The 144,179-nt window shown below is 40.9% G+C and overlaps 3 protein-coding genes across 3 annotated transcripts; 2 read left to right on the forward strand and 1 right to left on the reverse strand.

The window, feature by feature from the left end:
- The first annotated feature begins 1,319 nt into the window (after positions 1–1,319).
- On the forward strand, positions 1,320–64,056 carry LOC134372728 (UDP-N-acetylglucosamine transferase subunit ALG13 homolog). The gene is made up of 4 exons (XM_063090115.1): positions 1,320–1,551; positions 3,295–3,481; positions 63,344–63,582; positions 63,656–64,056. Exons 1-4 carry the CDS (start codon positions 1,320–1,322, stop codon positions 63,907–63,909), a joined length of 912 nt encoding a protein of 303 aa, XP_062946185.1. The 3' UTR covers positions 63,910–64,056.
- A 10,346-nt stretch (positions 64,057–74,402) lies between these two features.
- On the forward strand, positions 74,403–74,681 carry LOC134373735 (putative ribosomal protein eS26-like). Its single transcript, XM_063091750.1, has one exon. It carries the CDS (start codon positions 74,403–74,405, stop codon positions 74,679–74,681), a length of 279 nt encoding a protein of 92 aa, XP_062947820.1.
- Positions 74,682–88,858: 14,177 nt separating this feature from the next.
- Positions 88,859–111,085, reverse strand: SPTSSA (serine palmitoyltransferase small subunit A). Its single transcript, XM_063091482.1, has 2 exons — positions 110,923–111,085; positions 88,859–90,485 (listed from the first exon to the last, which is right to left on the reverse strand). Exons 1-2 carry the CDS (start codon positions 111,032–111,034, stop codon positions 90,382–90,384), a joined length of 216 nt encoding a protein of 71 aa, XP_062947552.1. The 5' UTR covers positions 111,035–111,085; the 3' UTR covers positions 88,859–90,381.
- Positions 111,086–144,179: the final 33,094 nt, after the last annotated feature.

A 144,179-nucleotide genomic window follows, 5' to 3' on the forward strand; every position in this document is an offset into this window, starting at 1 on the left:
ACAGACATAGCTGGTGTTAGTACAGGGATATGAAGAAGTCCACAAAGCCAGCCTGATCTGGATTTGAATTCCTTTCTTCACTTATTGTGTGAATTTGGCAAATTATTTAAACTTCCTTAGCTTCAATTTCTTTATATGTAAAATGATGCAAATAAACACTACCTGAGAGTAGTGTCTTAAGTATAATAAAATAACATGTATGAGGGACATAGAATATACTCTTGCACAAAGTAAGTGACTGATCAATGGTAGTTATTACCATTTTTACAACAATAATAATAATAAACAAGCAAAATTCAATATTCTTGCATATTCGAAAAAGACCAACCTGGGTTTGATTTCCAGCTCTACCTCCAAGACAGGACTTTTGCTATGTGATTTAACTTGAAAAATAGGTTGAGGGTTTTCGTTTGTTTGTTTTTTAATTATACATACATGTGGGGTACAACGTTGATTTTCAATAATTGTGTACAACATGTGGTATACGTTGAAGTTTAAATGAGATATATCGATTCATTCATTCAGTAAACAATTATTGGGCTCCTACCGTGTGCCAGGCTTTACTCTAGACACTAAGGATATAGCAGTGGACAACACAAAGTTTCGGTCCTAACAGAGAGTATATTACAGTGAAGGAAGCAGATAAGAAACAGAATATGATAAACTCTCAGAAATAAGTGAAGAGAAAAAAATCAAGAAAAAAAGAAGGTGTGTTATTTCAATATGGTGACATTTAAGCAGAGTCCTAAAGGAAATGAGGAAGGAAGCCATGCACATACCTGGGAAGAGCGTTCTGGACAGAGAAAGGGCAAAGGCCATAACAGCATAATGAGCCTGTTATGTCAGAGGAGGAGGGGCTGAAGTAAGTAATGAGAAGGGAAGTGAAAGGAGGTGAAAGATCAGACAAACACCTGGGGCCAAATTATTTAGGCCTGGGTAGGAACCTTGGATTCTCAGAGTGATGAGAAGCCATTGGAGGATTTTGAGCAGGAGCGTGTTGTGATCAATTTGCATTATATCAGGATTGCTCTGGTAGCTGTTTAGTAAACAGTCTATGGGAAGGCCATTGTAGGCAACCTCTAAAATAGTTCTCAAGAATTCCTGCCTCCGCATGTCCATGCCTTGTATAATCCCCACCCTTGAGCATAAGCTGGACTTACTGACTTGCTTCTGACAAATAGAATACTAGAAAAGTAATGGTATGTCACTTCCAAGATTAGGTTACAAAAGACTGTGACTCTCTTCCTGTTCACCCTCTCTCACTCACTCTCTCTCTGATCACCCTTACTCTGGGGGAAACCACCTGCCATACTGTGAGCATGGAGAGGCCCACAAGACAAGGACTGACATCTCTAGCAAAAGCCAGTGAGGACCTGAGGCCTTCTAACAGCCGTATGAGCAAAGCTGGAAGCAGAGCCTCCCCATGTGGGTTTCGAGATGACTGCGACCTGGCCAACACCTTGACTGTAGCCTTCCGAGAGACCCTGAGTCAGAGGACCCTGCTAAGCTATGCGCAGATTCCTGACCCACAGAAACTGGGAGATAATAAACGTTTGTGGTTGAAAGCCTTTAAGTCTGGGGCTAATTTGTCATGTAGCAATAGATAACCATACAGAGGGCAAGTTTGAAAGCATGAAGACCAGCTTTTGTGGAACACTGAAATGGGCAGTTTGGGCTACAGCATAGCAGTGGCAGTGGTGAGAAGTGGTTGAATCAAAGATAACTTTTGCAAAGTGCCTGGCACTTAGTAGACACTGAGCAAATGTTTACGCCATCCCTGTTCCTTGGTTAGAATTAGTCTAAGTAAGAACTAGAGTTTTTAGAGGAGACTGAACTGATTGACCCTGTTTGGGAGATATTGTGATACAGTAACAGGTCATATGGCAGAATCCACATGATCTATGTCCTGTTATGAATTAAATTGTGTCCCCCGAGAAAAATACATATTGAAAGCCTGAACCCCAGTATCCCCCAATGTGACCTTGTTTGGAAATAGGGTCCTCGCAAATGTAATCAGTTAAGATGAAGTCATGCTAGAATCGAGTGAGTTCCTAATCAAATAAGCTGGTGTCCTTACAAGAGGACACCATGTGAAGACAGAGACACAGTGAGAACATCATGTGAAGATGGAGCAAGTGATCAGAGCTATGCTGCCACAAGCCAAGGAACACCAAGGATCTATGGCCACCGTCAGAAGCTAAGAGGAGGCAAGGAATTATTCTCGCCTACAGGCTTTAGAGGGATTGTGTCTCTGCCAACACCTTGATTTTGGACTTCTAGCCTCCCCAACTGAGAGAAGAAATTTCTGTCTTTAAAGCCACAAAGTCTGTGGTACTTTGTTACAACAGCCCTAATACAATACCTATAAATGGTTTTCACACCCACTGCCTCGCAAGGTTGGAAGATACTGGAGTCAACCTTCAAATACTGTCCTCTAGCACCAACACAGCCTCATGTTCATAAAGAGAGTTAGGGAATACTTGGTGGTAATGATAGTGGTCATTTACTTTCTTTTCTTGTTTCTGATACACAAAAGGCAAGTCTGTGCTGAATACACCAGAAATCTTTCCAATTAATGGGTGACCAGCCTGTGCTTTACTCTATGGGAGATGAAGAAAGTTATCAGTAAGGGATTTATGTTTCAGTAGCATGCTTAATTACGATACAACCACGACTGTCTCTTGCACAGGAACTTAGCATGCAAGATTTACAGCTCTTAGCTCAATTTTTGCCTTTGTTTCCTTGTTTCTGATGTTTTGTTGGACTATCAACCTCTGTTCCATTGTGTCAGACTGCCCCCTACTGCTTTGGTCCCATAATCTCATCTGGCTGCTACTATTTTGAGTTGGTCTTTGGAATATGTACGTTTTTTGCCAGGGTCTGTAAACTATCTACTCTCACACCCCAAAGAACACAGAACACTGGGACAGAGTGGGGAGGGGATCTTATTTTTTCTTTTAATAAAACCACTGAACAACCACAAAATATAAATATATATATATGTTTGTTTAAAAACACACCATCTAAAAAAAAAAAACCACCATCTAACTGGCTTAATCCTGCCAGAGAAATTAAGTTTCCAGAATAAGAGTGGATCCCATTCTCTTCTTTCTTATTTCTTGAGGGCGGCAAATATCTTCAAGAGACATCCTCTCTTTTCACGACATGACAACAGGGACAATTTTTTTTTCAAGAGAAGCTGATGATATTTTAACTAATCCGACCAGCCAAAGGAAAGCAATATTACAAAAGGGGGCCTCAAAGGAAGGGTGATATTTCTTTTCTGCTTCAAAGGCACTGACACGCAGCGCTGTGAAAAGGCCACCTGCAGGAGGGGTCAGAGCGCCCTGAAAGTCCCCGCGGCCGCCCCCCAACAAGCGGGTGTGCTGGCCACACCAAGCCCAGGCCCTCTTTGCTGTCCCTCCTTTGCCTGTGCACCGCTCTGGATGAAGACGGTGCCAGCCCTCAGCCAGGAGGAAAAGTGACAGAGGATCAGAAGAGGGCATAGGGGTGTATTAGTAAGGAAAACAGAGGGAACCTGGAAATTAGCCATTTGGGCTTTTATAACACAAACCAATTCTCAAGAGAGTCTGGGGGCCCTGTCAAGCAGAAAATAAGAACTCAGAACAAATTCCCCCAATCTGTAACGGTGGTTTTTTTAAAAAATTTTAAACAAGACAAAACGAAACACCACCAGGCCTCACTGCAGGGTGGCTTCCCTAATTGCTGATCTTCTCTTTCTGTCCCCCAAGCTGCGGCACTACAGTTGTGCCCAGCCTGGGTCACTCCCCTCCAGGCCTTCCCGTGGAGGATACCTAATCTGATCATCTAACCGTGCTCCTGTGCCACCACACACAGCCTCCTTCCACAGATTTGCTGCATTTTGACATACACATTCGGCCTGTAACTAGCTCTCAGGAGAGTCTGGTTTCCTATGACCATTGTCATGACTGAACCTTTGTTCAGATCCCTGAACCACATGTGCACACCTTTATTCTCTCTGCAACCGCCTCGTGTCCTGCCCTGTCTGGGCTGGCCGCCTCAGGAGGGGCACAGGGAGCATTCTTTTTCTCCACCTGCACTGTTTACTCCTTGGCCTGTGCTTGGGGCTGTGCTCTCTCCCAGGGCTTACAAAGGAGAGCAGGGATGGGGGTGGTGCGGAGAATGTCACTGGAGAACATTTACCCTTATCGCATTGTGCCAAACAAACGCAAAACCTATTCCATAAAAGATTTTTTATGTTGCATGGTCCCAGAGAATAGCCCAGCTGCTCTCTTTGGCTCCCCTCCATTTCTCACTCCCATTCATAAAATCTTTTGAGAAGGCCATGTGCTGCTTTCTCACACAGCAGATCAAGTTCTGCGCCAATCCAGAATGAAGTTGGATTTAGATGCAGGTGGCTGGGGGGCCCTGACCAGTCTGTCTCTCTAACTACTCTTCTGTCTACTCTAACACTCCCTACCTAACCATCCCCCACCAGGAATCAAAAAATCATATGCTGAGCCTCTCTAAAGATCCAGAACCATCCAGAAGCTGAGCAATCACAAAAGCTTACTAAACCTCTGGTATTCGTGGATTTAGCATTCACAGCAGTCCCCAAGACCCATGACCTATAGCAATTTGTCTTTTGCTGAGGCCCAAATCTGAATGTTAAACACCATGACACCAGTGTTTGGGAGACAGTCACTTAGTAAGGGAGCCCAGTTGGCCTAGTTAGCTATTCTAAAATCACAACGTTATTATTGTTTCCTTAATTTGCCATATGCCGGGTACCATACTAATTACTTCCTCTAATATTATAACAACTTCATCCCCATTATATAGATGAGAAAACTGAGATTCAGAGGTTGAGATATTTGCTCAAGATCATATAACCAGTCAGTACGATTGAGCAAGACCACACAGCTAATTAGTGTAATTTGAGGAAGATCACAGAGCTAGTTAGCATGATTAAGCAATCACAGAGCTAGTATGATTGGGCTAGCTGAGCAGGGACTTGACCCAAGGTCTCTCTTATTCTGAAACTCAAGCAATTAACAACCTCAGTTCTGCTTCCTGTGTCATTCTCTCCTCACTTCAGGAACACAGCAATAACCATAAGGCTGTCAGAATTGTGTTAACATGTAGAAAATGGACCAAATTCTAGAGATACCTTCAGTGAATATTGAAAAGGCAGTGGTGTGAGAATATGCAAAGACTACACTTGACTCTGAACAGAAACTAAGTCTGAGAAAGGCCAGAAGCCTGAACAAAAACAACTCTTAGGAATTTGAGGATCTTGAAAGATCTGGTGTATCAAGGGTTTCATGAACACAGAGTAACAGAGGACTATATATTTGTATACTAACATTAACATAGAAATAGATAAGGCATATTTCCTCCTCTCAAGAGTCTCACACCATTAGCTCAACAAGAAAAATAACAATTAGAAGAGAAAGTACACAGTGGTGACTGCACTGAAGGTGTTCATGCACAGAAGTGCCTGGAAGCAGTTGGAGAATATGCCTGAAGGAGATATGAAGCTTGAGTTCAGCCTTAGATAATGAACACAGTTTAAATGGGTGGAAGGAAGAAAGGAGAGCTTTCAGGAAGAGGAAACAGACTAGGACAAGACTCAGAGGCATAAATGAGCATAACAGACACAGGGAATTTTAACCTAGATCATAAGCTCCATGGGAGCAGGATCTGTGTCTAATCTTGTTCACAGACACATCCCTAGCATGGTCTCCAGGGCACATGGTAGGCACTCAAACCATTTGTTGGTGAAATAAAGAAATGAAAAAAGAAGAGAGAGAGAGTGGTAGAAGGCAGCAAGAGAGAGAATTCAAATGAAGAAAGACTAAACCGGAGTCAAAATGTTTGCACAGAAGAAGGTGTATGTTATGAGTGGAGGGGAGTAAGGTTGGTAAGATCAGGTGAAGCAAAGGTAGGAAGGGCCTTGACCAAAGTCAGAGCAAGGAGTCTTATTAGAGCAGGAGGCAAGACGGAGACAGACGGGGCACCCATGGGATCCTGAGCATAGGAGAAGCGTGCTCAAAGCCGTGGAATATGAATCGGCGTGGCAGCAGTGTGAAGGCCAGCCAGGACAGGACACAGGCTGGAGGCTGGGAGAGTCCTTAAGAAGCCACCGTGGCAGTCTAGACACAAGAAGAAGATGAGAGTTTGACCTATGGGGACAGCAGAAGGAACAGGAGAAGAGATGAAAAATCGAAGAAACTGTTGAGGAGGAAAAATCTGTACAATGTTGGTAACAGTTGGGGTATGAAGAAAATAGGAAGAAATAGGTCAAACTTTCTGGTGGGGCACCTGAAAGAGTGGTGGTAGGTCACTTAGAAGTAGGGAGGTGCATGTTGTTTAAGATGAGGTGAAGGAGATGCTAAGCTCAGTGTGTGATATATAACTTTAGAAAGCTCAAGTATAGATCTAAATCTAGAGATAACATTCTACATGGTAGAAAGCCCAAGAGTTTGTGCATGGTTTCATACTTGTGTATGTTTGTGGGATGAACATATGTGCTATAGCCACCAGGCAATTTTAATTGAACTATAGAATTTCAGAATTGGAAGAAACATGACTATCCAACACTTGTACAATACACAGTATACATGTGCAGAACACTTATGCAGTACACGGCAGTGTTTGTCAACCCGTGCCTGTTGGAATGACCTGTAGTGAAAAGAGCTCACTCCTCTTTCTGTGGTTACACAGCTCTGTTTATTAGAAAGTTTTCCCGGGGCTGGCTCCATAGCACACTCGGGAGAGTGCAGCGGCACTCCCGCTGCGGGTTTGGATCCTATATAGGAATGGCCGGTGCGCTGAGAGCGGTGCAGGCGACACCAAGCCAACGGTTGCGATCCCCTTACCAGTCAAAAAAGACAAAAAAAAAAAGAAAGGTAGGTTTCCCTAATATGCTATATTTTGACAAAATAAAGCTTACTCATACTCTAATGATTAAAAGCCTAAATTTGGCAATCTTACAAAATAGATGAAGAAGATATTACTACCTTTCAATATCCATTATTCCTTTCTTCCCTAGGAAAAAAAAAATTTTTTTAGTAGAACACATGACTACCCAGAATAATGACTACCTTCTCAACATTCCCCACCAGCTAGTTGGTTTTGTGACCTAGTTCTGGCTGACAGGATGGGAGCAGAAACGGTGTGGAGAATGGCAGGGTCCGTGCCCTTAAAGGGAAGCAGCCTGCCTTATACTTACCCCTTTTCCTCCTTTCTGCTGACTGGACTGTGGGCGGGACGCTGGGAGCTGGAATGGCCATCTTGATTAAGATGGAAGCCACAAGGGCCAGCCTGTGGTTCACTTGGGAGAGTGTGGTGCTGATAACATCAAGGCCATGGGTTCGGATCCCTATATAGGGATGGCTGGTTAGCTCACCTGGGAGAGTGTGGTGCTGACAACACCAAGTCAAGGGTTAAGATCCCCTTACCAGTCATCTTCTTAAAAAAAAAAAAAAAAAAATGGAAGCCACATGTTGAGGATGTCAGTGCAACTAGATAGGAAGAGTCTGAGACTCTAGCAACTGTGCAAATACACGTATACACCTTCTTAGCCTCAGACCCTCGTGAGAGAGGAATAAACTTGTAGTCGTTTAAGCTGTTTTATTTGGGTTTCCACTATAGCAGCCAAATTACCTACTACTTAATATTGTGGGTTCTAATCTCTGGCTCTGTCATTTACTAGCAAGTTGCTCAACTTCCCGCAGATTGTTTCTTCATCTGGAAAATTTAGCCTACTCCATCGGGTTGCAGAAGAAATTAAATGAGATAGTGTACTTAAATGCACTTAGCACAGTGAGTACTCAACAAATTGCAGCTATTATTGTTACTACTGTTTACTGATACAAAAATTAGCTATCTCAAAAATAAGTTCAACCAATTAGAATTCCTTAAAAGTAGTAAATAAAAAACTTTTTACTGCACTTTAATGTAGTAGTTGAGGAGTACTGTACTAATTTGAACAACTCTGACATAGCATAAATACCTTCATTTCATAATCAAGAGGCCCAGAAAGGTATAGAAACTAGCTCAGAGCAATACAACAAGTGGCAAAACTTGAATTAATTTTATAACCTTCACCCCTTGAGGGTCAATCATTTGAGGAGCAAGCAATAGGACAGAAGAGTGTGTGTGTGTGTGTGTGTGTGTGTGTGTGTGTGTGTGTGTGTGCGCGCGCGCATGCGCGCTCGTGTGCATGTGTGTGAAATACTGTCCAGGAATCTCCCCGTGTCTTTTCAATTCCAAACTTCCTATGGTCCTAAAGTACCAAAAGGTCACCACCATGGGAAAGAGCTGGCCCCTTTATGAATATGCTGCTCCATCACTACTCCTCAAGGTGTCTTTCTAGTACTTTGCAAGTCATTCATTAATTGAAAAGATACTAATATTTTCCTTCTATGTAAGATGATATTTAGGCACACAGTGCTAAGACCCCCTAAATCATTGTTCTAACATCCTCCCCAAATTCCTTTATCTCAAAGTTTCATCTTTTTCCTTTCCTTCACACAGCTAAAGTCTTATCAGAGAGAAAGCTACCTTGAGAATGCTGTTAAGGTCTGTTTTTTCAAAAAGTTATTTAGGCTATAAAAAGCATTGAGACATGAACCACTAAATATTTGAGAATCGGTGAATGGCTGGAGGGACAGAAAGAAGGAAAGGAACTTACTTGATCCAATAATAAAAGCTTCTTAAAATTAACCATATCATCTGGCAGAATCAAGAAAATGTTCTGTTATGGGGACAGAGGCAGGAAAAAGAACAGCTAAGTTGTTAAAAGATAAAATCTGGGTTTCAAAGGGCAATTTTTTATAAAACTAAGGCATTCTCATTGCAAAACATATTCACATTTCACAAAAAGAATAAAGTGAGAAATAAAACCTCCCTCCCTTTTGACTCTGTGGAAGTAAGCACGCCTCATATTTTCTTACCTATCCTTCTACACATTGTCCTGCGTATATAAGAACATATTGCATATATTTATACATATATCTACACATATGCCTATAAAATTATATTTTTTCATTGACATTATTGCTAAAAATGTCAATGAAATAATTATTTTTAAAATCTTGATTCTTAAAGCAAAACTCCCTACTAACAAGAAGTAAAAGCCTCACACACAACAATCTCAGGTCTTCAGGAGAGTCAGCAAGAGTCCAGATACTTTGTGAAACAGAAATAATCAAATGCCTCAAAATATTTAATTTCCTATGCCAGGAATGTGAAACAGGTGTAATTAAAATAACACTTTTTTAATTAAGTGACCTCTCTTGACCAACCATCTGTGAATAATTCAGATTTCCCCCTTATTATTACTGTAAAATTAAAACGAGGTCATATAAACAGGAAGATCCTCTTTAACTATCTTTAAGCACCAGCAATATATATTTTCCACCAGTTAAAATCCTTAATGATACAAAAACTCTGTCAAGCATAACTCTACCAATTCATTTGCCTGAAACCATCAATATTTTATCACGCACTTGCAGTTGGCTTTAATTTAACAGTCCAGGTTACTAATCAAACAAAACACCCAAGTCATTAAAAGTTAGCGTGCCATTTAGAAAGTGCATTTCACGTTTATTAAAATATCTTTCATGCAGCCATTAGAAACCTAAAGTTTTAATTACAATCAGATATTTAGTTCTACTCTGGTTATGCATTTGGCTCTCTCTTGCAACTGCCCTGATTAATCTTCCAGACCAAGTTCATCCATTACCTCCTGAAATTATTTTCCTCTCAACTTATTCAGAATTCATCTTACTATCCCACCCACCACAAATAGGTAAAATGCATTTTAAAGGTATGCAAAATACCCAAAAGATAACTCATTTAAAAGATTTCATTTCAAATGTAATTTACCCTTCATAAAATACCAAAGAGGCATCATTCCAGAAGACAAATTGAAATTGAAAATTAGCTCTTTGTGTCTTTGTTGTCAATTTTCATTATTTATTTTTCTTTCTAATGATGGGAGAAGTTCAATGAGCATTTTCTTATAATTTTCTAACTAGGTGATTCAACTAAGTGTTCTTTTTCTTTAGCTTTCCAATCTTGCCTACTTCTGTCCCTGCCCTGGCTTCCCCAAAATTTCCATGAAGGGGATTACTAATATTTAAAACATCAGATTTCATGTTAAATCTAGCTCCTCTGAATTACAAGCATTTAGCCCCTCCATCAGTCCTATTTACTGTGCACTAAAATGTGTTTTAGGTGGGGTTTGAAGCTGACAGTGGGTATGGGATCACTTTTATTTTCAAACCCATTAAGTCCTTGCTCATCTATATTTACTTTAAAAATGTTTGAACACCAAAAATTTTCTCTTTTTTTTTTAAAACTTATATCTCTCTATCCATAGCTTATCATAAGTGGCTTAAAGAAATCAATTGGCACTTTTAACATTCTGCCAGGAAATCTCTCTAACCAAATCCACAAGTTTGTTAGGTTTATTTTCTATTTTCCACATTATTGTAGATAATAGTGCTGTCAAATTTTCCTCCATTACATAACAAGGATCACATTTTTCCAGTCTCCAAATCTAGTTTTCTCCCTGTCCTTGCCGGCTTCACCAATAATCTTTTCAATGGCCTTCCAGCCTTTACTAACAGGCGTTTCAAGGCCTTCCAGCTTCTGCTGACTGCCCAGTCCTAAATCCAGTGCCTCGTGTATTGGGGTTTTACCAGAGCTGCATCCCACTTCCATATACCAACTTCTATTCAAGTTACCTATTGTGGCTTACTGAACAAATTAAAACAGCAATCATAACACCTCATGAGTTTGTGGGTCAGGAATGTCATCAAAACTCAGTTCCTTTGCTCCACATGGCATCAATACAGTCAGTGAGATCACTTGCTGGTGTTCAACTGGTAGAAGGGCCGGTTGAAGAGTCCAAGATACCTTCAGTCCTATGTCCATCACCTTGAGGGGATGGCTGGACAGCAGGGCTCAGCTGGGACTGTCTCATTCTGAGACTCCAGCATGGTGGCCTTAGAGCATTTGGACTTCTTATGTGGTAGCTCAAGACCCCTAGAGAAAGCTTTCTATGAAAGGAGAAGTAGGAGCAACCAGTCTTTTATGGCCTGGGCTCAGAAAATGGCATCATTTTCTAGAGAAACAAAGTATGTGCGTATGTGGCCCTGTTTTCTGTCAGCTCAGGATACAAGCGTCCTCTTTTCCTTTCATGCCTGCTCTCAGGTGCATTTCTGCAAGTTGTATTTCATGATGTTTATAAAAAAACAAATGATCACCTGCTACAAAGGTTTTATAAAGTCATTTTCCTATCCCACTTATGAAAGTGCATCTGACAAATTCTACCTGACAGTATGATCTCTCAGAGGTGGAGGAAATAATGAGGGAAACTGCTCTTCTGGACCAACATGGAAGAGTTGTCTGGTGAAGAGAAAGTGACAGGAACCTTGGGGAACAAAGGGAGTTTGTCATCCCAGAGTGATGACCATCAGGGAAGGGAGAGCTGGCACAGTCGGAGGCAGGAAGAAAACACAACTATAGAGACTCGGTCTGGAGTCCTACAAGGGAAGATTAGGCAGGAAGAGTTGTGCTTTCATTGGTAAAATCCTGAACTAACGCCTCGAAATTATTCCTGGGAGGAAAAAAAGAGAACAAGGACTAAAGTGGCCACACCGAAAGTATCTTAGCAAGCTCAGGGTTAGAAAGGACACACATACCACAGGTGGTGTCAAGAAACCCATAACCAAGATTAAATGCAAAAGTTGGCACAAACCGATGGGAACTGTGTCAGGAAGGCTGATGCCAGAATGCACAAGTGCTGCTAGGGACAGTGAGGAAAAACAAGCAGGCTTTAGTGATTCAGTTTGGAGCAAGAACTAGGAAGATGTATGTCTGTTGGATAAAGATTATGGTGCAATGTTAACAGATCATAGAGGAAGCAGAACTGCTTAACTTCTACTTTGCTTCTTTCTTTAAAGAGAATTGGCATTTGACTGGAAAGGATGGCATGAATATTGCAGAAGCTGATGCTGAGGTGGGGAAGACGACAGTGAGGAAAGGCCCCTTGTCATCACACATGGGTCATCGCTTCCTGAGAATCCACAACAATTTAATAGGAGATATTGGAACTCTAGAAACAGAAGATTCTCCCCTGAGTAGTTTAGAATTAAAAAAAAAAAAAAAGTGCCAATCAGCTCCCAGAGTGGAAGGCTTCAGTGTCCATACATAGGTAACAGCAGGAAGTCAGAAGTCTAAATGGAGCTGGGGGAGGGGAAATCGGGAGTAATTGTTACCTGGTGTGGGATCTCACTGGGGGGAATGGAAATGTTCTGGAATTAGATAGTGGTGATGATTTCACAACTTTGTGAATATACTAAAAATAACTGAACTGAACACTTTTCCTATGGTATGTGAATTACATCTCAATTTTTTAAAAACAATGCATTATCACATTTTATCTATATCCTAGGTATCAATTTTCTTTTCCTCGTTCACTCATCTAAAAATCCAGTGACCAAGACATATATCTACTAGTTAAAGGACAAAACTCAATTCAATTTTGAAAGTTCTTATTCTTTGTGACTAATGACAAAACATACAAACCAAAAAAGGGTTTTGTTTTTTAGTTTTATGGAAACAATGAAGGAATATAACAAACCTAGCACATTAAAATAAATAAATAAAAGCAGGACTGGCCAGTTAGCTCACTTGGGAGAGTGTGGTGCTGATAACACCAAGGTCAAGGGTTCAGATCCCCTTACCAGCCAGCTGCAAAAAAAAAAAAAAGCAAATACTGGTTTACGTCATTTAAAAAAAGAGAAAAATGGATGGAATCACAACTGTGCCAATATACTGTTACCCATCACAAGAAAACTGGATGAATAAATTGAGTAAAGTACTGAGTCTAGTTGCTCTATAACTCTTTAGGAACCAACTGCACATGCAATTGATGAAAGAGGTGTAACAAAGAGCAAGAATGAGAAAAGCTTAGATTTTAGTGGCCACAAGCTTTATAAGCAGCAGCAGACTGAAGGGGCTGTTGGCTATGAATGAATTTGAGCTGTGAGATCTAGTGTCCAGTAGGGGAGGCGGGAATGGTCCCACTCTAGTTTATGTGGATCAGAATGATATCTAGGACACTGTATGCCACTCTGGGTACTACTCTAAGAAGGTCACAGGTACACTGGAAAATGACAGAACATTGACGATCTGACACTGTGATACAATGGGAACCATTAAAAGGGCAGATACTATTTATCTTGGAAAAGTAAAGCAAAGTGAATTATAAAAATTGTCTTTTAAAAAAATATCAGGCCGGCCCGTGGCTCACTTGGGAGAGTGTGGTGCTGCCAAAACCAAGTCAAGGGTTAAGGTCCCCTTACCAGTCATCTTTTTTAAAAAATATCAGAAAGATTCAATTTATTTTTGGACTCCAAAGAGAAGAGCGTATTCTTCATGAGTCTTATTAGCAAGACATCCAACAGGAAAAACTTAAGGTTGCTGAATAGTTAAGGAATGAATTGAGAAACCTCAGACAAAATAGGTACCTGAGTCAGAAGTCACAATTTACTGATATCACGAATAAATGTGAGAGAGCAAGAAAAAGGCATTCATTTTAAAGTGAAAAGGAACCTGGCAGTCAAGGACAAGGGAAAAAGGGAAAAGACAATCAATAGAGATGTACATCTGGTGAATTCCCAAAGCATGTCCCAGGAATCTATGTTATTAAAGTGTCCCCAAGCGATTCTTAGGCAGCCAGCCTGGCACCTGCTTACACCACCCAGGATATGAAGGCCACTCTTCTACAGAGGTCCTTTGATCGTGCCACATCTGTCCTTTAAAACCCTCAATCATTCCTCATGATGGCCAAAAATTTGAAGTTTTTAACTGGGCTTCAGAATCCTACCTAGTATAGCCCAGTTCTACTTTTTAAAATTTATCTCCCAGTCCTTCCCATCACAGTCCTGCTCTCTGGCCAAATTCATTTACCTATCACTCACCAAGCATACATCTCTATTTGATCCCTGTGTACATCTGTGTATCGTATTCCTCCACTTGTAACATCTCTCTTCTTTGCATCCACCAAATCTGCTGTTTGGCCTTTCCACTCTGAAGCAAAAGATCAAAAGCCATTTCAAAAGTTACCCCATCACCCACATCCTCCTCTGAATTCTTGATCACTTAGTTACTTCACCTTAGGTCTCAGTTTCTTCATCTGTAAAACTATCATAATAATACTACTAACATTATAGGGTTTTGTGAGAATTGAATATACAAATGTGAAGTACTTAAAACAGGACCAAGAATATATGAGCTCTATAAATTATGATTATTCTTATTATTAGTTCAACCTTGTTAACATGATCCTCTTTATAAGAGGAAGTCAGCAGGACAAGCCATAGTTCCCACTGCTATATTTGGTCCCTAAGCAGTAGCTCACACCACCCATTCTAGATTCTTTACCCTCTGGCTAGCACGACTTCTAGTCTAGACAGCTTGCCTGGTGAGTGACCTGGACCTTCATCCCCGAGGGGTCTGAGCTCCTGGCTACTATGCCCCTGGCAGGCTGCAGCAGCTATGATTCCTTTTTCACATGACAGCACCAAGGTCTTTCCATCCTAGAGAGCAGCAACCCCACCTCCTCATGACGATCAGGGTCAATCACCCCTACCAGTATACTCCTTTCTTAGCCTATTAATCTAATGCATGAGAAGCATAAAAGGACAAGGTATAAACATACTTTTAGGTTTAGTAGGACTCTGAGAATCCTGATGTATCCCCCTCTGGGAACTGGAACCTCTAGAATCCCAGAGCCTGAAATTATGGGACAAAAAGCACTAATTTCCCAAGCAGGTCACTGGGATTGATGGTGAGCAGTGCTGTTCCTTCCTCCACCTCTTGGACCCAGACTCATGCTCTGCACAAAACCACGTGATGTCCACTGATTGGCAAGAAGCACTACACCTTGAAGGGCAGTGTTCCAACCTTGCAGATCATCCTCTTCAAAGTGACACTTTAGCCACACCTTCCAGAAGCTATTCTAAGGCTTTTCAACCAATCAGCATACCATGCAATATACGGTAAGATCAGTTACTCCATGTTCATATGCCCATTGTCATACCTTTTTAACCTAAAGTGGGTACCTGTTGGTCGGGTAACATTTGGATCCCATATTGGTATATCAGATATTCTTGAGCCCTCAAATAGTGGTATATCAGACACTCTGTGAGACCTTGGTACTGGCTGAGGAACTGAAGGCAGAAAAACCAAATTCATACATTGTGATTCACCCCAGTTAAGAAAAATTTTTGCCCTTTCCAGGACAGAAGGATCTGATATAACCAATCAAGTATCTGCTTGGTTTCTTCAAGACATTTAATACATTGAAGGCTCAGACTCAATCTCTGCTGCTGGAAGATCAATTATTCAGCAGTGGCAGTAGCTAGACAAGCCTTGAGGAAGGACCCAACACATGTAAAATCTCTATCTCTGCTACCATGGCTACTCCATTTATAGGCCCATCGTGCAAACACTAGGTGACCAAGGACAAAGGCTAGCTGACATCTACTAGATGAGGCCTCCTGACCAGCTGACCAGTTGTCACTTTTGCAGTGTATGCTCTCTAGTGGGCTTTAATGTGCAATAAGGATGCTCCCACTCACATAAGTGAATCCACGTGCCTCCTCTCCAGACCAGGGGAAGATTTTGGTGAGTGCACATGGTCAGCCATTCTTACATGAAAAGAAAAAATATCCAAGGTAAAGATATGCCTGGATTCCTAAACTGTGTAGAATGGTTTGGCTAACACTCAAGAGACCTGTGAAAGTGAGGGTGTACCATTGGCCCTTCCAGGTAAAAGCAAACTGCTTCTGATGGTCAGTACAAATTGGTATGGAGAGAAAAGCATTAGCTAGATCTACCAAGTGCTGCATACCAAGTGCCAAGGGGCTATGTTGATTTGCTCAAGTAAAGATGCTATATCTGAGACAGAAGCTGCAGTCAGAGTCACCCCCTGCTTAAGATTCCAATATTCTTAGTCATTCTCCATCTATCCAAACCCCATACAGGCAAAACTGGTGAGTTAAATGGGAATGTGATAGGTATTACCAACCCTACATCTTTCAAGTCTTTGATGGAGACAATATCTATCATTCACCCATAGATGTAGTGTTGCTTCTGGTTTACTACCTTGGTAGGGATGGGAAATTCCTTCTTACTGCTTAGCACTGCCTGTCTTATGGCCCTTATCCCAGGGTCATAGATTCAGTGTGAGGATTCTGACAGTTAACAAGTATGTACATTCCAATATTGTATTCAGGAACTTGGAAAATATAAACAGGAAGGGTCCATATGGATCATAGTGAGTTGGAACTGATTTAAGTTCCCATTTATTACCTGACCCCCATAAGCCCCACTTTGACTGCTGGGCCACAATAACATTTTGCTTCCCCAGGAATTAGTATCAGTTCAGAGCCAGTGTCTAGTAATACCTGAAAGGTCTATGTATTGCCTTTTCCTCAGTGCACAGTCACTCTAGTAAATAGCTGTGGCTCCCATTGAGGAATGCTTGGGCGAAAATTTATAGTATACACTGTGGCAACACTGCAAGGTCCTTCCCAAAAGGATTCAGCTGCCCTTTAAGCAAGGGCCCTTGAGTGTTTGAACTGGCTTAGGTCTGGAAAATGGGTGAATGTCCATTACCTTCCATTGTGGCAACTTAAATCAAGTTGTTGGCTATCATGTCCAAACTGGGGAACTGCTGACCCTGCTGAGGAAGAAAGGAGCTGATCTGTGGATCTGGCTAGTACAAACTGGCATGTTAGCCTGGGAATGGATCTTGAGAATGATGAACTGGGAGTGCAGACTATAGAGTTAGATAGGGAGAGAGTTTATTAATATGAATATACTCTCCTGTGATTCAGGATGTGATGTTCTGGCAGGGTCTTCTGGAGAGAGTCTCAATATGCTGCTGGATGGCTCCTGGAACAATGGAAAAAATGATGGCCCACGTTAAAGGAGGTGGAAAGGCCAGAACTGCATTGGCAGCAGTGTCAGGCGAGGGATCAAAAGTCTCAGAGAACGAGCTTATGTGCCAGTTATCAACTTACTCTCTCACAGCTCCAAATCCACTGGGGGAGGAAAAATGGTCCCACTCTAGTTTATGTGCATCAGAATGATACCTAGAGCACTGTATGCCATTCTGGTGATAATATTTGACCCAAATTATTAATCGAATGGCCAGCAAGGGAAATGAGGGCAGATCACAAGGACTGTATGTATTGTCTTGTAAAGCATCTGCTTCATTTACTGCCTCTGCACAGCCTTCAGAGAAGGGGTAGGTGCTACTGTCCTCTAGCAAGAGGCAATGGTCCATTCTGCAGGCCCGGAGGGTTCAGGGGAATCTGGGGATTCAGTATACCCTAGTGCACCCAAGTGTCCCCATCTCAAATCTCGGGGTTTACACCTTCCCTATAGGTCCTTGACTTGAGCATATGAAAAGCTGCGAATTTAGTTTCCTCTGAAGTCCTGCTACTCTTACACCCAGGTTCTGAACCTTATCTAAGTATGGTCTGTCTTCTGGCTGCTGCATTGGAGGCTACAGACTTTCACACCGTGCTTCATTTTGGTAATGAGCATATCATTTTCTCTCTTCAGTGCATCAATAAGCACCCAAATAACCAACTAATTCCACTATACTTTTACTTACTATTTCCCTCTAATCTCCCAAATACTAGAGATGGTGCATGAACCAGAATATCCCCTTCCACCATCTCCCCATCCCGATTCATCATAGATGAAAGTCTTAGTATTTGCCAGACTACGATACACCTGAACACTCCACTTATTACAGTGATGGTCCTTGTTGCCACTTGGCTGGTGAGTTATCCAAGTTTATCATCCCATCCTTAGAGTCTGCTGCCTGGCACAGAAAGACAAATACTGCATGATCTCACCTATACGTGGAGCATGTCAGAGCAGGGTCTATAGTCTCACCTGAACCCGAGAAGGATCTGCTTCCACACTCACCCAGAAGTTGTTGGTAGTGTTAGGTCCTTACAGGTTGTTGGACTGAGTGCCTCAGCTCCTTGTTGACTGTTGGCCAGAGGCTGCCCTCAGTTGCTTGCCATATGGGCCTCTGCAAAAAGGCAGCTCACCTCAACAAAGCGTGCAAGCTGTAAAAGCAATAGAGAGTCCGCTGGCAAGACAGAGTCAGTTTTTTGTAACCTAATTGTGGGAGCAACATCCCCTTACCTTTGCCATATTCTATTGGTTCAAAGCAAGTCATTCTGTCTGCACTCAAGGATAGTGGACCACACAAGGTAATCAGGATACCAGGAGGGGGGATCACTGGGAGCCATGTCAGACAGAAGCTGTCTCCCACAAGCTCAATCTCAGACCAAGTCCCCTGGAGGGGAGGACAGCGTCAGCAGGATCCTGCAGGGGAACTCTGGAGAGTTAAGTTAGGCCTCAAAGCTGTTTCAGCCCAGGACAAGGGAGCTAGGGTTTTATACTCCCATACTCACCAGTCACTGGTTAAGGGACACCCCAGTGGGGCACAAATTTTCAGGCACTTCAACCTCTTCTTACAGGCATGTAAAGTGGGATCCACTAGGCTGAGGGCAGTTTTCCAAAAACAAAGTTATAGCTACTGGCTGTTGAAAGTGAAAGTACATTGAATTTAGTTGATGGGGACCCAAGGGGCTCTGGGCAGAGCAGCAGCACTGCACTTTACAGTGAGTAACAGAATGAGAAGGGCACTTTCCGTAGGATTGTCAACAGCAAAAAATTATTAAGCACCTATTATTTTGTGTGGCTATTCTAGTCAGAGTTCTTTGATTTCAAGTAATGAGAACTCACTTATTTGGGCTATTGAAAGGCTGCTGAGAAATGGCTCACAGGTCTTATGACAGGCACTGTGACTCGAGAGGCCTAACCCTGGGATCTGGGAACAGAAGAGGCACAGGAAACCCAGGAATCTACTCTCACTGTCTCAGTCATTCTCTGGGGTCAAAAGTCTTTCATTTCTTTTTCTTTCTGAATCCCTGCTTCACTTTTCTCTCTGAGAAGAGAGATTTTCTGTACCCACTGATGCACATGCATGTGGCTTATTCCTGCTCTTGAATTCATCTTTACGCCCCCCAATGATCTTTCACATCAGCTCTCCACAAATAGTTGGCTCCAATTCTCCAAATTCCCATAGCTATAGAGGGAAACATTTCACAATATTAACTGTAGTTACCTACAAATGGTAGAATTGTGAATAGCTTTGTTTTCTTTCTTTCTTTTTTTTTTTTTTTTTTTACGCTGTTCTGTGTTCTTTTCCAAATTTTCTGCAATGAGCATACATTGCATTTACAATCAGCAAAGAAAAAAAAAAATAGCTGGACTGGATTTTCACCACCTCATCCCAATCCTCCAGCACCAACACCTCCTTTCTTTATTTCTTCACCCGAATCCTAACACCTCCTTTCTTTATTTCTTCACCCGAATCCTTCCTGACAGATGATCTTTGAAAAGATATAGCTTTGTTAGCATAATGCAGCTAAGTTAAGCAATGAGGGGCAGTCATTATGAGCAATGGAAAGTTTTACTGACTTATACATTATTTGCATTGAGAAATCTGAAGAACCTGAAAAGTCATACAAGTATGCCATTTCTCCAGGATAAATCTGGGACCCTGCGGGGAAGGCTGGTGGTTCTGTGGGGCAAGAGTGGAAGAAAAGAGATCGATCCAATATGGACTCATTAAACGGACTTTCTTTCTGGGAAGAAACTAAAGTTTGGCGCCCTCCTGTGGACTTGGTATATAATCACACATGTGCAATGGTGTAACTGGTCAGCCTCGTCATACTCATCTACCTGATATTACAGGTATAAACAAGGAATAGCAAACAAACAAAACAAAATCACAGTCTGAGGGATCATATGATAAGTAACAAAAGAGAAGTTCAAAAAAATAAGTGTCTAGGAAGATATTCTGATTCTTTCTTTGCCTGTGATCGTTTTCCTCCCTCTAGCCCCAGCCCTTCCGTTTTTTTGAAACCAAAGAATAAAACGCTAGTGACTCCAGTAGATCTCTAATATTATGAAAAAAAAAATAATAATGGGACACTTTTAAAAACACTGCTAAACCTATTAAGTCATATCCAGTCCTGACCTGTACCATTCTTTAAATACCAAGTAACCCACATTTTTTTATTTGGCCTTTCCACATATACTTCATTTTCCAATTTCAGTCAAATTTGTGGCTTCCCTTTGAATCTACTCCAAGTTTTTCTTGTTCTCCTAAACCCTGGAATTAAATCAAATATGTGAATTTCAAGGTGATTTATTAAGCATCACACTCTCCCTGTTATAAATGAAACACAAAAAAAAAAATGTAAAGAGATTTTTTGAATGTGCTAGAATATATGGCTACACTGATGCATGTGATAGAACCTGTCTCTTTTTTTAGTGCAGGACAGAAGTTGCCATTTGTGAAAGTCTTTGATACTTAGTAGAATGGCGCCATCTAGTGCCTCAGACTAGTAACAACATCTGCAAGAGAAAAGTAGGGAGAAAACTGTAAATCAATTACAGGGCAAAATGACAACTCCAGAAACTAGCAAGGCCAAGGCAATTTAATAACAAAAGGTCGATTTACTCTGGGGACCATAACTCTTAGTCTACAGACTGGGCCATCAGAGCAACTTAACAGATAATGTAGCCTTTTTCCAGACAGAAACTGGCACTGTCCTGAAAGTGCTAGGTGCCACTGGAGGTCTGGGAGGATGAGCAGAGGAGCAAGTCAAGTACCTACTTCATGCCAGGCACTGCTCTAGGCATTTTGCATGCAGTTTTTCATTTAATCATCACATCCACCATATGAAGCAGGTATTATCCCCACTTTACAGAGGAGAAACTGAGGTCCTGAGAGACTAAAATCTCACTCTTAGGTTACACAGTACAGACAGGCCTGACTCTAAAACCCACATTCTTTCCCTTGCACTACCCCCAGAGAGGATGCATAGGGAAACTTCTCAACCTCCCTTTTTTTCAATCTGTCGCTCTTCACAGGGAAGACCAGAGAGACACTCCTAACACAACAGCACAGGGACTTCCCACCACTACCAGTGTTTGTCCTGTGAAGTACAACTCTGCAGAAAGGCACCAAAAGGGAAATTCAGAAGTCCTAGAACACAAAGGGACTGGATATGGATGCAGCAAAAGAATTTCCTGCAGCTCAGTCTGAACACTGTTTTTTGTCTTGCCATTATTTTTGTCTGCCTTTAAATCAGAATCTCCTAGGCTATCCTCTTGATATGTCACAATAGTGCTAAATAACTACTGACTAATTGACTGAATTAAAAGTACAGTGAAAGTTCCTTATCCACACCTCCCTCTCTTTTGCCATAACAAAGCTCCTGGCATTGACAGACAAATCCAAAAAAAGACGTCTGCATTCCCCGGAAAGGGGAGAACTCAAGTTAAAGAACAAGAAAAAGCTGCTGGGCATTAAGTCCCTTTCAGACACAGGCTGACTACTGTCACTTGGCAAATGGAGTCACGCCCCAGCTTACCTAACCAGCATATGTCTTAAGAAAGACATGCAAAAGAGAGAAGAGGTAAAAAGTACTGCATGCCTTTCATTCCTTTGCATTCCTGCCCACAACTGGACGTCCAGTGAGGTGGTGACGAACCTGCTTCGACAATGTGAACAAAGGCAACACTCCAGGACCTCACCATTTGAAATGGGGTCTGTGACCCAGTAGAAGCAGCATCACCTGGGAGTTTGTGGAAATGCAGATCTCAGGCCCCATCCTAGATCTACGGAAGCCAATCTAGTTAAATAAGATCTCCAGGCGATTCATATTTACATTAAAATTTGAGAAGCACTGATCTAGAAGGTAGAACAAGCTCAGAAGAAGGAACGTGGGTCTCTGAATGACCGTTCTCCACTGGACCGCCACCAGCTCAGACTTTGATAAGACAGAGATGTAGACCTTCTATATTTGTTTAAGCCACCTTTATTTTTACCTGTTTGATCCAATATACTAACTATACTAACATGTGCAAACATAAAACGTGGTATAAGTCCCCATCCTCATGGCTTTTTTCAATAGAGCGTATTTGTGTTTACCTTTGCTTATGCTCGGTATTACCACCACCACTAAATCACATGTGCTATAGTGGTTTTACTGAGTAGTTAAACTGAGTATGTGCTGGTCCACAGCCATAAAATTAAAACAAATTTATAAATGAAATAAAAACAAAACTATAAAACCAATAAAAATCCAAATGAACAATAGTTTTAATATAATTAGATAGATGAGGTTTTTCTGCTAGAACAAAATCATTATTACATGACCATGGAACTGATGCTTCCACCCAAATGCTTTTGTTTGGCAAGTTTATACTACCACGTGTTTTGTGATGGCTCAGTTTTCTTACCACTTGCCTCTATTTGAAGTACGGTCAAGTCTTCATTAGCACCAAATGCCATGACATCATTTGGTTCACTCGGCCTAAATGCATCACTTATATACTAAGTTACCTCTGTTCCTTTCTCATTCACCCAGGACAATCCAAGAAGCACTACCTAACACCAGCAATTCTATAAATACAACTGACAAAACTATTTATAACATAAGATGGTTACCCAGAAACCTAGAAAAATAAAACTTACACTCACACAAAAAAAGTACACAAATGTTCATAGCAGTTTTATTTGTAATAGCCAAAAATTGGAAACAAACAAAACAGGAGAATGGAGAAATAAACTGCAGTACATCATACAATGGAGTGCAACTCAGCAACAGAAAGAAATATACTGATATATACAACTCAAGTGCATTATGCTAAGCGAAAAAAAGCCAATCTCAAAAGTACACATACTGTATGACTTCATTCCTTTAACATTCTTGAGATGACAAAATTATAGTGGTGAAGAACAGATTGGTAATTGTCAGGGGTTAGGTTAGGTAGAGGGTGTGACTACAAAGTGGTTAATATCACAGATTTTCTTTGGATGATGGAATAGTTTGTATCCTTGATGTGGTAGTGTTTACACAAATCTACCAATGTGATAAAATTTCACAGAACTATACACCCAAAAAAAAAAATCAGGGCATGTAAAAATGGTGAAATCTGAATAAAGTCTGTAGTGTATTTAATACCAATGTCAATTCATTGATTTGATAATGTACTAGTGTTATGTAAGATGTTATCATTAGGGGGAGCTGAACAAAGGATATATGAGAACTTGCTATACTATTTTCATCACTTCTTGTGAATCTAAAAGTATTTCAAAATTAATTTTTAAAAATCTTTACCTAATAACAAAGAGGACCAGACAGAACACCTGTTGAGATTTTATACTTAAGCATGAGCCAGTCATGACAGATGTCAGAGGAATACTCAAAGAAAGAAGCATTTAGAAAAGGATAGATAAGTTTACCTTCAAAGAAAACAAGGGAAGGACTACTGGCTAAATAAAAACACATAACAGGGACTTAAAGGAAAAATACACAATATTACCAAGGTTACAAAGTTTGCATTAGTCTGTTCCTGGTGAGAAAGCAGCAACTTACTCATATGACTGTTACAGTCACAAAGCTCCTGCCATAGCTCCAGACATCAACATAGTAAAATTCAAGGATAAAATTGCTTTTGGAGGGAGCCCAAGTTTATAGGAAATATTTATGTTTTATTATTTAGGGTGCCAGACCAGTCAGTACCAGACCCTGATACTTGTGATTTATCTCAGGGTGCAAAGATTTTTGCTTATGCTTTTGATTTTTACTGTGGAAGGTAAAGTGTTTGGACATATTGGAAGCAGAGCAGGTTTTGCTTTTATGCAAGACACCAGAGATCTACCAGAAGTACTTTCACTTTAATCCCTGCCATGATGGGGTCTGAGACTGCTCTTTCCCCACCACCATGACCCCACTGGATCAAGGCTGTGTCTGCTGTTTCGCATAGAATGTCACCACTTGAGAAATCATGAAGAATGCAGTCAGCGGAACTATAGGGCTTGGTGACCATTCCAGGAAAGAGTCTAAAACAAACTATTTAATGAATGAATTGAGAGAATTTAGAAAGTAACAAAACAGCTAATATTCACTGGGTTATGTGCTAGCACTGTACCAAGCACCTAACATGTACCATTTCATTTCCTCCTTACAACATAAGGTAAGCATTATCCTCATTCTCAGTGGTGGGGCTGAGACTCGAAGCCCGGCAGTCCTGACTGCTGAGTCCACATTCTTAACCAGTACACTATGTCCCCTTTTAGAAAAGGAACCATAAGGATTCATTAAGATCAAGCCATGCCTAATTTTATTACCTCTTTAAATGAAACTTCTAAAGTAACAGGTCTGAGAAATGGGATGAGCTGATTTCAGCGAGGAATTGACAAGATTATTATCAAGAAGGAGAATGCCTAGTTTGAGATGAGATCTTGGAGGCAGGCCACAAGAAAGAGGAACAATCACATGTGCAGATGCTATGGTGAGAATTAAAGCTTCAGATTGTTGACCTAAAAGAAACGGAGGCCAAATATGTAAAACATAGGATTTATTGAGCAATATGACAATTTTACCTGGGGAGATGCATAGTTCAGGTCGCCCTGAGAAATGCACTCCAAAGAGAGCCAGCAGAGCTTAGCATTTTATAATTACAAGAAGGAGAAAGGATCAAAGGAGAGGGAGAGAAGAACAGCCCCACCTAATTACTTCATCGGGTTTTCTATTAGTTGGTTGTACATGAGGTACAGACTTGGGATTGTTACTAAGTTATATCCCACATGCAGGGACCTAGGGTTAGGGTTACAAGAAGCACGCTAGGTTATTTTACGGCTTTCTGGTGCCATTATGTATGCTTCTAAGTAAAAATGGTCTTATAACAACATTTTCCAGGACAGGTAGACATGACTACTCACTTATCCCAGATCTCCCAAGGCACTGTAATTTAGCTGACCTGGTCAGAGCAGATTCTTCGGTTATCAAGATAAAGAGGCTGGAGTGAATGGATTTTTCCATAGAGTTTCTATGTGTCTTGTTTGTTTTTCTCCAAATGTGAATTTAACCTTCACACCCAGTCCCAAGTTTGTTACATCAGGAACTAATCCTGTCCTCTTACACTTGGCCTGGAGCCTCAGTGTGAGAACATTCCCCCAGGGGGCAGCAGAGAGCAGCATGACACTCCACAATTAGGAGTCTAGTGGGATCCTATCAGATCTGTCTTCAAGGGCACCCAGACTGGGCCCAAAATCTCAGTGTGCAAACACAGGGCTTCAGAAACTGCCCGTTCTTAGCCTCACCTGCCTCAGTTAGCACCACAGCTACAAATCACACTGCCTGGGGAAATGGCAGGAGGGAGGGAAGGCAGGGATAAGAAATTTCATGTGTACAGATGGGAAGGCGTTGGACCCTCACATGCTTTAATGCTACTTGCTTTTCAGGTCCTGAAAAACTGCCCCTTTGCAGCGTTGCTTCATGTCCATGACCAAAAGGATATTAAATGTATATTCACACAGAAAAATGTATTACAAGAGTGCTAAATTAAATAAGCAGGAGGTCACTGGCCTGAGGCTGTCTCCTAGTTTAAGTTCCTAGGTAATCAACTGCAACCTAATTTAGCATGTGAACAAACTGAAAACCTAATTTAGGGGTATAACAATCATCCAGGCTTCAGCCAATCACAGGCTGCCAACAGGATCAGACAGCATCCAAATAAGGCAATTGCTGAGCTGTAACCAATCAAGCTATTTCTGTACTTTACTTCTGTTTTCTGCCTGTAAACACTCATGTCCCATTTTGTGGAGAGGAGCAAGCTAAACCTTTTCTCGTTCTGAGTCTGCCCGATTCATTAATCATTCTTTGCTCAAATATACTCTGCTTGACTTCAATTGTCTAAAGTTTTTCTTTTAACAAGAGGTTTGCTAAAAAGGGAAAAGGGCTCTTCTTGTCTCTGACATGAACACGCAGAGAGGAGCAAGGAGCTTGTGGCCTGAAGGTAAGGTTTCCTTTCTGTCCTCCCAAACTTTTGCTTTCTGGACCACTGGGGGAGTTGTTACAAGAACAGATTTATGGGCCCTACCTACACTCCAAAGCAGCATACTTCAAGAATCCTGAGTAGAGACTCATTAACTGTTGACACCTGAGTAGTGAGTGGAGAATGAGCTGAAGAGATCCAAGCTGGTTTCCCGCTAATGGTTACACTGGTGGACAATACAAGGCCCAGAATGAGAGCCCTGACCAACTCAGGACCCAGTTTTGAATACAATCAATGATCCCACTTTTACAAGGAAACTTCCTATGAATAGGGAATAAGGTGTTCCTTCAAACTCTACCATAGGGGAGAGGTGCCCTGGAAGATGGTGGAATAGATGGTCCCCAGTGTGACCCTCTCCCACAAATCAACCAATTTAGAACTATTAAAAAGCAATGACAGCCAAGCTGGGGCCACTAGAGCTCAGGGGAAGAGGAGGAGAGACCTACGGAGTTCATGAAGGTGGGAGAAGCCATGATGAGAGAAAGAAGGGACCATTCCTACCATTTTGAGCCCCGGCTGCTTCAAGGCTGGAGCTGCTGAGCGCATGAAGTGGGAGCTGGCAGGGGCCACAGCTGTGCCCTTTGTGTGGAGTTGCTTAGAGGTGGCAGGGGAGAGGAGGGCCTCAGTGACCCTCAGGCCAGCAGGACCACTGGCAGGGTTCCTGTGGACCCACACAGGAGAGAGGAGCCACGACAACAGAGGGGCAGCCACTCAGAGGCCAATGAGTCATCGCAAGGGACCTGCACACAGCCCATCCCATGGGAAGTGTTTGGAGTGTGGGAGGTGGGGGAGATGAGCCACCATGGGAACATCAGGGCACAGTATGGACAGCTGATCTGCCCCCCCCTGATTGGCATGGGGCCACTTAGTGGAGACTGGTCAGGAATGCAGATCTGCAGGGGGTGCAGTTTTCTGGGAAGTCTCAGGCCCAGATCAGAGTTTCCACAAAACACAGGTGTACTTGACCTCACAAGACCCAGGAGAACATACAAGGTCAACCATTAAAGCCTGAGCTGCACAAAAAGCCTCCCCAGGGAATCAGCAGCAAAGCAGCAATTTAGCTCAACCACAGAGCTCAAGTGCTGGTCCCTACAGGAAGTTCCCCCATTTCAGAAGTAAGCAAAGGACAAAACGTTAGTTCCAGTGCAGAGTTTAAGTGTTGGGAACAGTGAATAATCCAACACAGATCTGAAAGAAAAAACAAAGTACTCATGACCAGAGACAAAGTTTGATATTAACTAGTAAAGGGCTCACATCACCAAAGAACACCTATAAAACCTAGAAGGACCAGAAGCCTCCTGGGCTCCCAAGCTGGGGAGTGGGAAGGGCCAGGGGCCCAAGCCATACCCCGCAACATCTGCAACCAGCCCAGTGATGACCACCAAGCCACCGCAGGAAGTGCTCCAGGCTCCCAAGCCAGGGCAGTGGGGGGCCAAGGGCCTCAGCCATGCCCCCACAACACCTGCGACCAGCCCAGTGATGACCACCGAACCACCACTGGAAACCCCCTGGTCTCCTGAGCCAGGGTGGTCAGGGGCCAAGGGCTTCAGCCACACCCCCCTGACATCTACATCCAGCCTAGCAATGACTGAGCCATTGCTGGAGGCCATCTGGTCTCCCCTGCAGGAATGAGGGGGGTGCCACAGGCTTCAACCACAACCCCCCTTCGTCCTTCTCCCCCCCAGTTCCTTCCACTTTCCCCTCTCCCAACAACATCTTAGGAGGTTAAAAAAAAAAATAGAATTAATAAATAAACTTTAAAAAAAAGAAACTCTACCATAGATGTCCAGACTTCAGTCTCCTGAGACCACAAACAGATACCTTGAAACAGATACCTGGGAAACCTTACCTGTCCTGGGGTTTGAAACTGTCTGGGGATTACCCTGCAGATAACCTAGCTAACTGCAGTTTCCCTCTCTTTTGTAAATAAACATCACACAAAATTTGTGTGGGACCTTTGGGGCATGACTCCAGAGGCCCTCCAGTATAGGCCTAACCAGCAGTCCTCCCTGTGAACAAATACTAACCACCCTCTCACATTCCTTCCCCCCACAAAAAAGAAAAGAAAAAAATTCTATTATTCCAGCCCAAAACAGTCCCCTTCAATTAAAAGGCAGTCCTCTGGGGAAAGGTGATGGCCCCATACCTAAAACTAATGCCTCTGGCAACTCAAAGGCTCTGGAAACTAAAATTAACCTCCCAAGAGCAATTAACCCAGTTTAGGAGATCCATGGGAATTGGGCTGTTTTTAATTGATCTGAGGTATTGACCTAAAAGAAACTGAGGCCATACATACAAAACATAGGATTTATTGAAACAATATGTAAGTGGGGAAAACATAGTAACCAGGGAAACGCATAGGTCAAGTCGCATTCCAAAGAGGTTGCACTCCTGAGAAATGCACTCCAAAGAGGGCCAGCAGAGTTGAGCATTCTATAATCAAAAGAAGGGGAAAGAAACAAAGGAGAGAAGGAACCGCTCCTCTCTAATCACATCATCAGTTTTTCTATTGGTTGTACATGATTTACAGATTTGGGATTGTTACCTGGTTGTATCCTATGCAGGAAACTAGGGTTATGAGAAGCATTTTAGTTTATTTTATGATGTTCTGGTGCCATCAGGTCTGCTTCTCAGTACAGCATAAGGTCTTATGGTAACATGTTCCAAAACATGGGACATGACAACTGACTTATCCCAGATCTCCCAAAGCACTATAATTTAGCTGATCAAAACAGATTTTTCAGCTATCAGATGTAATTCAGTCCCTTTACAGAAAAAAAACTTCATGAACAAAATTCATAATCAACATTCCCAGTTTTCTGATATTAATCAAGACTCTCAGCTGTAAAAAAAAAACGATATTCTATCATTTGCAGCAACATGGATGGAACTGGAAACCATCATGTTAAGTGAAGTAAGTCAGGCACAGAAAGACAAATACCACATGATCTCGCTCATATGTGGAATCTAAAATTTTTTTTTAAATTTTAAGTGGTTTTCACAGAAGTAGAGAATAGAATACGGTTACCAGAGGCTGGGAGGGGAGGGGGTAGGGGGAGGAGAGGTGGTGGACTAACGGGTGTAAAACTATGCTCTCTACCCTAAGTGAATCACTGTGCAGTATATGCATATATTGAAACAACACAGTGTACCCCACAAAAATGTACAAGTAAATGTTAATAAATAAATATTTTACTATCTAAAGAGAAAAAAATAAAGACTCTCCACCAACCCAAATCCTGCCTGGAAGGAAAATAAGTATAAAGGCCAATCTAAAAAAGCCTCTCTGCTTTAATCTTTCCATAGATTTAATTTTAGACAATTGCCCAGAATATCTTGAACCTTTCTAGTTCAATTTCTTCGAGAACACTATTAAGAAGCCCTCCCATGCCAATCTAATCAAAAGTCCAGGAGGTTTCTTCTGGCAGTTTTGTTTGGGGGGCGGAGGGGTTGTACTTTTTTTTTTTTATAGAATCAAAATTGATTATTCATATTTTGGGGATTCAACACTGAGATATGTTGATCAAGTCAATATTACTAGCATATATACTGTTACAAATCACAATTATTCTTTATGCCCCTTGTCCAATCGCTCCCCATCCCCTTCTCCCTCCCCCTCCCCCCTCTAATTAACCTAAATTTCTTCTCTCCCTCTGAAAGAATAATGGTTACTAGGTTGATTTGTTGCCTAGATGATCTGTCCAATGCTGAGAGGCGTGTTCAGGTCCCCCAATATTATCATAGAGCAGATGCTGCTTCTGTCACTCTGGAATGAGCTTTGTGGAGAGAGACATCCTCTTCTTTTCCTTGGTCTCTGCTGGTGACTCTCCTTGTATCACTGCACTCCAGTGGCTGGTGGACCATCTGCATGGTGGTTGTAGCATCTAGCCGCTTTTGTGGCAGCTGTGGTTACTGTGGTGGCTGTGGTGGGCCACCCACATGGAGGTGATATTTTTGGCATGCTCCTTGGTGCTGGTGGTGTGCCTGGTTGTGGAGAATGTCTGGTCCCCAGATCCATGTCTCAGGTCCCTGGGTGGGCCACAAGGCGCTGACATGGTGTGCCTGGTTGTTGGGCGGTCCAGTCCCTGGCTCCATACCTCAGATCCCCAGGCAGGCCCCAAAGCACTGGCATGGTGTGCCTGGTTGTTGGAAGGGGGACCGGTCCCCTTCTCTGTGCCTTGGGTCCCTAGGCAAGTGTGTGACACTGGTGTGGTGTGCCTGGCTATGGGAGGGGGTACAGTACCCTTCTCCATGCCTTGGGTTCCTGGGCAGGCTCCATGGCACTGGTATGGTATGCCTGGTTGTGGGAGGGGGGTCTGGTCCCCTTCTCTATGCCTCAGGTCCCTGGGTGGGCCCCATGGCACTGGTGGTGTGCCTGGTTGTGGGCAGGGGGTCCAGTCCCTGGATCCATGCCTTGGGTCCCCAGGCAGACCCCATGGCACTGGCATGGTGTGCCTGGTTGTGGGAGGGGGGTCAGGTCCCTGGATCCATGCCTTGGGTCCCCAGGTGGGCCATGAGGCGCTGGCACGGTGTGTCTTCTTCTGGTAGTTTTTCACAACACCCTTTCCTCTTTATGAACACCAAGGGGAAATTGTCCCAGATTGTTCCAAATCAGGTATTTGAAACATACCATAGTGCTCTGCACTCCCCAAAGTAGACAGAGCTCAAAGTTGCCCCAATCTTTAAGGTGTAAGGGCCACCCAGGCATCATATGCACAATTCATGACTCCTCCCTGCTCAAAGCTCCACAAGGAGCACGTGGGAAGTATTTGGCGGGTGGTCTCTAAATGCCTTTTGTGGCCTTAGGGCATATAAGAGCTGTTCTGGGTAGGCTTGAGACTCTTCAAAACAAACCGTTTAAAGCTTATAAAGTCTCATTACTGAGACTCTTTTCTGGTATTTTCTGGTTATGCCCATTCCTTCAGGTGGAGCCTTGGCTGTATGGTCTTCTGGTGACAGGGATGTAACAGAGACAGAGATCATCCTCAGCATCCAGGAGACTCCTTGAGGAACATTCCTTTCCCTGCCTCAAGTTAAGTAGAATAGAAAGCCCATAAATCTTTCCCAATAAGGATCTGGCCTGCTATACCTCATCTCAGCTTGGATTAATTAGGTCTGACTAATTGATGGTATTAATAAATCAGGAAGTGTAGAATCACAACACGTCTAGTCGCAAAAGGAATTGGTGCATTGGCATTTCCCTCCCATGCTTTAGAAATCCTGGAATATTGCAGAATGAGAAGGAAACGCAAGTGTCTCGACTACTAACCCAGGCTCCCACGTCACCTGTTTACTACAGATCCAGCTTTGGGGAAATCATTTCTCCAAGTCCAAGATTTTTGGCCTTTCCTTATCTTGCCTTCTGGCAGAGTAATTGTGATAAAGAAAACATGCTATATCATGTCACCATCCTCTAACAGAAGTGGAATCACTTCTAAGGTAATTTTGGCTATTTTATTCATTTATTCATTGGTTCAACAATATTTATATGCCAGGCTCTCTTCCAGCCTCTGAAAGACACCTGAGAGTGAGCAGACCCCTTCCCCCCAACTTCACATCTAGTGAAGGAATCTGGATAAATAAATGGGCAATAATTAATAGCAAGAAAACCCCATGGTGAGGGAAGCCCAGAAAGCTCATGGAACACACAGTAAGGGGCCCTTCCTCAGGCCAGTGGGTCAGGAATCCAAAGGGTAGGGGTGAAGAGAAGTCAACTGAGGAAAGAAATATTCTGAAAATGGGTAACAGCATGTGAGAGAGAAGCAGAAAAGAGGGTGTGGTTCCATGGGGACCAGATGTGGTTTCAAGGAGCTGGAACAAGCCCTGGATGAGAAGCCAGAGAAACACACAGGGATCAGATTGTGCTGTGACAAGGAGATAGGACTTAATCCTGAAGGCAACTGAGGCTATCAAAGGGCTTTAAACATGCACTCATTCATTCACTATATGGTCCTAACAGACAAAAAACAAATAATTTCAGAGTGATAAGCACCATCAAGAAAGCAAAGCAGGGCCGAACCTGTGGCTCACTCGGGAGAGTGCAGCTCTGGGAGCGCCAAGGCCGCAGGTTCGGATCCTAGATAGGGATGGCCGGTGTGCTCACTGGCTGAGCGTGGTGTGGGCGACACTCACATGGTTGTCCAAAGACACTAACACAATTCAAATTTGACTGCTGTGGAGTAAATCGACTGGAGGAAAACCAGTCGGGGGTCTGTTGCTTAATTCAGAGAGAAAAATCTAGATTGAAAAGATTATTTCCTAAAGGATCCTTTCACCAGGTATAAGCTGCATGGACAAAAGCAGGAAAAACATGATCCAGATCATTTTTTATCAAAATCTGATAATCTTAAATAGCACCATTTATGGAACGTACACTGTGAGTGAATTTCATGTGTATCTTTAACAAAGGGGCTGGTATTTTTTATTACTAAAAAATCAACTTTATCTACATTATTGAAATTGATATTTTGGACTGAGTTGAGAGCAATCCTTTATCCCATAAACTTATTTGTAAGTCTGACAAGAAGATTAGGGTTAAACAAAGGTCTTATTCTTCCTACAAGCAACCTTTTGAATATTAAAAGAATTTAAATTTCAAAACCAGAAGAATTTAAATTTCTTTTCTGAAGAATTTTCCATCTTAACTGCCTATCAAGAGATTGTAGAGACACTGAAACTGTCATTGAAACTGTCACTGCCTTTCCTACATCCAGGCAACCCCGTGTTGATGACCATACTGCCTCCTGCTTTGATGACTGCTGCCAAGAAAAAGAAAATCCTGTAAAGGTAGTGAGTGAGATCACAGTCACAAGGAAGGGACAACATTAAGCCTTCTAGCCACTTTATTGATCTCTGAGATCTGAGGGCAATTAAAATTTTTCTCTTGTTGAAAAAGGAACTCTCATACATTGTTGGTGGGACTGCAAAATGGTGCAGCCTCTATGGAGAATGGTATGGAGGTTCCTTAAACAATTGCAAATAGATCTACCATACGACCCAGCCATCCCACTGTTGGGAATATACCCAGAGGAATGGAAATCATCAAGTCGAAGGTATACCTGTTCCCCAATGTTCATCGCAGCACTCTTTACAATAGCCAAGAGTTGGAACCAGCCCAAATGCCCATCATCAGATGAGTGGATACGGAAAATGTGGTACATCTACACAATGGAATACTACTCAGCTATAAAAACGAATGAAATACTGCCATTTGCAACAACATGGATGGACCTTGAGAGAATTATATTAAGTGAAACAAGTCAGGCACAGAAAGAGAAATAACACATGTTCTCACTTATTGGAGGGAGCTAAAAATTAATATATAAATTCACACACACACATACACACACACACACAAACCGGGGGGGGGAAGAAGATATAACAACCACAATTATTTGAGGTTGATACAACAAGCAAACAGAAAGGACATTGTCGGGGGGGAGGGGGGGAGGGAGAAGGGAGGGAGGTTTTGGGGATGGGAAGCAATAATCAGCTACAATGTATATCGACAAAATAAAATTAAAAAAAAAAAAAAAAAAAAAAAATTTTTCTCTTGTTGACAGATAGGAAGACCAGAAATGGCAAACTCATTTTCATCTTTGATAGAGTTTGGATGTGTTGTCCCCTGCAAGCTCATGTGGAAATCTGATCCCTAATGTGGCAGGGTTGGGAGCTGTTTGAGTCATGGGGGCGGATCCATCATGAATGGATTAATGCTGTCCCTGGAGTGGGGGGGTAGTGAGTGAGTTCTCGCTCTAATAGTTCCTGTGAGAGCTGATTGTTTAAAAGACCCTGGCACCTCCCCAATCTCTCTCTTGCTTCCTCTCACCATGTGACCTGCTTGTATCTGCCAGCACCACTTTCTGCCATGAGTAGAAGCAGACTAAGGCCCACACCAGATGCAGCTGTCCCAGAATTGTGAGCCAAATAAACCTCTGTTCTTTATAAATTACCCAGTCTTGGGTATTCTGTTATAGCAACACAAAAATGGACTAATACAATCTTGCATACCAACTCTAATTGCTGTACGCTGGCTGCCCAAGCATCATGCTGGGAAAGGGTTAAAGGTTTGTTGAGATAGCTCAGGTGCTCTGGTAAATGACCCTGTAAGCATAGAAGGCACCTCTGGCACAGAAGCTAAGAGTGTGTCCTCTGGGAAATGACCCAACTTTCATTCTAGCTTAGGCAAGTACCCAGGTGGAATTGATAAGAATCATTTAGCAAGGATGGAAAACCAACAGTTAGGATAGAATAGAAACAATTCTGGTGACAAGGAATATTTTCCTGAAGCTCTTTTCTGAGTCTGGATGACTGATTTTATATTTTTAAGTGGATGGGGTTACTGAATCCCAGCAAAGGAGAATCCTACTGAATTCATGTGGAAAAATCTCACAGATTGTGATTCAGTAGTTCAGAGCTATGTGCTTAAGATTTGTGCACAATACCATGTGTGTAATACAATTTTTTTAATTCATTAACTAAAAATAATCCCCAAGTGATGCTGATGATCAGCGTACTTTGGAACCAACTCTTATTGCTGTTTTCTCCTTCATCTCCAATGCCTCACCCAGTGCCTGGTACTTAGTAAGCAACCAATAAACAGTAGTTGAATAAACAAATAAATGCTCTACAGGGAATTCTTTTAATAAGTAAAGTAACCAACAACACCTGCTTTTGCATTTTTTTCACATCCAAATTCTTTCTTCCAGACAACGTGGTACAAAGTTCTGGGATATCAAATAGTCCAAAAGCCTTGAGCATATTCAATATTCATTTCTGAGAAACATTGTTGCCTTACCACAGCCATCTCAGTACAGGGATGCAAACACTTGACCTTGGTCTTAGCACCACGCTCTCTCGAGTGAGCAACCAGCCAGCCCTTTACATGGCCATCTAAATCATGATGTGGGTGAGCTAACCACCCAGACCTTTACCCACAGCCATCATCTAAATCATGATGTGGACATGTTTGTTTGCTTTTGCCTCCCAACATCCATTTCTCCCGCTTTGGTAACAGTTCTCCAGTTTCCCTCCCAGGAGCCACTTACTGTCAGTCCACGGCTGCCAGGTGGAATTAGCTCCATCCCAGTATGAGTGCTTGTCCCACCTCTAAAGCAATTAGTTCAGCACATTCTCTTGACCATAATGATTTCCTCAGTGGAAAAGAGGTCTGCTAGGCTCATGGGAAAGAGAAGCTTCCTCCCATCTTCCATGAGACTGTATGTCAAAAAGATAGGAACCTGAGGATTCCAGGAACTATACACACAGGCTTAGAGAGGAGCCAGCGCAGAGAAGCAGGGCCAAGCGGTGCATCCCACCAGCATCATCTGAGCCCTGAATCAAGTCTCACCTGAAGCCGGTTTACCTGTGTTCTTCACAGTTACTAGGGCCAGTGAATTCCTTTAGCTTTCCTTTTTCATTTGTTTGTTTGTTTAAGCTAGTTTGGGGGTTTGGGCCACTCACAATAAAAAGATTCCTAATTGGTGCATCTACAAGCAAATGTAAATGAGAACCCAAGTCTGGCTTGTGTTCTTGTACATCTTCAATAAAGTATTAATAGGCAGCATTTAAAACACACTGGGCTGCTTCAGTCTGAAAACTGGATTATCAGCACTTCTGACATACCTTGGAGGATTCAACTTTGACATTGTCTAGAGGTTCCCTTAGATATCTAATACGTGAAAACACAGCAATTCCTCACAGAGTGTCTGAAGTGCAACCCATAGTCTGTGCTCTGTGTGAGCTACAGCAAAAGTGTCACAAACCCTGGATAAAAATGGTTGAAAAACACTGATGTAAAGGACATATTAATTATCCTTCTCTTCAGGTTCCCCTGGCTCTACCTCAACATTAAGTCAGACTATCAGAAAGCAACAAACCTGACCCAAATTACAATTACTCCATAAAGGAAATGCTTTATTAAATCCCCACACAGGGTCCTTTAAGATTTCACATAATGGCCTTGGCTTTTGAAGAAAAAAAAGAGGAAACGAAGAATCAATAAAGGAAATTGCTAGTGACAGAGGTGAAAAATGGTCCAAGAGAACATAGAAAATAATCCTAAAGAAGAAAAAAACGTTAGGTTCAAGGTTCAGGTGTAAGAAGCCAGGTGCCACCCATACATTATGAACCATAGGAAAAGGGAAGCTAAGACAAGTTTTTACAGTTCCTCAGAACCAGCGTCTCTTTCCTGTTGTCCTTCTTTCCCACACTGAGTTGAGGAAGGGAGATTTTATGGAATTGAGTGCTGTGGGCTTTGGGCCTCTCATCTTTCCTCCCAGGTTGCTTGGTTGCTACAAGTGGGAACCATCTGTGCAATGGGCCTGCTCACACGGGGGCCTTTTCCACAGTGACACCGTCTGGCCAGGTGATCCTTCCATCTTACCGGCTTATGAAGCACTACTCAAAGACAAAAGGCATATTTGTACCTGGACAACTGCCTGGCTACAGGAAGAAATGAAATAAGGCTGGAAACTACCCCTCGAGGCAGAAGAATTAGCAGTTGAAAAACTTGAGATCTCATGGGGAAATATAGGGGGCAAGGCCATGGAAGAAATTACAAAAATTGTTTTTCGTTTTACTAAAGTAGAACAATAAAGAAGATGCTGGATAATGAGAATTACTAACCATGTTTCATTACCTTAAATCAATAATGAGAGATATTATGCAATTATTTTTTCATCTACCATCTAATGTTTGCTTAAAAACATTTCAAGTTTTCACTTCCTCAAACTTTAAACAAGGTGAAACTTCCAGATCTGGTAACATGGCAAGTAAAAACATCTGGAAATGTTGGATAAAATAGAACAGAAAAGAAGTTTTTATTTAACTGAGCTCACAAAAATGATGTGAATGCAGAAGGCCCTGGTGTGACTCGTAGGGGAGAGGGGAGCCCGAAGAGAGATAAGGACTAAGCATCAGGCGAGGAGACAAAGTCTTGGGCCACACTAGGGACAAGTTGAAGCTAAGCGAAGTGTAGATTTGAAATCTGAATGTCTAAATGTATACACGTGTGTGACAAGTGGATCTCCAAACCAAGAAACAAACATACATACAAGTGTACTTCAAAAAGTTCGTGGAAGCTGGCTGGTTAGCTCAGTTGGTTAGAGCATGGTGCTGATAACACCAAGGTCCAGGATTTGATCCCTGTACTGCCAGCCAAAAAAAAGGTACGTGGAAAAATTAAATTAAAAGATAATATGAATTTTTCTATGAACTTTTTGAAGGCCCCTCGTGTTGTCAGGAGACAGTGATTGGCTCAGAGTGCCTGAAAATAACAATCACAAATCTGTCTTGGAGGGAATCTTTCTCAATCCAGGCTGCTTGGAATTCACAAGGAAAATCCCCGCTGAAGATGAATTCACAATAAATATTAATAATAATAGAACTAATTCACCATGAACAAGAGGCAAAAAACAGAGATAATAGAATCTGAAACAACCTAATACATTCTTAAACATTTCAGATGCTCTACTTTTTATTTTTTAATTGACAAATAAAAACTGTATATATTTATTGTGTACAATATGTTGTTTTGAAATACGTATACAATGTGGAATGGCTACATTGAGCTAATTAACATATGCATTACCTGACAAACTTATCCTTTTTGTGGTAAGAACACATAAAATTTACCGTTAGCAATTTTTAAGAATAGAAGACACTGTTATTAATTATAGTCACCACGTTGTACAATGTATGTTCTCAAATATTAAAGAAATAAAGGAGAATAAACACCAAGGAGAAAAAATAAAACACTACAGGAAAGAAAAGAAACATATAGAAAATAATCAAATAGAATGACAGGAATGACAAGGAAAAACAGTCAATAAAATGTAAAACTCTTGTGTCACATGCCATAACCTTGGATGAACCTTGAGGACATTATCCTAAGCATAATAAGCCAGTCACAGAAAGACAAATACTACATGATGCTACTTACATGAGCTATCTAGAGGAGTCAGATTCACAGAGACAGAAGTGGAATGGTGGTTGCCAGGGGCTGGGGAGGGAAGGAATGGGGCGTTGGTGTTTCATGGGTACAGAGTTCCAGTTCTGCCAGATGAAAAGAGCACGGGTGAGGGGCGGCTGCACAACCATGTGAATGTACTTGGCACTACCAAACTGTCCACTTAAAAATGGTTAGGATGATACATTTTATGCTATGTACATTTTAACGCAATTAGACATTTTTTAAAAACTCATTTGAATAGGATAAAAAGCGAGTTAGACCTGAGTGAAATGAGAAGTCGACTGAGTGTGAATCCCTGCACAGCTGCTTTCCACTCATCTGACCTCAGGCAAGTGACTTAAGATCACAATTTCCTGATGGAGAAGACAAGGGCAAGAGCTGCACATTCTCGCAGAGTAGCCATAGGAGTGGTGAGATCACACAAGCACAAGTAAAACCTACCTGGCTCACAATGTTCAACTGCTAATAACGATTGCATTCGCTCTGCTGCGTGCTTTACCTCCCTGTCCTATTCCCAACTCACGGTTCTCTTTTTCTAATCCTTCCCAACAGAAATGGTTTCTTTTATATTCCTATCCCAGAAATGACGTTCTGGGAGGAAAATAGATAAGGAGGTCACTCTGTTTACACTGCAAATTTCCCTAAGAGGATTAGATGGGTGTATGGTGCTTTTCCAGAAAAGTCAGGCATTCGTAGGCATTGTTCTCTGTCCTTGTGTGAGGACACTTCTTTCTGCCTGTCAATGGTAAGGGTTCTTGGGACAAGGAAAATAATGTGAAAGCCCCAATGTACAGAGGGGTAGGAACCATTGTTCTGAGAGGTGGTGTACCTCATTTCATCTAATCTAGAATGCATACTCTTTTTCATTTTAACATATTAGAAATTGGGATTTTCTTATAATTGCTGCTAGGTTGTAATTTAATTAGAATTTTTTTTCTTAGTGGAACATGAAATAAAGGTATATTTCACAATCAATAGCTTCATCAATCTGATGAAACATGATCATTTTGCAAACCAAAGAAATATGTCCACCATCACCTGGGGTTGTCATAATACAGGGAAAGGAGGGATAAATAAGGAAAGGAGGTGCCCTCCAGCCTGTAACAGCTCTCACAAAACTTCTGTTGGCATCAGTGTTTCTCTCTGGGTTAGCCTCAGTAGTGCTATTTTACAGATGTTCTGATGTTCACTTGGCAGCCACCGATACGGACAACAGGTATTCCTTATGCACATCTATTCTGGCTGGTCAGAGTTCATGCAGGACCAGTTATTCATATTTATAATATTTCCCAGGGCTATGTTGCATCAAATCTGTTTAGGAGGTTAGCAGGTTGTAAATCATGACTATCTAGACAAATAGTTCTTTCAGTAGAATCAAGACGGAGGAATAGACGGTCCCCAGCATCACTCTCTCCCACAATCAACAAACTTACAACTATTTTTTAAAAACAACAGCCAAGCTGGGGCCGCTGGAGCTCGGGGGAAGAAGAGGAGAGACCTACGGAGTTCATGAAGTAGGAGATGCCACGATGAGAGAAAGAAGGGACTGCTCTGACTGTTTCGATCCCCGGCCACTTCAAGGCTGGCCCTGGTGAGCACACAGAGCAGGAGTTGACAAAAGCCACTGCTGTGCCCTTTGTGTGAAGTTGCAGGGGAGAATGGGGTCTTGGTGACCCCCACACCAGCAAAGCCACTGACAGGGTTCCCATGAACCCACATAGGAGTGTGGAGCCAAAGACAACTGAAAAAAGGGGCCACTCAGAGGCCAGTGAGACATTGCAAGGGAACAGTGCACAGCCTGACCCTTGGGAAATGTTTGGAGTGCAGAGGGTGGAGGAGATGGACCCACTGGGGGAACACTGGGGCACAGCTGACCTGCCCTCCAATCAGCACAGGCCCACTCAGTGGAGACTGGTCAGGAATACAGAACAGCAGGGGATGCAGTTTGCTGAAAAGACCCAGGCCCAAACCAGAGTTTCCACACAACACAGGTGTACCAGACCTCACAAGACCTGGAAGTGCTCAAAAGGTCAACAATTAAAACCTGAGCTGCACAAAAAGCCTTCCCCAGAGAATCAGCAGCAGGGCAACAATTTAGCTCAACCACAGGACTCAAGTGCTGGGTCCCTTAGGAAGTTCCCCCATTTTAGAAGTAAGCAAAGAACAACAAATTAGTTCTAGTGCAGAGTTTAAGTGGTGGGAACAGCATATAATCCAACACAGAACTGAAAGAAAACACAAAAAAACCACAGATCAGAGACAAAGTTCTGATATTAACCAGTAAAGGTCCAACATCACCAAAGAACACCTGTAAAACCTCCAAGAGCTGGAAGCACCACACCTCTCCGGAGACAGGGTTGGGGGAGGACCGAGAGCTTCAGCCACGCCCCTCCAATGTCTTCATCTATCCCAGTGATGAACAAGCCTCCACAGAACTCTCCCAGACCCCCGAACTGGAGTGGGGGTCCCTGCGGGCCTCAGCCACACCCCTCCACCCTCTGCAACCAGGCCAGGGATGGAGTTGGCCATGGGCCAGACCCCTACCCCCACCTGTTTCCCTACCTGCCTCTCTCCTCCCCCCACCACTGCTCTGCAACATCTTAGAATGTAAACAAATAGTAAATTTTTAAAAATATAAAAAATAAAAATAAATTATCACAAATATCAGCAAAAAATAAATATCTAGTATTTCTGAATCCATATACTTTCAATAAAATGATATATTACTTTACTAGATATGAATGTTAATATTGGAGTTGTCATGTATACAGCATTTTCAATAATTTGGGGGCTACCAGGAAACATCCTCCAGAAATTAGAAACAAGGATGTCTTCCAAGATTAAAAGATAAATCAACACATAATGGATTAGAAGAGAAAAGCAGTCCCATGAAAGAGTCAGAATGGCCAAGGCCTTCAAAGAAAATCTGTGACCTGATTGAATACATTAATTTGCATGAGGAAAGAACAGGCCAGTTAGAAGCATAGCCTGAAAAGTATAAACAAAAAGTCAAAATTGACAATGCCCACCCCAGGACAGGCCTCAGGTAAACATACTATGGCCCAATGACTGTACCTGTCTGGGAGGGTAGCAGCTTTGACACTATGGTGAAGATAGATACATATTTACCTGATGACATGAAAACTGGACTCATATAACTAGCTACTCTCGTTCTAGTTTCTTATTCACCAATCAACCTCTTGATTTTTTTTTTTTAATTTTATTTTGTCGATATACATTGTGGCTGATTATTGTTGCCCATCACCAAAACCTCCCTCCCTCCTCCCTCTCCTCCCTCCCCCCCACCGATGTCCCCTCTGTTTGCTTGTTGTATCAACTTCAAGTAACTGTGGTTGTTATATCTTCTTCCCCCCCCCCGGTTTTTTTTTTGGTGTGCGTGTGTGTGTGTGTGTGTGTGTGTGTGTGTGTGTGTGTGTGTGAATTAATATATTAATTTTTTGCTCCCACCAATAAGTGAGAACATGTGGTATTTCTTTCTTTTTTTTTTTTTTAATTTTATTTTGTCGATATACATTGTAGCTGATTATTGCTCCCCATCACCAAAACCTCCCTCCCTTCTCCCTCCCCCCTCCCCCCCAACAATGTCCTTTCTGTTTGCTTGTCGTATCAACTTCAAATAATTGTGGTTGTTATATCTTCTTCCTCCCCCCCCCCCGGTTTGTGTGTGTGTGTGTGTGTGAATTTATATATTAATTTTTAGCTTCCTCCAATAAGTGAGAACATGTGGTATTTCTCTTTCTGTGCCTGACTTGTTTCACTTAATATAATTCTCTCAACGTCCATCCATGTTGTTGCAAATGGCAGTATTTCATTTGTTTTTATAGCTGAGTAGAATTCCATTGTGTAGATGTACCACATTTTCCATATCCACTCATCTGATGATGGACATTTGGGCTGGTTCCAACTCTTGGCTATTGTAAAGAGTGCTGCGATGAACATTGGGGAACAGGTATACCTTCGACTTGATGATTTCCATTCCTCTGGGTATATTCCCAGCAGTGGGATAGCTGGGTCGTATGGTAGATCTCTCTGCAATTGTTTGAGGAACCTCCATACCATTTTCCATAGAGGCTGCACCATTTTGCAGTCCCACCAACAATGTATGAGAGTTCCTTTTTCTCCGCAGCCTCGCCAGCATTTATCGTTCATAGTCTTTTGGATTTTAGCCATCCTAACTGGGGTTAGATGGTATCTCAGTGTGGTTTTGATTTGCATTTCCCGGATGCTGAGTGATGTTGAGCATTTTTTCATATGTCTGTTGGCCATTTGTATATCTTCCTTAGAGAAATGCCTACTTAGCTCTTTTGCCCATTTTTTAATTGGGTTCCTTGTTTTCTTCTTGTAAAGTTGCTTGAGTTCCTTATATATTCTGGATATTAATCCTTTGTCAGATGTATATTTTGCAAATATTTTCTCCCACTCTGTTGGTTGTCTTTTAACTCTGTTAATTGTTTCTTTTGCTGTGCAGAAGCCTTTTAGTTTGATATAATCCCATTTGTTTATTTTTCCTTTGGTTGCCCGTGCTTTTGGGGTCGTATTCATGAAGTCTGTGTCCAGTCCTATTTCCTGAAGTGTTTCTCCTATGTTTTCTTTAAGAAGTTTTATTGTTTCAGGGTGTATATTTAAATCCTTAATCCATTTTGAGTTGATTTTAGTATATGGTGAGAGGTATGGGTCTAGTTTCATTCTCCTGCATATCGATATCCAGTTATCCCAGCACCATTTGCTGAAGAGGCAGTCCCTTCCCCAGTGAATAGGCTTGGTGCCTTTGTCAAAGATCAGCTGGCAGTAAGTATGTGGGTTGATTTCTGGATTCTCTATTCTATTCCATTGATCAGTGTGTCTGTTTTTATGCCAGTACCATACTGTTTTGGTTATTATAGCTTTGTAGTATAGCTTAAAGTCAGGTAGTGTTATGCCTCCAGCTTTATTTTTTTTTTTTTTGCTCAGCATTGCTTTGGATATGCATGGTCTTTTATTATTCCATATAAATGTCTGGATAGTTCTTTCCATTTCTGAGAAAAATGTCTTTGGAATTTTGATGGGGATTGCATTGAATTTGTATATCACTTTGGGTAGTATGGACATTTTCACTATGTTGATTCTTCCAATCCAAGAGCATGGGATATCTTTCCATTTTCTTGTATCCTCTCTAATTTCTCTCAGCAGTGTCAACCTCCTGATTATAATCTGGCTTTTCAAGCATGGCATACCTACATGGCAAGCAGGTGCTGGCTGGAGGAGCCAAGCATCCAGTCCCTTTGACATTGACAGTTCTTGTTTCCTCATAGGTGATTAATACACTGGCCTTCTTGCTTCACACATCACAGCCACTGCCAAGGCTAATATAGCCACCACATCCACTCCCACCAGCTGTGCAAGACACAGCCTAGCAGAGGACCAGGAGATGACACCAGATTCACCCTTGAGCTCAGAGAGGCAACGAGGCATCCCAGCGGCTCCTTCACAGCACGTTCACAGCATTTCTCTGATGTGCTGTGTCCACAAGTATGAGCAAGACAAGGTCCCAGCCCTGAAGGAGCTCACTGCCTAGAGTTTGGTGTAGAGTCATCTCCCAATAGTTAGTAGCTGAGTTAAAGAAGGAAACAAACTGCAAAATGTTGTAAGACTTATGGGCTGGCCCATGGCTCACTCTGGAGGGTGTGGTGCTGATAAGCTGATAACACCAAGGCCCCGGGTTTGGATCCCATATAGGTATGGCCAGTTAGTTCACTGGGTGAGCGTGGTGCTGACGACACCAAGGGCCAAGTCAAGGGTTAAGATCCCCTTACTGCTCATCTTTAAAAAAAAAAAAAAGCTTGCAGGACTTAGCATTTTGTTTTAGTCAAGGAGGCAAAATCCTCACAAACCTTACCTGGCTGCCCCTTTCCTGTCTTCCCAAACCCTATTCCTTCCAGCTGGGCATCACTGTCTGCTCACTACTTTGCCTAAATGCTTCTCTCAGCCTTTCCATCACAGTCAAAGGGATGTCAGTTCCCAAGTTCCCAGACATCATTATTTGGGGGCAGGAAGGAGTTCCTGTCTTCTTGCCACAGTCCTGGGACACTTAACTGCCCTACACAGTTACACTTCAAATTTTTTAGATAAATCCTTAATTCTTTCCTTGTGCTCTTAGATTCGTGAACTCACCCCACTTCCCTCACTGTCCATCACTATTCTTATTTCGTTATTTCACAATACCTTATCTTACTAATCTCATAATTACTATACGTTTCATTACTAGCACCTAATAATGTGAACCACATCATCCCATTAATTCTGCAAAAACAAAATCACATATGTGATTACAAAACATTTGTCTCTCCACTGTGGCCTCTGAACGGTGGCTGTGGAGCACTATTCCATGAGATTTTGACGGCAGGAATTAGGAGAGTGCACATTACAATCATCTCAGGAACCAAAAAAAGCCTAGCCTGGACCCCACCCCAGAGTTGCTAATTTAATTTATCTGATTTTGCTTCTAATGTGTAATGGTCTGGGATGCAGCACAGGGATTTTTTGAGTGATCCAAACATGCAGCTGAGGTTGAGAACCACTGCTCTAGTGTGAACATGGAAAGGCAGGCTGAGAGCCCATCACAACGACCCCCAGGAACAATTTACTGAGACAGCGCACTCTGCAAGTGTTAACTCATTTGACCCTCACAAGCACCTGTGAACTGTAGCAATTATTGGCTCCATTTTATAGATGAAGAAACTGAGGTGCAGAAAAGTTACATAATTGTTCCAGTTTTGCACAGCTGTGAAGTGCAGAGCCAGAGTTTGGAACCTGACCATCAACTTCTTGAGCAGATGCCATGCTCCTACTCTCTATGCCCCTCTGCCAAACCCGAACTAAGCAGAGCACACAAAGCAGATGTCTGCCCCCTGCAGGACTGCGGTAGCTTTCCTCTAGCCTGCAGATCCATGTCACCCCTTGGTTATGGGAGCAGGTTATGTAGACTCAGTCCATCACTGAGGGGAAATCTGCTAATAGTTCTTTACGGATACACACAGTGTCTAGAAGATGATGCAAAACATGGCAGCCTCTTTCCATCTAGGCACCTCGGTACCTGGAATCTCTTCCCATCTGTTCTCCGTCTCTTCCTCCTCTATCCCCTTAGTCTTTTCCCTCCCCTTTTGTCCACTCCCCACCCCCACCCAGGGTCCCATCTTCTTCCTGGAAGGGCAGTGGCAGAAACTTACTGTGCATCACCAGAGGAGACTTTTATGTCAGTATGGAGTGTCCTTGGAAATGAAATTTTCTGTTGCTTATACTGACTGTGTCATAGTGTAAGTCCAATGCATTATTATGTTCATTAATATTCTAAGTTTTCCTCTATTTTATCAAAGTCTCTTCCTGGGGAGGGGCAAGGTGAAAGGAATTAAGGAGGAAAAGCTGGAGAAAATCCTATACTGCCTCTTATACATGAGGCTTGGTCTTTACTCATTAGCAACAAAAGCAACTAGCTTCAGTCTGGTGAGTCATGCCACACACTGTGTGCCCAACCTGTCCCACCCAAGAGCCATTACAGAAACCATGAGTCAAGGACCCCAGGAGGAACAGAGAGTAGCAGAGAGTCTTTTCCTCTCATCAAAGCAGGGCACATTAGTCTGCTCCTGGCCCAGGAGGACACTCTGATCCAGTCAAACGAGGGTCACACCTGCCACATAACCACATTAGCCAAGTCCTGAGTGGGAAGGGAGACAGGTTCTTACATATCATTGCCTACACCGCTCCTGCAGCTGGGCCCTTTATCATCCCACTCCATTCCTGTCCTTCCTGGATGACAATCTGCCTCTTACCCTGATGCCACTACTAGGCCACGTAGCCAAGATTCTCAACCACTTTGTCTAAATTTGAGATAACTGATGTATTAGTCATGGTTTTCCATAGAAACGGAACCAATAGTGCGTGTGTCTGTAGAGGGGGGAGGGGAGGGGCAAAGGGAGGGGGAAGGGAGGGACAATCTGCTTTACTCAAAGTCTACTGATTTACATGTTAATCACAGGTAAAATATATATATATATATATACACATCTTCTATAAAGCTACACAACTATGCCAGTTGTTGGGTAAGGCAAGTCATAACTAAAGCCAAAACATTTCATTATTTTAGTTATACTAAGTTTCCATATTTATTGTCAGGGCTAGGGCTCAGACCCTTCAAACCCATTGTACAGACTGAGTCACCAGACCCCTCACACACAGGTCCACGCTAGGTAATCTGGAAAGATTCAGGGAGCCGCTGGCAGATGACACAAGCTCAGTCCCCAGCAACGGCAGCAGCAGCTTACAGGTCTAGCACTGGCTGCAGGCTTGCAGAAGGTCCCAGGGGCCCTGGCAACAACAGCCTCCAGCAGCAGTAGCGGCCTCCCCATGCCCTCCCCCCCTCCACTGGGGGCATCTTGGGGGTGGGGGGCACCGTGGATTAGAGCCATTCATCCTTTATACTTAAGTCCATAACCCAGGACACCTGGGTGCACATGCGCAATTACATTAGTCAATAACCAAGGAACATCTGGGTGCATGTGCATATTTACATCAAGTACTTGGCAAGATTCTGAACATCTGAAGGGCCCTGACCATTTTCTTTCATTTTCCCCACATCTTCACAACAGCATCTAGACTGATGTTTGGCTAAGCAACGGGACACCATAGCTGTAAAACTACATGACTACACCAGTTGTTGGGGTGAGGCAATTGCTAAGCTAATTGTATGGCTAAGGCATTTCATAACTAAAGCCAAACATTTCATTATTTTAGTTATACAAAGTTTACATTTGTATCGTCAGGGCTAGGGCTCAGACTCTTCAAACCCATTGTACAGACTAGGTCACCAGACCCCTCACACACAGGTCCATGACAGGTAATTGGGAAAGATCCCAGGAGCCATTGGAAGATGACACAAGCTCAGTCCTTAACAGTAGCAGCAGCAGCAGTCTCTCAGGGTATCCCGGGGGCACTGGCAGCAGTAGCGGCCTCCCCGTGGCCCACCCGAGGGCATCCCAGGGGCAGGGGGCTCCGTGGATCAGAGCCACTCATCCTTTATACTTAAGTCCATAACCCAGGACACCTGGGTGCCTATGCGCAATTACATTAGACAATAACCAAGGAACACCTGGGTGCATGTGCATATTTACGTCAAATGCTTGCCAAGATTCTGAACATCTGAGGGACCCTGACCATTTTCCTATATTTTCCCAACACTATCTTTAGGGCACAAAAGCAGGAATGGTATTCTGTGTTTCCTGACTCAATGGCTCTTACTTAATCATTAACTGTGGGCTACATGACAAGCAAAATCAGCAGCTACAAAACTTTTGACTTGTACCTAATTTAACATCTAAATTTAAATTAAATCATAAAGTCAAATCTCTCTGTGGGTTTTAAAACCATTGGATGAAAACTTGTTAGCATATACAATATAAGAGTACCAAAGTATCATCCCAGAGACCGCTTACTTTTTTTTTTTTTACAAAAGACAGCAATTGTACCTTTGCAACGGAGAGGTCTGGTGATTAATCTGTGATTGAATTTAGCACCACAAATAATGGAACAATGTGGCATTATGTGTTCCTGATATGAAGAAAGTTAGTATTAGAATCACCTAAGGAGTTTTCAAATTCCCAGTGCCAACTATATCAGAATCTACGGAGTGGGACCTAAAGCTTCCCAGGTGACTGAAATGTGTAGTTAAGATATTCTGGACAAAAATGTATACTTAAATCTAACTTTTAGTTAAAAGATAAACAAAGATAGAGCAGTGGTTCTTAACACTGACTTTCACATTAGAACCACCGGGAGAACTATGAAACTAGGGCCACCTGGGCTTCTTCCCCAGAGATTCTGATCTAAGTGGGTTATAGTAGAACACAGGCATTTGTATTTTCTTTTCTAGGTCTTAAGTTTTATTTAAATAACCCCCAGTGAGAACAGAGTAGGCCAATACCCCTTCCTTGTAAGGCCAAGACAGGTGATTCTGATGTGCAGGTGGGGTTAAGGATTACTGGGCTAGAGGAACAAATTAACATCGTGAGGCCACAGACAAGTCTAGAATGTGGGACATTATTTAAGGCCACTAGCCTGGATTCTTCAAAAGATCAATGTCATGGAGGAAAAAAAAAAGGGAGAAACTAGTCTACGTTAATATAAATAACAACAACAACAAAAAGTAATGTTTGCATTCGTTTGATAAAAACAGCTATAAAGACATTTGGGGGACAATTGCAGAAATGTAAATATTAAGTTGAGTTTAGATGGTTAATTTTCTTAGTAGAGTTAATAACATTTTAGTTCTGTAGACAAATAACTATTCTTAAGGGATGCATGCTGAATATTCAGAAGTGATGTGTCATAATGTACATGTTAATTTCAAATGGCTCAACAACAAAAAACAAGGTATATAGAAATAAAGCAAATTTGGCAAATAATAACTAGCTGTTAATAATAACTGTTAAAACTAGCTAGAGAGCATATGCGAGTTCACAGTACTAATCTTTCAACTTTTCTGTATGTTTAAAATATTTCATAATAAAAAGGTGATGAAATGAGAAAAATTTCAAATAGAGATCAAAACCTATTCACAAGGCTATGTAATTTCCAACTATTTTACCTCTCTGCAGGAAAACCTACTCACAGCTCAACCTCACTCAACCTATTTTACAACACACCCAACAATTAAAGGCTACACTTCTCAACGTTTGCCCACTGGATTTTAGAAGGAGTTACCTGGAAAGAGTCTCTCATTCAAATGAGTATGGGAAGCACTGTGTTATACAGGGTTAGTGCACAAGCAAGCACGTCGAACACCACCTATAAAGCACTTCTCTCTGGAGGTGACCTATCTCCCATATCATATCCAAGAGGACCATGATGAAATCCAGTGACAGCTGTTGGGAAAATATAGGAAAAGGGTCAGGGCCCCTCAGATGTTCAGAATCTTGCCAAGCATCTGATGTAAATAGGCACGTGAGCTCAAGTGTTCCTTGGTTATTGTCTAGTGTAATTGTGCATGTGCACCCAGGTGTCCTGGGTTATGGACTTAAATATAAAGGATGAGTGGCTCTGATCCATGGTGCCTCCCACCCCCGGGATGCCCCAGGGAGTGCGTGGCCATGGGGAGGCCACTACTGCTGCTAGAGGCTGCTGCTGCTGCTGCTGCTGCTGCTAGCTCCCCTGGGACCCTCCGCAAGACCACCACCAGATCTGTAAGCTACCGGACCTGTAAGCTGCAGCCACTGAGCTGAGGACTGAGCTCGTGTCATCTGCCAACAGCTCCCGGAATCTTTCCCAATTACCTAGCATGGACCTGCGTGTGAGGGGTCTGGGGACCCAGCCTGTAAATGGGTTTGAAAGGTCTGAGCCCTAGCTCTGACAATATAAATGGAAACTTAGTATAACTAAAATAATGAAACATTTTGGCTTTAGCTATGATTTGCCTTACCTTACAACAGCTATTCCTGTTTTATCTGAGCTTGAGAATCAGGATTCCTGTAGTCTCTGCCAGAGGCTCTTCAAGGTAATAAACCTGCAATTATTCTCCTGATGCAATAGAAGCCATATATAAAACTAATTTATATCCACCCCCTGTCTAGCCTCTTGTTATTGGATGGAAATGCCTAAGCCATGCTGGCCAGGCTTTCTTGGTAACTTTAGCAAAGGAAAGGAAGCTTTGGAACATAACAAATGACAAAAGGTTCTCTTGGTCTTTTCCCCCAGAATCATTAGGGGCTTTGCCCCCACCTGATGAGAGCACAAAGCGATAACATACTGCCAGCTTGCAAGGAGCTCACAATCTACCGGGTGGACAGAAACCATGCTTCTATTTAGGCAGACTACAGTTACTGCTATAATAGGTGTGTTTCCAAAGTGTTCTAGGTCTACGGAGAAGGAAGTATTAATTTTATCTGTGGGTCTTGAGGAAAGCTATTCAAAGCAGTTTCTGAGCTTTTGACACATGGAAATGTCCAGAAAGAGAAGGAAAGCAGAATGACAGCAAATGCACTAGCATGTGAACATGCCCACTGTGTTCAGGAAATGGCACCTGATCTGGGGAGGTGAAGAGGAAGACAGGACCAAAATGGTCCAACTTGTTTGAGGCGCAAACTTTACTTAAGTGATTTGCCTATTTCTTGTCCTCTTTTCTTCTCTCTCTTTTCGTTAAACATTCAAAACACGTACTCAGGAACTCAAGGGAGGGAACACCTTCTATAGCGGAATTCTAAACAGTGCTTCCCTAGGCTCAGTGATTATCGGTGTCAGGGTAATGGCTGCTTGATAAGCAGATCACAGGTGTCAGGGCGGGAGATTCCGGGTCAGCACAGTGCTTGGGCTGAGGACAGCTCTCCCAGAAACTAGGCCTCTGAGTTCTAAAAGTAGGACAATGCAGCCACTACGTCTTAAGAGCAGATGAGTTTTTTCAGTTAGTTTTAAATTAACTTTACCGGCACTATTCATAAAATCAAAATGGCTGAAGTTAACTGTGCCAAGCACTTTTGGACATCATCGCTTTCAAAACGCCCAAGGACTCCATAAAACAGGTACCATTGTTATTACCATTTTACAGATTAGAGAACTGAAGCTCAGAGTTCACACAACTAGTAAGTGGAGGAAGTGGGGTGCAAATTTCATCTGTTCAACTCCAAAGCCTATGCTTAGTCATGTTTAAACAATGGTTCTATTATGCTCTATTGTTAGGGGAAAAAACCTTTCATTTAGGTTTCTCTGTAGGTCAGAGCTGCCAAATTCTTGCTAATCTTTTATATTCCCACAGCGCACAACCACAGTACTGGACCCATTGCTCAGCGTTCATGTTGATTCATAAGAAACATGAAGGAATCATTATCCTGGACTAGTGAAAGAAAACGGAGAAAGAGCAAAAGACTTCATCAGTGAATTGGCTGGTATATCTATCAGTCTGTGTGTCTGTCTGTCTCTTTCTTCCTCTCATCTGTCTTTCTCTCAGTCTCTATCACTGTATCTCTCTCTCTCTCCCTCTTTGTCTCATATCTGTGCGTGTCTCAGTGTGTCTGTCTCTAGTTTATTTCTCTTTGTCACTCTCTCTGTCATTGCCTCTCACACACACGCACATGCATGTGCATACACACATATTCAATTAAATGTCAGAGCTGCACATTGCTTCCTAGAACTGGAACAAATTAAAAACATCCCAACAGGAAGCCTGAAGTCCCCAGGAAGGGAAGTTACCAGCTAAAGGGCAAGAGATGATAGCAGTAAAGAATATGTACTCATGAGTCAGACAGACCTAGTTCGTACAAGCTACGTGACCTAGGGAAAGTTATAAACCTGTATGAACGGAAGTCTCCCTGTCTGTGAAATGGTTAATGTTGTAACCATCACATAGAGCTGCTATGAGGACTGAATGTAATAATGTGTATAAAGCTCTCAACACTGGCGTGGCTGGTTGGCTCAGTTGGTTAGAGTGTGGTGTAAGAACACCGAGGGCAAGGGTTTGGATCCCTGTACAGGCCAACTGCCAAAAAATATAGAGTTCTTAACACAGAGTGTGGTAAGTACTGGTTACTATTGTTACTCTTATTATTCAGTGTCTTCCTCGCCTGTAGACTCCCAGCACATAGCAGCGTACATGACACACAGTTGGAGCTCAGAATATTCTCAAGAAACAAGGTAGAGACAGACATATCAAGACACACATAGAAAGACACAAGAGAGAGCACACAAGGGAGACTGAAGAATCAAATGCACACACATACATACTCAACGACATGAGAGAAAGAGGCATGAGGGAAGAAGGAAGAGACAGACAGACAGATGCACAGACTGACAGACATGCTAGTCACCCAAGTGACCAATCTCTTGCCCTTTCTCTCTTCATTTTCTTTCACTAGTATGGATCCAGTATAATGTTTCCTCATATGTTTCTTGTGAATTAATGTGAATGATGAACAAGGAGGTCACATGCTCCATTCCACCACGAGGCGTCCCATGCTACAGAGGGGAGCTTAGAAATGGGGAGAAGGGTGCCCACATCCAACACGGTATCACAGAAGTAGTGAATAGCTGGCTAAAGAGAGAGGTGCCCCAGGAGCAGGCTGTCTTCACACTCTCTGAGGCATCCCTAAAAGAGAACAGGGTGATGCTGTGTTCAGTCGAGTCCAGGATGTGCAGACCCCACAAACCTTGAATTCATCTGCAAAGGCCTCCTTAATGAAATGAGAAGGAAACCCATTTTCTTCCCTAGCAGATCCACTGGACAATGCCACAGGAACTTCCTTCCACACTTATACAGGGCAAACTTTTATCTCCATGTCAAAGGGAAAAACAACCCAGTCCTCCAAAGGAGACCTTTAATCCAGCTAGCAAGACTCCTGGATTCTTTCAATGCTTGTGTTGGCCCTTGGTATAATATTTTCTGTTATTGCAGCTGTGAATTGTGAGCTTTTTAACACCTGTCATCAACATACTTTGGTAATTACGGATGAGGTTACATTTGGAACAAGCAGGTCTTTAGGGAAAGGGTGTTGAGTAAATCATTGTGGAGATGACATTTTTCTTTCATATAATGCCAGAGAAAGACTGAAGCATGGAAAAAAAGATTTGAAGAGCACCAAAGTTCCAATGCTTAAACTTTCTAACTACTAACCACCGTGACCGAAGCAAAGTGCATTTCTTAAGTTGCATGGGGCAGAAAGGGGATGTTCCAACAGCATGTTAAGCTGATTTCAACTACGTGAGCATGACCTCTCTCCCCTCCAGGCTGGGACAGATCATGTGCTATTTTGTTCCCTCACAGCCACCTTCCTGCTCCATCCTACTGCTTCCGAGTGGCTGAAGGCAGCTAATTCAGGCCATAAGATGTTGCTGCCACCACTGTTACTAAGCTTTTCTGAGCTCTGTAGCTCCAGAGGTTACAGAAACCTGGGAACTCTCCTCTGCCCTCCAAATCAAACCCACTTTATCCTATTGGCAAACAATAGCTGTGCAAATGCACAAGTCGAGCTGTAACAGGAATCCTAAAGTGCCGTGGACCCTGACAAGGTCAGTCCTTAGTGGGGCCCTCTTGTCTTCGTACCTTTTCGTTTCATTTCAGAACCATTCCTCAGAAATAAGAGGCTTCCAAGGAACAAAGAATTACTCATCTCATTGCAGATCCCCAGCAGAAGGAGTCACTGAAGCCAACAAACAGATCAGGTACTTTCATTTCCAAAGAAGTACACCTAATTCTAGAGAGGGATGGCAGCGACGGTTGCACAACAATGTGAATGTACTTAATGTCACTGAACCGTGCACTTTAAAATGGTTAAAATGGTAAGTTTTATGTTATGTGTATTTTACCATGGTTTGTAAAAATTTTTTTATTTAAAAAGGATAAATTGAATGCAACTTTAAAAAAAGAAGTACGGCTAAGTCCCAGATAGCTTAACGATTACTGGTTTATTTTTTTTCTTTTAAAGATGACCGGTTTTTTAAAGATATCCTAAGGGAATCCAAACCCGTGGCCTTGGGGTTGTCAGCACCACACTCTCCCAAGTGAGCCATGGGCGGCCCCAATTACTGATTTATTACATTAAATTATTTTTAAGGAAATCTCCAGAAAGGTTACCAGCTTAGAGGATTTATGCAAATCAAAAGCAGGAAACTATATTCATATGCCATATCAAGAATGCCTTTAAATCAAAAATCAATGCACTCTCTCTGGTACAATATGAGGATTGTTTGTGAGTAAGATTTTCCAAAGAACGTCATGAAGCTTTTCTTTCAGAAACCGGTTCTTCCACAATTGCAGCTTGAAGAACATTCAGATCACAGGAGTGGCTTATAAGGGTTTCCAGCTCTTCCTCTAACAATAATGTGTCTGTTCTCGTGGTACCTCTCAGAAATGTCAGCACACACAGTCCCCCATTAACACAGGTGAAAAATATTATTTGCCTTTGCAGATGGTGAAATTAAGGTATGAAATGAAAAGCCTAAAAGACTGAACTGAGATCATTTCATGAGAAATTCAGATTCCGTATCCAGAGTCCCTGGCCCATAGGCCACCTTTTCCCTGCCTTCTGGCTGTAGCTCACTTAAGAAACTAAGGTCACTCACTGAAAGTTAATTAACTCCAATGAACATCCACCCACAGAATCACTTCCTCTCTAGCATCATGCCTATTGACTCACTCTTCCCCAGGAGACTCCAGCACAGGAGCCCCAAATTGGGGGAAAGCCCTGAAAGCAGCTTAGCTTTAGGGAAAGGGAAAAGATACAATTAATTGTTCATGCTGTCAGTTTCACCTACAAGAGTAATGAGTGGCCTGTGGAAGGTCTTTGGGGCCAGGTTAGGGGACCACCCAGTACAGCTCTAACTGACTGTAGATGTCAAGCACAAGCGACAAGGCAAATTGGTAAGGAGCGACCATGGAGGCAGAAAACCCAGTGACAAGCTGAGAAAGAGAACAGACTATGACCATCCCTTGGCCAGCTGTCCACAGAAAGAATTTTTCTATCCTAATACCAGGCCAAGATGGACCAAAAACAGAAGAGAAATCAATGAAATCTATCAGGAATGAATCTCACAGTTCTCTGTCACCCTCCTGCAAACTGTCTGCGTCTGCCCTGGATTTCACATCCTTCCCGCTAGTCTCAAAGAAAAACAAAGTAACTAACCATCCTTTTCTCAAAAAGGGTAATCCTTCTCCCAGAGTTCTGGCTCCCATACAGGCCTCTCCTCAAAGGCATGCTCATGCTATCCGTCATCCCTCCTGTTTTTTTCATATCTCCCTTTCTATTGCCACCTTTCCTTCAGCACAGTGGTTCTTAATGTGAGTGGATCACAAATGCCTTTGAGAAGCAGATAAATTTTGCATGTCATTCCTAAGAGGTTGACAGATTTCCGGAGATTGTGGAGCCAAGGTAAGGAATCTCTGCTTAAGCAAAATTCTTTTCCACTTTAAACCTTAGCTGCTAGTGGACATCTCTCTTTCCTTTCAAAGCAAGCTTGTAGAATCAGACCTTTGTGCTGCTTTCTTCCTACTCCCCCCTCAATCCACTGCCCTCAGTCCACTGAAACCAATCCTGAGCAAGTTACCACTGACATCCTGAATCGCAAACCCAGTGGGTATCTTTTCCCTCTCATTTGACTTCCTGCTGTATCTCACGAGGATCCATCCCTGTATCCTGAAACACTTTCCCTTAGCATCTTGAGCACTATGATAAACTCCTGTTAGAGCCTGTTCCACAATTTCTCCTTCTTTAGAAATGCCCCTGATACCTAGTTGGGCCCCGGCCACCACATTTGTATTCTCACAGGCTTCCACCTCCCACCATAGTCGACCAGCCCAAGGCTGCGCCTCACCAAGCAAGACCCACCAGTGACTTTTCTAGAATTTTGGAATAGAGAAGGAAATAAATTTCTTGGATTTCCCATAATGTTCTAGTCACAAATTTCAGTTACATGCATATATCTACGTACCTGACTATCCCTGTAGCTTTATAAAACATTTCCTTTTTTCTTTTAGTCTGTTTGCATTTAGCTTCTGTTATTGCCACCAAAAGAGTCCTGACTTACATAAATATTCCACTGTTCCTGATCCGCTCCTCCCTGGCTGCTGCTTTTCAGTCTTTTCAGTGGGCAACTGCCCTATGTGCACGCCTTGAATATTGGTTTATCTATCAGAGTTATAGGGGATAATGGTTGGTGAGATAGAAAAGTAGTCATGTCAGTGAACCAAAATTGACCAAAGCCTTTGGAATTAACTGAACCAGACCAGTCCTCACTCAGAACAAGCTACTTGGAACACAGGTTTTTATGAGAACGTAAAATCAAGAAAAAACAATTAGAATAAATAGCTGGAAAGTTGACTTATATTAACCTATACTTTAAAGATGAGAGACTCAGAACATGCCTCATTTTTAGAAATTTTTTCATTTTCAGTACTACAAAAAATATATACTCCTATCTGATTTGTCAGATCCAATAATCAATAATTTGTTAGTTTTTATGTATTAGTCAAAAATCTAACTATAAAAGAGGCCTGTCCCCTGACATCAGAACATCTCTGATGTGATACCGTAGGAGGTAAAGGCACCACTTACTGGTGGACTACTGGAAATGGCTGGCCTAAAACTAGCTGTGTTCCAGAATGTAGGCTGTCGTACAGGAGAGCTGGCCTGGACTCTCAAAGAACTCAAGGTCGTAGAGAACTGAGAAAGGTTGCAGGGGCGGAGGGACGGGGGGCTTTCTAGACGGAGACTACAGAGACGTGACCATCAAATGCAATGCACAAAAACTTGGTTGGAACCTGGGTTTTTAAAAACCATCTAGAAAGAACAGTTTTGGGCATTTGAGTATAAGCAAGATTTTGAATAGTGTTATTAAAATAATGTGGATTTTCTTTGGTGTAAAAATGATATCACGATTGTCTAGGAGAATGTCCTCATCCTCGGGAGATTCGAGCTGAAGTATTTCAGGTTGAACTGGCATGAGTGCAGCCTGGGGCCCTTCCAGTTTTCCTCTTCCCTTCATGCTCTTCCTACTCATTGAACTCATACTGCTCACCTGCTCTACTCACACTTACCTGACACACCCACCCACAAGTGCAATGCTAGCTCAGACCTCTCCCAGCTCCAGACCTGTGGAGACACCTTTCTACTCAACATTCCCACCCTCAGTGTTCCAGAAGTGCCTCAAACTCACTACATTCAAAGCCAAACTCGTCTTTTCTCTTTCAACCCCCCCCCCGCCAAAAAAACCCTGTTCCTCTTTCTGTCTTCTCTATCTCAATAAATGTCAAGTTGACCAAACCAGAAACTTCTCTTCTTTACCCCATATCTAATCAAACACCAAATCTTGTGTATCCTCATAGATCTCTCTTCTCCATCATCTCCCCACTTCCCTGTCCTTGCCCTCATTGTATCTCTCCCAAACTAAATATTATAAATACATCCTCCCTAGTCCTTCTTGCCTCCAGTCTCACTGCCCTCCAATCTCCCACCCTTCCACCAGAGTGGATTTTTCTAACAAATATCTGATCACATCATTACCCAGCTCAAAATTCTTCAGTGACTCCCCAGTGCCCCCAAGATAAAATCTAATAAGCTCCTTTTCCATGGTATACTAAGCCTTTCATGATTTTCATCCTTGCCTTCCTTCCCAGGATTTTCACCTTCTGTACCCCACATCACAGTCAGTTCTCCAAACATACTAAATTACTGTGGTAACTCTGAGTACATCCTGTCCTCCAGATCTGCTGACCTCTGCACATGCCATTGTCTCAGCTTATATGCCATCCCCTGCCCCCTCTGTACCAAACCCTCCCCACACTGCAAACCAGCACACTCCTACTGGAGAGGATATGTCTGTTGGAAAGTCTTCTCTGCGTTCCCCAGGTCTTTTTACAAGCTCCATGTCCCCTATGGTCCCATCAACCTTGATACACAACCTCATTAAAGCAACTTACCGGGGCCGGCCCGTGGCTCACTCGGGAGAGTGTGGTGCTGATAACACCAAGGCCAAGGGTTCGGATCCCATATAGGGATGGCCGGTTGGCTCACTGGGTGAGCGTGGTGCTGACAACACCAAGTCAAGGGTTAAGATGCCCTTACCGGTCATCTTTAAAAAAAAAAAAAAGCAATTTACCTATTGTATTAAATTATCTGTTTATGCAACTGGCTTCCCAACAGACTGTAAGATTCTTAATGATATGGGACCTTGTTTTTAATTTGGTTTTTTTTTTAAGTGCCTAGTCCATTTTCAGTTTATAGTAGGCACTCAACAATTATTTATTGAAAAATTGACAGTCATCCTAATGAAATAGTTTGAGTTTTGCTTTGTTTTTTTTGTTTTGTTTTGTTTTGGGGGGGTTCGGTTTGTTTTTAAGGACTTTAACTTCCAGATTATAAAGAGCCATACCTAAAAAGAGGAACAAAAAAAGAGATTGGGAAGGAAGGTGAGCAGCTGCAGGGAATGAATTTCTCAAAAACAGAGCCTTCAGCCTTTTCCTTCTCAACTATGAGATAAACCCCAGACTTGAAAGAAAGTTGGAGAAAGTGGGGTTGGCTGGATTCAAGAGTCAAAATGCAAAGGATAAAACAAGCTTGTTTCATATATCAAATGCATTTTATTGGACTTAATAAAAACTTACCCACACCCCCATATTCTAACTTCATATTTTTAAAAATACAATATTTTGTACACACAGGAGGTGGCAACTGAGGAAAAGAGGATTAGACTGGTGCCTTCTCTGACAAAGAATCCAGAGCTTCCAATCTAAAGGATCTCTGTGCAGCCAGCACTGCTAACACCAAGGAATTTAGCCTCAAAGAGGCACTCTCCACATTTTGCATTACCACCCATAGCTCTCAAAGAACCTAGGTCCCAACCACCATACAGCAAAAGCCCATTTCTTTAGAACACATTTACATGTTTAACTTCTTCCTATAATTATTTTATAATGTAGCGTAAGCTTTAAGAACAAGTATAAAACAAGCACAAAAACAAAACAAAAAACACAGCAGAGGGTTTGGAATGAATTCCACTTGGTAGCCGTACGAGTAGTGTGGCCGGTTCCTACAAAGGAGGCCACGAAGGAAGAGCCTGCTCTGGCAAACACCAGGGCCTCGATTCCAAGCGGCATTGAGAAACTCTTTGGAGGAAACCTCCCATCAGCTACTAGAAGAATGCTCCCCTCTCATTCTTGGCACCCTCACTTGGCTGGCAAGGTCAAGGGTGTTTTTCCTGTGACTGGACCAGCCTCTCCTCATTGCGGCTCACAGCACAGCAGTGGAGGAGAGGAGGCCTCGGGAGCTGAAAGACCTCAGGAACCAGGCTGCCAGGTATCTGGTCAAGGTTTTCAGGGTCTAGTTCAAAGTTTTCCTTTCCCAGCACTCTGTCTTCTCTTTATCGAGAAAAAGTTCCTAAAAAGAACCTCCTTAGTGTCCTTTAAAGAAGGACATAGACAGAGAGGCAGAGCTCAAGGGCCCTGTAAGTGGGGAATAAAAAGGCTCACGTGGTAGGGGAACTGGCTAAAGGGAATTTAAAATATTGAGTCACCTTTGAGGAATAAAGAAAGAGCGAAAAGAGAGTGGAGAGAGAGAGAGAAAGAAATGTGTAAATACCAGAATGGACCAGTGTATAGCAGCTATTCGGTGCCAAATGAAGAAAAAAATGGACAGCCAGGAATGGCCTTTGAGAAGAGTTTTGAAAAACTATTTTAGATGAATTACCATGAAAGTATGATAAACAAACAGGAGAATTTTAAGGGGAAAATTAGAAATTCAGCTTCCTGTACTCTGTTGCAAGGGACAGGAACTAGTCAAGCCATGGAGATGAAAGATAAGCCGGGAATGAAGTGAAAAATTTGAAAGTCTCTTGCATAGGGATAACAGGATAATTATCTAAAGCATGAAGGCAGTAATTTAGGTCTAAAATGTCACCATCATTAATTCTAAATTTTATTGTAGTCTGTTAGGGAAGAGTTCTCTGGGGATTATGGATAACTGCTCCTTGAAATGGAAACTCTGCAAAAACAATTGACATTTCTACAATCCTTAAGGAATAGGACTTTAAGAAAAATGACTTTTCAAGTGGCTATCTGAACATCAGTATCTGAATAGCTAATATTCATCCTTGCTTTATGTCACTTTCATTAATCAGCTCCCGTTAAAGATAATGCCACACATGTAATTATACGGTATATCATTATACTAAATATTTAAGATAATCATATTGCACCATATCTTGGCTATGGTGATGTATTACCCCAATTCGAGTGCATGTGTCAATTTTTCATAGATTTTCATCAATATTTATGGCTCAAGGGCCTTTAGCAAATTAATAACCAAAAGAATATAAACTCCTCTGTTTATAAGTCCACAGTCCATTGCTTAGCATACTTCTCTCTTGCTTTAGCTCTAAAAACTGATTCAGCTGTCTAAAAACAGGCCTAACCCATTTTCTAATTGACCTTGTTCCTGCAGATTTTTAAATCTAGTCACATGTGATCCTAAAATCACATCACACTTGTATACTGAGTCACCTAAATAATGAATGAAACTAAATGAAACAATACAAAATCCAAGATCTTGACGTAAAATTTAACTTATCCCACTTATTCTACATTTTCAACATACAACAAAACTCATTTTTTAATAAACTCTTCTTTGTAAAATTTTCAAGTTCTTAACAGAGGCTTTTTTTCATTATTCCTTACAACCTCACAAAAAGTCAGCACTATCTTAATTATATAATCAGGGAAAGACACAGAGAAAGCAAGATCCTTATGCAAACTTCTGTGACAAATAGAGTGAGGATTAGAACTTTCTGTCCATACATTTATAGTCCTGCATGTGTTTTTTGGGTGGTTTCTGTTATCAGGTACATGGCCATCCCTGGGCTGCTCACATCAATCATTAACCACTGTTAAACCATTAACTCCGGCTGCTTCCACCCCGAGCCTAACTTGCTCCCAGGAGAAGTGGATGTCAGAAATCAGCACGTGACCTGGCTCAAGAAGATGGCTGCCTCTCTTCAAAGGACACCCCTCCTCAGGAACCCCTAAAATAAATGTCCTTTACCCCTTATTTTAAGTCAGACAAGCCCAAACATGCTCTTCCCACTTAATATTGATCTAGCAGTTTTCATTTGATGTAATTAAAAAACAGACAGAAACTTTGTTTTATCCAACTGGGTAATATTGTCCTGAATTCTGGGGCAAATTCTTCGGTGATCAGTAACAAATGACCTAATACCGTAAGAGCTGCCTTAGTGTGCAGTGCTGTTTAGAGGGCTAGATTATTATTTCTCCATTGACAGCCTGTAGAACAAGATTTATGTTAAAATGCAGATTCCAAGGTCCCAACCCAGACCTACTGAATCAGACTTAGAGGTGAAGATGCATTTAAACTGGTGCCACAGCCAACACCACTGTCACTCTTATGCAATCTGAAGTGACAAACCCCCAGGCTAACCCGGGACTTCTCCAACTAGCCCACATTTCTTGAGGGCAGGAACCAGTTCTTAGGCATCCTCCTAGCCCCAGTGTCAAGTTGAGGTGCTTAATAAATGTTCATTAATTGGAGGCTTGTTAATTGGTTGGGTTAATCGCATGTGTGTTATAAGTGTCCACAATCTTTTATGTTAGAATTATTTCATGTGTAATTAGTTACTTAGGAAGCACTATAAACATTTATAAACTGTTATAAACAATGCACACTTATAATCTCTCTAAAATAATTTTTAGCTTTGTCGTATTCCCACTGTATGCAGTGCAGAATTGAATAAGCCCAAAGCATGACTACCCCTCACAACTCACTGTGTGGACCTGCTCCACCCCAGCCATAGGCTCATAGATTTCTCCAGTCAGTCAGATAATAAAAGCCCTTTGATCACTTTTAGGCAAAAATTCTAGTCTGGTCAAACAGCCAACTTCCAAACTCTTATCCCATTAAAATTCCAATTAAAGTTCCTCCAACTGGGACCTACCTTAGCTGGAAACCTGCTGTGCAGATGGGGAGTGGGTGGGGCACAGTCAACACCCATGTCCTCTGCTGCCTCCAGCTTGTCCCCAGGTCAAGGGAGTGAGAAGTGGGACATCAAAGTCTTCCTATCTTTGTAGGGCTGTCATCTCAAAGCAGGCCTCAGTGCAGCAGATACACAGTTACTGGATCTTCCCCATCACAGGGAACTGTCTCCCCCACTGAGGACCTTACTGTAGTTGCCAGTAGAGGAGGGTCCTTCTCCAACTGGCCACCAGTCCCATCCCCTCAGCTCTAGTTTCCTACTGTCCACCTCCAGCCAGTTGACACTGGGTTCACCTTGCCCCTCCAGAAGATCCTCTTATTTAAGATAGCCCAAGTTCCTCTTCCTTCCATGGGCTTTCACCTGTTCACACTGTAGCCCCCCACCAGCAGGAGTATGCTTCTCCACCATCACCTCCTCATCTCACTCTGCCAGCTCTTGTCAGAATGAAACAGATACCAGCCCCTGCTCCCCTGCAACACCAAAGGCTCCCTCGCTTGGCTTATGATGCTGGGGAGCTCTCTCTCTTCTCTCTCCAAAGGATTCTCACTGCCCGCTGCCATGATGAACTCTTTACCCTCTTCACCCCCACCCGGGGCATTTGAGGGGCAAATGCTGGCAACACCATCCCATAATCTCCTAGCAAGTGACACATAGGTTGTCCAATCTCATGAGGAAGAGGGGCCATTTGTCACCTGTCGTAGTGTTCTCAGGAGACAACTAGAAAATCACATCTAACAGTCCCCTACATTAGTCGAACTCTCAGTTACAAGAAAAAAGAGTCACTCAATTCGTCTCAATTAGTGGAAGTTTGAGATAAGAACACTCAGGAAAATAAGGAACACTAAAATATTACAGCAGTCCGAGCAGCTCTACCGAGATCTTCACATGACTAGAAGTGAAGTTACAAGTGTAAAACAGATCTAATGACCTGAAACTCTCGTCACCCCCTCAACAAAGGAGCTCCCGGCTTCCCCCGACATGGAGACCAAGCTGCCATTGTGTTTCTGCTGCCACCCCTCCTTTGGCTCTCATCCACAAGCCACTGACCAACCTACAGCCTGACTTTGGTCAGGATGCCCACCCCTGACCAGGAGGGTGGAACAAAATATGACCCTCCCTCCCTTAGCAAGTGCACCGTGACTGACCAACCTATAAACACTGCAGTCTCTCTAACCCTTTGTGACAGCCAGCCCACAAAATGGAGACAAGTGCCAGAATGGAACACGTACAGTCCCTACACCCCTGAAACTCTTCGCTTATGACCCTGGGGGAGTCTAGTCATTTGTAACTGAGAGATTTAAGTTAAATAAATGTTTTTCAAGTGCTTTGAGAGTCCCCCCAGCCTAGCAAAGTATCCTGTGATCAAAACAAGCCTAGGATCCATCTTCACTCCTCTTTCCTAAGTTTTTTTTTTTTTTTTTTTTCCAGTTTCAGTATTTATTTTTGTGGGATGCAGTGTGTTGTTTCAATGCAGGCATACACTGCACAATGAATCACTTAGGGTAGAAAGCATAGTTTTCTGCCTATTAGTCCGCCCCTTTTCTTGCCCCACACCCCTGTTCCCTAAGTTTCTCCACTGAATTAGGTGAGTTACATTTTAAGTCTATATAGAGGACATGTTGACTTCTTCCCTTAATCCACTATGTAGCTCATATATCAAGGCCAAATTATATTTTGGTGATTTTGACTGCTATTTACCCATATGCTTAAAGTCTTTAACAGCTAATGATAAACTAATAGTAAATAATTTCTTTTAACTTAAACAAACCAAAGTAAAAGAATAAATGCAAACATTTTATGGGCTTCTGTTTTTAAAAATGCTTATTTGCAACACTGTATTAAAAATAGGTGTAGATTCATTACTGTAGGGACCACCTGCTTCGACGATCTCATTACGTGTGTGTCAGCGCCTGACAGTCTGCAAATAATAAAGAGTCTTGGTTACAACCGACTTATCCTCCAAATTGGTAGAGGAACCGTGGTACCTGAACCATTTAGTACTGAGTCATTTACTCTGGATGTTTACAGGTACAAGGATTCCTTGAAAGAAGACCTTCAGAAAGCAGATCTTGTTATTAGTCACGCAGGTAAAGTGCCTTAGAATCTCAAGGTTTGATCTTTGATAAACAAGTAAACAACTAACACTTGGACCTTTTCAAGGTGCAGGAAGCTGTTTGGAGACTCTGGAAAAAGGAAAGCCACTTGTGGTAGTTATAAATGAAAAGTTAATGAACAACCATCAGCTGGAATTGGCAAAGCAGCTACACAAAGAGGGGCATCTCTTCTACTGTACCTGCAGCACGCTTCCTGGGCTGTTACAGTCAATGGACTTATCAACACTGAAATGTTACCCTCCTGGCCAGCCAGAAAAATTTTCTGCATTTTTGGATAAAGTTGTTGGATTACAAAAATAAACACTAAACTCTCAGCACTTTAAAAAATCCCCTAAATCCAACCTCTGGAATGTGATTAAGTCAAACACATAGTATATATTTGCAGAATAATATAAATGAATAAACTTCTTACATCTACAGAATATATAGGAAATTTTATTGTGTAAACATTTGCATTTGAGTCCAAATCATAATTGCAATTTAGTAAATTTATTAGATTTTTCATAATTTTCAATATGTAATGAGCATTCTCATGTTTTATCCTAGAATCTCAAATGGATTTGGAATCATGAAAAAAATGAATGAAATTTGAAAATTGACAAGAACCGTAAATCTAGTTAGTTTGATGTTCCTTAGACTAAAAAATGAAACAGTAATAGCTTTAAAAAATTTTTGCGTGAGAGTCAGCATCTGTAGCTTCATAATCCAAGGTACCAAATTTTTTTAAAAAACCAAACAGAAATGTCAGATTGTGCTCTGTGAAATAAAAAGATCAATAATTGCCTAAAAAATTTATCAAGTCAATTGATCTGTTGTATTTGGAGAAACAACTTTTATCTTGAAGAATAGAGTGGAGTGGATATGTTCACTTTTTTTTCCTCTAAAATATGAACAGAAAGTTACAAAGTAATCTTACCCAGTGTCAAAACTTCATTGGTTTGACGAATAAATCAAAAAGGACTTTACCAATAGGACTTGGTATTATTTTTTAAGGATCCCCTCACAGTGACAATAAGACGTTTACTGTAACATAGAGAAATTTTCAATTTATGTGCTTATAAAATTCATTTTATAAACAAATATATAATGATCTGATGTGTATAATGGCTTAAATACATGGTTTTAAAATTAATGTGATAACTCGAGATAGATACAGTATGAAATTCTATTTGATTAGAATGTGTGGTCTCGAGACTTTTAAAATAAACTGTGTCCGTAGTTCTCTGGTAGAAAGTTTAGATACAGTTTATCCATGGAAACAATATTCATTATATTATCCCAAAATGTTTAATGTTCCAAACATTTTACTTGGGATGCATTATATAATGTTTTTGTAAATTTATTTGCCTGATTGTGTTTTACTTAGGCTAATACTAAAATAAACTTATTAATGGTAAAAAAATAAAAATAAAAAATAAAAAAATAAAAAAAATAAAAATAGGTGTAGGTGTGCTCTGGTCTTGCTAGCAAGTGCTTTTGCAGTCTGCTCCTATGAAGCAGTTCAGCCCTCCTCATCTTTCCCTCAGCAATCACATTCAGCCCCGTGTGGAAAGTACTGGTTCATTAACCTCACTCCACAGACTGGATCATAAAAATGTTCAACATTATAAAAACATAAGTCGGCCAATGAGATTAAAGGTCAGTTTAAAAAGTCATGCACTCTTCCAGAGCCTCCTTATTAGAGTCACTTGTGAATAACAGCAAGACAGAAGACTCCCCAGCGAGGAAAAGCTTGTAGTGCATGGGCCTGGAGTCAGACTAGCTCTGTGACTTCAAGCAAGTGTGTTAAATTTCTTCAAAGCCTCCATTTCTGGGCCAGCCTGTGGCTCACTCGGGAGAGTGCGGTGCTGAGAAGACCAAGGCCCCGGGTTCGGATCCCATATAGGGATGGCCGGTTTGCTCACTGGGTGAGCATGGTGCTGACAACACCAAGTCAAGGGTTAAGATCCCCTTACCGGTCATCTTTTAAAAAAAAAAAAAAAAGCCTCCATTTCCTCTTCTATAAAATGGTGATTGTCATATATAATTTTCTGAAAGAGGCTGTGTTCATAAAATGCTTTCCCTGTGCCTAGAACACAGTAGTTGCTCAATTAACAGTGATTGTGGTAGTAGTAGTAGTGGTGGTTGTGGTAGTAGTATAGATCTCTCTTTAGTCTTTTATTATTATTATTATTTGGTCTGCTCAACATGCCTTCCTTTCATATTCTTTTTTTTTTTTAAAGATGACTGGTAAGGGGATCCTAACCCTTGATTTGGTGTTGTCAGCACCTGTTGGGAAAAATAGGAAAATGTCAGGGCCCCTCAGATGTTCAGAACCTTGCCGAGCATTGGCTGTAAATATCCTCAGGTGTTCCTTGTTACTACTTAATGTAAATCGTGTATGGGCACCCAGGTGTCCAGGGTTGTGGACTTAAGTATAAAAGACTAACAGCTCTGCTCCACAGTGCTTCTCAGAGCTCTCAGAGAAGCCCCTGGGACGTTTGCTCCTAGATCCGAATACAACCCATTCATTTTTCTATACCTACAGCTCCTTGAACCTTTTTTTTCTGTTACCTAGCTCACAGACCTGCATGTGGAGGGTTTGTGACCCAATCTGTGCAACAGACTTGAGGGGTCTGTAAGCCCTAGCTCTACAGCACCACACTCTCCCAAGTGAGCCACGAGCTGACCCCTCTTTCCTTTCATATTCTAGTAACAGCATCCCCTTTCCTTTGGGTAACCCTAACCCCACCTCACCCCCCATCCCACCCCTCCGCTGGTTCTAAGTAGTCCCAGAGCAATTGCCAATCACAGTGCCCCACTCTCTTGACCACAGGGAGGGGCTTCTGATCCAAACCATTGTAATCTTGCTCCTTTTCCTCCTGCTTAAAAGGATTAGGGGTGGGGGGTGGAGGGGGACAGGGAGGACATATGAGCAGAGCAGAACCAGTCATCCCTCGGGATTCTTTTTTTTTTTTTTTATCCCTCGGGATTTTATGGAGAGCTGTTGAGAGAGAAAAGCTCTCTTATTGCTCAGGGTGGCTGGGCTGGGATGAGGTAATCTCAGCGCCATGTGCAGCCACACCTCCCTTCACCCCCTGCACATGGGGAACACATCTTGAAATATGAGAGAATGTGACCAACACAGAAAGTTGCAAACCAGAAGAGGAAAGAGAAAAAAGAATATTTGTACCTCTGGATCCAGATCCACCCCTAGGTTCCCCAGTTAAATAAGTCAATAAATTCCCTTTTTAGGCTTAAGCTAGTTTGAATTGGGTTTCTGCCCTTTGCATTAAAAGATTCTTGTCTTATATAAATATACTTTTTTTAAAAAAGAAGGAAGGAAAAGAGGGGCAGGACTTAGAAAGAGAGCATGAAGCAATACCCAGAGGTGTCCTCATACATTCATTCCAGCACAGAACACAGAGGCCAGCAGGATCTGCCTCACTGCTGCACCAACATGAGTGGAAGTGGGCAAGCCACAAAATCAGAGGCAGGCCACCAGCTCCAAGACACAGAAAACAACGTGGCACCACTGCAACTTCTTGCCCACAGCTTAGTCAGTGAGGAACTGGAATTCTGATATTGTTTTTCTTGCCAGGGTTATGCCCCATTCCACCCCAAAACGGAGAGGGGGTGGCCAGCAAAGATGGAAAAGTTGGAAAAGACCACTGGCCTCACTGTGAAATATAAAGGAGCTTGGATTTTATCCAGTAAGCTACAGGAGCCATCAAAAAGTTTAAAGAAGGGGAGTGATGTGATCAGATTTGCATTTTTCAAACACTTCCCTGGCCTTGGAATGGGACATGGATTGGAGGATGACAAGGCTTTGGAAGCTGGGAGACTAGTGGGAAATTTTCACAACAATCAAGTGAATGTTTGAAATAAGGCAAGCCAGCAATGACAGAGTAGAGAATGTGTATTTAACAGGTTAAATCTACGAGACTTGGTGATTGATTGCATGGGATGAGTTGGGGGCATGGAGGCAGGAAGAAGGAAGGAATCTAGGCCCTACAGTTACCACCTGACTTCAGGGATCCAGAAAGAAGGTCTGGAGCTAGGAACAGGAGAAGGGAAGGAGTCCGTGTTGGAACATGCTCAGTTGGAGAACCCACAAGGATATCCAGGTAGAGATGTCACATAGGAAATTAGGGCATTTGGGTCACTGACTCTGCGATCATGGGCATGTTACTTAACTTCTTAGAGCCTCGGTATACTTATTTGTCAAATGGGAATAATATTCTCTTCTCAGAGATTTTAATTAACTTATCCAAGTCTGCCCAGCATAAAACATTATCCTTAAATAGAGAAGTTTAGGATAGTGGGTCCTATTTACTCCAAGGGTGAGATCCCTAGGAGACCTCTGATCCCAGGAACTTTCTCCTGTCACCCATGCTCCAACTCCTGCCTTATCCTTGGGAAGCCCAAAGGCTGTGCCCTGAGCAATTCAGCCCACTTAAGGGTTCAGGCCCTTTTTTCGGCCTTCGTACTTACCGTTCCTTCAGACTGGAACACATCCTTCCACTGGTTCACTTAAGGAGGTCTTTTTCATGCTTCAAGGCACTTCCTGTCACCTTCCCTGTGTGGTTTTATTTGCCTCATCTCCCTGGAACAATTCATATGTCATCTTGTAATAGATTTTCATCCTTTAGTCACCACATTGTCCCTTAAGTAGTTGAGGTGTATAGGACTTACTGATGTAACTTAAACAGTCTAAATTTAGATACCACTGCAGTGTGTGCAGGTTACTAACTATAATCTCTCAGCTCTGCACACCAAATCACTGCTTGATCAGTAGCCTCCCTGTTAGCCTCTGCCAAAAATGCTTAAATCCAATTTTCAGTTTTCCAGCGCTTGTGGTACTAGCCTCATTCTAATGGGTGCCTCCTTCCTCAAGGTCTGGTTCTCAAGCCCCGTTTTCCTATCTCAGAGACACCAGCCCCAACAGAGCGTCACATCCTCCATGTTTCTAAGTTTTAATAATCCCAGCCCTTTTTCCCAAACCCCTGAGTGGTGGCTGCTTCCAGCAATTGCTATCTCTGTGATAACTTCATGTTTATTTCCTGACTTTTCGGTTACCTAGTTAACAACTTTATAACTAGTTAGCAATTCTATAAAATCCTCTTTATTCAAACTGGTATGGTTTCTGTCTCCTGATTGCACAATGATGGCACAAGGTGTTTATAATGTAAGTTTGTAACTGGCTTTTATCCACATATTTTATAGGATTGATGAGTCATTTTTGCTTGAGGAGCCCCAGCTCCTAACTATCTGGCCATCCTTACTGTGATTATGCAGCACAATCCATAAATGTCTGCCCACTCTTGGTGTAACTAGGCTGCCCAGCCCACCTGCATGAATTCTTTCCAGAATCAGGACACCACCTCTGGCCCCACTCATAGGAGAGCCCAATGGAATCTGGCTGTTCTGCCAGCTTCAAGCTATTAATGAGGTTCATTCTTTCTACTGGCAGGATAAAAAATATCTGGACTTTGTCAAGTACCTGTGGTCCACTGGGATGTCGTCACCCTTCCTTCTCCACCATCAGTAGGGGTGAAACTTGCCCTACATGCCCTTGCGCTTTTGCGTAGAGACACCCCCCACTTTCTGCTGGGTTCTAGGAAGGCAGGAGGCAGCATTAAAGTTTATTTGTGTTTTACCCATACCCTGTGTATTTGTGTTTCATCATAAAGGCCCTTTCATTTGGAGGAAAAAAAATAATCTGCATCCAGTTCCATCTCCAGAACTGACAAATTAGTTCTGATATGGTGTATAAGACATAGTATTCATCCTCAAGAAGCTTCAGTCTGCTGGGGAAGACAGACAATATAGGTTTTTATAGGACACAGATTCTGGTGCAGAGAAAATAGAAATGAATTAAATAAGAAGTTTATTTCTGGGGTTGGCTCATTAGCTCAGTTGGTTAGAGTGCAATGCTGTAACACTAAGGTCAAAGGTTCAGATCCCCGAATCTGCCAGCCACCAAAAAAGGAAATTTATTCCTCTCTCATGAAACAGTCCAGACATAGGTTGAGGACCGGCAAGGCTGCCCTATTCCATGAGGTTGTACAGAGACCAAAGCTCTTTCTATCTCAGTGCACCACCCTATGTTGAAGGTTGCCATTGTCTACAAAGCCTAAGATAACCAGCTGTCCTGCTCACATTGCAATCGGCACAGTAAAAGAAGGGAAGAAGTTGCACACATCCCACTGGCCAGAGCGTAGTCAAATGGCCACAACTATCTGCAAAGGATGCAGGGAAATATGGCCTTTATTCTAAGGGCAGCCATGTGCCCAGCTAAAAATTAGAAATTCTATCTTTACAGAAGAAGGAGGAAATGATATTGAGGGAAACAGCAGCCTCTATCACAGCAGACAACTATAATATTGTGTGTGGTAAGTGGTTCATGTAGAAGACGGGGCATAGTAATGAGAGGGCCTGAGAAAGCTTAAAGGAATGGGAGAACATGTCCCAGAGCTAAGATTTCTAAGGTGGGGCGTTCCACATGCTGACAAGGTCCAAACGTGGCAGGGAGTGAGTGGCTGGAGTAGTAAGGGTAAGCCCAGTAGACCTGAGCTGGAGGTTGAGTGATTGTTTACATAGGCTTGAACCCCACTCGAATAATGCTATCTACTAGGGTGGAGGGAAATACTGTGCAGAAGGCCGGTAGTTGACCGGACATAAGTAATAGGGGTGAGAAAAGAGTCAAAGACCCCTCTAAATTTTCATTCTTGGGAAAAGGTAGAGTGAAAGTCCTACCCACAAAAATAGGATGTTGGGATGAGTACTATTTTATACATATTATATGAGGTCAAAGTGGGGGAGCTAAGTAAAGCTATCCCATGGATAGCTGAAAAAACAGGTTTACCCGAGTCTAGAGAGCTGAATTACAAATAGTGCCTATCTTTTAAAATAACCAAGCCAATCATAAATCATTGCACATAAGGGGGGCAGTGGTTAGTGGCCCAGTTTGAATTTAAGTTGAGAATTCGCAGAGATGTTGGTAAGGATAAGCCAATTTTCATAAAAGACTGAAGTACCTTCTGGGGAAAAATATTACCCTATGTTTATTGCTGAATTCACATAAATTTGTATATAACTGATGAATTTGTGGAAGAACCGAAGTGAAATTTATTTGCTAGGAGGCTGAGGATCCACCTGCAAGAAAACTTACCCTAAAAGAATGGAACCAGGCACCGTGAACAAACGCGATAAAGAAGCTTCGGTTATCAGAGGCTAGGAGTGATTCTGAGAACAGTGTAGTGTCAGCCATTTGGATTTAGTGATTAAGACAGTAGACTGCCAGTGTTAGTTGGGTGACATGAGCAAATTATTTAGCTTCTGAAGCCTCAGTTTCCTCCTCTGTAAAATGGAAACAATAATAGGATCTACTTTGTGCAGAATTAAAAGAATACTATTAAAGGGATTATAGACTAAGCCTTAAAGAATAATCATTAAAGGGCTTATCACACTGCTAAGCACATAATAAATGCTCAGTAATTATTGACTAAGCATAATAAAAATAAAAATATTCCCCAGGCCCACACCACAATGAACCCATACCTGAGTCCTGCAGAGAATAGAAGCCATAAAAAAAGAAAAAGCTCTGGAGTAAGCTTGGGCACATGGTGCTTTGTGAGCCCTCTAGCTGAATGCAACACGAAACTCCAAGGTGAGAGAGCATTCTTCCCCACCTCACAAATGCCACACAGCTCTGGTTCTATGAAAACTGGATTATCAGGGGTGATATGAAGATGCAAGACTCAGACACATGGCACTGGGACCCAGCAGGAGGCATCAGGACCCAAAGAGTGCCCTGCAGAGGTAGCAAAGCAATAGCAGGGCCAGGCTGGAGAGTGTTAATTTATAAGCACATGTTAGATGCCTCCTGGAGATTCCCAGTAATATTTTACAGGGTAAAGTCCTTCTGGAGTGGGTGAGATAAGAGTATCTGTCATTAGAGTCATTATGACTGATATGATTCCATTTGTACTAATACAAGGTATTTTGGGTCACATGTGAGATGTTGCCTAAAAGGCTGACCCAAAAGGCATCTTGGGTCACATGTGATATGTTGCCCAAGAACCAATTATCATCATGTTGCAATCAACATCATCTTTGACAATAAGAGGGCCCACATTGAATATGACAACCAAAACATGCTGCTTTGTTTGAATATAAGGAGGCATCATTTTTCTGTGCCCAAGAAAAGTTTAATATAGTTTTATTTTGGCAATAAATCTATACAAATGCAAAAAAAATATGGGTTCAGATGCAATGCTTCGGGTACTCCTAACCAAAAGCCATTGGGAAAAAATATATAAGATGACTGTGTATGACTGTGGCAGGGCTGGACATCAGGAAATAAGATTTTCTCTTCTTGTCCCAGCTACTTCCACATTTTAATAATAAATCCAATATTATTCATGGTCCGTTACTTTAGAGTACATGCTAGTAGGCTATCACTTTAGACAAGCCAGAGCACAAAGAGCTTGACTCTGAGGGTTCCACAAATTTTTAAGTAATGATTCATGTAAATAAGGGGGATCCAAGCTATCCCATCCTCATTTCTACTAATGACTAAGATATCAATCCTGGGATTTATGAAAAATTTGTTTTGGTTTCTCCTAATATACCTTGTCTAGAGGTTTGGTGAACTATGCTTGAAGGATGAGACAGTTTGAAATATTCCAGAAGGCCACCAATAACACACATTTATTTTTCTCTCAAACTCATTAAGAGGAAGACCAAATGTCTCAGCTGAGAAAAGAGCTAAACCTCTACTAAATTTATAGAAGAAAACTCCTTTTGGCCAATCCAGAGCCTCTTGAATCAAAAGAGAATTACAATGCCAATGCTTTTGTAGATAATAAATTGGTTCAGTCAAGGAAAGACTACAGATCTGACAAGGAAAAAAGGGCATGCTCAAGAGAAGATGAATTTTTACCATATTTCCTCACAGAAGACCACAATGAAAGAAAAATGACTTCATCAATCCCATTCTAGGGGCCCTGGTGAGGCTGAGGATAAAAGGAGGAAGACACTCAAACTGGCTTCCTGTCATGCAAGTTGCATCCATCAATCCAAGGGAGCTTCAGAGAGGTGCATGCAATCACAGGAGACAGTGGATAAATCACAATTATCAAGACCTTATTAGCTATTGCCCTAGAGTTAAAGAGGGTCATTTGCCTCTATAGGGAAGCAATCAACTGCTTTGTATGGGCTACAACTTGTAAGGCCAAGGTCAAGGTGTAGTGATGGAAAATTAGGTTAGATATCATAAATCCACCAGCACCAATCTTCTTATGTGAACTAGAGTGCTGTAAACTATTAATCCTGAAGACAGGTCTGTGGGAAATATAACAGAATCCAAAATCATAGTGAACTTTCTGATGGATAATACAGCATAACAGAACAACCTAGGAAAGATTGAGTTTTCTTCACTTGATAAAAAGAAAAGAAAATTAAATTCACCCTGCCTTGATATATATGGTTAATTCTTCAGACCAGTAAGTAGTCATTAAAAAGGAGAAAAAGACACTTTATAGAGGAAATATTCCCTCATTTTTCCTTCTCTTCTCTACCTATGGTCCAAGAGAACCTATGCCCTAAGTAAACAGAAAGTCATAAATAGCAGATACCATGAGGTTGGCACTGAATAATTCTGTCACAGTGCCTTTTTGTTTCCATAACTAATTGCCCAAAAAAAACTTACCAACACACACACACACACACACACACACACACACACACACACATTATAATTCTTAACTTCCCAGATGAAAGATATGTTGTAACTTTTTAGAATTGTCAGAAAATATTAATAATTAGTAAATCTAGGTAAAGACTATATACATGCTACTTGTACCATTCAACTTTTCTGAATGACTGAAAATATTCTAATTAAAAAGTTAGAAAAAACTCTTGTCATAGTTGGTACTATGGTAAAAGAAGCTGTGGTTTAATTCATGAATAATTTTATGTACTCCCTGTATTTCTATTTTTCTAAGAGGATAGTTATTTGCATTTTTGCTGGCATAATAAATGGTTTCTATTTTTATGTACAGTGGAATTTTTATACCTAGATTGTACCAACCAGAAATATGTATAAATCAGCATTTTTATATTTATTACAACAAATAATCAATGACCCTATCTGTCCCTGTTTACCAGCCAAAAAAACTTTTGAAAAAGATAAAACAGATAGGCAAAATTTAATGTCATCTCTGATGACTGTCTTTAAAGTAGTTGATGTATTAGTCTGTTTCTGTGGCTTGTAACAAAATACCTGAACCTGTGGGATTTATAAAGAAAAAGAAATTTATTGCTTATAGTTCTGGAGGCTCAGAAGTCCAAAGTCCAAGAAATACATCTGGTGGTGGTAACAGTGACCACACACATTGCAAGATGTGGAAGAAGAGAGAGCAGAGAGTAACCTCCTCATTCACTCTCTTCCTAAAGCCCTCTAAACCACGCTTCTGACCACTGTTATTAATCCAATCTTTACAGCATGGTCCTACAATCTAATCACCTCTTTGAGGCTCCACCTTTCAACCACCATAATAGGATTTCCCACCTTCAGCAGTCACAGTGGGAATTAAGTTTTGGGGGAACATCCAACCCAAGGTAGTTGAATCAAGTAAGAAAAAAGAAATTAATTTTCTAAACGTTATACAGCTGAGAAAGCATAACGTTTTATTAAGTTCATGAAAAATGACAGATTTTTCTAAAAGGAGTCTTGTTTAGAAAGGTCAGAAGTTAAAGGCTGTTCTTAAAAATCAAACAGTAAGCTCTCTCAGGTCCTCGCTTCCAAGATGACAAAGGAAAGAAGAAACAACCATCATACCAAAAAGGGCCATGGCCACGTGCAGACTATTCACTGCAAAAACTGTGCCCAATGTGTTCCAAGGACAAGGCCATTAAAAAGTTTGTCTTTTGGCGCAGAGGCCACAGCCATCAGAAATACTTCAGAAGTGAATATCTTCAACACCTATGTGCTTCCCAAGCTATATTTGAAAGTACGTTACTGTGTGAGTTGTATCACTCATAGCAAGGTAGTCAGGAATTGTTCACATGAAGCCCAGAAAGACTGAACGCCCCCACCCCAGTTTGGACCTGTGGGTGCTACCCCACAACCTCCACCAAAGCGCAAAGAGGTGAAATGGGCAGAAAACCACAATGCAACAACTTGGACTTCTTGAAAGATAAGCAATAAATGGAGAACATGAACAAACGCTGCTTTCTGTGAATTTTAACGGCTCTCTTAAACCATAAGGACATTGCTTTAAATAATGAGAAAAAGTGTTGAGAAACCTTAGATGAAGTGGGATTTGGTTTGAGGTATGTTTTTTGCTCTTGGGTTTTCATGACAAAAACACGACACTTTTTTCTGGCTCATGTTTCTTGTATTCTCCCTACTTTTCATAAGCTTTTTTTGTACAGAATGGCCTGGATGAAGCTGCATTGGCACCATGGCTGCTGATGGACTGTTGTTAGTGGCTGCCTTCAACCCTGTCACTCAGAGGGGCTCTGTCCCATGAGAGCCACCTGCACCAAAAGAACAGAGTTGGGGCTTTCTAGCTACATTTCAGCCTCTCAGAGCAATATCAGCATTGAGAAGTGTCCATTCCTAGCCTCTCATCTTTACAGAGGAGACTGACTAGGTGGCCGGAAGCCATGGAAAATGGTCACAGAACCCCAGGAGGTTGATGCACCTTCTGTAAATCTCTTTGGATGCTCTGCTTGTACTTGATTACGACTGGACTGAGGCATGGTGTTTGCATAATGATCGTAGCCTTGTTTTTAGTTTTTATGCATTCTTGGTGCACAATGTAGTTATTCTCCCAATGAGCAATCAGTCAGCGTATCTAAGTGTGGCTCTAATTCAGCATCCCTGTTGCACAGATCCAGTCTGAAAAGTGAGAACAATGTGGAAACTCATTAACTGAACTTGTCTGCTGAAGCACGTCTCCTTCCATTGTCACCTTCTGGTTTAGGGAGCACTTAGGTCAGGCCTGAAGTTGTCCCCCCTTTTTCTGAAATTGTGCAGAAAACCAGATCTCATTTAAAAAAAAGAAAAAGAAAAAACCAAACAACTTGTCGGAAGACAGAGTGGGATGGGTACAATTTTTAGGAAACACATTATTTTGTTCATTAAAAAAAATTTTTCCATCTATATAAATTTCAAAATTAGGCAAAACTAAACCATTATTTTATGGATACATACATAGGTGTTAAAAAATCTAAATAAATGGAAAAAAATCATTATCAAAACATCAAGATAGTGATTACCCATAGAGCAGCGCTGCCTAATATAATATAAACATAATGTGAACCACAAAAGCAAGCTGTAATTTTAAATTTTCTACTAGCCACATTAAGTGAAGTAAAAAACAAAACAAAACAAAAAAGGTGAAATTCCTAATACATTTTATTTAACCCAATATATTCAAAATATCATTTCAATATGTAATCAACACAAAAAAGTATTAATGAGATGCTTTAATATTCTTTTTTTTACACTAAGTCTTCAAAATCAAGTGTGAATTTTCCACTTACAGCACATATCAATTCAAACTAACCATATTTCAAGTGCTCAGTAGCCACGTGTGGCTAGTGGCTACCACATTGGAGAGCCCAGTTCTAGTAGATATGAGATTTAGGAAAGAGGTCACCTCTGGAGGAGAGAGAGAAGTAGAATTGTAATTGGGAAGGATATGTGCAGACTTCTGGGAAATCAGCATTGTTATCTTTCTCGGCATGAGTGATGGTTACATGAGTATTTGCTTCATAATTACTCATTAAATTATATATTTGAATGTTATAAACTTTTTGATTGTTTTGTTTCGCAAAAAAAAAGAAGTTTAAAAAATACCAAGTGTATAAACTTGTACATTTATCATTATAAACCTACCAGATCAAATGATACAAACAAAACATTGACTAATACTAAATTACCTTCCAAATGCTTGTACCGATTCTTACTCCTACCAATAACAGTGACTGAGAATTCTCATTTCTCTGCATTCATACCAACACTGGATTTTATCAATTTAGGATATTTTTGTAATATTTGTAATATTTTGTAATATGTGTAAGAAGATATTTGAAGAGTTAGGGTCATTCAATAACTATATGAAGAAATTACAAAATATTCCATTCATTATAAATTCTCCTTTATTATGTATAGGCCTTAATGATCAGGCAATTGATCCTTTTCACACCTCTGAAATAGATGGGGCTCCTGCATTCTTGGGCTGCCATTGCCCTGTACCAGCAACTTCACCCTGCAGCTGGATAGTATGTGAATAGCCTTCCCATGAAAATGCATACTCCTACCCTCATACTGACTGAACATTTTAGTCTGTGATCCTTCACCTCAGCGCTGTTCATGCTGTCAAAGTTTGTCTTGAGTTATGGCCAAATGCAAAGACCCCAGAGCCAAAGATGGTCCTGATTCCACAGAATGCAAACCTTCCCATGTTGGCCCTAGCCCAGCCTTTCTTCTCTCAAATGTCATACTCTTGTTTCCTTTTATCTGACATTTTTAAATGTTTAAAATACATGTTTCAGGGCCAGCCCGTGGCTCACTCGGGAGAGTGCGGTGCTGATAACACCAAGGCCCCGGGTTCGGATCCCATATAGGGATGGCCGGTTCACTCACTGGCTGAGCGTGGTGCTGACCACACCAAGTCAAGGGTTAAGATCCCCTTACTGGTCATCTTTAAAAAAATAAAAAATAAAAAATACATGTTTCAAACACCCATAATAAAATTGCCTTCAGAGATGAATTATTAGCCACATAAGAAAAATGGGTTTCACGTGGATATTCAACACTGTACCCCACAGATACGTACAATCAATTATGTTCCAATATTTTTTAAATGAGAAAAAAAAGAAAAAAGAAAAATGGGGTTCATTATTGTTATCACAAAATAATCCTTCTTTTGTCAGATTCATTCTCTCTGTCTCCTGTCTCCCTCCTTACTTCCCATCTTCCCTCCTTCTTTCCCTTATTTCCTAACATTGCTTAGCTTATTTCTGACCTCTCTTTTCTTTAAGGAAATAATTTCTCCTCCTCAACTTGAGCCCACAGTTTGAGTATCCAGAGGCTCCACATCCAAGATGCCCCAAGACCTTTAGAAGGTGGGCAGCAGGGGAGCATAAGACTCTGGAGACAAATTGATATCTTAACCACAGAAGGAGTTATCCAGAGCATTATCAAGGAGATCCGTGGAGGTAAGCCTACAGGTTTAGTGCTTGTTTGCTGGCAGAAATCAAAAACGTGTGTTCAAGCAACTTAGCACCCTAAGTGAAATCATTAGAAATTGTCAGGCCTGCTTGTATTTTTCTCTAAATTAAGAAGACTGTCTGGTACTGCATGTGACCTTTGGAAAGTCTCTATGAGCCTTGCTTTCTTTATCTGTAAGATAGAAATGACACCTACCAGTCGGGGCTAAATTCTGAATGTAAGTATTTGCACATAATAGTTCTCAATAACAAGTAGTTACTACATTATTAATATGATGGTTTTAATAAAGTGTGACAGGTGCCATCCAATTTTTTTAAAAATTTTGGCAATAAGTTCATATTATTTTTTAATTAGGAAAAAAATAAAATTTGTTCTATTTCTGTTATGGAATTGATAGCACATAATAAATGTTATGAACTAGATACCAAAAGCTAGATGCATACATCATTTTTAAGAGTTGCTTAACAGTCCTCAGTACAGATACACCATAATTTAACCAGTCCTTTATGAAGGGTCATTCATTTTGTTTCCACTTTTTTCACTATTTTAAGCCACATTTTAATTAATATCCTTGAACATACAATTTTATACAACTGTCTAGAGACTCAGAGTTGAACTGCTAGATCAAAGGGCATGTGCAAATTTTAAACATTGATACACCTTATTTGGAAAAATTATGCACTTCTACCAGCAGCGCATAAGTGTTTTAGTTTTCTACCTCTGTGTAACAAATTACCACTAACTTAGAGGCTTAAAACAGTTTCTGTGGGTCAGGAGTAGGGCTTAGCTAGGTCCTCTGCTTAGGGTCTCACAAAGCTGCACTCACGGTGTCAACCAGGGTACATTTTCACTGGAGGCTCAATTGAGAAAGGAGCCTCTTCTGAGCTTTTTCAGGTTTTTGGTAGAATTTATTTCCTCGAAGCTGTACAGATAAGGGCTTCTTACTAGCTGTCAGCTGGAAGCCAACCTTAGGCCCTACAGGCTGCCTACAGGTCTCTGACATGTAGCCCTCTTTCTAAAGAAGTTCACAACATGGCTCTTTGCTTCTTCAAAGCCAACAAGAATCTCTCTCTCTCTCTCTCTCTCTCTCTCGTCATCTGCTAAGACGGGATCTTAAATAATGTAATGCAATCACAGGAGTGACATCCTACCACCTTTGCCATATTCTGCTGGCTGAAAGTGCCCACACTCAAGAGGAGGGTATTCTAAAAAACATAACACCAGGGAGGAGAGATCCAATGGATAGCCACATACAGAAGAGTGAAACTAGATCCTTATCTCTCACCATACACAAAAATCAACTCAAAATGGATTAAAGACCTAAATTTAAGACCCAAAACTATGAAACTACTAGAAGAAACATATGAGAAATGCCACAAGAAAGGCAAATGGGCAGCACTTTTTTGAACAAGAATAAAAAGGCACAGGCAACTAAAGTAAAAATAGGCAAATGGGACACAAACTACATCAAACTAAAAAGCTTCTGCACAGCAAAGGACACAATCAACAAAGTGAAGAGACAACCTACAGAATGGGAGAAAGTGTTCGCAAACTACACATCAGACAAAGGGCTAATATCCAGAATACATAAGGAACTCAAACAACTCAAGAGCAAAGAAACAAATAACCCAGTTAAAAAATGGGCAAAGGACCTAAACAGACATTTCTCAAAAAAAGACATGAAAATGGCCAACAGATACAGGAAAAAATGTTTGGGCTGACCAGTTGTTAGCTCAGTTGGTTAGAGCATGGTGTTATAACACCAAGGGCAAGGGTTCAGATCCCTGTTGCAAGCAACCACCTAAAAAAAAGAAAAAAAGAAAAGAAAAACTGCTCAGTATCACTAATCATCAGGGAAAATTAAAGCCACGATGAGATATCTCACTCCAGTTAGAATGGCTATTATCAAAAAGACAGAAAACAACAATTGCTGGCAAGGATGCAGAGAAAAGGGAACTCTTATACACTGTTGGTGGAACTTGAATCAATACAGCTACTGTGGAAAACAGTGTGGAGCTTCCTCAAAAAACTAAAAATAGAACTACCTTATAACCCAGCAATCCCATTACTGGGTATATACCCAAAGGAAATGAAATCAGTATATCGAAAAGGTACCTGCACTCTCATGTTCATTGTAGCACTATTCACAATAGCCAGGAGATGACATCAACCTAAATGTCCATCAATGGATGAATGGATTGAAAAAAAAAAAAAAAAAACCACTGTGGTATATATACACAATGAACTACTATTCAGCTATTAAAAAACAATGAAAGAAAAAACATGAATTTTCTTGCAGCAACATGAATGGAACTGGAGACCATCATGTTAAATGAAGTAAGCCAGGCACAGAAAGACAAATACTGCATGATCTCACTCATATGTGAAATCTAAAAATTTTTTTTTTTAAGTGGTTCTCATAGAAGTATACAGTAGAATAACAGTTACCAGAGGCCAGGAAGGGAAGGAGGTGGTGGGAAGGGAAAGAGGTGGGTTAATGGGTACAAAGTTACAGGTAGACAGGAAGAATAAGTTCCAGTCCTCTAAGCTGACTAGAGCTAATAATATTATATTGTATATTTCTAAATAGCTAAAAAAGAAAATCTTGACCATAATCACCACAAAGAAAGATAAATGTTCAAGTGGTGGATATGTTATCTACCCTAAGTGAATCATTGTACAACACATACATGTATTGAAACAACACACTGTATCCCACAAATATGTACAATTAAATTTTAAAATAAAAAAAGATAATATGAATCCTTCCGTGAACTTTTTGAAGACCACTCATCTGAAAATATAAGATATAGATACATATCTTAAGCCCAAATTTATTTTCTTATGATCATATCTCCATATCCATCAGGCTACTAAAATCCACTGAACTTGAATATTTCACTAACATCAGACTCAACATATCAAAAACTGAAATCATTTTCTCCTGTGCCAATCCTGTTCATCTCTACATATTAATTCTTAATAAATGGAATCACTAAGCACTCAACCAAATCAGCCAAAAATCCAATCATGCTGTATTGAAATACGTTAGAAAAAATAAAAATAAAATAAACATATTAAAAACTTTACATAAGCAAATACCTGGTCAACAACCATGACTCCTATCTCTCCTGTGTCCTTCCTACCTTTCAATTTTATCCACTTTTCCTTATCTCCATTGTAACACACTTAGTTTAGACTACTGTGTTGATTAATTTTATGTCAACTTGATTGGGCCACAGGGTGCCCAGATATTTGGTCAAACATTATTCTGGGTGTTCCTGTGAGGGTGTTTTTGGATGAGATTAATCTTTAAGTTGGTAGCCTAAGTAAAACAGATTGCCCTTTCTCATGTGGTTGGGCCTCATCCAGTAAATTAGAGGTCTGTCTGACTAGAACAAAAGGCTGACCTACCCCCAAGTAAGAAACAATTCTCCTACCTGATGGCCTTCAGACTTGAACATGAACATTAGCTTTTCCTGTTGACAGGCTTTGAACTGGGACATTAGCTCTTCCTCACTCTATAGCAGTTTCTAGTCCTTGGACTTGAACTGGGACATTGGCTCTTCAGATATTGGACTTGCTAGCCTCCAGAATCATGTGAGCTAACTTCCTATAATAAATCTATTTATATGTGTGTGTAGATTTGTATGTAAATATATTACGTGTATGTGTGTATGTATATGTATGTATGTGTGTGTGTGTGTGTGTATATTTATATCCTATGGGTTCTGTTCCTCTGAAGAACCCTGACTAATACAGCTACCATGTATTGCCTGAATCTTGGGAGAGCTGCACCTAGTCATTATCCTTCCTGAGGAAGGATCTGGGGGTGGCTCTGAAAGACAAAAGATTATTAGAGATCCTTCCTCCCTGTCCCTAAGTCTAAGATGTTCTCCCCTCAGGTACTGGAGTTGCTCTCTCTCCATCACCACAAAATTGATTTGTCCCATCCCACTAGCTATAATTCACATTTTTTACAACCACCTCTATTCACACCCAGACCTTTTATCTGAAACAGTCAGGTGCAAAAAGTAAAAGGCATTTTTATAAAACTTACAGAGACCCATTATGCCACCCACTTTGGCCTGCATAAACCACTGGGTGACTCACAAAGCAGTGTACTCAACCAAGTGGTGATTGGCCTTATGATATAGGGTTGTATCAACCCAACAAGAGAATCTAGACAGCTGAGTTTGAAATCCCTAGGCCTCCTTTTGGCTGGTCTGCAAACCCATTGGCCTGGGGCTTCCATTTGTGAACAGAAAAGCATCATGCCCAGGAATGGTCAGGAAGGAATCCCAAATTTTGAAACAGTTCATCATGATCACTAAGCAAGAAGTGGCTAAGATATGATGATCCCTTTCTGGGCACAGCCACATTGGGTGACCAAATTGCCTTATTAAGGTATGTGGACCAGGAGGAGATGAGGGAACAAAAATCTTTGAACTGATTTTTGAAGAGGCCATTCCAATATTTGATAATATCAGATGTCTGTGAATTGTACGGAGTGTGAAATGTCCATCGAATACCTTGACTATCAGAACTTTGTTGAGTAGCTTTTGTGATAAAAAGCAAACAACTGCCAAGCTGCAAATAGCCCAGAAAGCCAAAACCATGACACAGATTACTTTCAAGGGCTGGAATCTGCTGATCAGGCTGGAACAGCAACATTACAACCTGAAAAAGAGTCAACAGCAGTGAGGCACAACAGATAGCCCCAAGAGGAGGTCAAAGGTCTGATGTAGTTAATTTGCCAAGAGCAAGGTGGGGGGCCATGAGAGTGATGGTGTATGCCATGTGACCCCTTCTCAGTACACCACTTTTCACAAGTCTGGTTTGCAGGTAGCCTCTGCATCAGAAACAAGTCCTTTACTTCATGTCGAGCCTGTGATGGTAGATGGATTACCATGTCCTGAACAATGATGAATCCAGACAGTAATGGTGGAAGTCCAAGCAGTGCAATCTCAATCAGCAGCTTGACACCAGAGAACTGGCCCTTACTATGGGCATCTACGTGAGTGACCCAGACAGTTCAATCAGCAGCTGTTGGGAAAATAGAATAATTTAATCAGGCTCCCTTTGCCTCAGGGCCAGTTGGGGGTGGTTCAGTAAACAAATTGTGTGTGGGGGTGGGTGGAGTTAGTGCACATGCATGGTACCGCCACCTTGGCTGGCGTCTGCCTTAGGCGTCCACTCGTGCAGCCATGCTTTCCAACCTACGGCTTCCAAGGACCTGTTTGCTGGTTACCTAGCTCATAGACCTGCGTGTGAGGGGTCTGGTGACCCAGCCTGGCATGTGAGGGGTCTGGGGACCCAGCCTGGCATTTGAAGGGTTTTTGTCCCAGTCTGTGAATGGGTTTGAGGGGTCTGTGAGCCCTAGATCCAGCCCTAGCTCAACAATTGGCCCAGTCGACAGGATTACTGGCAGGTAAAAGAGTTCTACAATTGGCGACATCAGCAGGATTCTAACAAGAGCCAAGTAGCCGGACAGTTGGTGTAGTCTGCAACAAGATTCTGAGCAGGCACAGGAGCCAAAAGCCCTTGGAAGAAGGAGGAAATGTGGCTACTTTTGAATATGCTCTGCTTTATGGCCACCTTCCTGTTAACTGGGATCTGGTTGCTGGACACTGTACTGCAAGGCAGCATAGACAAGGTACTACAATGCAAAACCCCTTACAAGGGGGAGGAAATGTGGCTATCCTTGAGCATGTGGTACCCGGTGGCCACTTTTCTGCTGACCAGGGCCTGGCTACTGCTCACTACGCTGCAAACTGATTGAGATTTGCAGCAAAAAGCAGAGTCATTGGTAGCACGGATAAATGTCCTGGAGGACGACATACAGCAACTGGCCACTCCTGCCTCTCACACCAGGGAAGATGACCAACCCAGTCATGAGTTGGGGGAAGCTATGCATCTCCAGGCATGACCTGTTGTGCATGAGAAATTGAGACAGTAAAGCAGCAGAAATAGGGACAGCCCCTGGCTGCTGCAGCTATGAGACTTAGGGGTGGATGGTTTAACATGCTTTAGAGATGATGTAGTAAACACATGTTGCATTTGTCTAAAGACAAAAGGCATGGAGGGTGCCACTTAAACCCAATGGCTGGATGCATGCCGTATAAACCTGAGAAAAGAGTGCCACATGCAAATGGGCAGATGACCCAAGGACAGGTGCCCCTGCAGAATTTCAAGTATGTTTTCACCTGGTGAAAAGGTGGAAAAGTTAGTCTTTATTACTGCGCACCTGTCTCGGTGGCAGCAGTTACAGGAGAGCAGCAGATATGCACAGGGGCAGGGCAGCCACTCCTTGATGGACTGGGAAAATGCAGCTGTTTGAACTGTGGGTGAAGGCTGCAAAACTGCCTGAGACTGAGTGAGTGTAAGCCAAGCTGATTGAAGGAATTCAAAAGCCAGAATGTAAAAGGGAAGCAGAGCACAAAGATTTGGAAAATTTGCACCCTGGCCAGGAGGTAGAAAAGTGGAGAGCAGGAGAAAAACGCAAGGGTGAAGCAGATAAACAGTTTGCTAAAGACATTGTCTTGGCAGTGAGGCAGCCAGATGCTAAAAACCAGGACAATGGGAAAAATACCCTAAAGGCATTTGAGAAGTCTGGTTGGGTGCCCCAGCCATCACAGGCCCGAGGGCATTTGAGAAGTTTGGGAAAGAGCTCCTGCCATCCTAGAAGGACTGAGTTGTCCCAGAGGACAGACCTGGAGCGCAGCTGCCCCCAGGAACCTACTCACTGCATCCCAGCCACTCTGGCTGGAGCCATCCTGCCTCAGCACCTCTGAAGAGCAAAAGCTGAAAACCTTGGTGCCGTTCACCCTGGTGGTGTTCACGTTGTGTTGTTTGCAGGCCAGCAGTATGTAAGAGCAGTGGAGGTGTAGCAGCCTCCACCTAGATTTCAGAAGATGTATGAAAAAGCCGGCAGACTCAGGCGGAGACCTGCTGCGGGGGTGGAGCCACTGTGGAGGTCCTCTAGGGAGCAATGTGGAGCAGAAAAGTGGGGTAAGAGCCCCCACAGAGAGCCCCCACTGAGGCAATGTCTAGGGGAGCCTAGATGGCGGGACTGCCACCAGGAGCCCAGAACTGTGGGGCTGTTGGCAACATGGAACAATGGCCTGGAAAATCCGCAGGCATCAGGGCAGCTCAATGGGCTGCACCTGGCAGAGCTGTAGGAGCGAGGCTGCCCAGTGCTTTGGGGGTCCAGATGCCCCAGTGTGCTTAATGTTTTCCCTGATTGGGTTTTGGGTTTGTTTGGGGCCTGTTTTACTTTCTATTCCTCCCTTCTGGAATGGGAATGTGTACTCAATGTCTGTCCCACTGAATCTTGAAAGCAGTGTTTTTGACTCTTTACAGGTTCACTGCTGAAAGGAATTTTGCCTTTAGTCTCAGATGAGACTTTGGACTTTTGAGTTGGTGCTGCAACAATCTAATGACTTTTGGGACTGGGATGGAATGTGTAGTATGTAAATGTAAGCGTCATTTATCCTCACTAAGGGAACATCGGGGAAGATTCTGAATGCTTAGATTGTATGGCGAGGACCCTGAAGGGGTGGATTGTTGGGAAAATAGAATAATTTAATCAGGTTCCCCTTGCCTCAAGGCCAGTTGGGGGTAGTTAATAAACAAATTGGGTGGGTGGGTGGGAGGAGTTAGTGCTTGTGTGCGGTGCTGCCATCTTGGCTGGTGTCTGCCTCGGGCATCCGCTGGTGCAGCTGTGCTTTCCAACTTACGGCTTCCAAGGACCTGTTTGCTGGTTACCTAGCTCATAGACCTGTGTTTGAGGGGTCTGGGGACCCAGCCTGGCATGTGAGGGGTTTGTGACCCAGTCTGTGAATGGGCTTGAGGGGTCTGTGAGCTCCAGACCCAGCCCTATCTCGACAATTGACCCAGTCCCTGCAGGATTACCAGCAGGTAAAAGAGCTCTACAGAAGCTGTGATTTTGTTATTATGTTTTGTGGCCCTAAAGAGAAGTATCTCCAACTACCAGTCTGAAGTTTTCCAAGTGACAGACCAAATTCCTAGGCCATTGACTATAACCCAGGGTCACTAAAAATACAACAAGCTTTTAAAAAAAAACAAAATATGACAAGCTTTATTAAAGGGAATACTGGTCAGGGCTGTGAGAACAGCCTTGCATTCTGCACAGTGAATGGAGCAACCATGTCCACGTTTGGTTCTGCAGTGCTGGCACTGAGGCTGAACAGTGAAAGCAGCTCAACAGATACCATCAAGTTTAAGCTCAACCAAACCATCAGTGAAATAGGCCCAGGCATTTAGGGTAATCTCTGCAAATTGAAGTCCCCTTTGAACCAGCATTATGCTTCAGGCAGCAGAATAGGCATTGAAGTATGCCCAGAGGGATAGCTGCCACTTTTCCATGTAAAGTTGAGATGCTGCTGGAGCCAGGTCAGCTGCATTCTTGAATATGATCTTTCCATTTGACAATGAGGTTTGTTTGGACCTTCCCACCTTGTTTATCTTTATGCCTAGTTGACCCACCCAACTCTCTCATGCCAGAGAGTCACAAAGCCTCCATGGGTCACTTTAGAGTAGAACCCAGTAGCAAACTAATAGCTGCTTTTCAAAAGGACGGTACCTGATACCATATCAGGCAGAGAAGGAATCCAAATCTCTAAGAAGCACCTCCAGATGGAGGATACCTCCTTTTGCCAGACTCTAACTGGTTAAGTCATTAGTTGCAGAGACTTGCAGCTCAAAGGGGTCATTAGGATTGTTGGGACACAAAGATACTAATATTTCTCTGTTTCCACCTCTTAATCAGTAGAATCACATCTAGCACTTACAAGCATTCAAAGTACAGACATGTAAAATATCAGTACCCATTATACATTCATCAGTGGAAGCTACAACAATAGTGTACTAAACAGGCCCAAAAGGCCCCATGCAACAGGGTCACATTAATCTTGCTTCTCCACTGCAAAAGTTGGCCAAATCCCATCAGTTGAATTAAAGTGCACCCTCCTCCCAAAGGTCTGGGAAGAATAGTGCCTTGGGTGGCTGCATCAACAGCCATGAAAGTTTGAATCTCTCCCCTCTGCAAAGTTCCCCAGGCAGGTGCATATTGAACCTCACCCTTCTCCTTAATGAAGCTGAGGTCAAGATAGAAGGGAAGGAAGAGAACAGGGACACAGAGGAAAAAAGCAGCTCTCTTTGAGGAAATTGAGGCTTTGCATTCAATTTCGGTTTCAAGCAACCATTCGTTTGCAGCTCACCTGAATGAGCTTCCAAGGTTTTCGCACCCCTAAAAGGTCTGTATTGAATAGCATGCTTCTCGCTATTGACACTATTTGTTTCAGCTTTGGGGATTCTTTGGCTTAGCAGCCACGGTCACATTGCTCTTTCTCTGGAGCTGTGGAGACTGTTGTCCCATTGTCATAAGATCCCTTCTTCCACCTACCTAGAGGAGAGTAACAACGATGGCACCCTTTAGGAAGCTTTTTTCCATCCCACTTCTCACTGCATAGCCCTTAATTATTAATTAACAAGTAGGATATGGGAGTACCCTTATTCCCCTAACTCACACCAACACTTGGACAAAACCATTTACTTCTGGATCCTAGGGAGTTCTCTCATCTTTGAATCTGGTTTCTGGGGCCATTATTTCCAGAAGACCACGTCTGTCAGCATCCCATCTTCATCACCAAAACTCAACAGTGAAGAGTCTGAGATTCACTCTACTCAAAAGCTAACAAGTTAGCCTGACACAGTTTTGTAGATGCTGGCAGAAGACATGAGATTCCAGAGTCAAAGACAAATGATTTTATTACCCACAGCAGTAGCCAAAGTATCAACATTTTCTTGTTTTGGTTCCTAAGTCCCAAGTCCCACAGGGAAATGCAAAGAGAACCAGGTGATATCTGTACATGCACAAGGTTACAATACAGGAATGGAACAGTAAGCATAGGGAAACTAAATCTTTTATACTGCCCTTTGCTCAAGAAGGAGATACCCTCTATTTTCCAAGGCTCTAAGCAAACCTGCCTTTTGTTCTGAAGTGAGACACTATCTCTATCTCCTCCAACTCTATCATAGAAACATCCTTGAAAAATATTCCAGAATTAAGGCAGTCAGTACCTCTGCTTGCAAGACATACAGAAACACAAGCAGTCCATAAAGATTTGTCTAGTAAATACCTTATTTTAAACAAATAAAGTGGAAATGATCTCACCATGTTATTTACTAACAAATAAACCAGACACTTGCATCAGTCCTTCACAATATACTTCCCTGATCACCTCTGAATGGACATGCTCCTATTTCTCTTTCTGACTCTCCTCAAGACTTCCCCTAAATCTAAACATGTCCCACATGTCTCACAGGCCAGTGTTCATAACAATCATCAGCCATATAACAGCAATTTAATGGATTTCAGCAAAGAGTGAGGATGAATGAAAGATTTCTTAGCAGAGGGCCAGGACAGGTAATCTGAATACCCATCTAAACTAGTGATTCTCAACTTTTCCTGTCTGCAGCTCACCAGGAGTATATTAGACATCCACTGGTCAGTGGTTCTGCATGGAAGACAATGGAGGAAAGCCAAAATTATTTATTTTTTAAAGAAAATGTAATTTTCTTAATATTATTTTTTACATTCTAGGATGTTGTGGAGCAGTTGGGAGGGAGGGGGAGGAGAAAGGGGAAGGAAATGGGATGGAAGGAGTAAGGAGGAGGGGTAGGATTGAGGCCTGTAGCACTGTAGCAGCCCCTCATCCCACAGGGGGGATGGGGAGTAAGCCAAATTTGAGCATTAATTGAGTAAATCCTAAGTTACATACTCACATTCATTATTTTGCTTGTGATAGTCTGAATACAGCTCAGATATAACCATATCCAATTTTTTAACTACTTCAAAACTAAGTAATTACATATGAGGGTACTTCAAGAAAGTTCATGGAAATCAACTACAAATGATTATATTGAAAAGTAAAATTTTTTTTTAAAGTTCATGGAAAATAGAATTAAAAGATACTATGAATCTTTCCATGAACTTTTTGAAGTACCCTTATATTATCCTCACCACTCCTATCTAATTGTAATGATATAAATTGACTCTTTAAAAAATACTAAACTTTTATGGGGCTGGCCAGTTAGTTCAGTTCGTTAGAGCGTGATGTTATAACACCAAGGTCAAGTGCTCAGATCCCCGTACCAGCCAGCCACCAAAAAAAAAAAAAAAAAACTAAACTTTAATATATTACTTGGGACCTCTGGACTAGAAAACACTTCAAAAATCTAGTCTTTAACATTTAAGGGCCAGAAACACCTAATTTTTTTTTTTTAATTAGCAAAACTTATTCTAGAAGGCATGTTAAAATATATAATGCCTATTTTTTTTTAAATTAGCAATACTTTTACATTGAGAGACATGTTAAGATATACTTACTGCTTACCCAGTCCTCGATAGCAATCAATTCAGACATAACTACTAGATCAATATTTAATCATCCAGGAAAAGATATACTGCTACATCAGCTGATTTTTTTTCTCTTTGAATTTAATGAGTTTACATCCAAAAATTAGGTAGTAATTTTACATTTAAGGAATAAAAATCTTTTTTAAAAAATACAAAAGAGTGAAAGGATTTTAACTGTTTACATTTTGCTGTAGTTTTTAACAACAGTTCATCTCATCATATCTTATTGCAATGTGCAAATACATTTGCAGCACCCATTACAATCATGAAACTAAATTTATCAAAGTACACTGTTAATAGTGGCCTTCAGAGGAAACTGATTTACCTTCTATTAAAAACTCTATGGTATATAACCATTACATAATAATGCTACTTAACCACCTTTTGTCATAAGAATCATCACTAAAGTTTTCTGGAAGTAAGTTCACATAAGAATTAAATATTTAAAGGGTGAAATGTTCCTTATTTTAACTTTAGCAAGATCTTTTCTTTTTCGTTAAGAAACACTTAAATAGTTTTAAGCAAAAGCTATTAGAGTATAGATAGCTAAAACTGTACTCCTGAGTTCAAGCATACAGATAAGTCTTTTGTAAGTAGTTCTCAATACAATATCCTCCCTCCCCAGCTCCCTGCCCCGATCTTGTTTTGTTTCTTACAAAACTTTGGTCAAGAGTAGAAATATATCCAGGCAGATATATATGCCATACAGTAGCAAGAACAGTAAAGCCTAACTAATGACTTTGGATTTTAAAAATAGAAGGCAATTAAAATGTACTCAAAGTTACATTAAGAAAAGCTTTCACAGGGTAATATTGAAACAGTCACAAAGGTTTAGAAAATACTAATATCAAAGTACAAATGACTACGATGTTAAAATAGACAAAAACTACTATACAAGAGCTTCTTTTATAATTAAAAATAAAGAACATAACACATGAGTCAGGATGATTTTCCTGTTCTCATGAATAAGGTTCTCTTTATAAGGTTAGTTATGTTGACATCTAGTAGAGTTTCTTATGACATCTGATGAGGTCTCATTCCAACTTCATAGGGTAGGTCTTCCCCAAGGAACCTCTCGATCCTGGTCCATCTTGGTCATTCACTGTACAATTTCAAAGTAGTACAATATCGCCATGATGTGCTGGGGCATGAAGACATATCCTGTGTACAGGGCCATCCCCACAACAGAAACTAGCATGGAATCTGAGCTGTAGTTAAGGAAACAGTATTTTTCTTAATTTATTGAAAACTAAATGCCCAAATTTTTCAACAACCATTTTATGTTGAAATGCCCATTCACTTAGTGATATATATATATATATATATCTCAAGTGTTTCTAAAGAACTCAGCTTAGCTGGTTAAAGTGCCATGTTATAACACCAAGATCAAGGGTTCAGGTGCGGATCCCCTTACCCGCCAGCCACCAAAAAAAAAAAAAAAAAAAGAATTAATATTAACAAGAATGATAATGCTAGCCACTAACAACCATGCCTGGCACCATTCTAAGGTTTTGTGTTTGGGCGGGGGGCGGTTAGCTCATTTTATTTTTACCATCACCATACAAGGTAGGTACTGTTATTCTCCCTATTATAGTTGAAAACATCAGACTGCTTAAAAATAAGCATTGAAAGTGTTGCTGTTCAACCTAAGAAACAAACAAACATAAAGGAATAAAATTATATTAAATGACTGTAAAAGGTCTACCAACTTAAATAATAAGAATGTACGACTGAAGAATTTTAGAATTATTTAGACTATACTGTGGCTAAAAGCATTGACTTTGGAGCCAGACAAAGTTAAAGTCAATCATACACTAGCTTAGTGACATACGAGTATAAAGTGACAGCACCTGCTAATATTTATTATTATTACTATTAAACATTATTATTACCTATTGCTACTATTTGTAAATAAAAGTCATACTATAACCTGAACAATAAACATCTGTACTGTGTTCCTTTCTTCTCATTTAAAAAGAAACTGAAACTGAACATATGCAAGTCAACCAGGGGTCCCCTCTAGAGCCACACAAAATATTGCTAACAAAAATTATGTAAAATTTAAGGGCTTTTGGCTTTGCAGAGTCACATAGCCATGCTAAGAGGTATAACTACTTCTGAACTTGGGTCATGTTTTAATTCATTCATTCATTCATATTCTCTCTCTCTCTTGCTCATTCCTCATTCCTCTTCTCTACTCTTTTCTTTCTCATACCTTTCAGCTCTATATATATATGTGAAGTCTTCAAAAAGTTCATGGAAAGATTAGTGTATCTTTTAATTATGTTTTTCCATGAACTTTTTGAAGTAACTTCATACTAGTATTTCTACAATACTTTATATTCTTTTATGAGAAGATAGGGTTTAAATAAACAATGTGTTTACTACCAACTAATATTTGTATAACAGGTTCATTGAAAAATCTTTCACATAACATTATCTTCCTTGATTCTTACAGCTTTCCTGTGAAATGTTTATTATGTTTACCACTCATCAGAAGCTGAGAAAACACTGAGGAGCTTGTCCAGAGCCTTGCAGGAAGCTGTCTGCAGAGCCAGAGGTCAAACCAAGGCTGTCTGACTCAAACCCTAAATTCATTGTCCTCATCCAGCAAACATAGGTGAAAAGTGTCCTATAATCTTTTTTCATGGAATTAATCACATTCACAGTGCTGTGTGACCACTACCTCTACCTATTCCCAAAACTTTTTTGTCATCCTAAACAAACTCTGTGCACATTAGGCAATAACTTCTCATTATTCCTTCCCCCATAATCGTTTTTTAAATTTACTTTTTAACCTCTCTTTGTCCAATTCTCCCTTAAACTATCACCTTCTATTTACCAACTAATTTTTTTTAAGGATACACTTGCTGCATCCATATCATTGCCATATATTTGTTCATCACTAATGTAGCCACCTGACTTCCATCCCTCCAGGATATAGACATTGCTCTAAGGTCACAGGTGACCTCCTATCAAATCCAACAGCTATTGAATTGACACTGTTTTAGTCTTTCCTCTTCAAAACCCTTTCCACTCTGGGCTAAGATACTTCTCTAGGGTTCTCTTTCTATCTCACTCACCACTTCCCTGTTTCACTGGCTCTTTTCCCCCATCGGTCCTTTATTTGTAAGATGCTTAGAGTAAACCTGGTGCTTTTCTTCCATACTTCTACTTCACCCGTCCTCCTAGTACAGGAGCCATTGTCTTTTAGTTGGCCTAACCCTATCCCAGGGATAAGTCCTGGCTAATCTTAACCAATTAGGGTATCCTCTTCTCTTGGTAGCAATGCCCTCCCCCAAAACTGATCAACCAGCTCCAAGCTTAGGACTGCTGCCAGGAGTTCAGGAACACAGATGCTCTCAGTCCTTCTAGAATATGCAGTTGGCTGACAGAATCCTGGAATCACTGGAGTCACTTTGCCTCCTTGAGGAAAGCAAGAATCGGAACAAAGGTGAACAAAAAAAGAAAAGAAAAAATAGAATAAAAAAAGAGAAAGAGAACAAAGGTGACACATGAAGGTAGCAGAACAAAAATAATCACAGAAAAATGGAGCCAGAATCCTGATCAAACCACCCTGAAGCCCACCCTATCACTGGATTTTCAGATACTAAGCCATTAGATCCCCTTTACTCTTAAACCATTTTGTTACATTTTCTTTGTTACTTACAGCTGAAAGCATTCCTTCAGTGATAAAAATGGAGTTCCCAATGTTTTATCTTGGGCCCTACACCCTCTCATAACTTAAAAAAACTACCTTAATGTTGTTGAAGACAGATATTTCCTACCACTTACTGAGCAGTTCCACCTATGACATTCCACAAGGTATCTTAAATTCAACATAATCAAAACTGGACTCATTAACTTTCTCTAAAACCACCTCTTCTGATTTTTTCAATTGAAACTTTTTGCCTAGTCATCCAGTCTAGAAGCTTCTTTGATTCCTTCTCCCTACATTCAAATCTAAGACTTCTCGGTTCTTTCCCAACCCCTACAAATGACTCTTCTATCTCACCTCCCATACCCTAATCAATGATAAATGATTGAAGCATTCATCATTATTACTTAGATCATATAAATGCTCCCACTTTAGGCCTTAGCACTTAGAATTCTAAGACAACCATTCGAGATCTTTCCAATCCAGCCCCAAGTACCTATCTTACTAGATTGTGGTCCACATAAGGAGACAGGAATTCCAAAGAGCCAAAGCACTGAGAAAAACGAACAAAGCTGGAGGCATCACACTACCTGACTTCAAATTATACTACAAAGCTATAGTAACCAAAACTGCATGGTACCGGTATATATAGAGACAAACAGAATGTAATGGGACAAACAGGCAGAATGGGAGAAAATAGAGACAAACAGACAGAATGGGAGAAAATATTTGCAAACTATACATCTGACAAGGGGTTAATAATATCAAAAATATATAGGAGCTTAAACAACTTGATAGCAAGAAAAACAAAAACAAAAACAAATGACCCAAATGAGAAATAGGCAAAGGATCTTAATAGACATTTCTCAAAAGAATACATACAAATGGCCAGCAGACATATGAAAAATGCTCAACATCACTAATCAGCAGGAAAATGGAAATCAAAACAAGATACCATCTCACTCCAGTTAGAATAGCTATTATCAAAAATATAAGAGAAAACAATTTTGGTGAGGATATGGAGAAAAGGGAACTCTTATACATTGTTGGTGGGAATGTAAATTACTACAGCCATTAGAGAAAATAGTAAGAAGGTTCCTCAAAAAATTAAAAATAGAATTATCATATAATCAAGCAATCCCACTACTGGGTATATACCCGAAGGAATGAAGTCAATATGTCAAAGAAATATCTGCACTCCCGTGTTTATTGTAGCACAGTTTACAATAACCAAGATAAGAAATCAACCTTAGTGTCCAACAATGGATGAATGGATTAAAATATATATATATAGATGGTATATATACAATGGAAAACTATTCAGCCATAAAAAGAATAAATCCTGTCATTTGCAGCAACATGGATGGAACTGGAGACCATCATAGTAAGTGAAGTAAGCCAGGCACAGAGGGAAATACCACATGACCTCACTCATATGCAGAATCAAAAAAAAAAAAAAGTTGATATTATAGAGGCAGAGAATAGAACAGTGGTTACCAGAGGCTGGGGAGGAAAGGGGTAAAGGGGAAACAGGGAGAGGTTGGCCAATGGGTACAAAATTAAAATTAGACAAAACTACAATTAGATAGGAGGAATAAGTTCTGGTGTTCTATTATACAGTAGGGTAACTATGGTTAACCATTAAGTTTTGTATACTACATAATAGCTACGGAGGTTTTTGAATGTTTTCACCACAAATAAATGATAAACACATGAGGTCATGGTTCCATTAACTACGCTGACCCAATCACACAACATACATATGTATCAAAACATCAGATTGTACCCCATCAGTATGTACAATTACAACGTGACAATTAAAAAAAATAAATAAGTAGATGGGGATTGAGGGATTGATACAGGGATTCTTGTACGAATTACTTCTTGGGGGAGTTTATCAGAAGGGGAGTGAGAACAGAGCAGGGAAAATAAGTTAAGCAGGGATAAGGTCTCAGCTTCCACAGGGTACTCTGGAGCATGAATTGTACCACTTAGTTGGCATTGCCTTGAGACAAGGGGTCTGGCCTTTTGTATCCCCTTATCTGTCAATCATTAGCTGCAGGATGGGGTAAGGAAAATCCACCTGGGTGAGACAGCTGCCTTGGCAGAGGGCAATAACCTGGAGGAGGCAGCTATAAGGTATTAGCAGACAACACTCACAGCTGATAGGTGATAGGTACATCAGCTAGTAAAGGGAATCAACATCCATTATGCTACTTTTCCAATGTACTTCCCAACACTCCAAACCATTCCCCCAAAATACACACATCCTACTCACAGCCATGTTACATGTGTCTCAGAAAACAATGTTATATATTTTTATACTGCTCTGGCTTTGCTTATTATTTAATAATAATATGAGGAAGTGTAATAGCAGTAACAGCAGCTTTCAATTTGTGAATGTCTACTGTGTGCATGGCGCTGTGTTAAGCCCTTCATCAAATTCAAGTAACATCCTCAACATCAGAGTAAGCAATAGAGCCACGTCCAGACCAAATCAGCTGAACTCCAAATATATGTGTTCTTAAGCACTGTAATATCTTCCTATATATAAAAACTCTATTCCCCCTAGTAAAACCTAATAATTCTTGGAACTCAGTTATCTCGTCTTGTATGAGACCACCCCAAGTACTCATATTTTTCCCATTCTTAGCCCAACCTCCTGACTGAACAAATTACTCTCTAATGCTCATAAAGCTTATTATTCATACAATATAGCACTTATCTCCTGACATTACCTATTACCTCACTCAGATTATCAACTCCTTGAACACAGAAAATGTCCTATTATTTTTGTATCCCCAATACCTAACAGAACACACGTTCAATAAATATTTGATGAACAAAGAAATTTCTCAGGAAACATTCATTTGACTCTAGATTCACCACCATGCTTTCTCCATATTCCACACATTATTGTGGCTGGCAAACTTGATTATGTATACAGAAAAGAAAAACAAAATCAGCTTCTAGGCAGCAAGGTATTTAAAAACACATTTTGGTTTTATACAGCTTTTATGTAAGTCTTATAAATATATACACCAAGCAAATGAATATGGTATAGTAATAACCTTCGGGTCACTGGCTCAAGTTCACTCGAGTAAGGAGTAATTAATGTAACAACCACTTGAATAATTACATTACATGCTCTTTATGGCACTATAATTCTTCAATTAATATGGAGGATATATCAGTTAAGGAACATGCATAAATTAGCGTAATAGAGATTACTCCACAATAAGATAAGAATCTGAAACTTAAGTTCAATTTTGTGAACACTAAATTGTCAAGCTTTTAAATTTTTTATACCCATATAAAATCACAATTTTTTTCTAAGCAAAACAAGAACTTATCAAAACTTTAATAGATTTTTTTGCCTAGCTAAAACACAAGATACTAGGTTCCAGTCAAGATAGCAGAAAAGACAGTCCCCAGCGTCACTCTCTCCCACAATTCAACCAATTTACAACTATAAAAATGTAACATCAGCCAAGCCGGGGCTGCTGGAGCTCAGGGGAAGAGGAGAGACCTACGGAGTTCATTAAGGTGGAGAAGTCTTGATGAAAGAAAGAAAAAACTTCTTGGAGCATTTTGGGCTGCAGCCGCTTTAATGCTGGAGCTGCTGAGCGCATGGAGCAGGAGCTGGCAGAAGCCACAGCTGTGCCCTTTAGATGTAGTTACTTGGAGGCAGCAGGGGAGAAGAGGGCCTTGGTGGCCCCCAGGACAGCAAGACCATTAATAGGGTTCCCATGGACCCACACAAGAGCAAAAAGCCAGAACAGCTGAAAAAGGGGAGCCACTCAGAGGCTGGTGAGTCATCGCAAGGGACTGGTGCAGGGCCTGTCCCATGGGAAGTGTTTGGAGCATGGGCAGTGGAGGAGACGGGCCCACTGGGAGATCACTGGGACACAGCAAGGACAGCCGATCTGCCCCCCAGTCAGTGCAGGACCACTCAGAGGAGACTGGTCAGGAATGCAGAACTCATGGGGTGCAGTCTGATGAAAAGATTCAGGCCCATGTCAGAGTTTCTACACAACCCAGATCTACCAGGTCTCTGGAGAGCCATAAGTACTTATAAGGTCAGCCATTAAACCCTGAGCTGCACAAAAAGTCTTCCCTGGGAAAATAGCAGCAAAGCAGCAATTTAGCCCAACAACACAGCTCAAGTACTGGTTCCCACAGAAGTTCCCCCATTTTAGAAGTAAGCAAAGGACAAAAAATTAGTTCCAGACCAGGCACACCACCAGCACCCGGGGCCCCACCCAGGGGCCCGGGGCATGGAGCCAGGGACTGGACACCCCGCCCACACCCAGGCACACCACCAGCACCTCAGGGCCCTGCCCAGGGGCCCAGGGCATGGAGCCAGGTACCAGACACCCTGCCCACACCCAGGAACAGTGCCAGCATCTCGGGGCCCCACCTGGGGGCCCAGCGCTTAGAACCAGGGACCGGACCCCCCACCACAAACAGGTACACTGCCAGCACCAAGGAGCATGCCAAAAACATCACCTCCATGGGTGTAGCCCACCACAATCACCACAGTAACCACAGCTGCCATGAAAGTGGCTAGACATCACAAAAACCACACAGATGGTACAACAGCCACCGGAGTGCAACAACACAAGGAGAGTCACCAGTAGAGACCAAAGAAAAGAATAGGATGTCTCTCTCCACAAAGCCCATTTCAGAGTGACAGAAGAAACATCTGCTCTATGACTATATTGGGGGAACTGATCACACCTCTCAGCATGGGACAGATCATCTAGGCAACAAATCAACAGAGTAACCATTACTCCTTCAGGAGAGAAGAAATCTAGGGTAATTAGAGGGGGGAGGGGGAAGGGAGAGGGGGATGGGGAAAGATTGGACGAGGGGCATAAAGGATAAGTATGATTTGTAACAATATATGTACTAATAATATTGATTTGATCAACATATGTCAACATTGAATCCCCAAAATATGTATAATCGATTATGATTCAATACAAAATAATAATAATAGAAAAAAATACAAGATACTAGAGTTCAAGACTGTATGTGGCATTACATTGTGATACATACATATCAAGTAAAAGTAATCGGAAATAAATGATAAATTCAGGATAGTGTTTACTTGGTGAGGTGGAAAGGGGAGAGGAAGAAGGGAGAAGCAATTAAGGAGGGGTCTAAAGGGGGCTTCAAATATATTAGTAATGTTTTTCTTCAACTGATTGATAGTACATGCACATTTATTACATTATTCTTCATGGGGTTTTTTTTGTATGCCTAAATAATTTTCTTAATAAGAAATGTAAAGAAAAAATGGGACTGCATATAATATTAGACTGAAAACTGTTTTGTCTGAAGGATCCTCCTCTTTTACCAAATTTAGGTTAGGCATATTTGGACCTAATTTGTTGCCAGGAAATAAACACAGTCTTAGCTCTCAGGAACAGAATAAAAAGTTCTCAGTTCTAGCAAAGATAAACAGAAAATTACTGAAAGTCACTTGAACCTAGATGCAAATGCCAATTTATAAGCTGCTGAAAAACAAAACAAATATACAAAACCCTTAACCTAATCCTTTACTCACAGAATTTAACTTCTATCCTGGGTCCCCCCAAAAATGTCTCTATATTCTGATCTCATTTCTCTTATTTCCAGAATCATAATAATTACATAAAGCCTACAAAAGGAAGTTTTTATAAATCAAATTTCAAAATTATTCCATAAAATTAGTCTAAAGCTCTCAACCATAAGAGAATACTTAAACTCAACTGTACAGTGACACTCAGACTAAGTGAACAAGTAGACAATGGGACAGCAAGAAACTTCTACAAGCCTTAATAATTACCTTGCAAAAAATGCAAAAAGAAGGCAGTTTTTATAAGTAGCTTTCCACAAATTCAATTTAAGCAATTTTAGCCAATGAAGTTGAAACAGTTCCACTGTACTGAGTTGAATATTCCCTCAGGTTATGCTTGGCACCATTTTAAGTGTTAGTTTCTTTTTTTTTTTTTAATTTAAAAGATGACCGGTAAGGGGATCTTAACCCTTAACTTGGTGTCGTCAGCACCACGCTCACCCAGTGAGTAAACCGGTCATCCCTATATGGGATCCAAACCCGTGGCCTTGGTGTTATCAGCACCGCACTCTCCCAAGTGAGCCACAGGCCGGCCCCTTAAGTGTTAGTTTTTATTGACAGTCTTAGGCATTGGTTTCATTGTGACATCTGCAAGGTTGGAGAATGTGTAACCTTCATCTCTTTAGAAGCATTCTAGCAAACAGAGCTAAACATACACCATTTAGAATACGTCAGCTATAACTCGCTATCTGGTACTTGAGTGGATTTCTCAATCTATCTCATTCTATAACAAAGTTGCAAACTCTCAAAGTTTAAAGTATCCTTGACACATTATAAAGTACAAGGATAGAAACAGGACTAGAAACAGTACAACACCAGAGAAGACCAAGGTTTGAGATGGAACTCTGCTATCCCTATTCGTGTCTAAAATTCTCTGATCACCAGGCTTTTTACCTACAAAATGTGGACACACAGCACCTGTCTTTCAGTGTTGATGTATGCATTTGGACCTGAATCTATTCTGCAGCAGAAGGCAATAAGGGTTGGATATCCTTTATCCTAAATGCTTGGGACCAGAAGAGTTTGGGATTTCAGATTTTTTTTTTTTTTTTTTTTTTTTTTGTATTTTGGAATATCTGCAGAATACACGCTAGTTGAGCATCACTTACCTGAACATTCGAAATCTGAAATGCTCCAATGAACAATTCCCCTGAGCATCATGTCAGCACTCAAAAAGTTTCAGATTTTGGAGTATTTTGGATTTTGGATGTTTAGATTAGGGATACTGTATAATCCCTATTAAAACTGTTCTTTGAGAGTGTGAGCATTAAACATCATGACCCAGACCTATGTTTGGGAATTTTCCAAGGTCGCTCTGATACTAATTTGCTATTAATTTATAGTGTATCCTGGGATGTGACAACCCCTCTGGGCCTGATTCTTCATAAAATGAGGTTCTTTTCTTCATTAACATTTTAGGATCACATTTGTTTGGAGAGGACATTTAGGCACCACCTCCCAATTCTTCTCAAAGTAGTGTTCTGTTTGAGACACACACACACACACACACACACAGAAAAAAATGCAAAAATCAATGTTATATATAACACACATATATCGGAAGGTAACACAGAAAGTAATAGAGCAATCTTTCCATTAACCAAACTCTTATTGTTATTTTTATTATTTTTATAAGTATTATTAGCAGCTTATAAATTAATCAGCTCTATAGTCTAGAAGGGGCTCCATGATTCAAGCAATATAGAATAAAGTTAGTGCAATCTAGAAGAATAAAATCTCAAAAACTAAAAGATGGGCTGTTCTGTTTCGTGTTTTATGTTATGTCTCTACCACTGAATTTCAAGCACTTCAGAACAAGAGCGCCTCTGCTGAACCTTCACTTCCAGCTGTAGTACATTGTTTGATAAAGCAGGTACTTCATAAATCTTTCCAGAACTGAGCAGATAACGTGCCAGGTTATGTGCAGGTGCTGAAGACAAATGTTTGTTCAAGGGCTGAATGAAAGTTAGGGTTATATATAACCTGGACAAAACAGAAATATTTTATGGACTCTGTGGATATAAAAGCAAACAGATGCAAAACTATATATGTTGTTTTCTGTTCAAGTGTCCCCAACTAATCACGAGCTATGTTTCCAACTAAACAGGAAAAAAATAAACATTTTAATTTTTACCATCCCCAACCTTTATCTCAGCAACTTAAAAAAAAAAAAAAAATCCTGTAACAAAGAGAGGAAATACTTTCAAAAGCAAGACCACAGCAACTAACATTTCCTGTCCTGACCAGTAACCTGTGAGCTATCACCACCTACCTTAATAACCTATTCACAGGACTTTGGACAAATCAAAATTAGTTTCTCATTGGGGAAAAGTCAGGGACCTTTGGTCCAGTGGGTATGACATACATACCTTTTCACTACTCTAAATAATTTCAATGCTTTAAATCTCTGATTACACTGGTCACATCAAAAGGCAAAGCTAAAATGAAATTTAAAGCAATCCAATTTTTATAATTGTCAAATTCCTTTTGTAAATCAACTCTAAAATGCTACTTATCCTTCAAAATAACCCAAAAGTTTTGATAAATCTAATTTATTCTAAGGAACCATCTTAATGAAAAAAGAAAACAAAGCATTTGACAAAGTATTATCATAGGCTCTTTACAAAAAAGGAAACAAAGCTTTCGTTTCCTTTAAGAGAAACTTAGTTTCTGCTAAGTGAAAGCAGTTGCCTGCTACCAGATGAAGCTCCAAACAGGAAATCGTCCTTATTACTGTAGTTTTTTTTCCCTTGATCTCAAAAAACTAGGAATTATTACCAGCAGAAATGTTAAGAAGGTTTGTTTTCCCAAACATATCCCCCATCTCTTGATACTTTTCTAATTATCTTAAATTAAAGCAAGTGGAAGATACTGATACTGTTACAGTTCTGTGTATGTTAACCAATCTGATATTTTGGGATCATATGATAGGATATCACATCAGCACAGAAGTTAGTGTTTAGCAAGCAAAACTCATTCTCCGAGTTATCCATACTGTGTTGATTTTACAAACCTAGGTAAGGAAATTGTTTTTAGACTCTACAATTTGACAAACTCTTTAAAAACTGAATAAAAAGTCATGCTGCTGAAACAAGCAATGATCACGAACTGAAAATTTTTCACTCTGAACTGAAATCCTAGAAATAGTTTGCAGCTCTAATCCCAGAGACACCAAGATTGTGAATGGATGTACATCATTATTAATTAAAGCTTCTATTAGGAATATTTGAAGTCCCAGTGTCAAGGGGGTAAAAATTCCCAGTCTGCTCTGAAAAATAACATGTTGTGCTACAATGCATGCTTCTGGAACATCAGATAGCTCACACGTGACTGGTACAGTATAGGAGCTATACTATTTCCTATGGAAATTTTCATCAATTAGGGGAACCAGATAAGCAGGAAAAGAATTATAACCTTTAGCAGGGAACATCTCTAATAAGAACTGCTGCACAGGCAGAAGTCTTTTTAACTCTATTTTAAGAAAGTCAGAAATTAGCATCTGCACCCAGCCTCCCTCTTCAGAGAGGCACACCTCCAGGATAGCACTGCTCTCAGTTAGTGGCAGGTGGCACTGCCTCCTGAGCCATCTCAATGGCAGCCCACACTATCTGCATTACATCAGCACCCACTGCCAGCATTTCCACTCATCTTTGTCCACGCATGTCCTGTGGGGCAGCTTCCAGGATACTGAGCTGTCTGCCTGGGCTATCCAAGTTATCCCCCAAGGTGTCAATTATTGTTTTTGTTAGTGCTTACTAAGTCACATACATTTTGAGTGGTCTTCCCCAATACTATTTTCCCATAAACCCTATTATTTGGGGATTTTTCAGAAACATATATAACATATGCTTGCTAAAATTCTTATATTAGTAAAACTTCTCATAAATATTGAATATAAATAGTATCTTTCCACCATTCCATAACTACTATTTTTTAAGCATTCTCATTTATGAAAAGTATATACACTATCAAGTAGATCTTTTGGAACACTTAGTTTTAATAATTAAATATGAGCATTTGGGGTTTGTTCTCTAAAAAAAAAAAAAATCAAAAGAATCTATCTTAGCTTAGCTCCTAAGTGCCATAAATGTCACAACACTCAAAGCCTGGAGAGATCATAAAGTCTTTAAGAAAATGAAGCAGAGGGGCCAGTGAGCTCACTTGGGAGAGCACAGTGCTCGTAACACCAAGGTCAAGGATTCAGATCCCCACACCCATCAGCCACTCCCTCCACCCCCAAAAAGAAACAGAAAAAGAAGCAGTAGAGACAGGACCTACAGTCATCACCACTGACAAATCACTGATATCACATGCTGAAACACTGCAGAATATCAGTGCATGGTCTGTCTCCACTGCCATTAACCACCCATGACCTTCTCTGCCTGTCTGCTACAGACCACCTAGTTCTTATTAAGCATGGTTTTTATTATCTTCCACCTTTCCTGAAAGCTACTAAAGAAAAAGTTGTAATACCCTAAGAAGTACAGATAAGGTATATTCCAACATTCTCACTTACCCAGCCAAATGTAAAGGCAGCATAAACAGGCTAAAACAGTTTTCTTCAAACTAAAGTGCAGAAGCCCTGGGGGTAACAAGATAACTTTCCGGGAGGTTAGGATAGTTTACGGAGAATCCATTTACAGATCTTCTGCTTCTACTATACTCTCCTAAAGCTGAACTGCCTGAGAACTGCTGAGGTCTGCTAGTTCTGCTTCCAACTTCACTCCTCTCACTTTCCTTCCTGAACCTTACAATGTACATTTCCCCAGGGTATAAAATAACCTCTGGGACATCAAACAAAGAGATAGTAACTACCTCAGGTTGTACTTCATTTCATTCAAGTTGCAAACTTCTGGCACAGCTCTAAGTCTCATCTATCTATCCATATGATAATTTGAATTCAAAAGTGAGACAGGAGTAAAGGTGCTTACAGTAACACGATTATTTGAACAGGAAAATTGCACTGAGCTCTTTCTGGTAGAAATTAAGGCTGATTTTGCTTATTTGATTTCACAATGAGGACTGGCTTTGCTAATTAGGTTATGTGATGAGCATTTTCTATGCATTGCATGGGGGAAAATTATATTATTTTAACAAAGTACACAGTATGAAAATACATGCATGAAAAGCGAGAAATTAAATCCTTTGTGACTGAATAATTCATATGTCAACTTCAATAAGCAAGGGGATGCAGTCCATGCTTCTTGTCCTTTTAGGAAGTGCACAAATAAAAAGTCTGTTGACCACTGGACTGGAGGATTGGAGGCATTAATTTATCAGTTACAGTTCCTCCTGCCTCTGCTTCTCCCACCTAGCCCTCCCTAGTGATGGAAAGCTGCACTCATTTTTACAAAAGCAAGGTCAAAATGTAATGGCAGAAAATACAAAATAAAGATTGAAGATCACTGGGAAGAAACTCTTTTTCTACATAAATTGAAGGTACTGCAAAATGTTCATGTCAGGGCCGAGCCGTGGCGCACTTGGTAGAGTGCTGCGCTGGCAGCGCGGCGACGCTCCCACCGCGGGTTCGGATCCTATATAGGACTGACTGGTGCACTCACTGGCTGAGTGCCGGTCACGAAAAAAAAAAAAAAATGTTCATGTCATTTCAAGGTTATTCTGAAATCACATTTTGCTTAAAAGTATCTTGATAAAAATCTTTCTAAAAGGCATTAAGCTTATTTACTAAGAACACTTTTCCTGGAAGTAACTTTCTCTAATATTGAGAATTTAGCCTAATTATCAAATCACACACTGATTTTCACTGGAAGTCTATTTGAAGTCTCAGATGAGTCTATACATTTTCTTCAGAAGAGGAGCGCATTAAGAAAAAAGTTCTAGTAAAAGACTGGTGACTTGGGGTTTTAATGATAATTCCCCTTATTGACTAGCTCAGGGGAAGCTCTGTACTTGCTGAATTAATGAATGGCCCCAACCTACTTTTTTCAAATTTACTACCTACCTATTCTGCCTTAAAGAATGCCTGCTCCAGCCAGTCAGACTGGAGTACTCGCCATCCCAGCACTCCTCTGCACCCCAGTCTGCATCTTCTTCCCTATCTGAAAGGGGGAAAAAAAGCTCAAATACCTCCCTGAAAGTTCTCTGAGTACTGTTCTTCCTGCCCCACATCCCAAAGCACTTGCTGCCCAGCTCCCTCAGCTGAAACAGCACAGAAAGGATCCATCTGAGAACATGCAAATTCTTTTTCCTGAAATTAATCTCTAGTTTCCTTGAAGAAAGAAATGAAATCCATCTTCTTGGAAACTTAGTATAGAACTCAGGGTAGCACATAAAAAAATGAGAAAAAAACTATTCATAAGCTATATTTTTTTCCACTCAAAGTGAAAATAGCTTTGAGTCCCATGGAGAAAAAAAAAATGTATATTCTTATGGCTTACTTTCCTTTAATACAAAAATGTCAATGAGAAATTGTTACTGGATTTTAACCAGTGAATCTATTCAAAAGGTGTCAGCACCTCCCTTCATCTCCTCAAATCTTACTCCAACAGCCTAGAAGGCCCTATATTATCTGACTCCTTTCCTCCTATTCACTGCCCCCCCATCATTTGGCTCCAGCCACACTGGTCTCTTGTTATTCCTGAAACATGCTAGACTCGCTCATGCCTCAGGGCATTTGTACATACTATGCCTGCTGCCTGAATGCTCATTCCTCTAGAATTTTGTCCCTGCTTAAGTCTTTCCAAACATCCTCTCCTGACCACTCTATCTAAAACTGAAAAACACTTCCTCTTCCTTACTTCCCATCCTCTTCTGTTTTATTTTGCCCATAACAGTTATAACAATCAAATAGCCTATACATTTTATTTATTTATCTAGTGTCATTAGAAGAAATATTTTTATCAGTTTTATTCACAGTTATAGCCCCAGTATCTAGAAGAGTACCTGGCAAATAGAAGGTACATAATACTTATAGAATACAGAATTCAGTAAACATACATATTTTACAAATGAGCAGACAAAGCAATGTAAATTTTGTTGATGGCTCCAAGATAAATCAAAGAAGTTCTCTCAATCTATAACATTTTCTACTTTAAATCTGAATTCTCTCTGAGAACTGAATTTTGTTCACCAGAAATAGTCAAGCTCCAAAGCTACTCTAAAAGTGGTTTAAAATCAGGTCTCGAGCCGGCCCGTGGCTCACTCGGGAGAGTACAGTGCTGATAACACCAAGGCCACGGGTTCGGATCCTATATAAGGATGGCTGGTTAGCTCACTGGCTGAGCGTGGTGCTGACAACACCAAGCCAAGGGTTAAGATCCCCTTACTGGTCATCTTTTTAAAAATAAAATAAAATAAAATAAAATAAAATAAATAATAAAATAAAATAAAATCAGGTCTCTTTTCCCACTCCCAAATACTTCTGCAATTGCTTTTAAATGACAAATCAACATATAAACTAATGTTCCTCAAGCATTATTTGTGTGCCCAGTACTGTGGTTTATTTAAATTTTTAAAAAGTCTTTCAAAGAAACATGTACTGTCTTTCAGGGAAAACCTAATTCCTAACATAACATAAACCAAAAAATTGCCCACATTTTGCTTACAATAAATAGGATACAAAATGCAATGGAAACATAAGCAGCAGCAGAGAGATGGCAAATATACTCCAGTGATTACAGACTAATGTGACTTTAACTTTTAATTAAGAAAGCAAGTTTAAAATAACATACTTATGGGCTGGCCCGTGGCTCACTCAGGAGAGTGCAGTGCTGATAACACCAAGGCCACAGGTTCGGGTCCTATATAGGGATGGCCGGTTAGCTCACTGGGTGAGCATGGTGCTGACAACACCAAGCCAAGGGTTAAGATCCCCTTACGGTCATCTTTTATAAAAAATAAATAAATAAATAAAATAACATACTTCTGATTCAAATTATTTTAACAAACTATTTTTAATTTTCCACCTCTCCTCAATAGACATGGTTACAATGTTATTCAATCAGGCCCTACAGGGAGTGTCTCATTGGTTACAAAACCTGTCTTGGTTACAAAACCAGGTCTTTTCCTTTCCCACCACTGGCTGCCAGTACGTAAAGGGGGCTTTTGATGCGTGCATTAAAAATTTCCCCTAAGATGAGGTCAGTGGTTTTCCATCTGTGGTAGGTTGCCTTCTACAGTATACATTGTAATTCTAATTAGCACTTACAAGATTCTTTTTATTGTTACTTTCTGTCTCAATGTAGGTGTAAAGTCCCATTTCTTTGTAAGGTAGAAGTCATGTCTGCACATGGAAAAAGTTAAAATATTGGTTGACAAACCAAAAGCTAATATATAATTTAAAATGTGGTAGCAGAAGACAGATAATAAAAGAAAATTTAGGATACAGGCCCTAGCATGGAAGGATTTACAAAACCTACTTATGAATTTTATTGTTTCAAGAACTATTTACAATGTGTCTGACTTGACACAATAGATACATTTCCTTAAAAACAGTTAAAATTATTTTTTATAAATCACAACTTCCTTACTTACATAAGTTCAAAAACATATTCAATTTGGATGGACGTTCAATTTACAAGGGCTTTTAACTAACTTTCAACTATTTGATTTGAGAAGAAATAGAGAAGAAAATCATTTCTAAACATACTTCAAATTTGCTGTGAATTGAATGGCCCTCCCAAACTCATGGAAGCTTAAATTGTGTCCCCCAAAGTTCCAGGTATTAGAAACTTGGTCCCCACTGTGACAGTGTTAAGAGAGTGGGAAATCCTATTATGGTAATTGAAAGGTGGGGCCATGAAGAGGTGATTAGATTGTGAGGACCATGCCACAGTGAATGGATCAATCCATTTGATGGTTTAATGGTGATCACGGGTGTGGTTCTCTTCTTTAAAAGAACAGTCAGTGAGGTTAGTCTCTATCTGCTCAGCCATCCACCATATGATACCCTGCTTTGCTATGAAGAGTCACTGCCCACCAGCAAGGCTCTCACTGGATGTGTGACCTGGACTTTGGAATTCCCAACCTCTAAAAGTGTAAGCAGTAAATATTGTTTCTTTAAAAATTACCCAATTCCATACATTGTTGGTGGGACTGCAAAATGGTGCAGCCTCTATGGAAAATGGTATGGAGGTTCCTCAAACAATTGCAGAGAGATCTACCATACGACCCAGCCATCCCACTGTTGGGAATATACCCAGAGGAATGGAAATCATCAAGTCGAAGGTATACCTGTTCCCCAATGTTCATCGCAGCACTCTTTACAATAGCCAAGAGTTGGAACCAGCCCAAATGTCCATCATCAGATGAGTGGATACGGAAAATGTGGTACATCTACACAATGGAATACTACTCAGCTATAAAAACGAATGAAATACTGCCATTTGCAACAACATGGATGGACCTTGAGAGAATTATATGAAGTGAAACAAGTCAGGCACAAAAAGAGAAATACCACATGTTCTCACTTATTGGTGGGAGCTAAAAATTAATATATAAATTCACACACACACACACACACACACACACACACACACACACACACACAAACCGGGGGGGGGGGAGAAGATATAACAACCACAGTTACTTGAAGTTGATACGACAAGCAAACAGAAAGGACATTGTTGGGGGGAAGGGGGGAGGGAGAAGGGAGGGAGGTTTTGGTGATGGGGAGCAATAATCAGCCACAATGTATATCGACAAAATAAAATTTTTTTAAAAAATTACCCAATTCCAGATATTTTGTTATAAGCAACAGAAACGGATTAATACAAAATGCTCAAGGATGCCTATAGAAAGTATGTAAAAATAGTTATAGCAGTCTATCGGATTTCCCTAAAATAGAAACTTCAAATTATAAAAGGACTTATAGTAGTGAAATATAAACGAATGCACTTACCTTCTTTAGGAAATTAAATATTAATCTAGAGTCTTTCTCTGTCCAAGACTTCTAACTCAAACAGAGACCAATTTTTAGACAGACTCTTACACTAACTTTTAGGTTTCTAGCAGCCATGATTATGTTCAATGTAATTTTTAGGCTACAGAAAATATGTCTCTTTCCAAAACTGGCCACAAAATAGTCCTGAGTGAAGCTTACTAATTATTAATGAATTTATGAAATTCAAACTGCTTCACAGTAAGGTTCCTGATAAGTAGGGCAGGGGGGAATCCAGCTTTCTTATTCAGTTCTTTCCTCCAAGTTAGATGAGGAGTCAATCTCAAATTCATGTTCCAAACTACAGGATAGTTAAATGCCTGACTTTAACATAACTCCAGAAGTTTAGGTGAAATCATATAATTAGAACAACCAATAGCAATTTAAGATTAGGAGCTGGCCAGTTAGCTCACTTGGTTAGAGTCACTAAGGTCAACGGTTCAGATCTCCTTACCAGCCAGCTGCCAAAAAAAGAAAAGAAGATTGGCTTATGTCAAAGGATTGCATTTCTATCCTGGGTTAATTCAACAAGGTGAACTTTGACATAAGATTTTTTTATTAATCTTAGATTTAAAATCATAAGATTCTAAAGTAGAAGATGCCAACTGGTTCCAGTTCTCTCTCACTAGTTTAAAAAAAATTTACCAAAGTCAATTGTTCAGATCCCCATACTGACCAGCCACCAAAAAAAACAGAAAGAAAAGAAAAAAAAATTGAAATCACTTGATCACATAAACCAATGAGAAGTCAAACACATCAAAGGCAAAAATCTACTGAGGCACTACATCTTATTTCATAATTTATTTCTCCATCCCCAAAAAAGCCATCATCTAGGTATTTACAGGACACTATGATTACTGCAACATAATGCACATACATAATATTTTAAGAAAAATCTTAACACCGTTGACACTGTAGCATTTATCCATATGCCAACAGAAGCTTTTAAGTGTAAAATCTATACTAGACTCTGATAAGTGGGCTCTACATTCAACCTCTGATTTTTAAAAACTTCAATTTAGTCAACATTATTTAAATTAACTTTAGAGTGATTTTAAGTGAGTCAAGATGTACATGCTTCTACTGAGAAATTTCATTAAATGTGCATTTTAGTATTCATTTTACAAGCCATGAAAGCATGAGCCCTAACCTAAGAAACTGGAGAATAAAGTGCAGCTACAAATAAATAGTGCAAGAAATCAGAGCGGACTTCATATTTGAAGTCTATATCCAAAATATGCATTATGGTTCTTAAGTCCCAGACTTGGAAAGAGACGCCAACAGTAATTAATAAACTGCCCTGTAAGCAGCTAAAATTCCTCAAACGTGCCAAACGTGCTGAAACAAAAGACTCAGATTTTAGTAGAACCTTATGCTACCCTCAACACAAATAAACACACTGATAAGGCTTGGAACAAAATTACCTCAGTCACACCCAAATGCAACAATTCATTTGCAAACTTGTTCTGAAGTAAATTACTCCAACTAAACCATACTGAAAAGGAGAGAGCCTGGATGAAGTAAACATGCTATGTGAAATACTTGTTTCATGTTGGCTTCCGAGTTTTAAAAAGAAGCCACATCTCATTATTGGTATTTGTTTTGCAAGAATAATCATCAAAGGATGTCAACATAGACAACTGGAGACGAGAAACATCACAGACTTCAGGGAGTCAATTTTCACAACCTTGACTTATTAAATGCAGTTGTGAAAGTTAGATGAGTTAAAATACAGGCAAAGTGCTTAGCACAGTTACCTTGCTTATAGTAATTACTCAACAGTCATTAACAAAAAATTTTAACTATCCACCAAAGCTCGGTTTCAAACCCTATTGATAACTAACCACAAACTCCTTTTCCAGCATGACTTCTACGGACGGTGCAAAGAAGTAATGAATAAAACACACTTTTAAAGCTACCCATCTTCAAGATGGGTACCATCTGCAAGTTTGGTACAAGAAGTTATTGTCCCAAAAAGGTACAATAACTTAAACTGCTTTCAAAACCTGTATTGGGCTGTCATGAGCACGAATTCAAAATCTGGCTTAAAAAACTGGTAAACTGGTTAGAATTCTCATTAAGACCCAAGCCAGCTGAATCAGTTAAAAGTCAAAGGAGTCCAAGCCTGGACCCATCTGCTCCACTTACACAATCCCTGACTTCCCACAGAAACAGGCTGAATCAAAAGCAGGTGCGTCCAAAGTGCAGCTGAGGACGTACCGGGTTGGACATCGCCCTCGGGGATTTCCTGCAGAAACAGAGACGCTTCCACTGGCTCAAGTGACTCAGGGCACCCGGGCTCTCAAGGGTCCTCGTCCCCTCCCCCGCTCGACCGCGTGAGCGCGGCCCTCGGCCCCGGGGCCGCCTCCCGCCCCCCACCCAGGCCCTGGGCCCGGAAGGATGGTGCCCCGCGGCCCGCGCCCCAGCCCCGGTGCCCGCGCCCGCGGCCCGGGCAGGATACTGAACACGGTCCGCTCCCAGGGCTCCAGCATGTAGAGCGCCGTGACCAGCAGGTACTGGTAGTAGAACCAGGACATCTGCTTCCAGGCCCGCGCCAGCGCCATCCCCGCCATGAGCCTCCCGCGACGTGGCCGCACGTCAGTCTGTCCGGCCAGCCTCCCGTTCGCGTCCTACAGCCCCGGGCCGCCAGGCCCGCCCTCCAGCCACCCCGCGCCCATTGGCCCGCCCTGCCCCGCGCGTCACCGTGGCACGCCCAGCCCTGCGCGCGCCCGAGCAGCCCGCCGCGAGCCCCGCCCCGCCCTGGCTCGGCGGGCGGCGAGGCGGGCGCTAGTGCCGGCCCGTGTCCAGGCGCCCGAGCGGTGGTAGCGGTGCCTCCGGACCCGCCCAGAAGCGCTTGTGAAGAAATGTTTGTGAAATACTTGCTATGCCTCAGGCATCCTGCTGGGCAGGGGGGATTGCAGGGGTGAACGGGAATGCGCTGGGTTCCTCACCTCGTGCTCCTTACGGTCTAGCGAGGGCATTGATCACACGAATGCCAGCAAAGCCGTGGTTGGTGCAAAGGAAGAGAGCAAAGGGCTCGGAGAAGGTGGGAGCGAACGTCACCTAGCCAAGGAGGTCTGGGAAGGCGCCTCTGTAGAAGGGATGCAGGCATCGCCTCCTTCCTCCCTTCCCCCACCCATGCACACACAAAAACACACCCACATAGACCAACATACCCCACGCACTCCTTAACCTAAACACAGCAGAGAGTTTACCGTAAATCTCTCTCTGCACACCTCTTAGTAGTTACAGGTACCGACGGTGTCGATCAAAGGCCGGAAGAACCACGCTGATCTAGTGGGTTCTGCAGATGACAGGCAGCTTGAGATCGGTATGTGGGCTGGTGATACCTCCTAGAGATGTACTCCCAAATATCCGGATTTTCCCACTGTCAAACGGGCCGGCAACATTGCACTCACCATCAGGAACTCTATGCATGGTTGGCATGTGAAATGACACAAAGGCCTAATGTTTAAATGTTAAAAGAAAAGTTTTCTAGGTTAAATAGCCTACCACTTAAACTTTAAAGCTTTCGGAGTTGATAATTCTTTATTCATTTAGAATATCAGGTGTGTTGGGCCGGCCCGTGGCTCACTCGGGAGAGTGAGGTGCTGATAACACCAAGGCCCCGGGTTCGGATCCCATATACGGATGGCCGGTTCGCTCACTGGCTGAGCATGGTGCTGACAACACCAAATCAAGGGTTAAGATCCCCTTACCGGTCATCTTTTAAAAAAAATAAATAAATTTTTTTAAAAAAAGAATATCAGGTGTGTTTATGTGCTAGACATTGGAGATAGCAAGCCAGATAGACTGAGACCTGCCTTGGTAAAGTACCCAGTCCACTAGAGAAGAGAGACAAGTTAACTGATTACAGTGAAGTGTTGCAGATGGTATTTTATGTTATGTGTAGGATGCCAGGATAGCCCAGAGAAAATCAAATTGGATTGTGAAAGCCTTCTGGGAAATGATGCTTGAGCTGAGTGTTAAAGGACAAGTAGAGATGGAAGAATGGATGGGGTTGGGGAGGAGAGGATGAGAGAGTCCACGCACAGGAGCAGGGCACCCCTATATGAAGGCCTGATGCTTTTAAAGGGCTGGAAGAATTAACATGTGGCCAGACCAAAAAGAATGTGTAGACAGTAGCAGGAGATAGGCCTAGATAGCCAACAGGGACCGTATCCTGAAAGACCTTGTTTGAGACACTAAGGACTTTTTAACTTGATGTCTAAAAACTACATGAGCCAATGACTTAATGAGATTTTCTGTTTGGACAAAACTTGGGTGTGGACAGTAGCCTGGAGGCTACTGAGGAAAAGAAGAGCAGGTTGAAAAGACATTACAGAAGTAGAACCTCTCATAGGACCTGAATAACCCACAATCACTTGGAGCCTCCTTACCCCTCACAGATCCAGGTACACTTTAATAGATCTGCAACATAACCAGCGCCAATTTAGACAAGCCCAAGGACAAAATGGCGCTGCCCACCTCCTCCCCTCCGCTCCTGAAGCCTCCTGACTTAAACAGAAACCCCTTTTGCTTTGGCAAGGACACACACCGTTCTCCACCCTGATCAACATTATCATAATGACCCTCCTTGATGGTATCAGGCAGCTGCTGGCACTACATAAGCTCTACCACCCCCACACCTTTTCAGGGAAGCCCCAGGCTGCCTGCCACTTTGAGCAGAGCCCGGCAGATTTTCTTCCTTTCATAAAGCTTGAACCTTACCCGGCATCTCAGCTCACTTTCTTTTCACACTTGCCCTCCCACTTCCTAATCTTACTGTGTCGAACTTTTCTGTCCCTATTTCTCTCTGAGCTATCTCTTCAGATCTGTTCAGGCACAGGCAAGCTCTGTTTCTTTTCCCTGCACTTGGTGGTGCTTAGTTAAATCTACCCAAGATAGGAAGCATCACTCATAGCTGTCCTTCCCTCACCGGCCCATTACTACCAGGTGGTCCTCCCCGCTGTCTGTAACCCCCAGTCTACTGCATCTCTTTGGGAGTCCAGCCTTACCAAGCCAATCTGTATTCCTCAGCTTCTCTGGGATTCTAGTGAACAAAAATTTACCCATCTTGTTAGAGCTGATGACCAACTAGAAATGGGGATAAGAGGCTAGGATCCTGTATGATAACAATATTCACAAAGAACCCAGGGGAAGAAGTTTGACTGAAAGGGTATTGATTTTGTTAGGACAAGGCTGATCTGAGGTACCTGAGGGACATTTCAGTGGAGGTATCAAGGGGACAATTGGACATATGGTTTAGAACTCAGAAAAGGAGGCTGAACAGAGAAAGAAGCATGTGGATTTTCAGTAAGCCCTAGTCTTTGAAGCTGTGAGAGCAGATGAGATCCCCCAGGGAAAGCACATAGAGTGGGAAGAGCAGAGTATGGAATAAACCCAGAGTGAGAGTCCAGAGGGAGCCAATAAAGGGAACTCAGAAAAAGCTACCTGAGATTTGATACCAATGAGGAGAAACATACAGGAGAAGCTAAAGTAGGAAGGGACAGCAAACAGAATCAAATGGCGCAGGGAGGACAGGCGAAAAGGAAGGAAAGTGCCAATTTGTTTTGTCCACATGGGGCTCAACTGATGACTCACTATTTTATTGTGGAGAGATGAGGGCAGGTAAGAAAACAGAGAGTTAAACCAGGTTTATCTTTGCAGGAAGCTTGCCTTTGAAAGGAAGGAGAAAGTATGGTAGTGAGGTTTTTTTGTTTGGTTTGACTTTCAGATAGCAAAGGTGTGAGCAAGTTTACGGGCTTAAAGACAAGACACGATAAAGACAGTGGGGTAGGGGACCAGATCCAAAGCCTTAATAAGCAGGAGTTGGTATTTCTTTCCCTAAGGGGGAGGATGGAAAGATGGGAGCCAGATGGACATAAATACAGAAGAGTAAGTTAAGGTACTCACTATCTTACAGCCTCCGTTTTCTTAGTGAAAAAAGAAAGAACTTTCTAAAGTAAGGCCCTCTGGAGAGTGAGCAAGATGTTGCGGTGTGGAGGGTAAGAATAAAGCAGGCTGGGGAAAGTATCCTAAAGCCACCTAGGGATTGTCAGGCAGAAATTACCAGTAATAAATAGCACCCATATAGAGAACTGGAGAAGTTGAATTAGGAGACTTGCTCCAAGGTGTGGTTTTGCTAGCTGAGTACAAGAGAGATACAAGGAAATAAGAAGGTCGATGGGCAAGGTCAAGGGTTCATATCCCCTTATTGGCCAGCCACCAAGAAGAAGGAGGGGGAGGGGGAAGGGGAGGCGGTTGATGGGAAGAGAACAACTGGAATAATGAATATGGGAGTTGGGTCAGAGAGGAAAGTAAATGCAGAAAAGAGAAATCGGAGTAGTCAAGAGCTATATGAGGCTGGAAACTGGAGGAGTGAGTGCAACTTCCGTGATGGAGGATGATAACCACAGCTATGTTTCCAAAGCTTAAGAGTACAGAAATAGACCAGTCCCAGACAATGACAAGGCACCAGTTGTGACTGTGGGATGGGCAACTGAAGTGGAGCGGAAGGGACAGTAAAGACCATCAGTGCCGATGGTGTTGACGGGGCTGATCGCATGAATGCTGAAGTTGTCCGGTATGATGGCAGGACTGAGGGGTGAGAGCAAGTCTGTGAAGCAAATGTCGAAGTCTTCCATGAGATGGAGAAAGAGCTCAAGAGACAAGTAGTAAAGCCTGGCAGCATGTGGTTTTAGTTAGGAGGCAGTAGAGGTAGCAGGAAGAAAGCCAACCCCACCCCACCCCCGTTCCCACCCCCGTACTCTCAGGGAGGAAGAAGGAAGTGTAGTGTTCGCAAAAGGGTTAACAGGAGAGGAGACTTTGTTTACACTGGAAAGCCGAGTCTGGAGCAAGATGGAGAGGGTTGGCAGGGAGGGTTCAGTTGCAGGGTTGCGTCTGGAAGAAGAAAATACCAGGGCAAAATGGGAAAGTGACATTAGTACCTTAGCGAGGTAGTACTGATGACAAAGTGGACCAGGCTGACCACAAGGTCTGGCTCACAGGAGCATCAGTACAGGCACAACAGGTCCCAAGTGGTGTCCAGGGATAAAGGGCAGCTACTGATTGCTGTCCAGTCAGCAAGCCAGGACCTTCACTCACTCTCAGGCCATCTTTCAAATACATATTAGTAAGAAGTAATTTTGTGCCTCAACAAAGCTCAGCCCTGGGGTAGCAGGTGATGCAGGTGACGGAAGCAACTGATAGCCCATGCAGACTGCCCAACCTCAGGCCCTCTGTCCAGAGAGGAGAGGGGGCAGAGGAAAGCATGTCAGCCCAGGGCTTCCAGCCTCTGAAAAGCAGAGCCCTGGGTAAAAGCTAGCAGGACAATTAGGTCTGAGTTGGATATGGAAGAAAACAGAACACAAACTTTAGCATCTTTAAAAGAAACACACACACACAGAGCCACATAGCTGTATTCACAAATAAGGTCAGTGCTTAGCTGACATCTAATAAATAAGATTTTTTCAACCAGCATGTACGAAGGATCTAGTTATTATGTATTTTCAGATTTGTATGAAAGTTAACAGTTCTTAATTGGGTATGACAAATGAATACTTGTATTTGCCAATACTTGTATGCTTTTTATACCACAAGAAACATTTGCTAAATATCTAGCACTTTTTTCCAGGACAGTTTCAGAGCTTCTCTTCTTAAAAACTACCCAACTTCTATCCAGTTCTCTCTCACCCTGCACTCAATGGATGGCCTCCCTCCTGCTCTGCTTCTCTTCCAAGTGTTTCAAGACCTTCCAAAGATTATTTTCAAGCCCTCCCCTTACAACCATCATGGCCCTACACCTATCACCTCACATTTCCTCCCAGCCTCAAAAGAGGTATCTCTAATCTGTAAAGCTGCTCCCTCCACTTGAACTTTGGGTGTAACCTTCTGTCAGTGTCCTCCAGAACCTCCTCTCCCCCACTTTCCTGCACCCTCCAAACATTGTCAGCCAATCTTTCCTCTCCTGTTGAACTACCTTTTTCCTCCCCTTTTGCTGCCTCAAATCCTTTCTGGAATAAGTATAAAATTTTTCATCAAAGTATCTTTATTTTGCTGTTTAATACCTACAGATGTGGTGATACCAACAGCCACCACTCCTCTCTTCAGGTATCTTAGCACCAAGTCCCAACCACCCCTCCAAAATATACAAGGTCTGGGTTTTATCTTTACTCCATACCGAAACCATTTACTCAAGTTTATCAAAACTCTCAGGCAAAATTCCATGAAGTTTAATCCCTCTTCTTCTTACTCAACCTCTCTGAAGCATTTAATCCTACTGGACATTTCCAGCTCCTAAAAATTTTCTGCAATCTTGGTTTCTACAATCTGCACTCTCCAACCTTCTCTTGGGATTCTCACCGCTCCCTTGATTCCTCTGATAAAACTGATCTTCTTCCCCATCCCTAAAGTCCTGGTGGCCCCTCTCCTAGTTTCCATTCATGCTGCTTCCTCCATTGGCTTATCTCTCCCTATGGATCCCAAATACCACTTCAAGTCTTTATTCTAACTGCTGGCAGAATATATTCGGTTGTAATTAAAATGATAAAGGCTATCATGAACACATTACAATTGTCTAGGCCTTCCCAGTTTACAAAGTGTTTTCATCATCTCATTTCCTCAGAAAGAGCAAGTACAACCCCAGTTTAGTAATTATGGACACTGGAGTTCAGAGACATAGTAAAGTTCAAACTAATCTTGCACCACAAACTCTTTTCTTACCACTTTTCTCATTTCTGTTAATGGCAGAAAGTACCTCAGTTTTCAGGCCAGACACTGATACCAGTTTCAATTCCGTTCTCTACTCCTCACCCCTTATCTCTGTAGCTAAGTGATATCGAGTCATTCTCCCAAGTGCCTTAGGCTTTCCTTCTTTGTTAGGATCTGTCATTTTATATGTCCCCACACAACCTCACTCTTATCAAGTTTATGAGCTGGCTATTGTCACCCAAACTGGGCTTATCTGCTACCACTGGCTATTCCTATTTTTTAGCCATGGGTCATCTTGTACTTTCATTTCCAAGAAAACTTTCATACTGAAAACACTTTTAGCCTATGAGAAAAGAATGACAGGTTTTCAAGAAATTATCGCATGTTGTTTGTTCACAACACGCAGGTCCACAATCCTCTAGGACTAGAAGGGTAGCAGGAACTGGCCCTCCTCCCATCATAAGTAAATGAAAACGGCTTATCCAGATTCCCAGGCCAACCAAAGGTGGGGAGGGAGGGAGATCCAGACAGGAAAGCAGATGAGAACTGAGAAGGCTGAGGAGCTGGTGGCTCGAGAAGTCAGAGGCTGAAGATGCAAAGACACAGAGGCAGAGACTCCAAGGATGCTGAAAAAGCTGCAGAGGCTGGGAGGCTGGGGAGGTTGGGGAGGCTTGAAGGCTGGGGAGGCTGGGGAGGCTGGGAGGCTGGGGAGGCTGGAGAGGCTGGAGAGGCTGGGAGGCTGGGGAGGCTGAGAGGCTGGGGAGGCTGGAGAGGCTGAGGAGGCTGGGGAGGCTGGGAGGCTGACAAAGCTGGGAGGCTGGAGAGGCTGAGAGGCTGGGGAGGCTGGAGAGGCTGAGGAGGCTGGGGAGGCTGGGAGGCTGACAAAGCTGGGAGGCTGGAGAGGCTGGGGAAGCTGAGGAGGCTGGGAGGCTGGGGAGGCTGGGAGGCTGGGGAGGTTGGGGAGGCTGGGGAGGTTGGGGAGGCTGGGAGGCTGGGGAGGCTGGGAGGCTGGAGAGGCTGGAGAGGCTGGGAGGCTGGAGAGGCTAAAGAGGCTGGGAAGGCTGGGAGGCTGGGGAGGCTGGAGAGGCTGGGAGGCTGGAGAAATTGAAGAGGCTGGAGAGACTGAAGAGGCTGGGGAGGCTGGGGAGGCTGACAAGGCTGGGAGGCTGAAGAGGCTGGGGAGGCTGAGGAGGCTGGGAGGCTGGAGAGGCTGGAGAGGCTGAGGCACTGAGACTGTGGAGAGAAGTGGAAGGTGGGGAGCAGTGTCTGGCTGGAAAGGGGGGGTCCTGCACTTCAGTGTGGAGTATACTATAAAGCAAACATATTTCACAGGGCCTAGTTTCTTATACTTTCAGGGTTCGTCTAACTTCTTAAAAGTACATATAAAATGTTGACCTTGCAAAAAACAGGAAAATTTCCCCAGGCTATATAGTCTCTGTTGTAAGATAAAGAATCGTAACATAGCAAGGCTGCTGGTTCAAAGACAGACAAGTTACTGATTGATATGTAAAGACACTGGGAAGCTGTGTAGGAGAAGGAATGTTTGCTAAGACCAAACTTTTGTTGGTGGATCACTTAAATTGCCTTATGGAATGTCATCTGGCTTGTTTTACTGAATGTTACCAGCCTATATTGTTAAACTATAATCCCACCTATGTTCTCTTCCTGTCACTTCCTGGTCTGGAGAATAAATGCAGGAATAGAACCCCAATTCATGGTTAATTTTCCAAATGAAAGGAATGCCTCGCTCTTTAGGATTCTGGGAGATTAACCACTTTGGGGCTTCTCACTGCTCAGAAGAGGTGGGCTTTGAGTAATCCTTTGTGGCTCCAACACCCAGCAGAAAAGGGGTGACAGATCAGTGGGAGGCAAAGCAACACTTCAGAGTGAGGTAGATCCAAGAACAAGGGCCAAATGTGCCCTTTCAGATGCCATCAGTCTTGAACCTACCTGTCTCTTCAGCAATGAATGTAAACAAGAGGCCCCATTTAAACAAGTTTCACATAGCAGCTTCCTGCTTCCTCTGACTCTAATTTCCAAGTACAAATACAGTAGTGATTTCATGTCTAGTCTCCTTTATGTTGCAAGTAAATAGCAGGCCATGCTGTTGTGTCATTCTTTGTAGCCTTTATAATAACCTCGGGGGTACTAATACAGAATATAGAATAATTTACCTTAAATCTTGGCTGTGAAAAGTAAATAATTCTGACAGGTGACCATCAGTTTTCAGGGTGCTAAATTAAAGTCTAAAATCCATATGCAGGAGATCTGGCTATTTTAGGAAGATATTTGAACTGACTGGCAGTTCACCTAGGAGACAGAATTCTACAAGATAATCATTTGGTAAAGTAAAATAACTTCTCTTCTATGAGTCTGAAAATTCTAACAAATAGTTTTTGGACTGGACATAAATAAATCAATTTAAGTTCTTGGAAGAGTTTATCCAAAATGTAAGGCAGAGGGGGTTTCCAAATATTTGCTTATTTTTCTCCCCCCCCCCCCCCAGCTACTTGCTTAAATTGCATGTCTGCTTATTAAAAGCAAGTTAGTTTGGTTAACTTAGTTGGTTAGAGTACAGTCTTGCTAACACTAAGGTCAAGAGTTTGGATTTCCGTACTGGCCAGCTACCAAAAAAAATAAATAAAGCAAATTAGTGTTTTCTGTCATTGATTCCAGAATTCTGAGCTTCCTCCTGCTGAATTTCTTTCTTTTTTTTTTTAAAGATGACCAGTAAGGGGATCTTAACCCTTGACTTGGTGTTGTCAGTACCATGTTCTCCCAAGTGAGTGAATCGGCCATCCCTATATAGGGATCCGAACCCGTGGCCTTGGTGTTATCAGCACCACACTCTCCTGAGTGAGCCATGGGCCGGCCCCATCCTGCTGAATTTCAATCCCATCTGGAATGTATATTACACAAGCCAGGGTCATAGGAGCAACTTTCCCATGTCATTATACATTATCTCATTATAATTTTATAAATTATATGTACAATAAAGCTGTATTACCTGACTTTGCCTTGACTCATTATAATTTTATAAATTATAAAAATACAATAAAAGCAGGATTATCTGTCATTGCCCTAACAAATTCTAGGAATCAGTGTCTCTGATACCCTCCCAAAATAAATCTTCATGCTAGTTGGCTACTAATACTGAAATTCAACCAGTGTCAACACATTTTGAAGATGTCAGAGTTGTCTCAAAGTCTTTAGATAAGCAGAGTAAGCCAAGGAAAAAATGAATCTTTCCCTCAAAATTCAAACAATAAGAAGAGTTTCAGAAATTTATGAGAAATCCCTTTTTTAAAAAAAATAAAATTTGATTTAAGATACAGGGCTTTTGTGTTTTATGCAAGGGGTATGTTCCTAAAGACTTTATATAATTTAAAACATTAACTCAAAAAAGAGCCTGTCAAGGGCTTTATTTTTTGCTTATCTGCTAAAAAAGAAATGCCAAGTTGCTATGTTTAAAGGCAGTTTACAATTTACTAAGTCAACCACTTTTAGAATATGTGATCCTTGATTTTTTTAATTTGTAAGGATTTTTATTATCTCAAACTTTACTTACAAAGTATGACAATGTAAATATGGTGACTATAGCTAATAACATTACATTGTATACTTTAAAATTACTAAGAGAGTAGATTTTAAGTGTTCTCACCACAAAAAATAAGTTTGTGAGATAACGGAATGTTAATTAGCTTGATTTAGCATTCCGCAATGTATACATACATCAAAATATCATGTTGTACACCATAAGTATACACAATTTTTGTCAATTTAAAACAAACAAATAGAAAGTATGACATATCTTCATAATTCTGTAATTCAAATTTAAATAATAAAAAAATTAAATATTATTACACTACATAGAACACTAGAGGAGTTTACAGAAAAGGAAAATAAACTGGAGAATACCCATTAAAATAATCTGGCTTACACAAAATAAAAATAAAAAACAAAAAAAAATTAAATAATCTGGCTTAGCTAGCAAATATAATTTTTATTTCATAATATTTGCAGCACATATGACAAAGAGCCAATATCCCTAATAATATAGAAAGAATTCTTACAAATCATAACATAAATCCTCCTGTCTCCCTATGGAAGCTTTGTTAATATCCACTTTACTCCATTTTTTTAAAAAAAAGATAAGATGAACTACATTTTTAAATGGACAAAACAATGAACAAGTGTTTCACAGAAGAAATACAATCTATAAACATGTAAATATGCTTGACATAGCAATAATTAAAGAAATTCAAATGAAAGCAATGATTACATGTTATTTTTATCCTATCAGATTAGCAAAGGTGAAAAAGATAAATAGCCATCGTTATTATAGGTAGGGAAAGACTTTAATCTCTATTAACATGGGTGTAAATTATTACAAATCTCCAAAAGAGGGTGATTTGGCAACCTATATGAGAACCAGAAATTTCAATTCCTGGAATTTGCCCTAAGGAAATAAATCCATGCAGGTGACCGAAAGCATAGAGGCATCCTTTACAGGATCCGGGATGTGGCTGCCTTAGGCACCCACTCAGACTGATTCAGGTTTCATCCTTCACCTGCTAGCACTCAGCAGACAACTCTGCCCCTTTAGTGGCTTCCACCAGAAATACAGGCACAGTGAGGATCTGGGGATTTTTGCAGTTGTACTGAGGTGGGCGGGAATGCAGGCAGGATGTCACATCTCTGGATGGCATTGCACTGGAAAATCTTCCAAAGATTTGCCTCTTCGCTTGAGTTTTCACTCTCCTCTGATCCACCCTCAGGCTCTTCCCCGATCCCTTATTATTCAGTAAATCTGGTGACCAGTCTTGAAAAGCCAGCCCCAGTGGCTGGCATTTACCCTATAGGCAGGGCTTATTGGACCATTCTCTGCCTAGGACATAGGATTTCTCATATTAACCACTAAGAGCATTAAAAATGCCTTCCTGTTATTACATTTGTAATAGTGAAAAAGGCCACAAGTATAAAAGTACAGTATAAGGGATTAGATAAATTATGATATATTCATACAATGAACTAGATTTTGAGAAGAATGAGTTGGAGGGCCGGCCCATGGCTCACTTGGGAGAACGTGGTGCTGACAACACCAAGTCAAGGGTTAAGATCCCTTTACTGGTCATCTTTAAAAAAAAGAAGAATGAGTTGGGTCCATTTTGAAGTAAAATGGAATGATGTCTAAGAGGTGTAGCTAAAGGGAAAAGACTTGCAGAATGGTACATATGCCATGATCACTTGTCCATTCTTTTTGTTTTGTTTTGTTTTGTTGGCAGCTGGTCAGCGTGGGGACCCAAACCCTTGACCTTGGTGTTATAACACCGTACTCTAAACAAGTGAGCTAACTGGTCAGCCCTACACTGTCAGTTTTGAGCATTGAAGTACCCCAAAGGCCTTGAGCAATACATGGAACAAAGGAAGTACCCAAATATTTGTTGAATGGATGAATGTTTGTAAAGAGAAAGATATGGGAGGCCTAGATTCTTGTCTCCTGTGTTCTCTGCAGTCTCCAGCAGCTGGGGAGTTGCCTGGTGGCCCATAGTTTGTTCTTTAAAAATATACAATTGTTTACAGCAACTAACCCCGAGGGGAGAGACACTGAAGGAAGAATGAAAAGAGGTCACTTTTTACTTTATCTTTTACTTTAAAAATTCTATATTATTTATCTGTACTTACAAGCTTATGAATGTCATAAAATATAAATACTACATGCTTGCTCCTTCCTGCTTTTTTGTCTGAATTTCTTCCCCACTCACCTCTAAGTGTCCAAATTGAGTTCTTCCAGACCCAGTGTAAGTTTTCCTTCTTCTTAACTTTAATGGAATTTAATGATCCCCTGCTCTTGCAAAATGTAGTAACAGCAGCAGTCTTTGCCAGCAGTTTGGCTCATCACTTGCTTTTTTTCTCACATTTTGGATAATGCCTTATTTCTGGGTCCCTAACCGCTCTCCTAAAGCATCTCAATAGCCTTTTCCTTCCCCCACTCCCCCAACTCCATGCCAATTCCCTGTCTTGGTCCTTGTCTACCTTGTCCCTCAGGCGTTCCAGAGACAGTAATCCTAGCTCTGAATCCCATCCCATCCTGCTTTCATTTCAGTCCTCCCTGATGCCCACCTATTGCTGGTACCAGATGCCAGGAGGTTCACCGCCCACTTCCCGGGCTGGGCTCCCCTATGTAGCCTCCTCATGGTGGGCTCTGGGTTCTCAGGCCAATGGAACATCAATTATTTCATTTCTGAGTCCTCTACACCTCAACCAAATGAATTAAACTTATGCTATATCCCAGCTGTGTGGATGATAGCAACTCAAAGATGGGCATGCAGGGCCTCCATTAAAAGAAGGCACAGTCTAGTGAAGAAAACAGTCCAGTAGAAGCAGTGATTTTTCCTGCTTGGGATGTCTGGGTGTTGGGAAGTCCTGCTACAAAAGAAGACATTTGACCCGGCCCTTGAAGGGTGTGTATGATTCCCCTGCTTGGGTCGGACATGGGGAGCAGGGGGCCTTGTGGAGAGTTTTCAAACAGAGGAAAATGCATGAACCAGAGGCATCAAAGACACCAAAGGCCCTACAGTCTTCAGAATAGTAAGCACAAAGCTACAGTTAAAGACCAAGTTTTCACTCTATTTTTCCAATTACGAAATGTTTAATGTTTTCCCACTTCCAGATAAGAGAAGAGAACATTTTGAAGAATGGAACAGAGCTTGGCCATGTTCTCTTGCAAATTCTTACTAGGAGCAAACGCTAGCTTTTGAAAGTAGATCCTTTTTTGGAGATCTCCCAAGTCAGTTAGAGATTAATCTGGTGATTCATGTAGGTTACCAAACTGGTTTATGCTCTATGGAATGAGTAAAAAAGATGACAAAGTCATGAAACTGATCTTGGCCCATGTAGGGACTCTGAAGGCAATTGCAAAAGTTAGTGACCAAGCCAGAAATATGGGAATTATCCTCGACTTCTCCCTCAGCTGCATGCTGCCTTCACCTTAGATTACTGACCAAGTGCTGTAATAATTTCCCTAACCATTGAACAGCTCCACTGTCCTGGCCACCTCTCTCCTTTCCTTCCCAGTCCCTATCTTAGGTTAACCATTGGTTCTCACCTGGATGAACCAAAGGTGCAGCATGACTAACATGTGTTTTGGTTGTGTGGAGGGTAGGGATAACTAGGTTGTCGTTTTCTATCTTGCTGAAAAATGTTCAGTTGTTATGCTCTTGCACAGTACGTGGAACTATGGCCTGTGTTTCACCATGTATATGTACAGTTCATGTATTGCATAGTTCTGAGAGTTGCCAATGTTTTTTCCAACTCCCTCTAGGGATTGGGGGGAGGGTGCCTATTCCCCTGGGTACCTCTCATGGTGCCCCCAAACCCATGCTGCGTGGATGAGCTGCATTAACCTACATCATCTTCCTGTCTTGTCCCCTGACCCAATCCTTCCTCGCTACTGCTGGAGTGAACTTCCAAGAATCTCCCCACAATTTTTCATCACCTCAGCAAGACAGGCAAGGTACTTCATGGTTCTTCTCTCTCCCACACACACTCAACTATTACCGCTCTCTGTGGAAAGCACTCTTGCTCACTCCCCTGTACCTACATAAAACAACTATTATTCCCTCTGCTGGCAAGCACCTGAGTCCCTACTCCTGCTCCTCCTGGTGAATTCCAGCTCATCTTTTAAGGATCTGCTCCACTGTCACCTCCTGCAGGCCCCAAGCAGCCCTCCCCGCCAAATAAGGACACAGACCCAAGCACACCCCTCCCCTAGTGCACCTGCTACCTGCACTGTCACTGTCTACCCAGGGGCTGCACCCACCATTCAGTAAGCTCCTGGAAGACAAGCCCTAGATCTTCTCACCTGTATGTTCTGAGCCATGCCAAGGACAAAATACATTCCCAAAAAATGTTTGTTGAAAGAGTATATAAAAAAGTGAAAAGCACTAAAAATGTTTAGCAAGAATAGCAACAAAAAATAAGCATACAGTTTCCCAAAGTCACTGTTATTAAGAATAAAAGTAATTATTCTGACAGCACCTACCACATTTTGCTCACAGTGAACATACAGTAAAATTCAAGAAGCTGAAAAAAAATTAAGTATTGTGATATGTGGGTTTTTTTGTTTGGTTGTTTTTTATTTTATTTATTATTTATTTATTTATTTGGTGGCTGGTCAGTATAGGGATTGAACCCTGGAACTTGGTGCTATCAGCACCATGCGTGATATGTGTATTTTAAAGAATAGTGTCATTTCATTTTATACTTACACTGGATATTACAGGGGAAAAGTCATGTTTTAAAAATATGAAAGTTTCAGTGATATCATCTCCTGATTTTAAAAAGATTAAAAATGTGTCATATTTAAACACGTAATAGTCAAGACTAGTTAAGCTAGAAATTATTCATCACCTTTATCTTTGAATTTCACCTAGAATAAAGATAGAAATCAAAAGGTATGAAAATCACATGACTAGCAAGGAGTTGTTTATTAAAAAAAAAAAAACGAGTATCTGATTTAATGATTTCATTCTAAGTACTTGATAGGATATTCATCAAACCAGCAAACAAGATTCTCGCCTTCCCTGTGCCTTCTCAGTTGGCTTTTTCCTTCTTGGTTCTCAGGTCGGCCCTGCTCATTTCATGAACCTTGGCAGTGTGCAGGGCGGGCTCTGTGTGAGTAAGACCCGCCCCGACCCTGAAGAGGCTCAGTCTAGGAGACGCTTGCTGGATGTAACTGCTCTGAAGAAGGCTCATTTGGCGGCCATCAGAGCACAGAAGGGAGGCACTGAGCCCAGCAAGGAGTGCCACCAATTCCCCTAGAGGCTTATCCTGTCACTTTATTTCATCAGCTGGCTGCCCTTGACTTTCATACTTATTTCCATAGAACTCTCATTTTTCAAATATAAATTGATGCCCCCAAACAACCTTTTATGAACAGAATTCAGCTCTCTTCCCCAACTTGACCAACTTCAATGTCCTGGTACCTCGCATTCCTATAAGAAAATCTGGCCACCTCCTTAGTATGATTTGCTCATTCCCAACTCAGTGCCTCTACATATTCCATCCCCTAGAAAGATTCTCCCTCAGGCATCCAATTTATTCTCCTCCTTTAAAGCAGTAGTTCGCATCCAGGGGTAATTCTGCCCGCTGAGGAATATTTGGCAATATCTGGAGGCATTTTTGATTGTCAGAACTGGGAGTTGCTACATCTAGTGGGCAAAGGCCAGGGATGCTGCTAAATATCCTACAGGGCATGGGACAGCCCCAACACAAAGAATTATCTGGCCCAAAAATGTCAATGGTACCCAGACTGAGAAACCATGCTTTAAGCTGAGCTTAGTTTCATCTACTTGGATTAGGAAATATTCCCAAATTAACTATACCCAACTCTGATCATGCCTTTGCTATGCATCACCCCAGAATGTACAGAGTGCTCTAAAATAACTTGTATATGAGTACAGATGCTCTTTGACTTATGGTGGGGTTACATCCTGATAAACCCATCATAAGTTGAAAATATAATTAAGTTGAAATGCATTTAATACCTCGGTAAACCCATACTAAAATTGAAAAATTGTTGTCGAACCATTGTAAATTGGAGACCATCTGTATAAGATCACAGAGTCTTAGGATCAGATAGGACTTTAAAGGGCTAACCACTTTCTTGTCAACATTGCTTTGTAAAGATCTGTTGCATGTGGGAAAGTTGTCTTTCCTCAACTAGATTAATAAGCAATTCTGTTCAATCCTTTTATATTCATGTAGTTCACAAACATTTATTGAGCCCCTACTATGTACTAAGCACTATCCTAGGCACTGGGGATATAATGATAAATATGTATCACCCCTGTTCTCATGGATCTTAAGTATAGTGGGAGAGACATATTTTTTTTAAAAAATCACACAATTTCTGTTGTGATAAATGCTCTAACAGGATGAATATAGTTTACCTGATAACAGGGGCACCTAATTTAATCTGGGACATCAGATAAGGCTTCCTTGAGGATGGGACATTAAGCACATATTAAGCATTCAGTCAATATTTGTTGAGCAAATAAAGGTGAAGCCTGTGAATAAATAGAAGTTATCCAGTAAAGTGTGCAGAAGCAGGAGGTGACAGGAGGGGACAGGAGGACAGTCATGTGGCCTTAATGGGTTTTGAGGTGCCTACGATCCATGTATATGTCTGAAACCCAGAAAAGGAGTCTGGAACCAAGCCCAAGGAACTCCATTTCCAATAGAGAAGTCAGGAAGAGCAGGAAACGCCAACAAGAAACTAATAGGGAGAGGCCAGAGATATAAGCAGAAGACAAGGAAAGCATGTGCCATAGATGGAAGCTTTTCAAGAAGGGAGGCCAGCCAGCTTGCCAGACTGACTGCAGAAGCTCATCCTCCCACCACCCACACCTCCTAAGAGTTGGGGAGTCAGCAGCCTCGACTGATACAGGCATCCTGTAGTGAGAACAAAGTCACTATTTCTATATTTTGAGATAGCATAAAATCTTTCTTCCTGATGAATTTTCTACTTCAAAGTTAACCACACTGATCTGAGTATCAATCACAATTAGATATTGTGGGTATTTTAATTTATGACACTCAAATTTGTCATGCTCATTCTAAAAGATAAACTCTACCTAGTTTTAGATTCCTTTTAGGCCTTGTTGTCACAATATTCTACCAGTTCAGAGTGTCAATAAGAAGGAGCTTGGAGCTAGCATTTCAGTGGCTTAGTAAAGAAAAGATGCATCTGTCAACGTGCCATTTGATCTTGATTATTTGTGCCAGCGAGAGGTAGGAACAGCATGAATAAAATTAGTGGAATCTAAAACCTTAAGTTCAACCTTTTTTTTCCAGACTAAATACTTAATTTTTTAAAAATTACTAAATAGCAGCAAATCTTATAACAATCTTGTTCTTGGTTTCCTTTCACCCTGGCTTGGAAGGGGTGAATCTGCTGAAAACCATAGAAAGGGCCGAAAAAGAATAAGATACCCAGATAACCTAGAAATGTATCAATCCATTCCTCAATAATGTTTACTATAGCTACCTCTTATTGTTTCAGATTAGACCCCCAAAAAGCACTTTAATTTCTGATTCGTTTAGAGTGAATTTTCATTGAGAATTTACCCAATACAAGACACATGCTAGAATTATGAGATGAGAAAGATATTGTCTTGCCCTCAGGGGATTTCAACTCTAGCAGTGAGACAAGAAGCTAAAAGGCTGAATGCAATAGGCCTAACAGAGTCACAAGCAAAATAGTGAACACACCTAGGAGGGAGTGAGTTATTCCAACTTGTGTGGCAACTGCAGAAGGAAGAGCAGGAGCAGGACCTTTCAGTTATTCTATGAGCCTGAGGTAAGACTTGTGATCAACTTGGCTGAAACGTGTAGGTGCATGAGGCAAATGTTCAAAGAGAGGGTAGGGGGCTGGAGGGTTAGCTCAGTTGGTTAGAGCACAGTGTTATAACACCAAGGTCAAAGGTTTGGGTCCCTGTACTGGCCAGCCACCAAAGAGTAGATAGGAAAATCCGTAGGGCTGAAAACATGGAGGGCCTTAAGAGTTTGGATTGTATTTTTCATGAAAATGGGGAAGATTTATGAGAAATGAAGTTCCAAGGTTAGCTTTATGAGTTAGAAATAAAAGCAATGTAAAGAATGGATTAAGATAAGAGAGACTAGAGGAGAAAACCCCATTAGGAAGTTATTAAAATGATACAGTTCAGGATTGCCGACTACATTCCGAGGAACACTGGTATTCCTCAGAAGAAAAGGGCCAGAGAGGTCTTCTTTTTTTTTTTTTTTTTTTTTTTTTAAAGATTACCGGTAAGGGGATCTTAACCCTTCCCTTGACTTGGTGTTGTGAGCACCACGCTCAGCCAGTGAGCGAACTGGCCATCCGTATATGGGATCCGAACCCGGGGCCTTGGTGTTATCAGCACCGCACTCTCCCGAGTGAGCCACGGGCCGGCCCCAGAGAGGTCTTCTTGAGAGTTATAATGCACATTACCATATTAACTTTCTCTTGGAAGCCCTGCGGTAAAAATATAACTTTGCTTGACCCAATGTATCCCAAACTTGTTTGACCAAAGCATCTTTGTTGTTTTTGTTGTTGTTGTAGACTACCTATTAATACAGGCCAGGACATTAAGATTAAATGGGGCATAATTTGTGGAATGAGATTCAGGTAATAGATGATGAGATTATGAAATAGGACGTAAGATATAGCAATGTATGGTATTTAAAATCTTGAAATATTTCCAATATAACAATTTCCTCAGTTCAATCATTTCTTTTAATATTCTGTACATAGGAAAAGCCAAAGGTGAGAATTTTAGGGCCACTTCAGGAACTGGAACTAATAGGTACTGCTGGGTGGGTAAGAGAGTGAGATGAGAGGCTGAGGACAAGAGAATTGGTTGAAAGGATATTTAAGAAGCTCTCTGATACCAGGTCCTACCTCTACCTTGGAAAGCCAAGTGACTTTTGCTTTCTCCCAACCCTATAGGAAACAGGAAATTTAACCTCTGGAAATATCGAACCAGAGAAATTCTAGGCTTGGAATACTAGGTACAGCACAGAGTGGGGCATTGAGTGAAAAGAGAGGGATTAAACAAAATTTCTGATCCTAAGTAGTAGACCCTTAAGCCCTTCCACCACAGTAAAACTCACCAACCAACAAGCCCCATTCAGACATATAGAATTTCCAGTCAGCTTAGTGCTTCATCCTTCAGTATGAATGAACAGTCAAGGATCACTAGATGTATGTGGGAAGCTTCCTACATGAAAGTCAGACACCCAAACAATGAAAGAAAGAACTCAAAGCAGAAGAAGACTTTGAGCCTATATCTCAGAGTCATGAAAGAAATAACATTCAAAAAACAGGAAGAGGATGTTATAAAAGTAACAATTAGGAAAAAAAAAAGATATCCATGTATTGAATGAACAAAAGAGCCTAAATAAAAACCAATATAAATATACTAGAAGACGAAGTTGAAGAAATCTCTCAGAAAAGACAAAATGACAGAGTTGAACAAGATCTGATCCTGGCTAGAATAAAGTAAACAGATGGAAAAAATTACCCTTTGATTTTCTTAAGAAAACATAAAAGAATAAGGATAAATTCATAAGATCCTACATCCAACAAATAAGAGATGCTAAAAGAGAACACAGCCTAATAGGAAAGAAATTATAAGGGAAACACTTCTAGAACTGAAGATCCAGATTGGAGAGGTCACCTGAGTGACCCATTCTACAGATTTAAAAGAAAAAAGTTAAAGACACACTGTGAAATTTCAGAAGATCAAGGAAAAAAAGAGAAGAGAAGTAGAATCCAGGTCCTGTCTTAGATTAGGTATTCCCAGAAACACAATTTGATTCTAGGATTTGAGTACAAGTAGTTTATTTGGGAGGCAAACTGAAAGGAATATTAATAAAGTGGTAAGTGAAATAGGGGAAGAAAAGAAGGTTAATGTGCAGGTTACATCTGTGGGCAACTAGGGCTCAGTCCCAGGAGGGATTTTTTGGGAGACAGTGTAGAACACACCTCAGAGTTGCCCCACCCAAGAGATATTAACCACCAAGTTCTTTCCTCATTGGTCAAGGGCTACTCTGAAGGCATTAAAACTGCCTGGCACTTCAGCTTGCAATGTGCATGAGCTACACAGATTCCCAGGGCTAGACAGAGCCCTTGGCAGAGCTTCAGGGGCACTTACGGTAAAAAGCCCTGGCATGCAGGAAATGAGGATTGTGGAGGGGTTATGGACAGGCGCTGACAGCATCTACTTTTGTCACACACAAAGAAGAGGAATCAAAATGGCATCAGACTTCTGATAGCAACCCTGATGCTATCAGGGAGCAATGCCTTCAAAATTCTTAGTGACAATTATTTCTCACCCATAATTCTTTTTTTTTTTTTAAGATGACCGGTAAGGGGATCTAAACCCTTGACTTGGTGTTGTCAGCACCACGCTCAGCCAGTGAGCGAACCAGCCATCCGTATATGGGATCCGAACCCGGGGCCTTGGTGTTATCAGCACTGCAGTCTCCCGAGTGAGCCACGGGCCGGCCCATCTCACCCATAATTCTTAACTGGTCAAACTACCAACTAAATTTGATAAAAGAATAAACTCACCTTCACATGTAAGATCCCATACATCCTTACTCAGAGCAGGTATTGGAGGATGTGCTCCAGGAAAAAAAAAATGAGGGCTTTAGCCAAAAAATGAGGGAGATATAAGGAATCCAGGAAACAAGAGCCAATTTGGACAGAGATAAAAAGAATTCCCCTTATCCTGGCAAAAGGAAAGTCCCAGAATGGCAAGGGAGTAGCAGAGCTAGAGAGAGGCTGGAGTAAAGATGAGGACTCCAGGAGGGACCTTTTCTGGGAGAGAAAACATGGAAGGGAGATGATCTGATAGAAAGATTCATTGAGAGGCAGTTGGAGGATGTGGAAAAACATGTTTAGATGTTCAAGAAAATTAAGCAAATTAGGGCAAAGGCAATTTTTAACTCCAGGAAAAACAAAATGTATAAGAAAGGAATTGTAACCATCTTACGCTGCTTAGTTCATCACAATAATGCAATCACTGAATGCTGATTTTAAAAAGAAGTCCTGTGCCATATTCGTATTGGGAGGAGGCAAGGTATAAGAGAACTCCAGGTTCTTGTTGACCATAACAGAAAGTAAACATTAGTATCTAAAGTTAATAAATCAAGAATCCGCTGTACAAGTATATTATTTAGGTAGAAGAGAATACCAGAAAAAACAATTAATTTGGAAGTAGGTGCCTCTGAGCAGCAGGATCATGGCTAGGGGAAGGAAATGCTGTTTTTGTTGCTTTTTAGTACTATTTTATTTTTTAAACTGTTTATATATTAACTTGATAAAAATTAAAACTTTTTAAAAGTTAAGATAGTTGTGGTGATAAAGAGCAAAGTTTTTTGCATTACCTAAAATATGAGAGTCATTCTTTTATTCAGGACATTGGGGGAGGGCACATATCACGCTATCTGAAGCATTTATGAAATGCTCTCTAGAAATCTCCAGGTAAAAGCTACTGAAGGCATGTGGTATATTTTGACAAACTGCGATCTTCCCTAGGAGTTATTTATTATATTGTTGTATAGTAGAAAGCTGCCTTGGTAACTGATGTATTATGGTTACATTGTGGGTATAAATAGTTAATAAGCAGGGACCCCTACATTTGATTCATTAAAGTAACTTTGAACCAGAAGCTGAATGCTTAAAAGCTGAAGTTAGGGCTGGCCCGTAGCTCACTTGGGAGAGTGTGGTGCTGATAGCTCCAGGTCCACGGGTTCAGATCCCTATACAGGGATGGCCAGTTAGATCACTTGGGAGAGCGTGGTGCTGACAACACCAAGTCAAGGGTTAAGATCCCCGTACTGGTCATCTTTTATAAACAAATACAAAAAAGCTGAAGTTATTTTATAAAGCAGCTTACTCAGTAAAAGGAGAAAGGAGACCACTCTAGCCCTGGTACCTAGAGCCCTGCAAAAGCTGGCACATGCATCGGAATCCTGGGGAACGAAGCCCAAAAACCCAGGAAAAAGTGAGAGACTTAGGAAAAGAGACTTATCCTGAGAGCCTTTAAAGTAATTCGTGTTGGTTACGCCTACGTCAGCACAGAGGGACTACACACCAATGAAGGTAGTCTAAGAGGCTAAAATTTTATTTAAATACAAGACTGCTTCGTTTAGACTCTGTGAGTGCCAAGCTGAGAAATCCATGACTGTTGCGTAACTGTTTGCATTCACTTAAGGATGTTCCGGGGAAGCATCATCACACTTTCCCATTGCAGCTTACAAAGAGGAAGCTATGGTGCAACACCTCCACAGCTAAAGGAGAGGCCTTGCTTTTAAAGGCCCCAGGTATTCTGCAAGAAGCTCTGAGAGTGACATAAGGTTCTGCGTGAAGACTCAAGTTAGCCGATTTTGACACGTATGCAAATGACCGCTCCCGCCATTTGTCGCCGATCAAACAGCAACACAAATCAAAAACGCTTTTACAGCCCGTGGGATTCTGAAGACAAGCTAGTCAGGCGACAGGTGGCGCTCGCTATCCCCATCTTAGATCTGTGGAAAGAGTTGCAGATTGGTAAAAGCTTGGGAGTCAGCAACCCCGATGACTCAACCGTGAATTCACTCAACATGGTGTGCTGGGAACTGGCAGGACAAAGGGAATCTCTCCAAGGTCCGGCTCTCAGCAAGTTCACAGCCCAGATACATGAAAAGATGATCGTGGACAATTTCATAAGCATAAGCAAGCAGCTCGCGCTCGCAGCGCTCAGCTTCGTCACACCGCTCAGCCCTTTGTCATTGGATCCTGCTTTATCGTAATGTGAGCATTGTTTGTTTGCTTTTTGGTGTCTGGCTGGTACCAGATCACCGGTGACCTTGGTGTTATAAGGCTGTGCTCTAACCAATTAAGCTAACCGGCCAGCCGTAAGGTGAACATTGATTAAAAAAGTAAAAATTTGGTGGGACTGAGAAAGTTAAATTTCTGCCCTGCCATTGCCCAGACTAGTATAAAGACACAGATAAAGGCAGCTACAAAATTAACAACAACGTCTCTCCCTATGACACATTCCAGCTGTAAAGTATCAACACAACCTTCTTCTTTGAACGACCACTGCTTTCTTACTCACTGAAAACCTTTGTTCCCTAAAATAAAGGATTATCAGAAACTTTGCTGTTTGGAATTATACCAAGTAGGAATAAAACGTTCCACTTTTGCTTGTAGAATCCAAGTCACTTTGACACAGAGAAGCAGCCTAATTTACAAACCAGATGCAAAGCTTCCAAAAAGGGGGGTGTGGACACAACATTCCACGTCTGAATTTTGTAATTTCCAAGAAAACAACACTCTGAGGCCACTTTTGCACTTCAGATCTAACACTGACCCTTTTACATGAGCCCTGTTTTGCTTTGAGCCTGTAAAATACTGGTTCATTTAAATTTTATATCCACCCTTCCCCAAAATTCTATATTAACTCTATCCTTTGTTTGGTCCTCTGGTCTCTCTCATTGCAGTGGGTTATTAAACCTGACTTTGTCAGATTACAGGTCTGTCCCTGGTTGGGCTAGGACAGCACATAAACTATGAGAACGCTGTTGACCTCCAAAATGCTATCACAAAAAAATCTATACAGTATAGTGTTTGAAATATGACTATACATTTGTGGCAGAGAAAAACATTTAGCAAATTAGTACCTGACATTCAATTTCTTAGTAAAACTAGTCATTCATTACCTTGAAATTTGATTCTATGCTTGAATTACAATTATTAAAATATGAAAATAGCATCTTAAGAACCTTAAAATCTGCTATGAAAGATGAAATATGTGGAAAATTTGCATTCAGAAGAAAAAAATTCTCAAGAAGAGTTTAATCAAAGAGAGTTAACAACCTCACAGGACTAAATTCCTGACCAATTCACACTAATCTTCAAACATTACCTCTCCTTGAGAGCTGTCCTTAAACCTTCCTCTTCTATACTCTGGTGGCACCTGGTATTATATTTGTGCCATGGCACACACCACCACAATATTGTGATTGTTGGTTTACGTGTTTCTCCCATTCATCTGGACTCATTGAGAGCAGGGCCCCTGTCATTGATCTGTAACTCACACCTGGCACATAGGACAAGCTCAATTAATGTTCAATAGATGAACCAATGAGTGAAGGGGAGATTGGGAGCAAGGAAACCATTTGGCAAGTGGTCATAATAGTCCAGAGGGATGAAAATGACCTGTACTCACTGTGACTAGACGGAAAAAGTAGATGAGTATGGGACATTTGGAAGAAGAAAAAAAAGACTTGTGGAAGTAGGAAACAAAGAATAAGGAATTAATTTTTTTTTTAAATTTTAAACCTACACAGGAAATGGATACTACAACTGACATAAAGGAAACCTAGAGTAACCAGTTTTTTCAGTTGTAGATAAACAGATTTTGAGATGTCCTAGAAAAATCCAATACCCTTTAGACATTTGGAATTAGAGTGAAGGCTCAAAACAGACTCAGGAGTCATTGGCATTGAGGATGAAACTATTTTTAAAAAGTGGTTAAACTCTCCGAGGAAGAGGCTGTGCACTGAGTATAAGGTTGAAGGACTGAAACTTGGAAAATGCAAAGGTCTAGAGGAAAAGAGAAGGAAAGAAAAGGCTGCAAGGAAGAGTGTATTCCTAGAGTGACAGAGCTTTGCAATATCCCAGACACCAACAGAGAAGCACTGCCTTCTGGTGAGAGGAGGAAAACCCAAGAGAAACCCCTGAAAAACTATTAGAAATCAAAGTTCATCAAGATGGTGAGTTATAAAGTATAGCAATCATTTACAACAATGACTTTCCTCCAATTTATAACCTGTTAGAAAATATAATGGACAGAAGATCCCATTTGCAATAGCAAAAAAACAAAACAAAAATATTTAAGGATAAACTTTGAAAGTGTGGTACTTTTGAAAATATAATGGAAAAAAATCCTATTTGCAATAGTAAAAAAAGAAAGTATAAAATATCTAGGAAAAAACTTTGAAAATGTGTAGTAATTTATGAACTAACTATAAAAACCAAAGGACATAGAAGATTTAAATAATAATGGGATGAAGCAGATGGAACACATGACATTATGATGCCACTACTCTCCAAATTTATATATTTAATGTAACTTCAAGCCAAAATAAATTCCAAGTGGACCAGGGAGATTTACAAGAAACAAAAACAGATAAAAGAAGTATAAAAGAAAAAAAAAGGGAAGAAGTTTTTCTAGGCATAATCCCAAAAGCAGTACCATAAAGAAAATAATTCAGAATGAACCTGATTCCTAGAGGCCAAGCATCACAGCTCAGGCCTTTAAAATGCCCTTCTCAGTCCTGGGATCTGTGATAAGACTATTGTAATTTTTCTTCCCCTAGCTCAAGATGTTTCCATCTCCTATACGAACAAGTCGTCAATAAGTATTCATCAAAGATCTCCTTTCACTGTGGGTAAATCCACATTGTAAATTCTCCAAGTCCATGACAACTCTCAAGGCCTTGTAACATAGCAAGCCCTCAGTCCTAGCTGAGAAACAGGATTGAAAGAAAAGATCAGGCAATCCCTGGCACTGACAAGCCAAAAGGCAAAATTTCACACCGTGAGCATGTTTGGGGCTGGGGTTGTGTGGCTCTAGAAGCAACATCAACGAACCCCACCTAATAAAAAGCAGTGACCAAAAGAAGGGGGATGATAGCAGCAGGTATCTATATTAGGATAAATGAATGTTCTCTGGCTTACTTTTTCCTTGATAGGCTTTTTTTTAAAAGTCTTCTACATTGCTTCTCAAACTTTAGAGTGCGTCAGAATTACCTGAAGGGAGTGTTACAAAGATTACTGAGGCCCACACCCAGAGTTTTTGAATCAGTTGGCTTGAACAGGGATCTGAAGGTTTGCATTTCTAATAAGTTCCCAGGTGATGCTGGTTCTGCTGGTCTGGGGACCACACTTAAAGAACCACTGCTCTGCAATATTGTGAGATTGGGTGTGAACCTGAGAGAAAAGCACAAAGGAAACTTTTGACTCTTTTCTCTTGACAATGAAGTCCTTGGAGAGAAGTAGCTGGGGACTGGGACTACACAGTGGAGGTTGGAGGGCCTAGCAAGGGCTGTGCAACAGAATTCCTTTTTTGAAAATATCCCTCCCTAAACCTTAGTAAAGTTACTAGATTCAGAAAATGCTTAGTTCGAGTAAATGTTGTTTGTGTGCATGTATGTGTAAAACTGCATAGCGTCAAACCAACAAGGCAAACCAAGAAGTAGAAACAGAGGCATGGGGAGTAATGTCAAGAATTTCCTGAGCTGGGGAAAGACTTCTAACTGCCCAAAGCAGGATCTAGGAGAAATGTACTAAAATCTCCAAGGGCAGGAATATTCCAAGTGAATTTTCCAATCTCCCAATGTTTTACCTTAATTTGGATTTATCTTCTCTGTTTGTTTGTTTGTTTTTAGCAGCTGGCCGGTACAGGGGATCTGAACCCTTGACCTGGGTGTTATAACACCACAGTCTAACCAACTGAGCTAGCTAACCAGCCAGGCTTCCCTGAGTACTGAGTCCCCAACATTTTTTATTCCCAACATTAGCTTTTAATTTGTTCTAATTCTAAACACTATACCTAAAAATTCATGATCAGTAAAGAAATGTAAGTGCATAAAATTGCTCTTAAACTTAAAAGAAGTAAAACTTTCCTGCATTGCAAATGCTATTTCTAATTTATCTATTGTATAGATTAGATTTTCTATAGAGATTTTCATAAGGCAGCATATGTCCCTGAAACCCCTCCATGATGATTATAAACCATGCCCTCTCTAAAGACATGGGGCCATCAGATCTATTTCTTGACCCCTTATGTATTAGACTAAAGTAAAACCCTGCTAGGGCCGGCCCATGGCTCACTCGGGAGAGTGCGGTGCTGATAACACCAAGGCCCCGGGTTCGGATCCCATATAGGGATGGCCGGTTCACTCACTGGCTGAGCGTGGTGCTGACAACACCAAGTCAAGGGTTAAGATCCCCTTACTGGTCATCTTTTAAAAAAAAAAAAAAAGTAAAACCCTGCTAAGGACTATTTCTGCACCACAGAACTGAAGGATGGCTTCATTAAATTTCAACCCATTTTTAAATTGTTTTTCTAATTACATGAGTTTCAGAAAGAATTTTGACATAGTACAAATGGAAACCTCCTCTCACAGTGAATGAATATTAGCATATCACATTCCCAATATAGGGGATAATCTGGTCTTTTAGATAAGGTTTACAGAAGGTCTGTAAAGACCTTAAAAGATGAGGTCTTTTAGAGAAGGTTGTTGTGGTAGCCAGACTCCAAGATGGCCCCAGTGATCCTTGCTTGCTGGTATTCATGTACTTGTATAACACCTTCTCACTCAGAATCATGGTTGGACTCTGTCCAATAGAATGAGACAGAAGAAACAGTGTGTTGCTTTCAAGGCTAGTTATAAAATATATTGCAAAAAAATAAAAATATATTGCTATTTACACCTTGGTCTTGATCTTAGATCACTCACTCCAGGGGAAGCCAGCAGTGAGGATATTCAAGCAGTCCTATGCGTGGTCCTTGTGGCAAAGAACTAAAGCCTCCTGCCAATTGTCAGCACCAACTTGCCAGCCATGTAAGTGAGCCATCTTGGAAGCAGATCCTCCAGACCAACTCAAGCCTTCAGATGACTACAGCCTCAGCCAACATTTTAACTATAGCTCTTGAGAGACCTCAAGTTAAAACTGCCCAACTCTGAATTCCTGACTGCCAGGAACCATGAGATAATAAATGAAGTTATTTTAGTTGCCTAATTTGGGGGGTGATTTATTATGCAGAAAAATATTCAAAGGTAAGAGACCCATACAAAGGACAAGATAAGACTAGGAAACATTCATTTAATATGGTTTCAGATTCCACATTGCATTTAACCTTAAAGGAACTTAATACTTGTCAAGTTTTCATGCGGTACCAAAGAAGAATATCAACAATTATTTGAAAAGCTATTAAAATATTCATTTAAAAGCTGACAAGTTAGCTCAGTTGGTTGGAATGCAATGTTATAACACCAAGGTCAAGGGTTTGGCTCCTTGTATTGGCCAGCCACCAAAAAATAATAATATAATATAATATAGTACTCATTTACAACTATATATCGGTATAAAGTGAAATTTTCTTCATAAACGTCAACCAAAATAATGCAACAGATTGGTTGTCATAGCAAATATAATACAGCTATTTTCTATTAAGCCAGACATTTAGAATATTTGCAAAAATGGTGAGAATGCCACTTATGTTGTTTTGAAAAATTCTTATTATTAAAAAAACTAACATAATGAGTTTATTATTTTAAAGGAATTAGTATTTTTTAAATTTTCAGTTTTCATTTCTCATATTTTCAATATAGATGTACATAACCTACATAACACAAGTTTTGGGGGGCCTCAAAAATGTCAAGAGTGTAAATGGGTTCTAAAGCCAAAAATATTGAGAACTAAATTATAATGGAAGTCTCAGCAAATTAAAAGAATCTATATCATACTGACCATGGTCTCTATTCAAAGAAATTAAGTAAGATATCAACAACAGAAAGATACATTTTTAAAGGTCCCATATGTTTAGCAACTTAAAAAGAATACTTCTAAATAACTAATGGATTTTTAAAATTATAATTGGAAAATTAGAATAGTTAAAACTTAACAAAAAGACTACATATTCAACTTGTGGGATACAATGAAAGGAGAGGAAATTCATAATACTAAATGTTTAAATTAGAAAAGGGAAAAGGCTGAAAATGAGGTAAGCATCTGGCTTAAGAAGGTAGGAAAAAAACAGCAGAATAAATTCAAGGTAACTACAGTTGGTTAGAGCACAGCCTTATAACACCAAGGTCAAGAGTACAGATTCCCATACTGGCCAGCCATCAAAAAAAAGAAAACAAAAATAAATTCAAGATAACTAGAATAAAAAAGAAAATGAGGATAAGATTAAAAATCAATGAAATATAATAAGGAAAAAAGAGAATATATAAATATTAGGAATAGGAAAGAAAGCTATAACTACATGTCCAACAAAGGTTAAAAGATAAGAGAAAGCTATGAACAACATTATAAAATAAATCTGAAAACTTAGACAAAATGGACAAATTCCTAGAAAAATTATTATTTATTAAAATGAATTCAGGATGAAATAGAAATCCTTTATAGACCTATAAACATTAAACAAGTTGGATTGGAGATTTTAAATCTTCCCACAGTGCTGGCCAGTTAATTCAGTTGGTAGAGCATGGCGCTAACACCAAAGTCCAGGATTCAATCCCTGTACTGGCCAGCTGCCAAAAATAAATAAATAAATAGAAATAAAATCTTCCCACAAAGAAAGCATCTGGTTTAGACAGTATTATAAGTGAGTTTAACCAAACTTTGAAAGAATAATTCATCAATCTTAATCTCTTTAAGAGAACAGAAAAATAGAGTTCTCCCCACTTCATTCTATGAGTGGGAAAAAACTTTGATCCTAGAAACAGATAAGATCAGTTACAAAAGAAAAAGAAAGAAAAAAAAAACAAGCAAAAATTTTAAAAAGAAAAAAAGATCAGCTAAGAAAGAAAAATTATAGTACAATGTCACTCATGAACACGGTAGAAAAATAGACAAAAATTGACAATCTGATTCTAAAATTTATAGAGAAATGCAAAGGGCCTGGAATAACCAAAACAACTTCAAAAAGAACAAAATTGAATGACTTATTCTACCTGATTTCAAAACTTATTATAAAGCTGCAGTAATCAAGACAATATGGTATAGACATAAGGATAGAGCTATAGATCTATGAAACAATAGTGAGTCAAGAAATAGATCCACATTTATATAATTATTTCATTTCCAACAAAGCTTGCCAAGGCAATTCAGTGAAGAAAGGATAATCTTTTTAACAAACAGTGCTGGAAAAATTGGATAGCTATATAAAATATTTTTTCTACCTTTATCCCACATTACATACAAAAATTGATTTAAGATGGGTCATACAACTAATAGTAGTAGCTTAAAATATAAAACTTATAAAAAAACGAAGAAAATGTTAGTGGTCTTAGGTCTTGCAAAGATTTCTTAAATATTTCTTATAAAAAGAAAGAAAAAGTGGCAAATTAGATATTATCAAAATTAAGAACTTCTGTTACTAAAATGAAAAGGCAAGCCACAGACTGAGAGAAAATATTTGCAAAATACATGTTCAACAAAATGACAAACAATCCATAACATCCAATTTTATTTTATTTTATTTTATAGAAACAATTGATTATACATATTTGTGGGATACAGAGTTAGTTATCAGTACCTGTGTACTATGTGTGATGATCAGGCATGATAATTAGCATATTCATCATTACAAAACAATTATTTCTTTGTGTTGAGGACATTTGATCATCTCTCTTCTAGTCACTTGATAACATGCAGTAAATTATTGTTAATTATAGGTTTCTAGCGTGACTGTATAAAACTTATACAGTAAAACTTATTTTTCCTAACTAACTGTTTTGTGTCTATTAACCCATTTCTTGGTATTCCCCTTCCCCTCCCCCTTTCCCAGCTCTCGAAACCACAGTTTTGTTCTCTCCTTCTGAGAGTTCAATGTATTATTGTGACTGCTGTATCTTTCTTTCTTTTCCTTATCCAGTATTCTACTAACAGACATTTAGGTTGGTTCCATATCTTGGCTCTTGTGAATAGAACTGCAATAAACATGGAGTGCATGTTAAAGTGTTGAAGGTATCCCTTTAACATGATGATGTCCATTCCTTCAGGTATATAATCCCAAAGTAGTGGGATTACTGGATTGTACGGTAGCTCTATTTATAGTTTCTTAAGAAAACTCCATACTGTTTTCCATAATGGTTGTACTAATTTAGAGTCCCATCAACAGTTAATTTGAGTTCCCCTTTCTCCGCATCTTCACCAGCACAAAACAACCCAATTGTAAAACGAACAGATAGACAGTTCTCCAAAGAAGATACATAGATGGCAAATAAGCATAAGGAAAGATGATCTACATCTTTAGTCATTAAGGAAATACAAATTCAAACCATAATGAGAGACTATTACACCCTCAATAGAATGGCTACAATTACAAAGACTGACTATACCAAGTGTTGTTGAAGATATGCAGCAATTGGAACTCTAATGCTTTGCTGGTAGGCATGCAAAGTGGTACAATCACTATTGAAAGCACTTTGGCATTTCTTAAAAAGCTAAACATCTACCAACCATACAGCATAAATGTCAAAGAGAAATGAAGGCATGTGCCCATACAAAGACTTGTACATGAATACTTATAGCAGTTTTATTTGCAATAGTAAATAGTTGGAAATAATATAAATGCCCATAAACAAGTGATGAATAAACAAATTGTAAGATGCTCATGCAAAGTTCATACAATAGAATACTACTCAGCAATAAAAAGGAACACACTACACATGCAACAACATGGACAAATCTCAAAATAAGTATACCAAGTGAAAGAAGCCAAAGTCTACATACTGTATGATTCTATTTATATAAAATTTTAGAAAATGACAACTATAGTAACACATCAGTGGTTGCCTGAGGTGAGAGGGTGGGGAAATGGATTACCAAGGGGCATGAAGTAACTTTTGGGAGTGACAGATATGTTCAATATCTTGATTGTGCTGATGGTTTAATGAATATATACATATGGCAAAATTAATAAAATGGTATGTTTTAATGTACATCAATTATACCTCAATAAATCTATAAAAACATAAAAAGGGTGCAAACAAAATTCAGCAATATATAAAAACTATCATCAGGGGTATCAATACTACTCCCATGTTCTACAATTCATTAGGAGGACTCACAGGACTCAGCATATAGTTGTACTCATGGTTATGATTTAATATAGTGAAGGATACAAAGCAAAATCAGCAAAGAAAAAATGTATATGGGGCAAAGTCCAGAGCAAACCAGGCACAAGCATCCAAGAGTTGTCTCCCAGTTGAGTCACACAGGACACACCTAATTTCCCCAGCAACAGATTGTGACAATACATGTGAAATGTTGTCTACTGGGAAGCTCATTAGAGACTCAATTCCCAAGGTTTTTGTTTGAGGCTGGTCACATAGGCATAGCAGTATCAAAATTACAGACTCCCAGACTAAAAGCAGGTGTTTAACATAAACTACACTGTACAAACAGTTTAGGCACAGTGAGCCATTATTATCAATTAGGGTGGTTTGAACCCACCCAAAATTCCAAGTTCCCCATCACCAGCCAAGTGTCAACCTTGTAAGCAGATCTTTCAAAGGATAGCAGTCAGAACTGCTATATTAACCCTTTTCTACACAATAACAGAAACGAGTTTAATTTAATCCAGAAATGCAAGGGTAGCCAACATTTATAAAATCTACAGAGTATTCCCACATTAAAAGAAAATAAATAATTTCAATGGACAGAAAAAGCATTTGATAAAATTCATTTATTGTTTTTTTAAAAAGGCTTTTAAGCAAAGCATACATGAACTTGACAAAATATATCTGCCAAATACCTATGGTAAACATTATTTTTTCTTAAAGTATTAGAAGCATACTCTTCAAATTAGGAACAAGATAATAATGCCTACAATCAATGCTTCTATTCAACATCTTACTGCAGATCCTACCCAGTACAGTAAGAAAAGAAAAAGAAATAAAAGGCATAAGGACTGGAAAAGAAAAAAGAAAGGTCATTACACAATCTATGATAATTGTATGTCATAGATGATACAATGGTCTACACCAAAAAAAGCCAAGACAAATTTTTTAGAAACACATGAGTTGAGCAAGATGACTGAATATAAGATCAATATATAGAAATTGATTGGCTTTAAGTGGGTAAATTGTATAGTATGTGATTTATATCTCAATACAGCTGTTACATTTTTTAAAAATCAATTAGGGATGATGAGTGTAGAGCTTTGGTGGGTGAGGATTGTGTGAGTGTGCATTTGCAGCTTCCAGGCTTGTTCTGACAGCAGGAATGGCTTTACTTGTCATCCAAAAGCAAAGGCCAGGTTTTTTTAAATCTATAAACTTTCATATTTAGAGTTGCTAACTCTCATATTCCTAAAAGTTTGCCTTAGCTTTTTTGGAGGTAGACAACCCTATCATCTATGCATAACAGCATTTCCTTTTACCTTTTCAATCTTTATACCTTTTATTTGTTTTTCTCATTTTACTGCACTGGCTAGGATCTCTAGTAGAAGCAACCTAAGACAGACAATTACTAAAGTCTGGGGACTCTGACAGAGATCACAATACTGATATTATTTAACTGTACCTTTAAAAATCCAAAAATAATCTGGACTTAGGAACAAAACTAAGTCTAAAATTGAAAAGTCTGAGAAAGATGCTCAGCTTCAAGTGAAAATTCCATCCTTAAATAACTATCCTTAACTAGTAGAG

Source organism: Cynocephalus volans, chromosome 3 (assembly GCF_027409185.1).
Source record: "Cynocephalus volans isolate mCynVol1 chromosome 3, mCynVol1.pri, whole genome shotgun sequence".
NCBI lineage: Eukaryota > Metazoa > Chordata > Mammalia > Dermoptera > Cynocephalidae > Cynocephalus > Cynocephalus volans.

Excerpts from the sequence above, each read along its gene's own strand:
- LOC134373735 (XM_063091750.1), top strand. The coding sequence starts at position 74,403 with ATGACAAAGGAAAGAAGAAACAACCATCATACCAAAAAGGGCCATGGC.
- LOC134372728 (XM_063090115.1), top strand. The coding sequence starts at position 1,320 with ATGGAGAGGCCCACAAGACAAGGACTGACATCTCTAGCAAAAGCCAGT. Across the intron at positions 1,552-3,294 it reads GAAACTGGGAGATAATAAAC|GCACTGACACGCAGCGCTGT; the intron begins GTTTGTGGTTGA and ends TCTGCTTCAAAG. Across the intron at positions 3,482-63,343 it reads GCCCTCAGCCAGGAGGAAAA|GTGTAGATTCATTACTGTAG; the intron begins GTGACAGAGGAT and ends TATTAAAAATAG.
- SPTSSA (XM_063091482.1), bottom strand. The coding sequence starts at position 111,034 with ATGGCGGGGATGGCGCTGGCGCGGGCCTGGAAGCAGATGTCCTGGTTC. Across the intron at positions 90,486-110,922 it reads CTGGGAGCGGACCGTGTTCA|ATTCCATGCTAGTTTCTGTT; the intron begins GTATCCTGCCCG and ends ACTACAGCTCAG.